A 144,179-nucleotide genomic window follows, 5' to 3' on the forward strand; every position below is an offset into this window, starting at 1 on the left:
CGGCACCCACTATGGAACCCACAGGTTTATGTTATTTCTGAGCAACAAAAGATAATGGCAATCTGATAAAAAAAAAGTTAATATTGTTCACGCACTGCAGTTTTGTAAGCACTGAACTTAGAATACGATGTATAAACTGGAAAGAACACATTTATAAACAAATAGCAAGAAGAGACATTTGTTTAAAAAACTAGAATTTCAACTAGAACTAAACCAGCGTATTTTCCTGGTTAAAAAAGTATCATTTTTTAACATGATTTTGAGAGGAAACTTGGAATTAAATCATATGTTATTGTCTGTGTGTTAAAATACAAGATACTTATTTCCAAATAAAATAGGATATTTTCAAAAGAAAACTTACTTATGGAGAAAACAATATTAACTTCATTGCTGAACTAGTTAACTATCATGCGTCAAGGGGAAGAATAAAAAGGTGTTATGGGACATTTGTTTACATTTTGAGGTGATGATGTAGATTGTGCTTTTACGCATATGTTGTCCTCATTTCAAAACATTACTTTCATAATTGTTCATTTTTGAATATTCATCCAATTAGGGTAAATCCTGGAGAGATGCTACATCCAGGATAGATGCCGCACCTGTTGCAATTCTTATGATTATTCATAGAAAGCAGTCAGAAACAGTCTAGATGCAAAATAAGATTTCTATAGCCAGTGGTGAATAGAGTGGGTCCAAATTCGAAGATTTGTTTTAACAGTACACATTATTGAGTTAAATGCATAATTTGAATACCGAAACTTTTATACATCTTATGTAAAACAGTTTTTGTACTCTAAATATCGTAATCATGCATGATTTTGAAGTCAAAATTAAGTGCGAGGTTCGTGTGGAGTACTGTGTGTATGAATGCGGTGTTTTCCTTGACAAGGGCAAGATGGAATGGCTTGTGACTCCTGAACCTGAGAGCAGGAATTAAAATGGAGGGTCCACTGGTTGTTCAATCATTGGCTTAGCAAAAGCTGACTCAAGGACCCCAAGTCACGTGACTCAATAACGACGAATGGTTTGCACGTTTTGCGTGACACAAGCGAAAGAAACCTGATTTCTTCCAATGCTTTGCTTTAAATTCTATAAAGCGACTTGGAGTCTTGGTTTCATGAATGAAAGTCTTCACTCCTTCCATTTTATCTCTTCTCAACTTTCTGAACCGTGCAATATGAGATAGATGTTGCACGGTGCACGGTGTTCCGGTACGATGCCACACTTTCTTTTTACTTATTTTACTGTGTTACTCACTTTAACACTCCTAAAGAACATTTTTTGGACCTGATTGACGTTATGACCTATTTTTCCTTTCTTTTTTTAAAAGAACTCACTTTCGGATCATTCGTTTTACGCATTAACGGGTATTTGACTGATGCGGTACCAAAAACACAACGCGAAAAAAGGCATATTCACCATGCTTTTTTTTTTTTCTTTTTTCTAATGGGGCTGCATTAAGCTATTTAGCCTTGCAGTCTTAGTGCGTTCTCCCAATATGGCATCCAGTCTTTCATGTGCCACCATTAAGGCACGGATGTCGATAGCGCAGATAATTTTGTCGTTCAGTTTCCTCCAGATAAAGGCACCTAAGCACTCTTTGACGCGAAACTGCACTAGGGAGTTAGTGCAAAAAAGTTAGTGCGGAAAAATAGGCTAATATCGGTAAAAACCTAAATTACAGTGACAATTTTCATTAAAAAAATTACATATCCTGTATATTTTCTATAAACTTATTTTTTACAATTGGCTAGCCAATTTTCTACTAGCCTAAGCCTATTTTCTACGTTTTTAAATTAAAATTTTTAAAAGTTTATGGAAGAGAGGCCTTATAACCCAGGGGTGACTAGAGGCCATCTCAGCCTAGTCGGAAACTATTGACCCGTCGCTTGAGGATGCCTGGCATGGAATCGGAATAATATGAATTTGACAAGTTATGTGGAGGGGGGGGGGGACAAACTGACAAGGGGCTCGCCTAGGGTTACGGCGGCCCTACGTGAACCCCTGCCTCTTACAGCTTCTATACGTTCTGTTTTTAGGTTCAACGTTAGAAAAAGTTAGTGGAAGAGTCCTAGAACATCCTTTTTGTAACCTAATCGAAATGTGTTTGCAATTTTTGGAACTTCGGTTTCAAAAACGTGAGATTCATTTAAAAAAAAAAAAGATCGGGGACAGTCCCTGAGCCACAGCCTTTATCCTAACGTTCACAAATATGGCCTACCATAGCAATTTTAAGACTTGTTAAAAATTTCTTCCGAGGGTCCAAGAACTTTTATTCTCCTTAATATCACCAAAGTTCGTCGAAAATTGCGTTTTTAAAACTACAATTTTTAAAACTTTTCCAGGGGAGAACCTTCGGACTTCCCTATCATATGGGGAAATATTATTTTAAAGTGACCCCCTCCCCCTCCCCCCCCAAAATTCTGATTACGCCACAGGTACCACTAAACAGTAATGTATCCGGAAAATTACAATTCAACGATTGTGTTAAAACCATTCATGAAAACAGTACACACAGTTTAGATCTATACTTAGGAAAAATGTCACGGCCAAAAATAGGTGCGGAAAAGTAGGCTAATATCGGTAAAAACCTAAATTACTGTGACAATTTTCAATAAAAAAAATTACATATCCTGTATATTTTCTACAAACTTATTTTTTACAATTGGCTAGCCAATTTTCTACTAGCCTAAGCCTATTTTCTACGTTTTTTAAATTAAAATTTTTAAAAGTTTATGGAAGAGAGGCCCTATAACCCAGGGGTGACTAGAGGCCATCTCAGCCTAGACGGAAACTATTGACCCGTCGCTTGAGGGTGCCTGGCATGGAATCGGAATAATATGAATTTGACAAGTTTTATGGAGGGGGGGGGGACAAACTGACAAGGGGCTCGCCTTGGCTCTCGGCGGCCCTGCCTGAACCCTTGCCTCTAACATCTTTGAATAGCTTCTAAAACGTTCTGTGTTTTAGGTTCAACGTTAGAAAAAGTTAGTGGGAGAATCCTAGAACATCCTTTTTGTAACCTAATCGAAATGTGTTTACAATTTTTGGAACTTCAGTTTCAAAAACGTGAGATTCATTAAAAAAAAAAAAAAGATCGGGGACAATCCCTGAGCCACAGCCTTTATCCTAACGTTCACAAATATGGCCTACCATAGCTATTTTAAGACTTGAATTGTTAAAAATTTCTTTCAAGGGTCCAAGAACTTTTATTCTCCTTAATATCACCAAAGTTCATCGAAAATTGCGTTTTTAAAACTACAATTTTTAAAACTTTTCCAGGGGAGAACCTTCGAACTTCCCTATCATATGGGGAAACATTATTTTAAAGTGACCCCCCCTCACCCTCCCCCCTAAAAAAATTCTGATTACACCACAGGTACCACTAAACAGTAATGTATCCGGTAAATTACAATTCAACGATTATGTTAAAACCATTCATAAAAACAGTACACACAGTTTAGATCTATACTTAGGAAAAATGCCACGGCCGAAAATTTTTTTTAAAGGAAACATTTCCAAACATTAGAGAAAGGGTCTTGCTCGACAAATCATTAACCATTAAAGTATAATTTTTCCACAGGTCGTAAGATTTCCAAAAATCTAAATCATAAGTGAAAGAAGAAGCATGAATAGTTTTGCTGGAAGAATAATCGGAATTATGATTGCAAGACAAACAATGTTAAACGGCGGAGGAACGTTGAAAATCTTTTTTTTTTTTTTTTGACACAGTTTTCATATTTGCTCATACGGAATTTGAAAGCACGTCTAGTTTGTCTTATATATTCCAATCCACATTTACAGGAAATATTATAAATACTCCATGTGTCAAGTTTCTGAACGTGGTGTTTAAGTTGTGAAATTTTCAGTTAATTAACTGGGAAAAAAGGGGCAGAAACTTTTTCAAGATTTTAGCAATCTGGTGACTTAATCCTTGGGAAAAAGGATAAAATAACTAAAACAATTATCTGGAGCATGTGTGTGATTCTTGGTAGTTGAATTAATTAGGTTCCTATAAATAGTATCTAAGATATCAAGGCCGTATCCAGAAATTTTTTTCGGGAGGGGCCCGGATTAGCACATTGCCCTAACACACACACACACACACACATATAGTATATATAGACACACCAAACGCATAAAAATGTTAACATAGAAAACTTTTTGTCTCGATTTTTAATGATTCCACTGTTTGGACTGTTGTTATTTTAATTTCTTATTACTTTTCTTATTCACCTTGTAGTGGTATGGATAACAGGAGAGTGTCCCTTTAAGTCGGATGTAGAACATCCATAATTTCAGGGGATCGGGGGTTTTCCCCCGAGAAATTTTTGAAAAAAAAAGCTGTATTTTGAGGCCTTATATTAGGTAATTGTGACTACAAAAAATAAAAAATAGGCAAACAAAGTCTTTTAAAAGTTATACATTCTTTTGCAAATCAAGATGAAACAAAATAAAAACTGCTTGCTCGACAAATCATGGAACTTAATGGACAGAGAGGAAAAACGAGAGAGGAGAAAAGATAAGCACTTCGTTATCTGCTCATATCGACTTTTAGTGAAGTTGGTTTTTGATCACTCCCCCTCCCCCATTTTTTTTTCATTAAATGCCCTACAGTATGAAAATTATTCAAAATAGTTTAAAAGTAATGGTGTAGACATTCAGAAAATAAGAACGGAAGAGTAATATTCTAGCCATTTGGACAATTCATACTTTATTTTCTTGATAAGATACAAAATTGAAGAACTTTTCAAGGAATTTCAAAAACTTAAATAATTTTCAAAGACTCTCGAACAGTTGAAATTATTTGAAGCTCTTTATTTACACTTTTCAGATGTTGATTGCAGCCTTACAAAATGATCATAACTTTGTAAGACACACCCGTTTTAAGTTAAAAATAAATGCAACGAAATATTTCTCGAAACTATCTTTTTTTTTTCAATCACAAGTAGTGCAGAAAATGAAAGAGAGTAGAGTAAGCGTTATTTTTTTTTCTCATACTAAAGATATTAACAGTATGCAGTAGAAGTAAGAAAAAAACAAGCAATAACAAAAGAACTTCCATGATACTGAATTCGGCATTAAATAAATGCAAGACAAGAAACATATCAGTCACAAAAATGATCTTGAAAGTTATGCTACAAAAACGCGAGAATCGTGATTTTTGCATTTTTTACTCAGGATGTATCAAGGAGCTGAATTTGTCACATCTTGGTGGTAACAAGATACTCGCCTAATCGGAAACTATGGACCCAGCCTTTGGGGAGTCCCCGGCTCGAAATCAGTACAGTGTAAGTTTTATAAGAGTTTTAGGGGGAGGAGGGCAGGGTCGTGCACAGAGGGAAGAAGGGACACCTGTTGGCCCGGGCTCGAGCTTAAATGGGGCCCAATATTTTTAAACCTAGGGTTGAAAATATGGGTAAGCAATATGGAGGGGGCCCAAAAAAAAAAGCATTTGTGACAGCCCCAAAATTTCTGTGCACGCCCCTGGAGGAGGAAGTGCACAGAAGTCAGTTTGGTAGACTTGAAAAATCTACCGAACTGACAAAGGGCTTGCCTTAACCCTGGACTGCCCTGAATTGAATTGGTAAAGAGAGCAGGAAGTCCTAATTAAAGGTCTAAATTTCAAGTGTGCCTTGCAGCTAATGAGAACTAGAACTGCTTTTTCTGTATTTCTTCAAAATATTATAAATTTTGAATAGTAGCAAAATTAAGAATTAAAAAAAAAAAACATTGTTATTTTCCTTTTCTGACATTAGGAATTTGAAAAAAAAAACCTTCTGTTTTACGGTGCAAAACGTTTCGGGGGGGGGGGGGGGCGTCAGCCCCCCCCCCTCTGGATACGGCCCTGTATGATATCAATTGAAAAACCCCGATCCAACGCTATGCTTCTTAAAAAAATTCAATTTCGAGGAAAACAAAATGGAATTAGGAGAATTAGACAACACTCTGAAAATAAAAGTTCTGGAAGAACTGGTTAAAAATGATTCTCTTCTGGTACAAAGTTTTTCTTACATATTTGTCACATAGAATAAGTAGAGCACCTAGTGAATAAATTCAAGGTACGAAAATAACATGACTGAGAAGACTTTTTTTTAATCGAAAAATTAAAATTAATTGAAATAAATAAAAACAAAATTTAGAATATAGGTATCAATTAGCTTGTTTTAAAATATATTTTCAGTACAAAAAATAAGGTGATACCCAAAGCGTACTCCCGAAAGTACGTGAAAAATATTTACCTTATTACTCACTTTGGATCCTTTTTTCTGACACAAACACACTTTTAAAATAAAATATCTTCTGAAACACAAACTTTCTACGAGATCTTACTCTCTTGGCGAAATTTTTACAAGAGCTCGACATAATTCACTTGAGGTTGGCAACCCTTTGGAAAGTGACTTAACTTACGAAAAGAAGCAAACTCGCGGTGGCGGCTGCGGTTTACATTTAAGGGACTGGATAATGAGTGGGATTTAACATTGATCCCTTTCGGTAACGTATATCATTACCCAAGCGTGCTTTCATTTACTGACTTAAGTATGGTTATGAAATTCAAGTTTAGCTTTTATTTGAGGATCTTAGTTTGAAAACGGATGGTTTCAAAGCAAGCGATGCAAATGAGCATTTCTTATTGACTCCTAAGGTCTTGACTCCTAAGATATTGCAAAAGATTGACAAAAATTCGCCATATTAATGGAAGGGTAGCAGTTTGTCAGGCTCCTCGGGAACGATTTATTTCTATATTTTCACTGCTGGGAAGACGGGTGTCATAAATCGTCTGCTACAGAAACTTCGTAATGTTTCTGTTATTTTGACGCCTTATATGAAAATATGCAATTCCCTCTCCAACCCCCTTCCGTTCTTCATCTTTCAAGTACATTTTTTTGCATACACTGTAAAAAAAAAGAGGCTTAATCTTTCTAAAGGGAAAAATTAATGAGAAAATTTGCTAAAATGAAAAAGTTCGTAAAAATAATGTGAGATCAATTATTAATCAATTTTTTCAAAATCATTATGAAGTAGATTTGAGGTAGGCAACAGCAAGCAGTAGTACTAGTATTAACATGGTCGTATAGAGAGGGAGTAAGGGATGCCAGCTGTTCCCTGTTCTAAAATAATAATAATAAAAAAAAAAAAACACACACACACACACATTTGAAAAAAAAAAAAAACGAGAAATGTTAAGAAATTGATTAAGTGGCGATTGCTTCGATTTCTAAATTGATCAATTAGTTCGTCTCTTGTAAGTTTGATTGAGTTTTAAAGCGTATATTTGTTCTCATTGAGTTCATTGAAAAGGGAAAATGATTGGTTTTTAATTGGGTTCAGGTGCGGACTGGCCTGCCAGTTCATTGGCCCGGGGGCTGATGCGCCCTCCCGGCTGTGCACCTTCAAACGCCCTCTGTGCACCATTTTTTTATATTTTTTATTTTACTCCCTTAAGTCTGCGACTTCGTTTTTTTTTTTCCCGCTCTCAACTCTGAGCTTCTTCAAGGTTATTTAGTGCCCTCAAACCTGTGAGCTTTTTTTTTTTATATATATAGCGGGGTGGGGGGGGGGGCGCCTTGAACGTTCTTTTATTTTAATTAGCTCACGAATTTCCATTTTATTTAGCAGTAGCAGACGAAAACTCGATTCTCCTACGTATGTTACCACCAAGGGCGGACTGGCCCGTGTGTCAATGTGCCCTGGAATGCCCTTTGTGCACCTTCTTTCTTTCTTTTTTTTTTTTTTTTTTTTTTGCCATCAAACCTGTGCGCCTGTGTTTCTTTTTGCGCCCTCAAACCTGTGCGACTTCGGGTTATTACTGTTAAGAAATTATATTAATTGTTAAGAAATATTACCTCCTATTTTTTATACTTTAAAGACACATGCAGTGGCTCCCAAAAGTGTTCGTACACTTACGATTTTCAATGAGATACGCCATTATCCATTCGTTAAAATTAATATTTTGGAATAAGTATTTAATTATAAGATATATGATCTATTTTCATCAAAACTACATGAATTTTTTTAATAACATAATAACACTTGATTTTTAAGAAATCAATAATCAAAAAATTATTAAATAAAAACAAAAAACCCGACTGCGTAAAAACTAAAAAAACTAAAAAGAAAAATGTATAAGCCCAGTAATTTAGAATGTTATTAAGTACTACTGAAAAACTACACCGTTGAAATAGTTTTAAAACCGTACACAGATAAGACAAATCACATATTCAAAAGCAGAATAGAAGGATCAACAGTCTGGGCCAATTCCTTTCTAATTCAAGGAATCCCGTAAAATTTGAATGGGCCTCGACTGTTGATCCTTCTATTCTGCTTTTGAATTTACAATTTGTATTTTCTGTGTACGATTTTAAAACTATTTCAACGGTGTTGTTTTTCAGTAGTACTTAATAACATTCTAAGTTACTGAGCTTATACATTTTTCTTTTTAGTTTTTTTGGTTTTTACGCAGTCGGGTTTTTTGTTTTTATTTATTTATTTATTTTTTGATAAACATATAATATTTTCAAAGCATTCATAAAATATGATCGAGTGTTTTTTTCAAAGCATTTTTAATGTTTGTTTTGGTTAAAGATCAATTTACATGATTGAGGATGAATTGAAATAAAGTAAAAATATTTTGCGGTAGATGTTTATTATTGAAATTTTTATTGTTTTCTTTTCAAGAATCCTAAATTATTCCTAATTACTGTACTGTACTAAAAGGATTAAAAAGTAAAATTGAACTACTATCACTTATTAGAAGCAAAACTACATTAGTCATATTTTAACAACTTGTTAAATATGTTGCTTCCACATTACTTTTGCCCAGAACTAAGTACTGCCTTCAAAGTAGAACTGTTTTTGGCAAGATTTCAACTCAGCTTGAAATTGTTTCAATAAACCTTAACAAAAAAAAAAAAAGTCTCATATGATATAGAAGTTTGAAACAAACCAGCTTCGGAATCATTCTTTGTTGTCCCTTCAATCCAGTTTTCTGTAAAAAGTAACAAAAAAGAAATTAATATTCTGTGTGTTGCGGGCCTGCATCCATGATAACACCTAAAGCCTTGAAAACTTTAATTCTTACTGATAATGGAAATTGGAAAAATGTCCAAAGCTGTGCTAAAATTTACTCATCGCCATTCCTTATGTCGACATACGGAAAAACTTATTTGCAGGGATTATGTCAGAAACTAGGAACCTGGTTCGGCTCTAGGAATCCGAGTTTTATACATTTTATGAGTTTATGTGGGCGAGGGACCTGGAAACCAAATTGACAAGGGGCCAGCCTTGGCCCTAGACGACCTTGCGTATTTCAAGTAGTGAGCCTGGAAACAGTTCCACGGTACATACTTATGTTTTACTTTGTGATAGCGAGTAGCACTTAATTGTTCCTATGAGTGAAAATTTTTGTTCGCTATTGCTTACTCATTTTACATTTCAATTGTTAATTTTATTAATCTGTTTTGTAATTTACATTTATTGGAACTTTTAGTAGTTGTGTAGTATTATTAACTATAGTGATATACAATGGAAACTGATTTCTACGATCCTGAAGTTTGCCAAGTTAAATTATTTGTTTAAAATGCTGCAAAAAGAAAAAAAAAGTTTTTGTAAAGTTTTAATACCTTGAATATTGGTGAAAATAATCCTTCTCACATACTCCTCAGAGTTATAACATGAATTGGGGAGAATATTTATTATTTTCCTAACTTTTCAGTAGTCGAAGTTTTTAGAGTCTTTCGATTTGATTTGATTACACCCATTGCGGTCTTTAGCTATTTACAGTGGAAAAGCTTTTACCTCTAATAATCCACAACGTTATTCCGAATTTTATTCTCATGACAACAGGCATTTCGGTTCCTTTTTCAGACTGGATCGGGGCCTCTGACCTCCCATCAGTCTCTGCAGGCGCGCCTCCTCTGGTCCTGACCACTGTCCCCCGGAACCCATTTCCTACACACATGCGCGTTCATATACGTGCGCCTTTACACACATACACTGCTTCCTTTGTGCATACATGCAGGTCTACGCACACACACAGGCCTAGCCCACACACATATACGCCTGCCCACATACACACGTAACCGCCCAGGAGGAGGGCAGGCTTGAAGGGACAGAAGCCATTTCTAGACAGGGGTGCCCATCCCCCTCAAGTTCAATGGCACAAATTCCCGCCCCCCCCCCAAAAAAAAAATTCTCAACCCTGTTTCCCTTTTTTATGTTTTAGCTATCTTTTTTTATTTTATTTTTTGAAAATGATTTTTATTTATTTATTTTTAAAATATTTTTTATTTATTTATTATTTTTAATCTTTTTTATTTACTTATTTATACACGCATTAATTATTATTATTATTATTATTATTATTATTATTATTTTATTAGAAAAGTTCTGTGCTACGTCAATGACATACACACACACACGCACACACAAACAAACTAAATAAAAAAATGAAATAAAATTTAAACACAATAAAATAAAATAATTTAAATTAAAAATAAATCAATAAGTAAATTTAAATAAATAAATAAATAACATTAAAAATCCCCCCCCCCCCAAAAAAATTTAGTTGGCGCAACTTGCGCCATAATTCCCCCCTGTCGGCACCCCTGTTTCTAGAAACAATAACTCCAATGAGTAGGGTCCTGCCGAAACTCGTGATTACAAAAAACATAATTTGAATTCAAAATTTCAGACTTCAAATTATGTTTTTTTTTTTTCTTTTGGATTTAGGGTAAGTTTGGAATTTTCTATGGTTGCAACTGCTACTACCGTGGTCTCGACGTGGTTTGCGAGATCACGTGGTATGGTTCGTCCAATCCGATCGTGTATTAAATTTTACAGGCTCTGTGATTGGAGCATCTATGAGAGCGTCGTCTGCTGCTGAACTAAAACTACTGCGATGTAACCACAAGCGTTCGAAAACACAGCTGTTCCCCCGGACAACCAGAAAAATTCCAGTGATGTCATCACCGCAACCTGATCAACCGCGCGGTGTGACCGGAGAGGTGTTTTCGAACTTAGCCTTATGTTTTTGACCGCTTAAATACGTTGTTTTAACATTATTATAACTCTTTGCACATGAAATAGCACCCTTTAGTCATCATTCCATTCATAAAACTCAATGCAATGATGCCCAACCTAGAGCCCACAGGCCCCATCCGACCTGCAAATCTGATCCATGGAGCATTATATTTTGCTTTGTGTTTACAGATTAAAAAGAACGATTTATGGCAATGTTACAAGCTTACAGCCAAGTGCCGTGAAACTTAACGTAAGTCGACCTTCGATAAGCCAAAAACTTCAGTTAGTCGAAATGAATATTTATTCCCGTTTAACTGAATGGCTAATGTATGTTACTTATTTTTGATAAGCCGAATTTCGTCGCATCGAAATATTCAATAAGTCGAATTTGATTTCAGGATTGTTGTCGAATTTCCCTAACAATGTAACTCTAGAAGTTCTAGCCGTTGCAATCTAACTCTAAATGTTTGTTTCCCAAAATGCTCTGTTTAATTTTATTTTACAGTAATTTTAAGCCATTTGTGCGAAACAGTATTAGTTTCAAATGTTAATTTTAGAGTTGACGTTACTTTCACTGTAATGGAAGATTAATCAAGTTTTTTATTGCACAGAGGAGACTCCTAAAACTGAAAACTGAAGCACATCCATTCTACTCTGAAGATGGAGTGGTAACCCTAGCACATGTTTACTCATTAGTTTATTTTATGCCACAGATTGAAAATTAAAATGTAGTTTTGTAAGAGCAATTTTTAAACACACCAGCATTTACAGCTGCCAGTCCTAAACCTGGATAAAGTGTGATGGAAAATTGTAACATTTTATCGCATTTTTTTGCAGTTCCTTTCAGTACCGAATGGCATATAACAGGGAGATTTGGTTTTAATTAATACCAACCTTTCTGCTTATGCTTTTCAGTTTGCATATGCCCTAAAGAATTCTACAGAAAGAAGTGGATGAATTTTAAGAAAGAAGTTTTGTATTGCAGCATCTGAAGAATTGATGGCACTGAAGATTTAAAATAATAAAACAAAGTTATGTTACTCCCCTTTATATCAAACAATAACCAGATCTTTCACCATATAATTTTATTTTTGAAAGGGTTATTTGAAAACCCAGCACGAAAGACTTCAGGTTCTATATTTCAAAAATTAGGATTCCGGATATCTCAATAGAGTCAAAATTGCATCAAACGTACACTTACGATATTACCTCCTGCACATTTGAATCCATTGGGAAACTTGGAATGCTATTTTTTTCAAATATAAACATTGAACTGGGCACTACTGAAGCAGTGGCCACTACCAATATGTTTACCTTAATTGGATACATGTCAAATGCGTTCAGCTGTGCAATGTGACTAATGCAAGGCAGATAAATTAAAAAGTTTAGTGTATAATTTGTAGAACTGAAATAGTACTAATTCATAACCACATATTCTCCATTTGAAAAAAAAAAAAAAAAAAAAAAAGAAGAACCAAGTTAACATTTTTATCATTATTTTTATGTTTCCATTAGTGTGACTAATGAAAATATTAGTTTCACTTTCAAGAAAAAAATAAGAATAAAAAGTCAATTTTTGCTAGTTTGTAATTACAAATTCCTAAATTTTTCCAGATAACTTCGCACACATTTATTCTGGCCTAAACATTTAGAAATATTTATCAACTCTCAACTGAAAAATTGTACTTGTCTCTAAACTAGAAAGTGCGTTTTCACCTTTGAGTTGTTATTAACGTCCAAAATGTATTTTATTCTCATCTATGAAACGTAAACATGAAGGAAAATGTAAAGGAAATCATTATTTCCCACCAATGAAATTTCAAAATTATTCTATTAATCAGATTTACTTTTCAAAACTTTGATTTTGAAGGGGGTTTTTTCCGTGCACAAAATCAATGTTTCGATCAGATATTGCTTAAAAATAAGTAAGAATGGTACAAACTGCTAAATATATTTTGCAATATGCTTAGAAAATATGATTCAGTCCTGAAAATTCTTTCCTTTAATAACAAAAATTTCAAAAATAGTGTAAGTCAGCATGAAAATTAAAAAAGTAACGACGCTACCACAGAATGACAGAACGTAAACAAACAAAAAGTTACGGTTTAATAATACCGTTTAAAAATAAACCAGTATGCCTGAGCCAGTGTAAACGGGGTATTATGGGGGGACGGCGTCCTCTAGTGGAAGTGAAATTTTGTCCCCAAACTGCTATCATGGAGATTCTTCTCCTCCCTGTATGAGAGCTACCTGGCTTGCGTTCTACGAGCCGGTAGCGACCAGTGGAATGATCACGTGACAGTTAATGACGTCAGTCAATGCTAAAGCATGCGAGACGACGTCATTATTTTTCATGTGAGCAACCGCCCGGTGAGCTACCGGTCGCTTATCGAACACAACCTTGTGCCCCAAAATATTTAATCAAACTTTTTTGTATCTCATAAATAATTATTTGTATTTTTTTTGTTGTAAAATTTCGTATTAATTATGAGCATTTCGAACTCTCTATTACTTGTGTAATTATCGTTTTGATTGTTCGTGGGACTTGAACTGCAATTGTAGTTGTATTGCAAATGGCGTCCAGACAAGAGGTTGTTTTTTATTTTATGGATTTTAATTTTATTGTATAAATTTCATGTGAGAATATTTTTGATTTCTGACTTTAATAATATTTTCGAAAACGTTTCAGAAGTATTTTTGGTGGTTTCGTTAAACATGTTTGTAAATTTTTCGCTTCGAGTATCTAAATTTCCTTTAATGTAACCTACAAAAAGTTCAAATGTCTTTTCATTGTTTTCCTCTTGCTTTTAGCGATTGCGTATACTTTTTGGCCTGTATTTTGTTTCGCATTATGTTTTGATGCATAAATGATTTTTCTTGATGATTTTGCTTAAAAAGGATTAAAATGTTTTTGTTTACATAACGTATGATCGACATTTTCTGAAGGTTTGTTACTAAAAAAATGTTTCTTGTTTAGGTTATTGACAATTTAACTTGAACTTTTTTTTTTTGTTTAATGACGTTTTACTTTTACTTTTAGTAAATTAAAGATGGATAGCGAAATTAAAAAAGATTTTGAAGAAGATGAAGAACTATCGGCTCTGCGTCTTGCTGCTTTGGCTACCTTAAAGCAACGTTCTACGCAAAATGATAAAGTAAGTTATAAACATTGCCTAAATACGTGTCTAGCATAAGTGTTTTTAGAAAGACTTAATTAGTCAAATAATCGGCTGTGTTTATTGTTTATGTTTTCATATTGTTGGTTGAAACATGAAAAGAAATTTCAATGTGTAATATATGTAACGGGTAGCGTTTTAGTGGTGTAGAATTTGCTGTACCTTGTCTGATTAGTACATTCACTGCCCCAGTAGGAAGCAAAGATGATCTTTGGTGCAAAACATAAACAAACTAAACAAGTTCCAAGTATAGTAATATCACTTTGGAAGTGACAGAATTTAGGAAAAATTCAAAATTAACAAGATCAGACATGAGATTTTTCGTCAGATCCTTGATTTTCTATGTTTTTTTTTGTTTGTCATTTTCTTCTTTATATCCCCCTGGTTTTATTTATCTCCAGGGTTGTCTCTTTTTGTCCACCTCGGAAAAACCCGTCCGGGGCAAAATGTCATTTTGTCCATTTTGGCCACTTCATCAGTAAACTGAAAGTTTTGAGTTAAAAATTTGAAGTTTGAAAATAATAAATAATTATATAAATTTTTCCTATATGTAAGTAATATTTTAATATTAAAATAGCGTACATAAATATGTATATATACAATTAATAGTAAAATATTTTAAAGTGAAAATAAAAAAAGTAAGATCAGTTGAAGTTTATGTAAGTGTGTCAAGAAATCAAATGAGCGTTAGAATAAATTATAATGCATAATAGCGTTAATAAAACAAGTGCATCAGCTGTAAATTTTAAAATGTTTATGTGTGATATGTTTTTTTTTTTGACATTGCGAAAAATTTTTTGGACATTGGAATCATTGAAACTATCCCACATTCTCAGAAAGAAATGTTATGAACATCTTTATGTAGAAAAGCCAAATAAAAAAATAGTTTTTGCTGATTTTTTTAAAAGATTTATGGGGTGGATACCCCCTCCCCCAAATAATCTCCTCAAGTCTCCCTTTTTGTTATCAGTGTTCATAATTTTGAACATTGAGCCGTTCTTGCCCACCAAAACAATGTTAGCGGTTGATATAATGCTCCTTTCTCTTCCAAAGGAAAATAATAAATCGAAAACTAAGGAAGATTTAAAAAAGTGGGGGGGGGGGGGGCTTTTCTACAAAAATGGTATGTGTAGGGGAAAAACGGAGATCATATTCAGATTTGTGGGGTCAATTTGCAGAAGAATCAGCCGGAATAGCCTCAGGAGCATTTGAGAGTTTTTTTGCTGCAGAGTGTTGGGGGGAGGGAGAGCGGGCTCTTTTTTGTTTTCCAAGTTCCCTAAGTTTTCTTTTTTGCTACACATGCACAAGATTTTGAGCTTTGCACATCTCTAGTCATTCAGAATAATCTTTACTGTTTATTTTAATGCTCTTTTCCCCCTCCAAATTGAAAAAAATGACTCTGAATCAGAGGAGGGGGGAGTTTCTAAAAAGGTGGGCGTGATTGGGGGAAGGTGGTCGTATTTGGAAACAAGGCGTCATTTTTAAAGAATCTGCCAGAAGAATGTTTTTGAATGAAGACCTGCATTCAACTCGTCTGCAACGTGCGACATTCACAAGATAGTTTTGTTTTTTATTTTTTTTTGAATCGCGAAAATGTTTTTGGTAATGGGAGTCATAGGAACAAGTCTTATACTCTCATTTTGCACCAAATTTTTTTAAAAAGCAGAATGAAAAGATAGTTTTTTGTGATTTTTCTAATTTTTTTTTTTTTTGGGGGGGGGGGGGGGGTATACCTCCCAATTCCTCCCTTTTGCTCTCTGTGTCCATGATCTTGAACTTTGAACTTCTCTTGCTTGCCAAAACTATGTTAGCGGTCAATATAAAACTCCTTTAACCTCAAAAAAAAAAAAAAAGTAATAATTGCTCTGAAACTAAGGAAAATTTAAAAAAGTTGGGGGACCTTAAAAGAAAAATTGGTACGTATAGGGGTGGAACGGATGTCATATTCAGATCCAGGGAGTCATTTTACATAAGAATCGGCCGGCAAAATGTCAGAAGCAGTTTGAAAGGGTTTTTTTTTGCCACACAGTATTATTTTTCTAATTCTGGATGAACAAAATGGTATCCTAAGAACACACTGTAGAAAAACCTAATGCTGTTATTTTTTAGTTATTCTGGAAAAAGGAAATGCATGAGTGCTTTGAAATATATTTTCATGAAAACATGCATTTGTACAGAATTGGGGAAAACTCGTTAAATCGCCACCCTCGACTTCCTCCAACTTTTGGCCTGTCACTAAGGTTGGCGGTTTAACGAGTTTCGACTGTACTCGAAGTTAGTATGCAAATTTGAGTTATAATAGTATAGAATATGACATAATTTTTTATGATTCTAAAAAAGGCATGATTCATTATCAATTTAAGGCGTATATTAAAAAAAATGAAAAATAGCAAAACATGCCAGCATTTGCATCTAGCCAAATTAATATACATTGCAACACTAGTGTATTTTTTAACTTGAAGCAACATTGTCATTAATATAAGCCACAAAACTCAACCACATTAATTGCTTACAATAACAGGGATCATTATTATCCTGATATTCCTGAAAAATTATCAAGTGTTCTGAAAGATTTTAAAATATTGTTATTTGTTCTGAAATTTTTCCATCCCATATATTTCAGTGTCAAAATTTTTTGTTTTTTCTTGTTATATTCATTCGCATATTTCTTGCGGTGTACAGAGACTGAAATGGTGCTTTAGAGTTAGTATTAATACTATTTTAATTTGAAAACATTAACTTGCAGAAAAAAATCAAGCTCTTCTAAAGTATGCTCATATAGTTATAGTAAATGATTCAGCAACAAGACACTAGAGATTAAGTTTGTCTTAGCTACTTTCACAAAAAAAAAAAAAAAAAAAAAGTTTTTCAACTTTGCTTCAAGTTTTTTTTCACTTTATATTTTGACAAAATATATACAGCGCAAAAATAAAACCAATTCGGTGTTCATATTTCTTACTGATCTGAAACTTGTTTTAAAGATACAAGCTCACCTCTTCAGCGCAAGAAAATAAAGGATCATTTGCAAGAAAAAGTAATAAATTTCTTGCATATGAACTTTCAGGTCACATGCCTGTAATTTGTATTGCAAGTTACAGGCTTCAAATTCAAAGTCTTTTATTTTCAGGCTTGGTGGCATCTGGTGCCAAAAAATGGTTCCTTAAAAATAGTGCCAGCTTAAGGAATGGGGACATTTCTCACTAGTTTATTGCTGCAAGTATAGAAAAGCAGAACAAAGCTCTTTATATGTTTTTAATTTTCAATGTAAGATTTCTTATCAAAGTTAAAATGCTTCTTTCTTAGCTTTAAATTGAGAAATTCATTTTTATTTCTAGGCACCGTTTACTCAAAATAATTTTCATGAACCACGCCATGTTGTGAATTCATGTGATAACTCTACAACCAATCATATACCTTTTATTCAGTCTGATCGATCAAATCATTCCCAAGGCACTGGTCATGGTTGGAGAAAAAATGGCAAGAATATTCAGCCTGTGAGACGAAGACCTGGTGTTTTTCCTGTAAGTGACTCTTAATTTAGTACCAGTATTTATTTTTTGAATATTACAGTAACTGCATATAAAGGTACATTAAAAGAGGTAGTGTTTAAAATATTTTTTTATATACGAAAAAGATTTATTTTCTATAGTCAAAATGTATACGATATCCTTAAAGGGTCATTCTCATAAAAGCAGTCATCTTGAGCTTTTTAAGTTCAGAAAAGTTAAAGTGGGTAGAAGCAGATAAAACCTGTTTTAGATATAGATATATTGGTCCTGTTAAACAAAAATATTTTTTAAATAGCATTTTACATACCCTCAGCATTATAAATTAACTTAGGCATCATTCCCTCACTAGTAAGGGAATGACAAATTCATTAAAATTAAATTCTAGTTGTTATACCTAACTGATATTTGAATTTATTTGCTTAACCCTAGAAAAGTCACGCTTTGGTCGATTCCCCGCCCGTTGTCAGATATTTCGCTCTACCCCACCACCCCTTATTCTAATAATTGGGCCCATCTGTGTAGTTGAATGTCAGACTCTCCCCAGCCCACACACTTAGTTCTGAGAATTTTCTTCGGTATTCCAAGGTTGCATAGCTTTTGGAAATGTATGTTGGTCATTTAGACCAATAGCGCGCCATCCTAGTCAGGTGTCATTTTCTCCCCAGCACTTCCTTTCTTTTGCTTTTGTCTCACGGATCGCTACAGCGGGGAAAAGACCAAAGCGCGAGCACTAGCGTAACAAAAGGAAACGCGACTTCTCTAGTATTAAAAATATTCTCAAACTGGGAAGGAACTTATGATTATTCAGTTTTCATGCATTGTTTTATTTTATTTTTCTATAAAAAGAGATGTGACGGAATGACAGATGCAAAAACCCTTCTCTAATTTTATGCTTTCATATAGCTTCCAATTAATAATTTCCGACAAATTTAAGACGCAAATATGTTGCAATATTTTTCTGGGATTCCAGCTCTAACCTGTATTTACCGTACCACACTTTTTGTGGAAAAAAAATTTATTTCCTTGAGATTCTGGGAAGAAAATTCACTGTTATGAGGGAATGACATCAACCGCTTTGGACAGAATTAAAAATAATTACGAGAGTTAATTATGTAGTTAAATTTTTTTTTAAACTTTAATGCTCCAATACTTTGAAATAAAAACCACAAAAATGTTAACTCAGTTTGCTTGCTTAGAAATAATTTTTGCCTATTTTTTACTAACAGTGAGGACAAGTGAGGAAGTGACATTTGGGTACTTCAGACTTGCATTAAAGACATTTAAAATCAACTATAGCAATTTTACTTTTTATGATCTTGTTAAACTCTAACTTGAAAAGTATTTGAACCTTTAAAAATATGTATGAGTCATAAAATATTTGTAAATTATTGCAGAAAAAAAATTGTAAATACTGTCAAAAATTCATGCATTAAATTTCCACATATCAAAATTTTCTATATACTGATCCCAGCAAATTTTTATGTTTATTACATAGAAAAATTGTTTCTATATATCGAAAAAATCTCTATTTATCGAATTTTTTTTGAGACGTTCATAAGTTTTTTTCGCTTTAGACTGTTTGTCTCATGGAAAATGTAGGTAAGGGGAGAATATTATGTTTATTAAAAGTTGCTACGAAATTCATAAGGAATCTGTGGTTGAGGGGTGTGTAGATAGGTTGTTGTTTCGTTCTGGAGCTCTTAAATTCCCTCAAGTTTATTTCAAGTCTTAATTCTAACCAGTAACATTGTAAAATCAGTTTCAAGTTCTCCCTTTTGTCTATTGATTATAATTCCTGGCCTTTTTAGCTGCAGTAAAAATCATTCAAGTTAAGTAGATTGATTTTTTACTTTTCTTTCGATTACATTGTCGAAATGAAAATCCCGTAATGTTGCGGATCAAGTTTGAATTGAAGAAGAATGAAGATGTATGAAGACGCAAAAATGTAATTTCTGTTATTTTTTTAATTATTAACTTTTATTTAATCCGATGCTCGTATCTATTAGAAATTGAGTTTCATACACGTAAATTAGCTTTAAAGTTAATGTTTTAGGGTACTTTTAGGATAAAATAGGATCGTTTCTCTATATCAAATTTTTTTCCTGACAATTTGCTACTTCGATATAAGGAGGTCCGACTGTATTTGTAAATTATTATGAAAATGATTGTTTCTGTGAGAATAACCCTAAAATGATGTAACTTTTTTGTTAGTTTTATATCATAGTTCATATGCTTTTTAAAAGCTTTGAAAGCTACTTGAGATTAAAAGCTTCATTTTCAAGTTTTTGAAAACATTGAAAGTGTTAAGATGTATCTCAAGTCTTTGAATTTCATGATTAGTTAAAAAACCAGATTAAAACTGCGTCTGGCAATGAGCCTTTCGGGCCCTTTTATTTTGAATGCTGGAACTCGTCACTCAATTTATTTAAAAATCTATCAAACCCGATCTTGTGAGTCTTTTAATTTTCAGCAATGAGGTGTCGCCTTTCGGCAGTTTGTGTAAAATGAAATAAATACATTTAACAATTGAAATACATTATAAATGTGGATGAGGTGTTGCCTTATATATTACTACAGATGATCATTACATGGGAACATTCAAAAAGGAACTGGTTCAGTGCGACGCAAAAGTTTAGACAATAAGCAAATTCACACAGATTTCAAAATCTATTTATTCAGTTTTCCTAAGACTACTTTAGTGTAAGGTTCTATGCATACTATAAAATATTTATAGCAATGAAAAGTTGACTTGTGCATTTTACAAGTTTTTACATTGTAACAAAAAATTAATATTGTCTCAAGAGTTTAGACACAAACAAAATAAAAATTAAATAAAACAGTTTTAAAACCTGCTAGTGCATCCATTCTTCTTTATTAGTTCATAAATACGAGTTTCCATCGAAGAAACTAAATCTTGCTTGGTTTGGGGCTCAATTTCGTACCATACTTCCTCAATAGATCTCTTAAGGGGGTCCGGGACACATTTTGAAAATTTTTTTATTATGTACTTTAGAGTTTTGAAATTTTTTGAACTGATTCATCATTTATTTAATAAGCAAAATCATAACATAAATATGAAAAAAAAATATTTTTTTATTTAAATTTAAGTAGTTTTTTTCAAAAAAATGGGGTTGCTTTAAATTGCTATAACTCAAAATATTGTTGGTCAATTTTCAATTTTTTTTCAAAAAAGTATCCACAAATATCTAAGCTTTAATTTTTATTCGGCGATTTTAAAAATATTGATTCAATAAAAAATAAAAAATATTTGAAGAAAAATTTCGAAAAATTCGAAGATACTTTTTTTTAAAAAAATCATAATTTTTGAAGTAAACGTTTTTTTCAAAGTCGCCGAATAAAAATTAAAGTAAATTGCTTGAAAAAGATATGCTCCAAGTTTCATTACTTTATCTCTATCGGTTCCTGACTTATAAGAGTTTGAATGCAAGAAATCGGGAAAAATTGCATCATGGAGAAAAACGCGTTTAAAGTTTTAAAGTTATGTACACATTCGTTAGATGCATGCAACAAAAATTACTATAACTTTCGTTCTATTTAAGGTAGAAACAAGATTCAAACGTCCTCTTAAGCAGAAAAAAACGGAGCAATTTTTCAAATTATAAAAAAAAATTGCAAAATTTGAGGATTTTTGTGTCCCGGACCCCCTTAAGTTCCGATACTGTGGTGTATTGTCTACCATTGCTGTAAACTTTGCGACACATGGTGCACCAAAGATTCTTTATAGGGTTGAGGTCTGAGCTACACGCTGGCCAATTTGAGAACTTTTATATTATTTGAATTTAACCAAGAGTTTGTGTTTTCTACAGTGTGAATCGAAGCATTGTCTTGCTGAAATTCCCACTGAGGGTCCCCTATAAGCTCAGCAAATGGTAGGAGATTATCCTCTAGTATCTTAGTGTAATGCTGTGATGTTTGGCAACCACTGGTAAAGGTCAAAGACACTTGTCCATTGTAGCAAAACGCTGCTCAAACCATCACAGAGCCACCACTTTGTCAGCGACTAAAAAAACATCTGGGTTCCTTCCGTAAGTCATGCCAGCACGATGTCCAGCCATCTGGACCATCCAGATTCCACTTTTTTTCGTTGCTAAATATTACTGATATCCATTTAGATCCATATGACATATGATTTCGAGCCCACAACATTCGTTGTGATTTATAATGTGGCTTTAGAGCTAGTTTCTTTTTCATTTTGCAGTGAACCATTGTCCCTGTTTCCAAAATTCGTCTACTAATCGCATCCTTTGATACCGAAAGCCCCGAGGAGCTTTGAGCTTCACGAACAGTCATTCGTTGGGTACTTGCTAGTCTTCGGATCTGACGATCATCCCGTTTATTCGTCACACGCGGCCTCCCAGATCTGCGTTTTGCTTTATAATTGCAGTGACTTGCTAAAACTCGATAAATAGATTTCTTTAATCTATTAATAATAGCCGAAATTTCAGGAATAAGCTTACTTTCAGCTTTCAACTGCCAAATCTTAGTTACCTCATCCGCTTTAATCTGTTCAGCTCGTGGCATCTCGACTACCAAGTGTTATCGTTGGCAGACCTTAAGTACAAGAGGTCTGTGATGTCATCTCTTTTAAATTTGCATATACGAAAAAAAATTCACAGAAACTCGTAATAGTGTCTAAACTTTTTCATAAAGGAAATTTATATTTTTATCCAAAACAGTATTGTTAAAGCATATCAAACAATTGTATTTTGGTTATAGTATTTCAAAAGAGTTTTTGAATTTGTTTGCAGACTTTTGTATTTCTACTATCGCAATTCTAAATTCTACCGCTGAAGAACGTCATTGTCTAAACTTTTGCATCGCAGTGTACCTCAATAGCGGTCAAGTGAGGATAATAAGCAATTCGGATTGCTCAGAAAAAAAAAAGGGCAGGTACAGGGTTTGTATGCTCTGGGAAAGCCTGGAATTGTCAGGGAAAATGACCGTCGACCAGCTCCTCACGATGCTGCTGCTTTAGCGAAAGCCATCTCCAGGCTGCGTCAATATCCTACACTTGGTATACGCCCAAAATGTCGCGGCCAAAATGTCGCGGTCCAAAATGTCGCGGCCAAAATGTCGCCGGTCCAAAATGTCGCCGTCCCAAAATGTCGCCGGTCCAAAATGTCGCCGTCCCAAAATGTCGCCAGTCCACAATGTCGCCGGCCCAAAATGTCGCCAGTCCAAAATGTCGGCGGTCCAAAATGTCGGCGGTCCAAAATGTCGCCGGTCCAAAATGTCGCCGGCCCAAAATGTCGCCGGTCCAAAATGTCGCCGGCCCAAAATGTCGCCGGTCCAAAATGTCGCCGGCCCAAAATTCGCTAGTTCAATTGGTCCGAAAAATTTAAATGTACGTCGATGCTTTTCAGCATAAAAGTTGCGAACGAATATTAATTGCCTTTCAAAGTAAGTTCCTTCAAAAATTCCAAACGTTTTCTCCTGTCTTAATTCGTAAACATCAGATTAATTCCAGAAAATTAATAGTTTTCAGAAAAACATACGTTTTTCTGTATACTATTACGAACGTAAATATGCGAAAGGCTGCTGCAACGGATTTCTCTTTCTCGTTTAATCTGATTAATAATAATACTCAAGATGTAACGCAAAGGATCAAGATGTAACGCAAGGATTCAGACAAAAAAATTGGTATGGAAGTAAAACTAAATTGTTCTAAAGGCGAATGAAAGAATAGTGAGGCGCGTTGTGAATATGGCAAGAGAATAGGCGGTTTGTATTTTTTGGAGTAATGAAGTAAAAACAAATAACTCCTTCCCTCTAGCATATTATTATCTTAGCGACAAGTCAGTAATTTAGGGGATCAGGCGGAATGGCCCCCGACTTTGGATTTTTTTTATATATATACAAGTGGAAGTGCTTTTTATAGCAATAATATGAAATTTGCATTGGGTATATGCCCGTTATCCTCCCTCTCCCCTTTCACTGGAAAAATTCGAAATCACGGGCCAGGGTGGAAATAAAGTAGAAAGGTATCTTAATGAAATTTAATTCTCTCATAGATTTTTTAACATCACCCTAAGAACCGTAAAAAAAAAAGAAAAAAAAGAACTAACTGTACGTTTTCAGTGAGATATACGTTGGTTAAAGTAAGATCAAAACTGTTCTGAGACTTTTTCTGGAAATGAAACTGAAGAAGTTTAACAAGACTGCTCGAGACCTTCCTCTGAGAGGACATTTGTGTGTCCTTTGCGACCGGGATTTTGGGACAGCAAAACAAATGTTTAACAGAGATGACAGATTATTGCCGTGGAAACTCTGTCTTATGAGTAAAATTCTGAAATTACGTCGAAATGTTCACCGTCAAATCTTTTGAAATCAATGAAACCCGTAACTGCTAAAACAGGTGTCTTTCACTCAGATTTTTGAAAAACGACTCTACGCGATGACAAATATTTTCAATTCTCAACATTCATGAAATTTATATATTCGATAGAACATCAAGGGGGACAATTTCAGAACAGCTATTTTATTAGAGGTTTTCAAGAGGATACTTTCATGCTTGCGAAGTAGCGCTTGTCAGCTGAATCACATTTTCCAATTTTAAGTAGAAAAGAAAAAATTTCATAATGTAGGGTGAAATAACTGATATCAACGAGATTATTCAGATCAATTTTGACCTAGACTTATTTTTAAAATGAGTTTCAAAAAGTAATAGTTCTAACTCAATATAGCTTGGTAATTCAGAAAGAAAAGAATACTGATAATAATAATAATAAACAAATAAGTTTTTCCCTCTCAGAAAAAATTGCTGTTTTAATTATTGAATTTTTGCTTTGCAAATTGTATAAGAATGCAAACTCAGTTTTTATTTAACACCCACGCTAGTTAAAGTGCTACAAAAATGAGAGGAATACACGGCTAATTTAGATTTTATTGATATCTTGCTCAACCTCTCATATTTAAATTCAGTATATTTTTCATTGTTTATTTAATTACACTGACTCACGTAAACGATTACGAAACTCAACTTAGAACGAAAATAAGGCTTGTTTTCGTTTAATTTCACTTGCATACTACATTTTTGTATGAATCCTCGCATTACTTCTTGAGATATAGCAGTCACATAAAACGATAAAAAATATTCGGTGATCCATCCTTTTGGGATGACTGAAGCCAAAAATAAATGAGCAACTCGCCCTTTAAGATATACCTGTAGACCAAATTTTGTCTTAACCCTTGTACAGTAGACATTCGTTTTACGCGGGTGTTATGTTCCACGGAATTGCTGCGTAAATCGAAACCGCGTAAATTGAGACCTAATATCAAAAATAGGGAATGGGTTCAAAATAGGGATTAGGTTCCGTAGATAAAAAAATACTTCATTCTAGTGATGACTAATTGTATGAAAAGTTTAATGTGTACTTATATCGATTTTTATGCATAATATGCATAAAGAAAACAAACTAATTTCGTGTTCTGTTTATGAAGAAGAGCTGGCTATGATAGTCTTTTGGTAGTCATTAAGAATTTTTCCTCTAATTCTTTGCTGAGCATTAACGCATCCATGACCACTTGCGTCATTTCCTTGATAAAATCTTCCTTTACTAACAAATCAGAAAAAAAGATTATTTCTATTGTCTACGAATGGTTCAAAATTTTCAATGTGAGCGTTTTTGGTTGTGTGTCACCGGAGTCGGTATCCTCGTTGGTTTTGATCTCCTTTGTCACTCCTAAAAACTCTTCTTCCAGTGAGTTCTGAACTGTGTGAGTTTAATCACTTTACTTCTAATGGAAAAAGCTCTGGAACCAATCGCATAAAATGTCTCCAAGGACCCAAGTTCGATTATTAGCAGGGGCGGCATTTAAGCATTTCGTTTGGGGGGTCGAGTTTCTTGAAAAAGAATTTCCTCAGTACGGTATAAAATAAATATTGGTTAACAGGAAGGAACAATAAAATGGTTTTAATGCTAAGAATATTTCGGTTTGCTAAGAATAATTAAAATGTTTGCGACCAAAGCTTTAAATTTATTTTTTAACAAGTTACCTCACAAAATATAATAGTACTAGTTTTTATTTTTCAGTAAAGTTTTAGTCTGCTATTTTTGGGGTCGGGAAGAACGGAAAATTTTGTAACTATATTTAATCAATATCCATTTGTTTTGCTTTATTTCCAGTATAGCTAAAGATGAAGGTCTTGCTCGCCACATTGCGCTTCGAAAGTAATTTTCTAACCTCCTGAGACACAAAAGTCATCTTTAAAATAGCTAATCAGATTGAAACAGACAAAAAACAATAAAAGCAAGAAACTTATGTTAAAAAACACACTTCCTTCATTTTTCTCTCTTTAAAATAGCCAATAAAGCTTTTTATATTGGGCTAGTATTTATTTTGCGTCATTAATAAGTACAGTCGTACTTCACAAAACAATTTCTCTTCCCTGATTCTATAAATGTTTCCTATAAGTGCAGTGGCGCAGCGAGGGGGGGAGATGAAAACACTTCCCAGCGCGATTGGTTTTAATATAAACGCAAATTCTAATGCAGTAGTTTATGCATATGAAAGTGTTTTGATCAAAAAAATCCCCTTCAAAAGGTAATTTTCACCAAAAAATTCCCCCCAGAAGGTATTTTTGATCAAAAACCCCCCTTCCAGAAAGAATTTCTGGCTGCGCTAGTGTATTAGTGTAATATTTTCTTTTTTGATTTCTATAACCAACCTACATAATATTGAACTTAATACCAGAAAGAAATGTATCTCATCAAATCCTGCCTCAATTTCTGGAGAAACTGAATTGATTATTTTATTCAAAGTATTAATTTAATATTTTGATTACAACTTCACGTGGGTTTTGTCACCTCTTCTACATTGGCATACAGCAAAAACTGTTATAGAAAGTTCTTTCACAAAGTTCCACACTTGGTTCATGTATGCGTTAGTGCGAAAATTACTAAGAGTTTCAATTGTCAATCAATAATTGAGATTGAAATTTTTATGATAGAGTGTAGCATTATTCAAAAAACGCTCCACGGGAAATAAAATAAACAAAAATTCAAACAGTCATACATATTAAAATAACATTAGATTTTCTATCATTAGAGAAAGTCGCTTTCCAGTAATTCTTCCAGGAGCCTTTATAGGTTTAACTCTTGAATACCATTTGTATTACTCAGAGATTGTCAAGTAAAGAGCCTCAAGATATATTTGTTGATATAAAAGTATCTTTTGATGTGGGAAATTTTTCAAAAATAGCATATTTTTACAAAAAGTTTCTATGAAAGCATATAATATATCAAGTTGCTTAAATGTGTTTCTAGTACAGGGAATTAATGAACACTTACTAGCTAAACATTAAGTTATAATATGAACATTAAATTTATGTAAAATGCATGGAGCTTGCGTGTAAAAATTGCGTAGTCTCAACACTGTACGGGCATCTCATACAAGATGCACCATCATAACATAGATTACACAATTTTGAAATATTTAATCCATATGATAATCCAAGAGATTACTTCTTTAGTTAAGTCAAACCATTATTCTCCATCAGTTTTTTCTGTTCTGAAATTGCAGGCAAATGATTTTTTAGTTTATCTAAATTGAATTTACCCATTTTTCTTATTCTCAGTGAAAAATTTGGGGGTGCAACTGCCCCCTCTTGACCCCCCCCCCATTTGCCGCCCCTGATTATTAGCAACCAAAATGCAGTTTGTCACGAGTAATCTGCAATCTATAGGAGCTTGGGTTTTGAAAGAGAGGAAAATGTTACCTGTTTGCATTGCTGCATCAGCGTAAAACCGAAACTCATCTGCGTGAATAAAATAAAGGTGTCAAATCTTCAACCGCGTATAATCGAAACCGCGTAAAATAAACCTGCTGAAAACGAGGGTCTACTGTATTACTTTTTGAGATATATCAGTCACAGATAATAAAAAAGAAAGGAAAAAAAACATTCGATTGCTCCACCCTCTGGTGTTATTGGCCCCAAAATCTGTTCCCCTGCTGCTTCCTAACATTTTATTTGATTCCGTTCATCATTTTTTGAGCAATGACAGTCACGCCTATCGATGAAAACGTTCAGTTACTCCACTATCTTGAACGAATTGACGCAAAAAAACCACGCAGCCCTAAATCATATATGGGTACTTGCGGGTATCGTTCAAATTCTTGCTACAGGTTTTAACGTAGAATGGCCCCAAAAAATCGGTCGCATACAAACGCACACTATTCTTGAAGAAAAGTTTAAAATAATTTATCGAACGTCAGAACTGAACGCCGTCAGAATGTTTTACAGTTGGTAGATAGCGAGTCACAAGAAATAAGATAACGTAACGCTTGTATTCTATTTGTTTGCTGAAAAACAGCCGAGAGTTGCGAATCAAAACGGAATAATCTTTTTAGAATTCATCAAGAAACTCAGTTAGTCCAGTCCCATTTTCAACGAAGACATTCATTAAAGGCAGTAATCATTTATTCTGCAAATTTGGTGTTAAACAGCATTTTTGTACATTTGCATTTTTCTTACCAACTGAATGAGCGAATTTTGGCCCGGCGACATTTTGGACAGGCGACATTTTGGCCCGGCGACATTTTAGCCCGGCGACATTTTGGCCCGGCGACATTTCAGCCCGGCGACATTTTGGCCCGGCGACATTTTGGCCCGACGACATTTCGGCCCGGCGACATTTTGGGCCGGCGACATTTTGGATCGGCGACATTTTGGCCTGGCGACATTTTGGACAAGCGACATTTTGGACCGGCGACATTTTGGCCTGGCGACATTTTGGACAAGCGACATTTCGGCCCGGCGACATTTTGGCCGCGACATTTTGTCCCGCAACATTTCGGTGACGACATTTTGACCCCAAACCCCTACACTTACACTCATACACACACGTACAAACAAACACATACATACACCTGCACACATACACACACGTACAAACAAACACATACAGACACCTACACAAACATACAGACATCTACATATACACACCTACACGCACACAAACACATATGCCTACACACACATACACATTCCCCCCCTACCACAAACACTCATACACACAACTGCCCACACACTCATACCTGCACACAAACACACACGCCTACATACACACACACACACTTGTGATCGCAAAAAACATAATTTGAATTCCAGATGTCAAAATTCAATTTTTTTTTTGTTAATTTGAATTTTTTTTTTGTTGAAAATAATGTTTTCGAAATCAATACATCGATTTTGTCCAAAGCAGAAAAAGACTTTTCTTGGAATCAGCAATTTTTGACGGGTGATAGGGCAACCAATGTATGGCGATTCTGATACAGAAAGCGATAATCAAAACTCCCATGTAAACTTACTTTTTCTAATGCTTTACATGGCCTGGAAACTAAAAGCAGAGCTTATATAGTAGTTTGTAATTGACACAGTATTTTCTTCTCTCCATAAAGTCGAAAGCGAGCCCTTTTGAGTCGAGTATCTAGGAAATTGTCAAACATCTGTAACTCAGTACTTTAAAATTTCAAATTAACTAGTGTGTAATAAATTGCGGAATGCCGAATAAAAAGTGTGCATTTTCTGATTATAGATATGTTTTGCAGTTGCTTATTACTTTTTTTATAAGTTGAGTGCAATTTTTTTCTCTATTTTTTTCATGCCTCGATTTTACGAACAATCTCAATTTATCGCAAAAAATTTCTGTCCCGATGAATTCGTTAAATCTGGGTACTTATTGTGGTCATTATTTTTTAAATGAGCATTTAGTTTCTGGTAAGTGAATTATACAAAAGATGGGTGAATCTGGCATTTCCCGCTCTGTCGGTGATACTGTTAGTCTTTAATGCCCATGCGGTATGAAATTAAATCAGGATGTGTCATCATTTATTTGTTTAATGTTTTTTTGTTTTTTTTTTTTTAATGCTATTTTGGGGCAATAAATATTTTGTACATGTGCCTGCAGGTAAAATTCATTTAAATTGAAGTAAATTTGGTTATATTATTTTTATATCTTATGACTAAGTAAGACAGTTATGCCAAACAATAAAAATTAAAGGATGATACTAGAGTTGTGTTTTTTAAATTTTAATTTTCCTGATTATGTTTCAACCCCCATTTAGTACTTTTATTTGTGTCTTTAGTCACTTTTTTGTTTAAGCTTGAGGCTGGCAGCAATGAATTCATGAATAAAGTAAAATAAAATGTAACAAAATATTAACCCTTAACAGGGGAGGTGCGGTCTCACAGACCGCTCGAATGTTTACCCCACCACCCCTTAACTCATATTTGGTCAGATCGAATGGTTTCTGCCAATAGCTTATCGTTTTGTGACCTTGAACACCCTTCTAGCTTCTTTCTATTTTTTGGCACGTGCATCTGGTAGAAATTCCGCTACATTCTTCAGTAGCGGTCTGAGAGACCGCACCTCCCCGGCTGTGTAACTATTTTCGGCCCTACTACTCATGGCCCTCAAGTTAGGTCCGCGGAGATATATTCAAGAAAAGGAAAACATCATACTTATGTTTATCATGTAAATACCCTGTTAGCTTAGTATGCACACAAAAGCTTTGTAATAATTGTTTAAGGGAAGATGAGGACTGAATCACTGTAGGAAACATGATGCAAAACTGTCCAAATTCAGGTACTGTCAAAAAATTTTTGTAATGTGCAATGTCGAAATTTCTGGTACTGAAATATTCTTTACATATTAAATAGCCAAGGTACATTCATTAATAAATACTATATTCGTTTTTATTATGAGTTTTAAATAATTTATTTCAACTTACCTTTTTTTCGAAAAATCTTAATGCTCCGGAAAAATTTCCTCAAAGAGCGTAAATTTATTTTTAAACGCAAAAATGATTTTTTCCCTTAGCAGAAAATGGTTCAGTGAACATTTATGCCAAATTACACGAAATTAGTTCAATTACACGATTTTTAAAAAATTTAAAAGTAGCGCGGTCTGTGTGACCGCACCTCCCCTGTTATGTCCCATTTTTTCACCTCCCCTGTTACGGGTTAATGTGGCAAAATGGCTGTAACGCCATCTGAATTAAACTGAAGAACAAATTCTAAATATATTTTTCATGATATCTTTAAACTTTACCTCACTAGTATATAGGGGAAGGGGGTGCTTGGTAAGCAATTTTAATTTAGAATGCAAAGAATAAAAAATGCTTGTGGGGCGTTACATATAGTTGTGTACGTATGTGTGTGTGTATATATATAGATATAGATGAGTTGTATAATACAGTGGTTTAATTATGCTTCAAAATCAAATTAAAATATCGGAAATATGTTTCACGGTGTCTGGAATTTCAGAGATTTTACTCTGAAAAATCTGGAAATCTCAGGGTATTTCATTTAGTCTGGAGAGTGGCCACTGAATAGTACCATTATATTTGTGTAACAAGGTCATGAAAAATTTCATGCAGTTATGGAATTTTCTTATCCGAATTGAGTATGAACCCTGTAGAGGGTTCGGCATCCCTGGTTAAAAGCATAGTTTTTATTGTAAGAAATGGTAAGTCTGCTTATTTAAGATCATCTTGATTTTCGGTTCTCCAGATTGCCTTTGCTTCCAGATAGTCCGAATAAACCAGGTTGTACTGTATTTTCATTAAAAATATGGTGCTGTTCAGAGACATAACAAGTACTCCGTAACTACTCGGTTCAAAGCCAATTTGCCGAGTAGTCGGTATTCGGCGAAATTTTGATCAGATACTCGGCCAATACCGAGTAGTTGTAAAAAATTGAATTGTTCAAGAAATATTTTACTGTTAATAAAAAAGTGCAATCATATAATATACTGCACTCATTTACAATTCAAATTTACAAGTCAAATTTAAATTTTGAGAATAATGAATTTTGTTAAACTTTAATGGAGTAAATCTTTATTTTAATGTCCCCAAAGTTAATAAAACTTATTTATTAAAAATGGGGCAAAAAAGGTAAATATAGAAAATATGAAGTTTTTATATCATTGAATGGATTTTTGCTACAAACAAAAATTGTTTATAAAAAATATGAAAATATCTTTGCTTAAAAAATAAAAGCAAATAAAACAACATTAAAAGCACTAATGTGCAGGAACACTACCGACATTTGTTTTGACATAACAAGGAATGATTTTTTCAATGCTTTGGATATAAAGGTATCCGACAGAAGTCAGATTTTTTTGTCGGATATCTTTACATTCATTAGCTCAGATTTTATGAACTAAAAAGATGCTCCTTGTAATGCAGAAACAGGTGTCTGCAGTGTTCCTGTACATTTGTGCTTTAAAATGTTTTTTGGCTTTTTGAAATTGTTTAAATTTGGCAGAATAGAACTAGATTAGATTGATATAATTTGTTTTAATTCCAACTTAATTAATCATACCTTTTATTTATTTGTTTATTTTTTATTTTAAAAATAACTTTTTTATAAAATTTTTGATACAATTTTATTTCTTTTAAATGATGCATAATTAAATTTCAGCTGAAATTCTGTTTTAAAAACTATTATATGGATATGGAGGTCTGTACTACTATTCCAATAAGTTCAAAATTCATCATGTGTGTGTCTCTTGTTCTTCTTAAAACATAACTAGTACTTGGTACTCGGCCAAGTAGTGAAAGGCCGAGTACTCGACTACTCTGCCAAAGTGCTACTCGGTATGTCTCTAGCTGCTATTTTTCAAGTGTAAAGTTAAGAGAAAATTACAGTTCCATAATTTCTAATTCGTCTATGTTCCTAATAAGAATTTTTTTTTCTTTTTCAGAAATCTAATCAGAGGTCCAATTTAATTGTTATAAACCCTGTTTCACCTAATGAAAATAGCTATAGTAAAGAATCTACAACTTCATTAGCTTTGCCTCAACATAAATGGTACAATTCTGGTAATGAAGATTCTATGTCACCAAAAACGTTTCGCAGAACTGGTATGTATTTTTAAGTAAAATTTTCTCTCAAGTGCGATGTATGTAATCCACTTCATACAAATTTTAAAAAACATTTTTCTTTTTCAGGTCCAAGTCGATTTAATAGGCATGAATCAGATTCTGATGATAGTGAATCTGACTTTGAGAAGAGTGACGATTCAGGAAGTAATGAAACAGTTTTACAAGATGAACCATCAGAAAAATTTTCAAGCTTAACGTCGGAATCCGCTCGTTTTGAAGATGTAAATGATAAACGTCGAATTTCTGAACATAGGCTAAGTTTCTCTGCTCTCGACTCGCAACAAAACCATGATGTCGATCCAGAGAAAACTACTAGTGTGTATAATTCTTTGAAATGTCATTCATTTGAAAATCCAGATGCCAGGCATGATATTAGTTTAAGAACTGCTCAGATTCATAATGATACCGAGCAGGCATGGAGAGGTAACAAAATGTCTTCTGGTGATCACAACAAATTTGAAATGAAATCTCCTATAAGTGAAAACCATGAGTTAAGTAAACAAAAACTCCATTCAACTTCTAGAAATGCAGAAATGGATTATGAACATCAGTATGTAAAAAATCTTGATGCTTCACAATTAAATAATGCTTGGAATTACAGGAATGTAAACAAAGATTATTTATATTCTAATGATGATCAGTATAATTCTGGTAAAAATAGTAAATATCAGAATGTTGAAGCAATGTCTTATGGTGATTTAAAGATAGAACTTAAAAAGGATCTGGAAGAATATCAAAATAATAAAATTATGCCTAATCAGAAAGATTCTCGTGATTCTTGGCCTCCTCAGCGCATTGAAACTAATGATAGCAGCTTAAAGCATAATCAGAATATTGATCAAAACCGGCAGAACTCAGCTAGAAGAAATAGCAGTTTAAATAATGAATATCTGAACAAGGATTTCTTGCAAAACAATAGCAAAAATCAAGAACAAGCTCTAACAAGTATCAATAATTTTCAAAGCGACAGTTTCAAGAAAAAAGAGCATGTGAGTGATATTCGTTCACAAAGAAAATACAGTAAAAGTCCTGAGCATTGGAAAAGGAGGCGAAGAAATAAAAGTCAAAGTAGTGATAGCAGTCACAGAGGAAGTAGTCGAAGTCCTCATAAACGTGATGAACTTTCTGTGCATCAACGAAAACGCAGCCCCAATTCTGATTTTAGTCCTAAAAAGAGACGGCAAAGTACTGATTATATGCATAATCATTCCGATCAGAGCTCAACTTACAAATATAAACATCAGAGTAGAAAATCCGAAAGCCCACAAAGATATCGAAGCAGGACTCCTGAACATTTTCAGAGAAAATGTAAAGATAACTCAGATTTTACTCAGTGGAAACATGGTAAAAGCTCTGAGAATAATAGGACTAGGTATAGCCAAACATCAGACTTTGCTGAAAGAAGTAATAATTCTAAGAGGGACCCGATAACTTCTGATGATAGTGATAGTTCAAGCAGTAGTACTGATCGTAGCTGGAGAAAACACAACCGAAGTAGGGAGCGTAAGCGAAGAGAAAGAAGTTGGAGTAACGAAGTTAATCGGAAAACAGAACGCTCTGGTAACGAGTTATCTTCATCACAGCAACTTCAATCTGAATCTTCAAAACATTTTTTGGATGGAAAACGGCAGGGGGATAACTTGGGCTCCTCAGATGTTCTACTCAAAAGTACAAATGAAAAAATCAATCAAAATAAAATAAACTATTTCCAAGGTACAAAAGACAAAGACCCTAAAACTCAGCTCCCTGAAAAGGAGAATTATGTATTTGATAACAATACTAGGAGGTCTGAAGATCATGGCAGAAGTAGTGAAATTAAGTATGGAAAGCATGATCAAAGTCATAGCAAAAATTCCCCACACAAGTACTCTAACAATAAGAGATTTCATAGCCGTGATCAGAAATTATCAAACAAAAGGAGTTATTCTAGGTCCAGAAGTCGTAGTTCTTCCTATAGCTCAACTAGTTCATCAAGCAGCAGAAGTTCAAGTCCGGCCATTAGATCAGTTTCAAGTGTAATTAAGCCTGTACGATTAGAAAACGTAAAAACTGAAATTCAGCATGATTCAAAACATGCTAATAAAAAATCACATTCGTTGGAATCTGATTTGTCGTCAACTGTACCTGTAAAAAGATACAACACTGATGACAGATTTTCTGTCTCAAGTGAAATATCCAGAGACAAAACTTCTGTTGTTAATGAGAACAGGAACCATGGTTAGTAGAATTTTTATGTATTTTAACCAAGTTTACTTAAATTTTTAGAATGAATGAAAATCAGTTTATATAAAACTTAAAATAGTGCAGGTAAAATTTAACTTATATTCAAAGTATTTTATTTGTTTTATGGATATTACTTCATATGAAAAAGATAATCTTAGGTATAGTTTCCTGTAATTAATATTAAGTTCTTATTTAAAATAAGTTATTCCTCATTGTGCTTTTTTTGTACAATTATGCAAAAATTTATTTTCTTGAGTGGTTTTTTTTTATAAGGCTTAATATATACTGTAATGTTGTGATATTGTTATTTTCAACTCGCCCCATTTATTTGGGTAAGCCCATCTTTAAACTCCCAGTGTTTCTTTTTTTCTTAAACTCTGGTCTATCCCACTCCCTATTTCCTTTAAAAAAAGTGGTTTTAATGTCCAATTTTCACTTTCATCCTCTTATTCCATTTGTAGCAATTATGCTTCTTTTCAATTATCTTATGGGACGCTGTTATACACCAAATTGCCATAAATGAACTTCATTAAGACTTGCAATGACTGAGGATGAGAACAGGAGGCTATCTGTCTTTAAAAAAAAGGTTTAGTGTCATAAATTCCCCAGTTTTGAGTTAGATCATTGCTACTTCAGATAATTTTTATTTCTACCTCAATCCTTGTAGTTAAAATAGCAACTGGGTAGTTAAAATAGTAACGTGGAGGCTTTGTAGATTTTACTATTTGTTCATCTAAATGTTTAGGCAATGAGAATCTGGATGCATTTTTTAAATTATTATTTAGTTGTGAAAACTGAAGAAATATAAGAATTTTTAGGGCATTACTGAAATACCTTTTTTAATATGTTAAAAAGAATTATTAAGAGAGCAGTTCAACTTTCTCTGTCATGAAATTTCCATTACAACTGTACCCTTGCTAAATTAAAATAGTTTTTTTTCTATGGAGTTCATTTAAAAGTACATTATTGTTTCTGAATTAATATTTTTCGAAAGTATGTTTCCAAAAAATCTATCAGCTGTTTAATTGCTTTGACTTAAATTAAAGAATGATAATTTTTTATTTTGTTTGCATCTGATTTTTAGTTAAACTATTTTTACATTTGTGAACATCTTGAAACTTTTACTAGATTCTTAAATATTGATATTGTTCTGATTTTTTTTTAAATTTTAAATTTTATAATATCTTTTCCCCATTTCTCAGTAATATAAAAACATATGATACAGTATTATAAGTTTTGAGTAATGAAGTAAATTTTTTCCTCATAGAAGTCTAGTTAATAATTATTTTGTATGTTATAACATTAAACTAAACTATTTAATAGAAATTCATATCCTGTTTTAGGAACAAAATACATAGTATGATTATGGATAAACATTCAGCAATAGCTTTTGTTGGGTATCTTTTCCACCATAACCTTTTTTTTTTCATTGTAGAAGGGGTTTTCTATAATTCAAAAAAAAGTATCTGCTATACTGTCGTGCTAAGCACAAAAATCGTATCTGCAGCTGAGCTCAAAATGCGAAACTGCTCTTTAAAGTTTTTCACCTCCATATATTTGATTCAGATTCTGCTTTTTTAGAATTTTTAAAACAATATTTCCTATTCACACAAATGACAATAAAGCATTGTATGTAGGTAAAATTTGTTATAAAGAACCACCCTGTGACAATAACTCAATTTTCACAAAAAAGTGCTGGTATGACTTTTGTGCTCAGCACCGCAGTATACTTATTGCTATATGTACATATTTAACATTATTATTAAAAAGGGTTTTAGCTTAAGGGGGGGAGGGCACAAAGCACAAGCTTAGCTAGCACAAAGCTTAACATTTAAATTATCAATAATTATAATTATTTGATTTTCACTGTCCTTAAAAATTCTTTAATTTTTAAATCTAGATCCTAGGAACATCCCCAAAAATTGAATATTCTTTCAGAAAAATACTTGCATTTTATAATGATTTGAGATATTTTAAAACTTAGTTTTGTCCGAACTTTTTTGACACTTTAAATGTTACTTAAGTTTCCAGTTACAATTTAAGGCCGCAAATTGAGTTCATGTTTTGTTACAGCTTTCCTGTCTTGTTTACGAGGGTGCACTGATGCCGCATTGCACTGAAACACGATGCATTTTGTGTGTTTTCTTTTGCATAAAATTAATTTTTAGTAAATTTTTGCTTTATTTTTCATTCTAGCATGGAGCATATTTTACTTGTTCATTTATCTTTTTTCATAATGTTGCCGAGGGTAGCCATTATTAAAGATGTAACTTAATACTTTTGATATTACAACCTGGAAAATATTATTGATGGGTTTTCTTATCCAGTAACTATTCAGAATGTCTCATTTGAAGGAAAAAACTCATTTACTTAAGTTACATTCCTTTGTGCATTGGGTAAAATCTCTTAACTTTGGACGGGAGAGGACTGCAATAGTTTTCTTAGACACCTTTTGATTATGACCCTTTTCTGTCCTAATACAATGTGCATGTGCTCTTTTCAAGGTTTTAGGTCCTATCTCAGTTTTACCCCTGATATTCAGTTACTTAGAGGTGTGCCTGTGGAAGTGAGCCATATTCTTGTGGGCTTTTGTTGTGATGTAACATCAAGTTTTCAGGCACTTTAAATTTATGAGTGCATCCTAGCTTATTTTATGTTTAAATTTTCTTTTAACCTATAAATAAGCTATTTATTTTGAAAATTCAAATGATGTACAAGATTTTTAAAAATATCTTGCACTGTTAATAGGAATTGGACAGTCACCATTTTATTTCTATAAAGAGCTAAATTTGTGTTGTAAGGAAATTAATTTGCTAAATTAAAAATTTGAATTGTTTCATGGACAAATTCTCCATTTACTTTTTTTTTTCTTCTTTTGCTTATAACTTAAGAATTTGCTGTGTAGCAGTCTTCTCTTGTGATGTATTGTTATTTAAAAATATTAACAATAAAAAAAATTTTAGAATTTTTTTTATAAAATACTGACTTTCAGCTGTGAATTGATCTAGAAAGAGTTTAAAAAAATTATTCTTTGAACACCATTGATACTACTTTTAAACAATTTTTGAAGTCAGCACAAAAATGATAGGTTTAATCGAAAACCATATTTCGTTTACATATTTCAGACAAATCACTATCACTCAAAATTAGAAATGAAACATTTGCACCGACACACAAATATGTTCTCATCAATGCAATATATGCCAATGCTATTGATGAACCTGGTCAAATTATGGTTAAGTATGATTTTATTGTTTTTATGCTGACTTCAAAAATTATCTATAAAAGTGAAAATTAATGACAAATGATTCAACTCGCCAAACCCTGCCTCCTACCAACTTCATGGTATTGGGTTTCTGCTAAAATGATAAGAAACCACTTTGATTATCCTTTTTTGATTTTTCAAAAAAGTTGACTGGAAAACAAAAGAAATGATAGAAAGGTTTTCAGTTAGGAAAGCAGGGATGTTGCACTGATGAGTCAGATGAAGTATATCTTGCTGTATGGCCACCCAGTACAAATGCTGAAATGAGCAATGCTTTGAACATGTGAAAACATGGACTACAACACCATTATGATAATTTTAAAACATGATTGCAAGCAATTTACTGGTGAACTTCTTAGGAAAATTGTAAAAAATCAGCAATTCATATTTTTTTAAAGGAATGTATAGTAGTCAGTGGCATAGCCAAGGCTATGCCACTGATTATTATGGGACTTTTTAGGGACCTGACTATAATAGGTTTTTATAAGAATGAGCAAAACCAGAACAATTAGTTAGAAGGAGTTGAAGCAAAATCAGATTTGTAGAAATTTGCTATTGTTCCGGGTTTTTCTCTTTTTTATAAAAACCTATTATAATATTTATATACAGTTAAACTCGGTTAGTATGAAATGTCAAAAATCCACAAATTTGTTGGTATTAGCTGTTATTCATAACAACTGTGAATATGTAAAATGGGGAAGAAAAAATGCATTATGTGTAATTTACTATGTATGTATTTGTTATTTAACATAATACATTGCCAGTCATTTATACGTCTAATGTTTCACGAGTTGATAGTGCTTTTCTTTTTATGCCACCCTTCTATGTTTGAATAGGATTACCAGAAAAAGCCGTATTTAATTTATAAGAAACATAGTCAAGATAAATGCTAGGGATTTTTTTTCATGAACCAGAAAAGATAACCTAAGTTGCAACATGAAATAATCTGCCGTATTGATGTTCTAGGGGAGAATAAAATTCGTGGGACAGGCATTTTTTGTGTGTTAAATTGTATAGTGAAAGAGTGAAGAACCTATTCAAAGAAACGTGATATTGGAGCGAGGAACGGGAATGAGTTTTTTAATTTTTATTTTTAGACTCGATATGTGACTTAAAATTGGTAATTTTACCTAACTTTATGATTTGTTAAATGTTGTCAAAATTGTTGTCTCAAACTGATCATACTAAAAGCACTGTTGAAAATGTAACCTGTCGTGTAGTGTTTATTTGAGTGGTTTCTTCATGTTTAGGTGTCTTTTTTTTATACAAATACTGCATTTTTATAGCAACTGACAATATAATTTATTTTACCTAAATGTTTACTTTTTCAGTGACTGAAAATACCAAAAGGGTACCTGTTCACATGAGACTAGGAACTTTTCCACGAAAACGTCTAATTCAGATGAATAAAGACGTTGAGGCTGCATTTGTAACTACTAGTAGTGATGATGAAACTGATGTAAATATAAAATGTAAGAAACAAAACTTACGTATTGTTACTGAAATGTATGATAGTAAAACAAAGGGTTCATGTATCATTGAACGGAAAGTGGAACAGGATTCCAATGTCTCAAGGGAAAGATCAAGAATTCTAAAGTCTTCTCACAGATGACAGTAGCAGGTAAAATATTTGTAACATATTATTATTGGCACCTGTTTAAATGTGCATTGTGTGTAAATATTTGTATAAAGTAACTTAGATGTGATATTTTTCTTTGTTGACTTGAATGCTGTGATATTTTTATTATACAATTTTTATACGTCAAATTATGAAAATATTTCAAATATAATCTATTTGATTAAATGAATCTGCAGGCCCTGCCAATCACAAAATTTAAGGGAAAGAAAAATTTGATATATTTGGTCTCATAAAGTTAAGCTATTATAATAAATGTTAAAGGGTAGCAACTAATACTATATATTGTAATTGCTCTATTCATTACAGAGAAACTCATTATTCATTTGATATTTTACTATTTGCTATTTTCTGTATATCATATTTGTACATATGATGGCTGTATCATATTTGTACATTTGGCTGTATTTATTGACTTATAAATACAGCCCAGCATTGTAATTTTTCATTGTCGTTGATTGTATCCAAACATGTTGATTAGAAAACACCTTTTACTTTATTTTTACACTGCCTCATTTTCTAGAGTTTTGCATCCAAAATTTAAGGAGAGCTTCGCATAACTATTAACAGAGGTGCCCCTGTTAGGGCAAAGATGCACCCCCTTAATATTGTGGAGCCCCCCCCCCCCAAAAAAAAAGTATCGCTCAAACAGCCTCCTTTAAAAATTACAATGTCACAGACTGACTGCTCTATGACCCCTCTTAGTTGGGCAGCCCTGCTATAAAATACAGCTAAGTGATCTTAACGACATTCTAATGTGAAACTTATGGAGAACATGTTCTTTAATCCTTCCTATCCCCCTCATTATTGAAACTATACTTCTTTTTTGCATTGAGCCAAAAAATGGCTATAGGCTTGTTACGAAGCCTCTTTGAATGCATTTATCCTGGGAGCTTAGTTGTCCCCTTTTGCCATTTAGAGGACATTGTGATGACTAACTGTTGCTATGAGAGGTTTTTATTTGCCTGTATTTTCCTCTGATGATGGAGATCCCTAAGCATCAAATCCCAAAGCATTTCTATAACTCAAGATCTAGTTGAGGATTTTTTTTTCTATACAAACTTAGTAACTACATTGAATTGACTTGGGACTTGAAGTGCAAGGAAAATAAAAAATAAATTGAGATAGATCTTTGAGATAAGTAGGTTTGAGCTATACTAGTCTTTTTATTAAAATCTTATTTAAAAAAATATTATAGTTTCTAGATGCATGCAGTTGAGATTGATTTAAAATTACCTCAAATTATGTTTCAAATGTGTTTAAAAAAGATTTTAAAATGTACGTATATTAAAACCTCCTTTAACGGACCCTCCCCACATTGCCAATGTCTCTGTTTAGCAGACATTTTTGTGAGTCCCAGTCTTCTAATATAGGTGATTCCTTATAATTCACTCTGAATAGTAGATACTCTAAAAACTAGACAGTTATTTAAACTAAAAGAGAAGTTTTTTTTTTTGAGCACTTTGACAAAATTTTCCATTAGCTAACTTTGTACAAAGTGGTTATATTTAAAATTAATTTTGGTTTTTCTCTTTCTAATCTACCAATTGCTTTGCAAAACCTTACAAAACTTTTCAATCACTCACTCCAATTTATTTCCCTGCTCAAATCCTTTTTAAGATTTTTTTTCACAGATTGATTTTCTGGGATATGTTATGAAAAAAAAAAAAAAAGAAGAAATCTCATTATACATCGTCTGCCACAAATTTTCCGAGTTTGAATATTTTCAGGATTTTTAAAAAGACAGAAATGAACTCGGGGAAAATGTCGGTCGTAATTGAAAGTTACTTTTATTTTTCAAAGCAGAATTATTTGAACTATTTGCTCTTTTGGAGGAGGATATGGATGAGGTACCAGTGGTTTGAATCAACCTCAAAAATTGGTGACTTTTCAGAACGCGTACAGAAATGATAAACATTTTTTTTTCTTTGGGGACAATGACAGAAGTGAAGCAATTTTTCAATGTTAAAAGAAATGGAAAAATTTGTTAAATGACTATTTTATTTCTTTAATTTAATTTCCTACCTAATGTGCATTAACTTATTTTTATGTGAGACAAAATAATAAATTACACTTTTAAAATAAAATATAGTAAATAATACATAATTTCAAGTCTCATAGTGCACAATGGCAAAAGTACATTTTTAGTATTGTAATTTTTCATTAAATTATTGGAGTAAACTCAAAAAGCAAAAGCCTTGTTAAGTAATCCTCTCTAATAGTGGATACCTTCCAGTAACAGGCAAAACTTTTAGTCCTGTCCCTCATTCGAAGATAATACTATGTATATATTGCTCAAATTTTCAAATATTAATTATGCATGTAAACAAATTAGTTATTTTCAAACAAGAATATATTATTTTATGGAAGTACATGCATATACCAATATCCTGGTTTTCACATCCCAGACTGTAGTTTTGTCCTTGTTATGGATTCATTAGTCTGGAATAGTGAATAACCGAGCTGGAGGGGCATTTAAATTATTGTAGAAATTATTGAGCAAAATAATAATGCTAACAGTCATCTCTAGAAAACCTTTGTATGCATTTGGAATTTGCCATTTTTTTTAATGACACTATAATAGGTTTATATAAGTATGAAAAATTGCTTTTGCATATTTTTTTCTCATGGTCTGCTACTGTATGCATTAAAAAAATGATGAATTATATTTCGTGTTTTAAAGGTTGAAAATAAATATTCAGTAAAGCTTTCCATACAGTTTGTTACATTGATCTGTATAATTTATGCATCAATTCATGAAGTAGAACTGCGCAACCAAAATTTTTGTTAGCGAAAAAGAGATATAGTAAGTTATTGTGTCTTTTATGTACTGAATCATTATTGCAGAAAATAATAATACCAGTAAATGTGCCTTTAAAGTATCGTTTTCATTTAACCTTATGAAGTAAAAGTTGTGTTTAATTCTACAATACTTACTGTTGAAAAAAATATATAAATGCTTCATCTATTCTTAGTTATGCGTTTCTGCTTGGATTTTTAAATTTTATCAATTACATACTCAGCAAGTTATTACAAGTTTTTATTTGTAAATGCTGTTTTGGTCAGCAAATAAATTTTATACTGTCATCTACAGTAAACTTTGCTTTATAAAAAAAAAAAAGGAGCTGTGAGCTAGATTTATTCAAAAGCTTTAAATGTAATTAAGTCTGCTTGTAAATGTTCACATTTTTAAATGTGACATTAGAATCCCCATGTATGAGAAAATCTTGAATTACAAAAAACTTGATCAACATTTGTTTTTAAATTTCAACATCAGGTTAAATCTTGTTACATGATTTATTGATGTTTATTTTTATTGATGTGCTAATTACAGTTCTCAATCACAAAATGTGAAGCAGAGAATCATTGAAAAGAAATGTGAAGTAATAATCCAAAGGAATCAATTGAAATATTTTTTACGACAGTTGTAGGTTCAAAATGGCGATCATTGCAGACAATCAGTTTGAGTAGTTGCCTGAATGCTGATCTGATGACTTCAATTGCAATAAAAAGTTCACATTTAAGCATTGTCCTTGACAAAATAAGGAACGAATGGCATATGCAGCTATTCCGTAGCGAGAATGAATTTAGGGCAGTTTGAAATAAGATTCAAATAATTTATTGTTATTTATGTCTAAGGTGACCATTTATTTCCCCTTTCAAAACGGGTAATTTAATAGTTTAAAGGGGGAAAATAAATGGTAACCTTAGGTATTTTATGCGTTTAAAAAAGGTCTAATTTTCTAGATTTTTCCATAGGATCACTGTCACTACTGTAAATCATAAGAATTGCCCATCACTAGGTTACAATTAAAGCATGGTACTTGTCTTCAAAAGTTTATGCATTAATTATGTCTCAATTCCAAAAAAATCCCTTTTTTACTGTCTACTATGTTTTAGAAAATTTACTGTGAGGTTTGTGAGTGTATACCTCAATTTTCTTGCAGCTTTATAATAATTAGCATTAATTTGGTATATAATAATTGTGTGAGATGTTCTAAGGAACCATTAAAGGAGTCAGATTCTATAATTTTTTATGTTTATGCTGATTTTTTTTGGCAACATTTAGTATGATTTTTAATGAATAAAATAGCACTTAATGTGCTACATTTAGGTATTTGTACCCTGGAATTAAGATCCAAATTATTTTTAAAATCCATACAAGCCTCATGTTTTTATTAATATATTTTCACATTTATCTGGGGTTGCGAGTTTGGCGCTGTGGGTCACTTTACATTTGCTAATTTAATATACTTATCAATCATTATTAGGGGTATGTAGAAGGGGTCCTGAGACCAGAACCCTTAATTTTAAGCCAAACTGTGGCTCTTAGTAAGTTAATATTCATTAATGTATGAACATTTATGACCCCCCCCCCTTGAGATAATTCAGGCTGAGAATAGCATAGTTGTTGCTTACCATAGTTATTGTAAAATATTATGCTGATCAGCCATGCACCTTTCTACAATTTTAAATCAATTTTTAATTTAATTATTTTATCTATGTTATTGCTGCTAATTCAGAACTGGGCAGTTTTGCAAGTTACAGTACTAAAATTTGAAATGGTTTTGCATGTATTAATGCTGTTTATAGAGAAATATTTCAAGCAAATAATTCTTGAATATGAAGCATTTGTCTGAAAAGCAGATTCAATTTATTTATTTATTGCATTTGGGTACACCAAAGTGCATTTATAATTAATGCTTAAATGTTACTATGAAAGTTGTAACATACAAGTCTTTAAAGGATGCATTTGCAACAGTTATTATGTGTTTAGCTTCTGTGAATTTTCTTTTTAGTTTAAAGAAAAATATTAATGTGTTATGTAATTAATTGTTTTTCGGATGCAAAAATATTTTAAGAGGGCAAATAAGTTTTATCTTTTTGATGTTCAAAACCTCAAACATAAATATTTGTATGGAGCATTAAAAGTTCTTGATCACATGATTTTAGTCGAATGTAATAGTGTTAAAAATTTCTCTCGTTTGTTTTGTTATGCATTGATTTATTTTTCATGTTTCATGTAATGTTATTGGTTTAATCTCCTCAGATCTTATGCTCCAGTAACAATTTAAATTTACTTTTAAATCTGTTACACTCATACATTGATATCATAGATCATAGAAAATGATTTATATAAAATGATATTTTAAGAGGCAAATAGTTTACAAGCACATATGTGTGGATACAGGGTCTCAGCAAAGTATAGGATATGTATTCAGATGGCACAGTACTGTATAGTTGCGTTGGGTTTCGGAATGCTGTGCCATGTCATACCATGTCATAGTCCTCCGCCAATTGTGCTGAATAGTACCAAACTGAAAAGCCTGCTACAAAAGTGTTATTTTGACATTTTCTGCCAAAAAATGAAAAATGAAAATATAATTATGAAAAAAATACATATAAATGAAAAATATAATTTTTTTTTGCAATACTCTATTGGTTTGAAAATGGCATTGCTGCCGACCTTTACATTTTCCAATAATATATATTGTCGCCTCAGAGCAGCAGTAGGATATCTTAGTGTTATTCCTGGGGTTAGATGTCTTACTGTTGTCCTGAGGCGACAATACATACCTGAAGCTTAAAGAGGTAAAATACATCACTTAATACGCAGCATGTAAATTGGCCATTCCGTGTGCATATAAATGAACACAGAAAAGATTGATCTGTATAACTAAGTATTTTTATATTGAATATTGCAATGATGCTGTACTTAAATTGCTTTTAATATTTTGACAATTTCTGTTGATGCTCAATTTTATGAGCCTCAAATTTACAAACTTTCACTTTTATGAACTTCTTTCCAATTCGAAAAAAATGCTTCATTGAAACAATGCTATTTGGTTTTACAAACTCTCTAAATTTTTTGAACTTTTTAAGTGGTCCCAAAGAATTCATAAAATACAGTGCCAAAATTGTATGATTGTGTTAATTTTCTTCATTCAGTTAATTATATTTATTCTTTCATTTTGAAAAATGTTACAAAAATTAATTAGCGTATCTCTTGAAAATAAAAAAAACAGTGTATTAATTGAAATTTTATTAATCAATAAGCAACTGTAGTCATGTGACAACTTGAGACAAGTCATTGTTCATTTAAGACATTTGAATTTATTAACTGTACATATTGATTTCATTAGCAGTTTCTCAGGAAAAAAATGTGTAAAGTCTTATGTTTCAATTTAGGTGGTCATCATATTTTTCTCTTTTTGTTCGTTATATTTCTAATTTATATATATTTTAAAAGAGTTGATTAAAACCCCTTTTTATGTACAAAAACCAGCTGATATGTGCATCACATGACTTCCTTTTACACCAACTCAGTGTTATTTCCCCATTATTGGCAATTTTAATCTGATTGAATAGTTAACTCTCTAAATATCACCAACAGTGACCAAATTGAAACCAGATTTAAAAAAAAAAATTTAAAAATCGCCAAATTTGTCGCCATGTTGGCGACAAAACTTGGCGACCAAAAGACTGGTGATATATTGCCAAGTGTCCGCCAAATTATAACACCACTTGAATTTGCATCGAAATTAACAATGATTTCCCCCAAAAAAGGGGGGCAAAAGCCCCTTTTAGAAACACAGTGGCTTGGTGACTTTGGCTATAAACAATAGAGTTGCGTGATCATTTGTTTGCATTTTAAAACTATTGTTAATGTAATTTATTGTATTTTTTGTTTATTTGGCAAAATATTTCAAACTTCAAAGAATTGTTTTTCATTTTTAAAGAGTGTTTAGCCATTTTAGTTGAAGAATTAGTTTATTTTACATTGGGAGGGGGGGGGGATGAGTGATTTTCGCTTATTCAGAGAACTGTTTTTACCTTTATCATTTTTTTAAACGAAATCCCTTTGATTGTTTTATTCTTTTTCATATGGGGGATGCTCAGTGGGATTTCCCATTTGTTCTAGATGGGTAGTTAGTTTTTTGCACTTAATATCCGAGAACGCTTTTTATCCTTTGAGTATGGCCGAAGGAACAAACCATCAAGTACAGGAGAAAAAATAGTTTATAAAACAACTGCTCAGTGGGCATTATTCAAGGGCGCCCATATAGGGGGTAAGGGGGGGGGGATCCGAGCTCCCCTTCCCCTTAGAAATGAAAACTTCCTTGCTTTTAGTACTTTTTTCTTTGCAAAAATGTAAAAACATATGTTCTCCGGCCATTAATGAATAAGTAATTAAAAATGTCAAATTTTAATGACTCGAATCTGTCCTGAAATTTGTTTCCATGGGGAAAATATCCTGCTAAACCATGATTAAAGTATCTGAGCCCCCCCCCCCCCTCCTTACAATTTTGCATATGGGCGCCCATGGCATTAGATAAATCAAGTTGTAATAAATATATGCATTCTGACACCAAGCAGCTTAAAACATTTTCTTTTTACTGATTTTTTTCAACGAAACCGTTGAAACACTTGATAGTTTAGTAAAAAGTAAGAAATAACAACGTCAGAATGCACAAATTAGATTAATGAAATTTTTTAACTTTTCAATTTACAAAGTTTGAACTGAACACCGTCTGTCGGGTCCTCTAGTTTATGTATAAAGATTATGCCTTACGTATCCTAGCAAATACTAATGACCTTCTGATATTTGTAATGTTATTCAGATAAAGCATTAATGAATGGGGGAGAAAAATAAATTAGAAATAAGTGCCTATTTATACAATTAAATCACTGCTAAGACATCTGCTTTAAAATCTTATTTCTTGGATTAATAACGTTATTTCTTATTGTTTAGAATGAATTTAACATTTTTATAGTGTGAATTGAAGATGTAAAGAGAGTATTTGTATTGCTGTTCAATATTTTAAAATATATTTTGAAACTTTCTTTCTTGTAGTTAGTATATTTGTGTAGAATGTATGTCAAATTTTGGATCTTATTTATTTTTTTTTTGAAAATCAATGCTTGAAGTACTTAGTAGTGCAAACAGCCAATTTTACAAATTTCAGTACCTCAATGTCATCAATTATTGGTAAATTTATTTTTCCTTATTCTAATTTGTGTTTTCATAAAAAAGAAAAAATGTACCTGCATTTTCTTTCTTTATTTATTTTGAACATTTTGTTATAAATGTTAGTGATTTGTGTTGTTTCCATCATCTTTTTGTTGGACATATTTTATAGAGTGCTTGCTTGCTGATAATGGAGTTGTTTCCTTCAGTCAAAAGTACTACTTTTGGTCACTGAAAATTGATAGAATAAGAAAAAAAAAACATGGAGCAAGAAAAAACTTTTATTTTCCCAACGCTTAATTTTTAATTAATTTTTTTAAATGTCCAATTTTGAAAATAAGACGTTATCTTTATGACGTCACAAAGAATGTTCTTTGGCGCATCTGTCGTATCTCGTTTCCACATTATGATAATCAAGAACCGTATAAATTAGCGCTCTACGTTTGCTATCAATCATATCGTTGCCAACACATGTGAGTAAAGAAGGAAATTAATTATTATGCTCTGTGAATGGCATTTCATCATTTGTGATGTCATCGGAAGAAGCGTTAACAATGAAAGTGCACTGAATATTTTTTTTTTCTTTAAATACTAAGCTTAGTCAATTTATTTAAAAAATGGTCAGATCCTATGTTTTTAAGCATGCTCTTTCAGAAAAAAAATACTTTTAAAGTTTTTGAAAAGACCCAATTGATGATCAAGTTTGAAGTGTACCTCAAAATTTATGAGAAACTTGATCCTGCTATATGCATTACTTTCTCTTTCTCCTCTCTTTAAAATTTCTATTGGCACAAAATGAGCTTTAAAATTTAGCATTGCTAATTTCATGTGCACAATCATATGTTACAGACATGCCATATTTTTGTTACCATAATTCTCTCACATTTGAAATTTAAAATCTTGTTTTTTAAAAGCATTTTCTAGGCTATGAATGAAAATCCAAGACATTTTTCTGCTTTACTGAATGATTGTTGTGAAACTTATACAGGGGTTGTATTGTAAAATGCTTTAAACCCCCCTCCCCCCCTGTTTGGCAAAAAAAAGTTATTTTAACGTTACCTTTTTTTTTTCAATAAGGATACTTCAGTTTTTGTCAAGTTCTTTTCTTTACTAATTAATTGGTCAACAGTTAAACATTTTTAAGTGCATTTTTATCCGAGCTATTTCAAAATCAGAAGCTAAACAAATAAAAATTGGCCAAATGCCTGCCAACAGATCTTCTGGTATATGAAGGGGTATATTCTGGTATATCCTTGAATTCATTCATTCATATTTTCTTCAGATTTTTTTTCTGCTAACTTTATTTGTGCATGTGTGTGAAAAAAGTGCTAATTCTGGGAATTTGGATAAATTATCTGAGGAAAAGAAAATATATTCTTGATGAGTTTAAAGGTTTAATACTGGAAATGTATCAAAAACTTTTTTAAATACTGGCATTATTTTGGAGTTTTACTTAGTTTTTTTTTTATTTTGACGTACGGGAAAAATGTTAAATAATTATTTTTTAATGCAGTATGCTCCAATGATGTAAACTAAGAAGCAAAATATACTATTTTCTATAATTATTTAGACTGTGATCAGCATTTTTCAAATGGAGATATTTTTATCCGAAAGATGTGTAACTGTGTTATTTCGATTATTTTATTCGAGAGACAAACTATCAAAACTGATAAGCATTGAATTTGTTGGCATTTTGATTCAAACTAAATTCATAAGCAAAATTGCTTTTGCATAAATTTAAGTTATTTAGGCTATCAAAAATAAAAACATATTATGAATTATTCAAATTTCATTGCTATGCGTTATTTTTCACTTAATGTTGTAGAAGGAAATAAGAGATTAAATGAACTGAAGAGCTGTAAGGGGTAAAAAGAGGGCCTAAATATGCAAATTGTTTAACAGTTTATAATGTATTTAACTAAATAGTCTGCAAAAAACTCAGAAATATAGTTCATGGTTTGTTATTAATTTAATGGTTTAATTAAAAGTACATGTATAAAGAAAAAGAAGCATTAATTAGGAAATAAACTAGAATTTTTAATCACCAGATAATAGATCCCCTTGTCTTGTAAATTCAGTAAATGAATGAAAAAAAAGTGCAGATGTAGTATCTACCAAGGAAATAACTGATGTAAAACAATCAGTCATGAAAGGTTTTTAATTAATTTTATAGCTTGTTCTTAATGTATGCAGATACATGATGTAGTCTAGGCTAGTAATTAATTGCTTATAAAGCCATTTTGATATTGGTGACTTATTTATTGTTCTAAACTAATGTAAGAAACATTGTTTTTAAATATTGAAAAGCTCTTAATGTCATAACGTGTGTCTGTCTATATAGAGAAATTGTTTGTTGTCAAACTTTAATAACCTTACTCAGCAAAATATAGAAAAATAGAAATATTGGTAATATTCAAAAGCTATATAGGTTTTCTGACTGTAATGTGTTTTACTATTTAGTAAAATCTCATTTCAATACAATGGACAAAGTGTATTCACTACATAGATGCTGTGGTCATGCTTGTTTATACAAAAACCATTTGTTGCGAATTTATGACTATAACTTAATATCCCTTCGCATTTTTCTGTGTGTTATTTAGCTTTTTGTAACAAAATTATGAATATGATGAAATTTTTATTTGTTGTATTTAATTTCTTTTGTAACTTCCTTACAAACAGGGCACAATTATATAAGCATTTTTTTTTTCTTAAATACATTTTATTTGAATTAAGGCATTGTGTGTTCAAAATATTATTGTAATTTTTGATCACATATGTATTTGTTTTGATAGTATTGAAAACATCGTTTTTATAAAAGCATGTTCAGAAAATTTACTTCAGAAAATTTACTATGTAGTAATTGATTGGTAGTAAGTGTGGTTATTTTTCTTTTCAATTCCAAAAGTGTATGAACTCTTTATATGTTTTCTATTATTGGCTGGGACAACAGAATTATGAAATGTTCATTACTTGAAATTTGTATTAGCTATGTTTTGATCAATTGCAATTTGAATTGTGAATTATTTGCATTGGATTATTATGCTTGTAATGTGACGCATCAGTTTGTGAAAATATTTTCATTGAATTATTATGCTTGTATTATGACGCATTGGTTTTTACAGAAAGAAGAAACTTGTTAGCAAGAAATGTACTGTTTGTTAGTAATTAAATGTACAGTTTTGATGCATTACTTTAAAAAACTGTATGATTCTGGAAGTATTTCCAACATTGTAACATATTTATAGTAGAATTAATTTATTATTCCTCTTTTTTTCTGCTATTTACCTGTACTTATCTGTGTTATAACAAATTTAATATTGCTTTAATGCTAGTTTGAAGAAAATAAAAATAAAGTTTATATGTATAACAGAGGTGGCCAACCTGTTTGTCATCTAGATGAACTATATGTTGATAAATGTCCCATCAACCACCTTTGAAATTTTTTGCCTGATAGTAAAAAGAGACATAGGAATAAAATACTTCAAAAATAGTGGTTTAACAGTATAAGTATAAAATACCGCATAAAAATAACACTAAAACAACAATCCTGATACAGGCATAGCTGCCAACTCTCTCTAATTTTGATGCCTTCTCCCAAATCCCGAATTGAAGTAATTCCCCCAATTTGCTTCAAAAGGACAAAATTCCTCCTCAAAAGGGAGTTTTCAATGATCAGAATTTCGGGAAAAATCCCTATGTTAAAACTATTGCTATCGTAATAACAAAACCTTTTTAACACAAGTATGAAAATAGTGTAGTTCCATACAATTTTTAAACATGTTTATTTCATTTTCTGTTTAAAAACTCAATTTTTAAAAAATGAGACAAATTGCTCTCAACTTTCCTCTGAACTTCCTAATTTTTATCTGCTGCAAGGAATATTTATTATGAGAAAAAGTTATTTCAGTGTGGCGACAGATCAGGGAGATCAGAGAAAAGTCAGGGAACTTCATTAATCTGGGAAATATCAGGAAATTGCGAAAAAATAACAAATTCAGGGAAAATTTATTAAATGAAAAAAAAAATTTTTTTTTTTTTTTTTTTTGCTTTGCAAAATTAAGTACCCTTATTTCCTATGCGTCTTCCGCCAATTATCTGTAGAGAAAAAAGTAAAATTAATGAGATGCGATTATACACTGCTGCATATTTGTTAATCTTTTTTTCTCGACGTCAAAGTATTGAATCTTAACTTATTAAACACAGGATGAGCTTCCTATGATTTCTTCTGTGTCTGTAAAGTTTATTTTACGTAGCTCGAATTTACCTTTCACGAGTTCCATGCTACATGAAATAAACAACCCTACAGGCAAAGAGGAAGCTGTCATTAATGCCTTAGTGCCCTTGCCTTTACTCATTGTCTTGAAGTAATTAGCATACTACAATCACAATTTCAAGAAAAAATCTTTGTTTTTTTAAATTAATGCAGATAAAAGCTTAAAAATTATTACTTCTTCGCATTTTTAATTTAATTGCTAAAATTGAATTAAAATTGCCAAAGTTGAATGAAAATCAACTTTGTTTTTTTCCATTGTATTATTGGCTGTCGCCTCAGATTACACAAAGGGTTTTCTTTTTTTCAGACTTAAAAATCTTTTTTACTTCAAAACCAAGTTATATGCATATATATATTTTGGAATTAACTGATTGTTTTTTGCATCTCAATGTTGTTTGTTACAAAAATAATCTAAGATTTTTTTTCCCAACAAATAAGGAAATCATTTGAAATCGAGTTACCTTGTGTACATAAATAAATTCTTTTTGTTATTCTTGCAGTAATAATTGTACTGTTTGAAAATTTAGTTCAAAATTATTTCTATATAAACATTTTAGAATTATAATGATTATATATTTCTTTAAGAGTGTTTGTAATAATTTCTTAGAATTATTATGTTAACTGGTGACTAGAAGTAAAGTATTTGTATTAAACTTCCAAAAAATTTCCCTGTAGATAATTTAATGTACTAAAAAAAAGGAGCATATTTATTTTCAAAATATATTTTTAATTAACAGTTTAAAACATTTTAAACACTGCATTTTATTTAATATGCAATAGTTTTCACGTAGGCCAAAACAAGGAAACAATTATTATTGGTAACGTAAATCAGGGAAATTTGGTGAACTTAATCAGGGAAAAGTAAGGGAACTTTTTTTGACAATTTCTGTCACCACCCTGTAATTTACTTATGAGAGAAAGAAAATTAAGCCTCTTTTAAATTTTTTTTTTCAAACCTAAAGTTGTGTGCGTTTTTCTTTTTATAGTATCTTCAATTTCTGAATTTCGGGTCTTGAAGTTTTTCAGTGTTGAACTTCAGGTCCTGTATACAGGCTTAAATTAAGAAATCCCTACTTGTATTTCAAAAATTCCATTTTACACGTTTGTCGCTAAATTTATTCATCCTAATTCTCACTAATTTTCATCTACTATGATATGGATACAAAGAGATGAAACAATTAGAACATGCAGAATCTTTCCATTGGATCATACTTTGGAAGTAGTGTTGAAAAAAATGATATTGAAAATCTTTCATAAAAATGCAAATTTTTCTTGCGAGAATAGTGTAAAATCTTTGCTATTTTCAGAAAAGCTTAAAGAAGTCATTGTTGCAGAAAGATAGTTGTCTGATATTTTACACAGAAATCTGCGATCAACAAGTTGGCTACCCCTCATGTATGAATATGTATTGTATAAACTAACTGCTGTGTTTGTTTATGCTTTGTTCTATAAATGTATTGCTATATACCATCTAGTCACTTTTTTTTAAATCTTGGAAAGTTGCACATTTATGTATTGTATATATATTTTGTATGCTATCTGTACATTGTAGTTCATTTAGTTTTTAGGCTTGCAAAAGTGTTTTTGTACATTTGTTTGATTACAATTGTCCTTATGTTCACAATTTTGGAAGGAAAAAAAAAAATTAAGCTAAAATTTACATAACTTCTTAACATTTATTTTGAATATAGTAAGCTTTTAAAAAAAATTACAGATATATATTTGTTTATGTTATAAAAAATCACTTATATTTGATTATCATTATTATAAAATGTTTCCATAATTAACCATTTTGGTGTGCAATTTTATATTACTTTTTTAAAAGCATCAGGAATTTTTGAAAATTTAAACTTTCCAATCTTAAAGCTTAAAATAAGTTATAAAGAAGTACTTGTGCCAAGAAATAAATTTATGCTTTGAATTTTTGTACGAGCAGTCATGTGCATAAAAAATGTGATGTTAAATCCACCTGCCATCTTTTTATAGGTACAACATTGCTACTGATGCTATTTTGCTACAGATAACAGTGACATAAAACTGTTCCTTGTACATATGTATTTCAGTAACTGTTGAAGGTTGACACCTGAAAATTAGTTGTGATGTCCAACAGCCTCCAGCTCAATGCATATTGAAATTCAGTGGATGGACACTAGATTCTTCAAATCTTGTCTGGAAATGAAGCATTTCCCCCTTAAATGGTTTGAAGTTCAGTGAGTCAACAATTGTAAATATTTTCAACTACAATATTTCTGTTATGTATACTTAGTTCATAAATTCTAGTAAAGTTTATGGGAGCATACATGTTGTCCTAGTTGAAATTTTTTCCTTTATTGAAATGAGCTTTTATTAAAACTAATTATATACATTATATTTAACATTTTCTTACACATTATAAAAACCATGGAAGTGTACAAGTTTTTTTTTAAATGAAAATTGGTTTACTGTATTTTTAAGCAAAAAAATTTTAGATAGAGATTAACTAATTCAAAGGAATTCATGAATTTGTATTATTCTAAATTGGAAGATACATATAATTTTTTCAGCATCCAGAAAAGCAAAATTGAACTGATTTTTGACTTTAAAATTTTTATGCATGTGATTAACAAATCTTTAAAAATTTCAGATAATAAATCAGTGGTTTTTAAACATTTATATATTTTTATGTTATTTTTATTATTTTATTGTTTGTTTTCCAACAATAAAAAGTTATATGTAGTATACAGGTACTAGTCAATCTTACCTCATTTAAACTTTGCAGTTTATTTTTGTTCTTTCTTTTCTTTTCATTTCCTTTTTGTAATTTTTAAAAGTCTAAGTGTTATATTGAAGAAAAATTAATTTTATTCAACTTGAGTTTAAAAAAATCATTCTATGTTTTACAGGATGGTCCAAAAACGCTTGATAGAAAGTAAGCAATCCCTTTAAAAAGACAAAATGCAAAAACATGAAACAAATGTGATACAGATATAAATGGCATTAAACATATAAAATTCTCAAAAGGTCTATCGTCCCCGGTTATAAAAAGCCGGTTCCAAAACCCTATATAACTAGCTGGACTGTGTCGAGACTAACAAGTTCATTTAATCTCATTTCTGATGGACAATTTCAGGTTCTTCAGTGATTTAAAGCGTTTCCTATAGATTCTGTCCCCATTAGAAGCCGCATGGATTTAGGTCCGGACTGTTTGGGGGACCTTTCCATCCCATATCCTGTGAATGCTCTAAGGAGATAAGCCCCATCTTGTATTAACTCATATCAGCTTGTCATTTTGAGATGGTTTGATTCAGGGGCCAAAGGGATAATCTTGTATGAACGTGACCCTGTTGCTTTTGTGAGCCTTTATAATGATGCTTTGCAAATGCTCAGTTGTAGAGAGGAATGTCGAGTGGAAGTCCCCTCCCCCCACACAGTGGAGTTGATCCCCAAAGAAAGCGTGTGCCATACTCCCTGTTCTCATCAGCAACAATTTTTTGCCCCCACACCATGCTTTTTGCATTCCAAACACACCCGGTGGATTCAAATTGGGCCATTAACCTGTAAGCAATGACAATTGGTGCAAGATTAGGACCAAAGCATCAGCCATAGCATGGCACAAAATGACTGCAAATTTCCAGTGTTATAACATTCTACCTAATTATAGCACTGGGTTACCACCTCACTAAGTGTACTTTTCTTTCAGAACTCTGAATGACATATCCAACAAATAAGGACATTACTTTGATCATTCTCATGAAATTTTCTTACGATAATTCAATTAACCATTTTTCTAGGTTCATTAATTCCATATTGCTTATTTTTCATTTCGGGTAATTCAGTATTGACTTGAAATGGCACAATATGTGTGCTATTACACTATGAAAGAAATGTCCTTCTAGCAATACATTTGAAATAAAGTACTTAAAATAATTTCTTTCATGTTGTTTGGGCCACCCTGTACTTGCTAAAAGTATATCTAACTACATCAAAGCCACGATTTTAAATCTTTGCTCTCATAATTTTCTTGTAAATATTTTAACCTTCTCTATTTGTTGTAGTTGTACTTCTTTTCTGAAATAAAATTTCAAAACCTTGTTGTAGTTGTTAAACATTTGTTGTGCTTCTTTGGTTTGATGTTTTGTTTTACTTCATTGAAACAACTTACGTTCATACAAATTGCTTTCTGAAAACATTTCTTCTAAAGAAAAGTTTCTATCTGGTGTACAAATAAGTTTTAAAGGATTTTCAAAAGATGACGTCACTGGTATTAAATCGAAATGGACAATGTTGCAACTAACCTCATTTTATAACCTCATCGTTAGGCTTCCATTTTCAATATATGACATTTCGCTGAAGTGGAAACAACATAGTTTTTGTGCACTCTGAATATGTCAACTTTTGTACCAAGAAAACACAATTTGGAGGAAAGTTTACTTCTCTGCTTCCATTTGAAGAAAAGTGCGACTGAAGGCAATTGAATGCTGCAAGAAGCATACAGGGAACATGCATCATCAGTTTTCACATTTCAGTTTTTGTTTCGACATTTTAGAAGTGGTGATTTTGGTACCAATGACAAAGAGTACGATGGTCAGCCACAAAACTCTGAAGATGCCGAATTGGAGGCTATATTGGACGAAGATTTGTGTCAAACAACTTTACGGAACTCAATTGATGCGTTTGAGCTGAGCACTGCTGAAAAAACAGTCACAATATAAGGAGAGACCAGGGTTGCCAGATTAAAGAATAGTAAATACGGGACAGGCTTCTAGGAGTGAAAGGGGGGGGGGGGAGGGGGATCTTTTTGAAGTTGAGAGTAATTACTGGATATGTGGTGTATTTTTAAGGGGTGCTTTCCGACGTAGAACATCTCTTCATGATAAATCTGAAAAATTCAATCGTAACAAAACCTTAATCCTTGCAAAATGTGGCCGATCAAAGTATAAAAATCGTTTCCATTACGATTGACGATGCATCAGCAGAGATATATTTCTAACATTAGTCTATGAGCCAAGAGGAAGTAATCATTCAGCTTCTCATGGTTCTTCCAAAACAAAAACCAAATTTCAACAAAAATAATTTTTGCCTTTGCTGCCACATGATTTTCTTATTGCTCTTTATTTCACAATTTTTTGTTTTACTTTATTTTTTCCCCTTAAAAAATGTCTCGCTTTGTAAAATATGTATGGTTATTAACTAGAATACGGGACTTTAGCCGTCCCCTATGGAAGTTCCCCAGGGCGCGGGACAATTTTTCAAAATACGGGATTGTCCCTTGAAATCCGGGACGTCTGGCAACCCTGGGAGAGACACAACAAGGTCATTTCGCAACTTGATAACGCTCGCCCACATGTTGCGCCGCGGGTCAAAAATACCTCGATACCCTGAAATAGTCAATCCTACCCCACCCCTATATAGCCCAGACATTGCCCCTTCCGACTACTATTTGTTTTCATTGATGACACATGCTCTTGAGTATCTGCACTTCTGCTCTTTTGAAGTCCAAAACTGGATCGATTCGTGGATTGCATCAAAAGACGCATCGTTTTTTAGGGTAGGCATCCGAAAATTGCCAGGAAGATGGGAAAAGGTAGTGGCCAACGATGGACAACGCTTGGAAAACTGAACACAAAAGCATTTTTTCCCAATAAAGCGTCAAACTTGAAAAAAAAAATCCTTTAAAACTTGTTTGCACACCAAATATTAAAATGGGATGAGTAAAACTTGTTCAGCCATGAACCCAAAATGGAGCTCAGTTCCAGGAACTAAGCAGTTCTAGGGACCCCAACGACTAATTTAAAAAAATTGCAATATACATTATGGCTCTATTGTGAGAGAGCTAGTTTGTTTGTGCATTGTGTGTTTGTCACATGGTTCTGTGGATATAGATAGGAATGTTTATCATAACTAGCTGTACCCGTTCACAAGCTGATGCCCATTTAAGAATTTAAAGGAATTACTTGAATCAATGAAAATCCTCCCCTTCCTGCACACACCATTAAAAAAAAAAAGAGTAGAAGTTACTTTGCATTTTAAAATATTTCTACATAGAAATTAAATGCATTAAATTACATTAATAGTTACTTTAAAATGTCAAAAATATCCACCAACACCATTATCACCTATTTTACCAAGTGACTAAGCTACAGAAATTTAGCCGATAAGCGAGCTAAGCTAGCTTCAATCAATTAGCAATACAATCAACAAAAACCCTGCTCTCTTCCCTTTCCTATGAAGGAAAAGAAAGCAATTAAAAAATGCATAGCTAGGACAAAGGAAAACCCTGTCCCATATAGAAAAAATATCTCATGCACAATGCAATATACTGAAAATAATCATTCCACACTCTAGTGGCACAACCAGAAAATAGTTTTTTTTTTATGTTCAGGGGGGTGGGGGAGGTTACTTAAAAAAAATTTTCACTCGCATATATTTCTTAGATGTGTGAATGTTTGCGTCATATAGTGTATACACATTAGGACTGGGCGATATCAGAATTTTTAATAGCGAGATATATCGCTCTCCAAATATCGATATTTTCTATCTATCAATATGTTCTTGGGGGGGGGGGGATGCAAAGGATCGAAAAACAACAAAAAATATTTCCAAATGTAATAAATACAATTCTTTCTCTAATTCAAAACTTTCCGGGGGGGGGGGGGGGCGTGCAAATGGTATAGCTCAATGCATGACAAAAGTGCTTCACAATGAAAAAGTTTTAAATATTCAATTAAATATTTTGTTTAAATCTTTCAATTTAGGCAGTCTCAATAATTTGAATGTACTTTGAACTATATTTCGTATTGATGTCTTAAATGGTTTATTTTTAGTCATTTAATAGCTTTTGCTTTAAGACTTTTTACTTAGTTGAGTATCATTGAGTAAAATACTAACAATAAATCTTTAAAGAAGGCTGCTATAAATTTTGAAAATTATCACACCATACACCCATTGAGCCCACAGAACTACGAAATATACTTGCATTACCCGACATTGCACAGTCTACCTATAAAATAAAAGTTTCGTCTAGTGACACATGTTTAACTATTAGAACATGTTTAACAATTTAGAAAGCTTAATTTTATGACTCAAAATTTTAATTTAGACATCATTGGATTTTTTCTTAATCGTTCTGGATTTTCTGGAGAAACCCCCCAAGGTGGTCCCCGAACACTCCATTTTGATGAGAAAAAACTTATGTGAATTCCTGAGCATCAAAGGATTGCTGCACGTTTGGGAAGAAATCCGACAAAAACTGGATTTGCATAATGAAAACCCCTCTTGGGGTGTATTCGCACCCTCCCCCTTTCTTCATAGGTAGGCAAAAAACCCTATGACAATTCCTGACCATCAAAGAACCGCTGTGCCCAATTTGGCAAAGATCCGACAAAAACTGGATTTGTATAAGAAATCCTCTGTGGGAGAGAGGGTGGCCCCCATTGCGAACGAAAACTACCCTAAGTGAATTCTTGAGCATCAAAGGACCTGTCTACAAAACTTTTGCAAAAATCTGACGTAAACTGGATTTGTATTAGGAAAACCTCTGTGGGGTGTTTTGCCCCCCCCCCCCTCCATCGGTGGGCGAAAAACTCCCTATGAAAATTCCTAAGCTTCAAAGAATCTGATCCAAATTTGGCAAAGATCCGACAAAAACTGGATTCGTAAAAGGAAACCCCCAGTGGGAGGGGTGAGGTTTGATGTGAATATTTGCCATATTCGGCAAAAATCTGATGTAAACTGAATTTGCATTAATAAAATCGTTATTTGGTTAATTAAAATATATAATAAATTTAAAACTTGTTTTTTAACGATACACACATTTTAATATTGATTTTAAAAGGCAATTAATTTTTCTTCTGTAGATCCAATCCAAAATCCATAGTATTGAGTAAATCAATTATCTCATCAATGTCGTTATTTCACAAGCAATTACCGAAAAACAAATAAGAAAATTTCTTCACTTTTGCAATTCCATATTTGATGATGACTCTTAAACAGAAGTCAAAAATACCAAACTAAAGAGCTGCAATGAATTACCGACGTAACATAAAACCGTAAGTATTGCTCTGATTCGCTTTGCTATAACAATTACGGCATCAAACATGTTAATGCGTAGAACTTATATAAAAACCCTATTTTCGCGCATTCATCGCAGAAGCAACGATTTGGCAGAAGTTCCGTCAACCCGTAAGTTCCACTTGTCTGGCGATATTAGGAAGTTTCAGTTTAGTTTTATTCGGGGTTGCCAGCGAAGCGAGATTTCTTTGGATTGTTTTGCCGTGTGTTATGAAGGGGGTTAATATATTTCTTGTTAATTTCGGAATTAAAGTTACTCATATATTCATTCAGAACTGAAAAAATTCAGTTGCGCTCCCTAGTGTGATAAATGTGCGACACAAGTGTTCTCATTAGGATTTTTTCGTTTTTCATTTTTTAAAAATATTTCCGTTCAGTATTTATCTTAAACATGTTATTCAGCGCAATATCAATAGTTTGTTTAATTTGAAATATGAATCGTGTTGATACCTCAATTGGTTAATTTTTAATTGTTGCATTAGGATGCTTTCTTAACCAATACACGCAGTGGCGTAGCTAAGGGGGGGCGGTCCGCCCCGGGCGGCACTTTTCTAGGGGCGGCAAATTTACCCTTTTGATGTGGAAAAAAAATGTATTTTTCAAATAAGGAATATAAAATAACTTTTCTGGGTCAGAAAGGACAATTTAAATATTCCTGTAGTTTTCAATTATTCTAAGAAAATGACACCACAAACAAAGAAAAGTGTGTTTCTAGTCATTTCAAACCAAATTTTCCACTAAGAAAAATATGCATGTTTCAACACTCAAATTTATGATTGAAAGCTTGATAATTATAAAAAGATCTCTACCTGACTTGAGTCGCACTTTTCTTTGTTTGTGGTGTCATTTTATTGGAAGAACTGAGAACTGAAGAAATACTTAAATATTCCATTCTGACCCAGAAAAGTTATTTTGTCCTTTTGAGTGCATTATGAAACATGTATAGTACTTTTTAAAAAAATTTGTTATTTGGACTGTAGAGGTTACTTCAGAAAGACGAAAACAATGAACTTTTCCAATTTTTGTTATAAGAAAAATCTAATGCAGGATTTTGTGGGAGTTTCTTGAAAGCTTACTCTTGAAACAAAAACTTTTCCCTTTTTTTACTTCAGAAAAATGGTGACAAGAGTAAGAAAAAGAGGAGGAGGTATAAAATGTTACGCGAAACATTTTATTGCTCATCACACTATATATGTGTCAGAGTTTGCTTTGATTTCCCACTCTTTACAAGAGTTCTCTTCTTCAAACGAAGTATAAGTGATAAAGATAGTTCAGAAATACGTTTTTAGACCTCAATGTTGAAAAATTTCTGGGCAGAGCCCATAACCCTGCTGTTTCCTCTAACGTAGCAAACACAGCCAAAAAATAAAAAACAATATCTTCAACTCTGAAAACTTTCCTGAAGAAAACTCCCACCCTCTCTTATAAAGTCTCAACATCTAGCTTAAAATTACGTTCTTAAGACTTCGATACTTCAATATCGATTTGTAAAAACAGCATTTGAACCCTGACTGCAGTGGCGTACCGAAGGGGGGGCGGAGGGGGCGGTCCGCCCCAGGCCCCGCTTTGACATAGGCCCCCAAATTTCAATTTTTGGTTTTCACCAATATTGTCGCATATCTTGGTTTGAATGCTTAAACAAGTTGGCTTAATAAATCATAATTTTTTTTAAAGACCAAATATTTGTTCAGGGATACAATCAATACCTCTTCGGGATCAATGGAGGGTTATGATACCCAGGTCCCGCTTTGACATAGGCCCCAAAATTTTAATTCGTTTTCTTTTTCGCCAGACGTGCCTTATGTCATGTTTTAGATAAATAAAAAGTTGACTTTTTATGTAGAATGAATATTTTTTCAGTGACTCTTGCCTAAACGAAGAGAGGGCAAATTATGTCCCACAGGCCCCGCTTTGGCATAAGCCCCGAAATTGTGTCTTATTTTTTCCTGTAGATCTGTCATATACATCATGATTAGAAATATTAATCAGTTACCTATAATATATGCGAGTATATATCATAAATTTTGTTAAATATGACTTTTTTTCATAGTGACCCGTCCTAGTGTTCAAAGGCAAAGGCCACGAATTTAATGGGGGCCCCAAATTTTTAAATTAACTAAACCTATAAAAATCATTTGCTTTTATTTTGTTAAGTGCTTTCAGCAAAGTTTTATGCATTTTTTTTCAAACAATTTATTACTAAAAAAAACTAATGCATAACAGATGCACGTTTATAATTTTTGATCATTACAGTATACAGCTAAGATATCTGTTTTATGTTTTGTTTTGTGTATTAAGACTACGATGGTCTAGTCTTAATTCATACACTATTTTTGAAACCAAATTCAAACATATAACCAAGAAAATCCATTCCTAAATGAGAAGTTGTCTATCCTTTGTGGCGTTGGAAAAATCAGTCAGATAAATTTTTCTTTTTACCAGCTGCACTTTTGTGGTTTTAAGTTTGGTCTCCTGTGTGCCCGAAACTGTAACTTTTAAGAACAAATCGGACCCCTTCTGACTCAAGCAAAGGGGACTTCCTTTTTGCTATGCCCCTTTCGACACCGTAAAACTGTTTAATTGGTCAATCCTTCGGGACTTTTGACCTTGACTGCATAATACCTCCTCCCATCCATTCTATACTCGATTGCAAGCTTACTTGAGTATGGAGAAATGAGCTGCGGCCAAGCAAAAGAAATAGTTCCTAGCCCTTTGTCCGATAATCAGGGACGTAACTAGAGGGGGGCAGACGGGGCTCGTGCACCGGGCGCCATATTTTGGGTGTGCTAAACTGACTAAATAAATGCTTAAAATTAATTTTTAAAAAAGGACAAGTTATTAAAAGTCACCCCCCCCCCAAAAAAAAAAAAAAAAAGAAGAAGAAGAAAAACACGCTGTGCAGGCGTTGGCAGAAAATTTGCATGGTTTAATGTAGATAAAGAGTGGGAAGGATACACGAAGAGAGAGTAGGGCGCAGTAAAGAGCATGAATGTATTTTCCCAGAGTGACCAATATTGTTATGTCTTATCTAAGAATTTTCCTCTCGGAGGAGAAATATGGGAGCTAATGCTGAGGGAAATACACACCAATACAAAACAGCGGAAATGCTCAAACGTCCTTTTTCTACAATTAAACGTCATAAAGTTGTCAACATAATGTCTTCCTCTCAGCTTTTACAATGACGAGAACTTGTCTACCCCACCCCAAGGGCCTAAGGGAAAATAGTTACACTGTTCCCTTGGCCGTAGCCTATGGCTTAGGAATTGGAACCACTATCTTTATCCAACAGAACCACAACCATTCTTCAGAGTATCTTCTCTAGCTCGTACCACGAACTTTTTTTTTCTTTTTACTCCGTTCTCAGGATATTTTTTGCTCATCTTGTATAGTTTTAAACCAATTTTAAGATAAGTCGAAAAAACTATTTGAAGCTGAATTCAGAAAGAGAGCAAAAGACCACGTAAAAGAGGCCCCCAATAATCTTCATCTTATTTATCATCGTGGTTAAATGCTAAAGACGTTAGGAGAGTAGGTAAGGCATTGTTTATATAATTTGAATGGATGTAATACAAATTTGTTGAATTTTATAATTTTTCTCATTTTTCGAAAAAAATCTCGCCCTATAATAATGGAGATTCAATTTAAAGTTTGGGAGGCTACCAATTTTTATTTAGAAAATACTAGGGTTATTTTGAGGATAAATTGAACTAAAACGATAAATTTTCGACTTAGTTTCAATATATTTTTTCCACCCACACAATATTTTAAATATGCTTAAATCATCATATCCGGATTTTCGTTATCCGGATTGCCTTTGGTTCTCGCTAGTTCGGAAAAATGAAGTTGTACTGTAAATGAAAATAACCTGAACGGAAGCGCACTGTAAACATATAATATTTAACATTTTTAAGATACGTGTTTTTTTTTTTTTTTTTTGAAAGTTAACAGAAAGAGTTTTGATCTCAAGCACATTAGGTTTCTGTTTTTCTATTAACTGTTTCTCTTATGTATACTATAATATACCAGAGTTAGAGGACGTGAGTCCTTTATAAAAATTAGCTCTTGTAATAATTTATATTTACCTGTACAGATAGCGAAAATTTAAAATGTGTTGCACATAAAATTATTAAGACATTGTTTAAGATAATCTGTCCTTTTGAACTACAGTAAGATGTCAGCTTAAAGTCAGGATAACCAAGTATAGTAATATTCAATTACTTTCAAGTAAGAAACAAAAACAAACAACCTACTAAATTTTTTATCGGATTTAAAATTATTTCACTCATTGCTTTTTTGTAGTTGAATATTGTTATTTTTCTCGCGAATTTCTTCATAGTAGTACTTTAAAATACTGAGAAATAAATAATTGAAAATCTTTGTTTTATTGAAGTTATATTTTTTAATTTATTTTTTAAAGCAATATTCCAATAAGTTGTGAATTACTCTCTTGTGGAAATACAAAAATATTTTTCCTTGAATAACTCCGTATGTAAAATAATAAATAAAATACTTAATGATTTTTACCCCCTATCGCTATTTTTAAAAAGGCAATACAGTGTTTAAGCTATCTAAAAACTTATAATTACGTAAAAGTCGCATTTATAAGGCTTATGGCATTATAGGCAGCGGACTCCTTTATCACTGCATAATTCAAATATGGCTTCCAGTGGTGAAACGGTTCAAAAATGATACCAAATGGAAAGTTGGAGTACTCTTTGTTCTACTAAAGAGTACTCCATCACGGTGTAACGAAAAATTACATTACAAGTGTATAAATTGCAAATGCATTTTGTGTAAAATTCGTCCTTGGCTCATATGAGGCAGTGAGAAGCAAAGGGATGTAAGTGGACATTTTCAAGTTTTGAGTAAAACGCTTATAGCCTAGGTAGGCTTTCATTGATATTCTTTTTTTCTAAATCATGCTATACAGCAGCGCCTACCAGGACACTCTTGCCCCAAGACAGAGGCCTTCACCTACTATGTGTACTGGTTACCTCCAAATTTTTAATTTTGCCACTTGCATCACTTTGCTTCTCACTGCCTCAAATGTAACCGTCTCCTCCGTGATTCTGCTCCATTTGCGTTGAAATGTGATAGTTAGGATTTTTTTTTTTTTTTTTCTTGTGAGTGAGACCTGCAGAAAAGTTTTATTTAGACTGTGAACATGTGAATTTCATCCTTATTTAGGTAAGCATGTTTTAAAAATATTTTTCTCTGAGATTAGGTGATGTTATCAGGGAAATAGTTCCCTGGTGTGTCTTACTCAAAGGAACAGTAAAGGTTTTTTTTCTGTAAAAGCCAATTTTTATCCTAAAATTAATTAAATCTGGAACGCCTAAACGTTTCTGCTCACCGTACTTGGATGTTCAGATGCAATAAATTTTTAAGATACAATATAATTTTAGGACTTTTTTCCGTTTTTGATATTTTCTGACAAAGCACAATTTTATTAAAAATATAGTATTTACTTAATTTTACTTAAAACCACGTGTTTTACTGTGGTATTTATAATAGTGTCCGAAATCAAACCAACACTATTGAAATATGTAAAAATGTACTGCTTAAAATAATTACTGTAATATATGGTACGTACACATAGTTTGAGAAACTTCAGTTTTAGTACCAGGTAAGCCCCCATTTCGAGTAGCGCCCCAGGCCCCCATCTGTCTTGGTACGCCACTGCCTGACTGTCCTTGATTTTCTAACGTGATCAAATATGGCCTAAAATACGTTTTTAGGACTTCAATTTTTGGGATTTTTCTGACAAAGATATCTTAATCACCCTCCCCTTTTCACCTAACGTCTCCAAAGATTAAAACTGCGTTTGGAAAACTTCAATTTTGAAAAATTTCCGAGGGAAGAACTCTTTATCCCTTTTCCTAACGTCCGCAAAGATAGCCCAAAATCTTTCTTTCTTAAAAATTTGCGTGAGTAGGAGAGCTCGCTAACCCTTCCTTCTGACAGATAGTCTAAAATAAACTTCAGCTTTAAGAATGATTTTTAGAGGGAAACATCCCTCTGTCCTCCTCTTCGTTCTAATATTATGAAACCAAACCAAACTCTGACGTCAACTACGGAAATTTTTCAGGAGAAAAACGCATGGCTTCACAACATTTTTTATGCCATTAGAGAACCTCTCAACGTCACCAAAGACAGCCTAGAATTGCGTTTTTGAGACTTCAGTGCCGAAAAATTTCCGAAGAAAGAATCGGAACCTTCCCCTTTCAACCAAACCACCAAAGATTCCCTTAAAATTGATTTCAATTTAAAAAACATTTCAGTAAGAAACCTCAGCGCCCCTCTCTCTCCTAACGCCTATACAACTGCGTTAAAATAAGCATAAAATTGCGTTGCCAAAGATAGCCTAAAATTGCTATTTCAGAGCTTAAAATTTTCGCATTAAGTATCCGACCATTTCCGATTTCCATGACGTCTCTTAGGTATACCTAAGCTACATTTTAAAATTTCGTAAAATTTTTTCTTTCGTTGCCCATCGATCCCCTAACGTCAATATAAAAACACTAAAAAAGACTAATTTTGGAAAAAAATCGGGAGCAAGCCCGAAAAGCCCTTTCTAATAACTTTACTAAAATTGCGGTTTTTGACTTAAATTAAGCAATTTTCTTAAATTAAGCCTTTATCCCCTTCCTTTTTTTTTTTTTTTTTTTGAAAGTATATAGAAAGTAATTAAGTGTTATTTTTCTTCAATTAAATTTCTAGTTTTAATTAAAAACCTTTGACAGTTTTATGTTTTTGCTATTTCACAAAGAAAGGGCGGCAAACACAGTAGCTACGCCACTGAATACACGTTCACTTTTATGGGCCTACGAGAGGCCATGTGAGCTTTGTAAGAAAGAGAGCGGGGGTCTTTGGAAGGACCACTTTTGAAAACTTTATGGGGGAAGGGGATCAGGAGACCTAACTGACAAAGGGGCCCACATTTACCTTCGGCGGCCTTGTGATTTTTTCCCTTTTACTATAATTAAAAATTAAATAATTTCAAATTTTTATCACCTAACCCACATCTTGTTTTTGGGGAGTGAAAAAGCCCATTTTCATTTTTTCTTAAGTTTATGCCATTTCTTCATCATGAAGGACTACTAGCATCAGCCTATTTTTTCTGCGCTTCCAGTATGCATAACAAACTGCAACAGGAAAAAAAATTAACCTCCTACTGTAAATCCCTCATAGACTTTATAGCTTGAAAACTGCACTTTTTGAACCATGATTTGAGTCGGTGAGAAACAAAGGGATGTAAGTGCCGAAACTAAAAAATTGGGAAGTAACCAGTGCAAGTAGTAGGAGAACCTCTTTTCTGTTTTAAGGCAAGAAATGGTACTAGTAGCCCTGGTAGGTGCTGATATAAAGCATGATTTAGAAAAAAAGTTAAATGAAAGCCTACCTAGGATCTGAACTAAAAACTTTTAAAAGTGCACTTACATCTCTTAGTTTCTCACTGCCGCATTTAACCTTGGGACAACTTCTAATTAGGCTCAACTTAGATTGTTTTTTTTTAAAGCACAAATAAAAGTTCATTCTTTCAGCTTTACAATAAGCCATGTTAGACCTTTCTACTAATTTAAATAAATGTACAAGAGCTTTTAGAAAAAAAAATTGAAAATGCTAAATTTTACTCACCCGCGGAGCAAAAAAATAGTGGTATCTCAGGAACAAAATTTTTCCAAGAAAAAAATATAGCAGTTTGGGAGTACGTAATGTTGATACATATTACCTACCAAATTTCATCAAAATGGTGCGGTACGAAAAATTTTGAAATTATTTCGATTTTATATGGAATGACCCATATGTATTGTCCATTCGCAACTCCAGAGCTGGAATACGCTACCTTGCAGTGATTAACAACACTAAAGAAAAAGGTAAAACATTCCGTTCCACGTGTTTTCTTTGGAGAAAATTACAGGCTTCAGAGTTTGTGGTGTAATGTAATTTCAGAGGAATAGAAAAGAAAATTTCTCACAAACAACGATGAAATATTACTGTCATTCATTAAGCTTCAAAGCAAGTTATAAGTTACGGCATCTGTTTGTTTTACCTTTTTCATCCACCATTAGACTGGCTGCAGCGCCCCCTATAGTTTATTAGAGTTGCGAATAGGTATTGGCCATTTTTGCCAAGCATTACATTTCGCTCCAGAAAAATATTACAGAACGAGGTATCCTGGTTGTCCGTCTCATCTTTTCTGACCAGACTGGGGGCAACGAGTGCAATGTGTAGCTGCAGAATATACTATATTGGAGGGATAGGGTAATCTAGTTGCAGTGAAACATATGCACTGCATGTGATTCACTGCAACAGTTATACATGTGATCCAAGTATACTTATAATCTAAAAATGAAAAGAAGGAAAATTTTGATATCGAAAATCAAAAAAGTCTTTATTGTACTGCAACGTTTAAGCACCAAAGGAGACTTTTAACTTAACTGACCTTTAGAGTTTTGAACAGCAAATTTCTTCACAGCTGACATCTTTCAAACCAAAAATATGACCTTTCACTGCATTAAAAATTAGAGAGCATTTTAATGTTTTTGCTGAAAATTTTGAGGTCATACTTCTCACAGAAGATATTATTCGATTTGAAAAGATTTTATATGTGTAATCCCCATGGAGATTGGCCACTTTTGGCAGGTATTACATTTTGCTCCAGAAAAAAAAGTGTACCCTAAGCAAGCAAAGTCGTTATAGGTGGCTAGTTTCACTAAATAAAATGCGCAATACATTGATATTATTATTTTAGTTGATTTTTAAATCTGCTGGAAAGTCCTTGCAAGCAAAAAAATCTCAAATTTCAGCATGAGCAGCACTGTGTGTAGCATTAGTATTACAATAAAAATACAGTTTTGATCTTAAAATCTCTTTATTAAACAAAAATTGTAACACTGAGAAGACAAGTGATAAAGAAAGACTTGAGAAATGCAAGGCAAAGTGCAATGTTTTATCTAAAATTAATTTACAAATTTTAGACTTGAAAGAAAATAACTGAACCTAACTGAATTGAATAACTGAATGAAATTTAATACATAGATCATGTAAATTTTTAAGCTTTTGTATGAGTACTAAAAATTTATGCAGATGCATTAAAATTAGTCAAAATAATGAAAACATTTTGATTATTTTTTGTTAAAAAGTATTACTTTCAAAATATTTTTGATTTATCAAATTTTTATCTAAAATTGCACAAGAACTTTTTTCAGATTTATCATTTAAAGTAGTGAACAAGATATCACTTGATGCTTACTAAAAATATATTTATTCATTTTATTAAGCTAAATAGTATTTTAGTATTTTTCATATTTTTACACCAATTAAAAAGATTGCTTTGTTTATGTATATGCTCGTTCAGAGATTTTTTTTAGTTTTTGTGTTTTTCTTTCCAAGTCCAAAGTGCAATTGTTGCTGACAATTTTCGTTGCATATCAAGTTTATACAACAGGAAGTCATTTGCATTTTGAAAATAAAGTAAAACACAAATTAAAATAAATATAAACATTCATATTAACATATGTACACTAATTAACAGATAAGAGCAGAGTGAGATAATTTCACAATCACAGCCTTTTACAGAGGTTTGTCAACAATGGCAACACCAGCATAGCTGCGACCAATTGTCATAAAAGAAGACAACATGCTCCATGAGTCAGACTTGGGGCAGTACACTTCAACAGATGACAAATTAGATGAGCCATCATCCCCTCCCACAACATATAGCATGCCTTCAACTGCTACAACACCTAGGAAAATATTTTAAATTAAGATATATACAGTGCAAAATGCAAAATCTACTTAAATATGTTTTTTTCTTGCTGGATTTTTCAAAATATTCAATTGAGGTATTCATTCAATATCTAGACAAAATTAATGCAGTCAAACCCATCTATTACAAACCGTCAGCGGAGTGGCTCAGGAGCCACTCCGCTGCCAAAAAAAATGAGGATTCATACAACCAATTTTTCGAAAAAAAGTAAGCACTTGCTAAGATACTTTATGAATGTCTTCATTTCATGATTATTCTATGAGTGAAAAGAATAAAATATTAGTATTAATTATTGTTTTCAGAAGGACTAACTATTGTAACGTATCTTTTTATTTATCCATAAGATGGGGAGGAAAGTTATTTTTGGTTGTAAGCCTTTATGTACGTTTTGTTGATTTTTCTATTAACTATTTTCTGAAAAATTCCTTGAAAACCGAGAAAAGACTTTCTCTGTTTTCCAATTTCAAAATAGATCTAATTTAATCCCCAACATATTTTTTTCGATCGCCTAATTTAGTTATGGTCAGTGTGAAGTTTGCAATACAATATTATCAAAGGAACAATAGGTGATTGTGGTTTGGAAAGAAGTATTCCGGTTGAAAAGGGGTAACTATTGCAGAAGCTGGTATTTGCCTATGAAAAAATTGGTAAGGAATGTAACTGGCACACGTGCTATGAAAAACTGAAAATCTTAGAAATATTTGGATTGCTATAGCCAATTTTACAGCATTTAGAGTTTGGTACAAGCGTTTGAAAATACATTAAAAACATAAGTCTCCAGTTGGGCCCAGTTAAAAAGTTCGCTACAACTAAGGGTCGTTGTATCAAGGGTTTGCTATAGCAGGGTTCGACTGTGTACTTAAATAAATGGTAGATTTTTGAATTTCTTCATACTTAAAAAGGAACAGCTTGGGAATTGAAATTGTGTCTCTGACTCTCGGACATCCAGGAGACCCCATTGCACCTACAGACTTGGTGCAGAATTACTTCAGGCACCAGAAGCAACCACTTCACAACATTTTTTAAAAACTTTTAAATTAGTTTTTTTTTTATAATTTTTTTTTTTGAGCTAAAATTTTACATAAAATGCATAATAAAAGAGTGAAAGAGTTCTTGCTTGAGCGTCTCTTCTAAATTTCCATGTCATTTTAAAAATTGGTTTTTCTGAACAAGACGAAGTTTGTTCTAATTTTCTCAATCACAATGGGAGACATAAGGGTCTCTAATTTAGCAAAAATCTTACGCTGAACTCAAAGGACAGATGTAAAGAGCAAAAAATTACTGAAACCAAACATTTGGAAAAAAAATTTCAAACATACAAATAGTGTTTTGCTATACTCTGGAGCCTTTTAGCACCTGTTTGGCTGTGGAAATAGAAGTTAGATTGTACATAAAGGAAAGGTGTATTGGGATGCTTTTTTTCAAAGATAATTTTGTTCTGAGTATATTACTGAAGTTCTTTTTTTCTTTGAGTGGGAGTGAGATTTTCATATGGTTCTAAATATAATGAGATCTTTAATTAGATTCTACTTTCTACGGGAAGGGGAGCGGGATTTTCATTTTGTTTTAATTGAAATGAACATTTGAATCTGATTCTTCCTAGCAGACTATTTAAAAGCTAAACAAAATTCCAAAGCAATCTCAGGGGATGAGTGAATGTTACCAAGCAAGGGGCAGAGCTGCCTGGTATAATAAAAAGAAAATTGAATGTTTGTTAAACTTTCCAGACAAAAAATGGCTAATCTTTGAGCTAGTGTTACCTCTTTACACTTGATTAGTAAGTTAAATTATTGATTAAGTTGATCCAATATTAAGTTACTTTTTCAAAAAACCCTTTTCCACTATGTCATACAGGTAATTTGCTAAGTTTCTGCATTTTTTTTAGCTAAAAGTAGATCTAAATTTTCCACAAATAACTCTTATTTGGCTTTAACTTGACATTCTTGCAGGAAAAAGATTATGTAATGCCTTTACAGCAACGCTTCCCAACCTTTTTGAGCCTACTGCTTCCCCCTCCACACTATGGGTTGACTGACACCTTTACGCCTCCCCCCTCCTCTTGCTAGTGAACATCAGTATTATTTTTAAAAAATGCAGAATTTTATTTTTTTCTCTTTACAAAATGAACCGATAGGAATTTGAAGAGAAATATATTTGACTAAGATCATTAACGTATTTTTAAAAAACAGAAGTACGTTTTTTTATGAAATTTTCTTTTTCAAATTGGAATCTGCTTAATTTGAAACACTAATACTTTAAATTAAAGAACAAAATTTGAAAATTCTTCAAATTGGCAATGAATGATGGAATACTTCCTTAAAGTTCAACCAAAATGGGTGGAGGAAACCCCTGAACTTTAATTTGTTTCTTTTTTAACTTGTGATTAATTGTCTGAACAATTGTCTGATGCATTTTCAGTTTCAATAATTTCAGCCTTTTTATTGTTATTATTTAATCTTTTAAACACTCATCGCTCCCCTATCGCCCCACAAGAATTTATAACCCCCTTGAGGATGGGGGGTTCCTTTGGGGGCAATCACCCCCAGGTTGGGAACCACTGCTTTACGAAATTTTACAAGAAATCTGCAGATTTTGCAGGTTTCTGCAAAATTTCTTCTTTGATTTCAAGATACTTGCAGAAAATCTGCAGAATTACTTAATTATTGAAATTTTAAATCGCAACAACTCTGTGATTTGACCACTTTAGTTTAGACAACCCTATGCCATTGTGTTTTTAATATTTTTATCCCCATTTTTCTGCACAACTTTTTGGGGAACTCGACAAGGGTAAGTCAACCAAATTGGATCTTAGACTATCAGGAAAAATAGACATAACACATGGTTTTCCTATAAAGGATTTGCACAGTGCTAGAAGTGATGAGTGACCATGATCCATTTTTATGATTTATTGAGACCATTTTAGCACTCTTATACTACAGTTGGGGGTACACCTAACCTGACAATGTTATACTGGTGTGATTAGGATCTGCATCTTCACAATGCTGCCAGGTTAGGTTTGCCCCAACTATAGTAGAGATGCTCATGACGAAATATTACTTGCATGTTTAATAATCGAAATTTAATGTGATTACTTGCCACTCAGTAGGCTGTTTTGTTAAAACCTATTCCATTTGGAAAAGCTTAAATGCTGTTCTTTCCTCTTTATTTGTAGAAAATAAGGTGTTAGAGTTCTGGGAGGGGTTTTCACCCCCACCCTCCCCAGATGTCTTCCGTAGCTGTGGCCCTGTATGCTAGAACTGCATCCACTTAAAAGTTATAAGATGTAACTAAATATGGAACTGAGCTTTGAAATGACAACTTAATAGTAATTTCAACTTATAATAACCAAAAGAGTTTTCAGTACGGGGGAAAATTTTAAAAATAATTACCAGCATTTCGCCTGCACATCATCATGTCTGCCACTGATGTCCAAGAATTGGATTCTGGATTGTAGCATTCTACACTTTTTCTCACTAAAGGTCCATCATGCCCACCAACAGCATACAGTAATCCATCTAGAACCCCCACACCAGCCCCACTTCTCCTTGCTGACATTTCAGCGACAGGTATCCAGGAATCATTTTCAGGGTCATACTGTTCAACTGTCCCTAAACATTGTCTTGATGCACCATCATAACCTCCCACTGCATATAATAAACCTAAAACGAAGATGAAAAATATCATGCTTGAGAAAAATTGAGGAGAGGGGGGGGGATTTTCAATCTTTTTATTTCTACAATATTTTAAAATTACTTGCTTATATCAGCAGAAAACAAGCTTACTGAAAAACAAATGTTAACGAATTTTCTGTTCCTCATTACATTTTACTGTCAATTGTTCATATACATATTTATGTATGCTATTTTTATATTAAAATATTACTTACATAGGAAAAATCAATATAATTATTTTTAACTCAAAACTTTTAGTTTACTGATGAAGTAACAACAAAATGACATTTTTTCCGGGACGGTTTCTTCCGGGGTGGACAAAATAAGACAACCCCGGACAGAGGTAAAGCACGACCTACACAAAGAGTGATATAATGAGGAGTTAATGTATTTATAATGCTGTATTCATCCCAGTATTTTAAAAGCAGCACCGGATAGAACTAAAAATAAATAAAAATTTAGCTTATTTTTGCATTAAAAACTTTGGTTATGTTTTCAAAGTCATATTGAATCACACCTTTACTGCTATGAACAGAAGATTTTTCACAGATGAGGCAAATTCAGGATAGCTTTGAAACAACTATTTACTACACTTTTTTGATATTTTGTACCATTTCCACTTGAGCATTTACTTTAACCCTAAATTTGTTCTCCTAAATCAAAAGCTAAGAGAAAAATTAGCTTTTGCTGTTAAAATTAACAGATCAATCTAGAACATTTTTTTTTGTAAAATTTAAACATTAGATATTTATTTTGTAGCTTGACTTCATAAGTGATATCATCTTAGGAGCACTAAAAAATTAATTTTAATAATCATAAAGTTTATTCAGTTAAAATTTAATTATTCTTCCATTGCAAAAAAAAAGTTAAATTTTCTTAAAAGTAACAAACAGTAATATGTTCATAATTTAGCACAAATTTTTAAAATAAAACATAGAAGTAATGATTTGAAAAATGATTACTGAAGCATAAAATTTTTAAATAAGGGCTAGTTATTCCACAGAACTTTTTCCAGAAAAAAAAAAAAAATATATATATATATATATATATATATATACAGTGAAACCCCTCCTAACGGACACCCCTTTAATGCGGACAGTTTTTAATTCCCCGGCAGAGAGACATTAAACCTAATGTATAAGGAACCTCTCTCGTACGGACAACCTTTTCGAAGTCATTTACATTGATATATCCTTTTTTGCGGATAGTATTTAAAACTTGAGAATTAAATAGCTACTCCATTGAAAGGCTTCATTTAATGCAAAGTCGACCAGCTTATACGGAGATAAAAAAAATATTTCTTTGCAATTTTACTTTGCATCTACTGCGTAGCAAAAAATTTTCAGCTTGACACCGAAATGCATTTTTTATTCCAAAAAACATCATCAAATCGTCAAAAATAAAAGAAAAGAAAAGAGAAAATGATTATTCTGCAAGTTTCTGTCTGTATACCCCCACCCTCCCCCGTTGCCTTGTTCCTTTTCAGATGACTAACAAGCAGGCGTGTTGTGTCTAAGTGGAGCCGAGTTGACGCGCCATCTAACAAAAATATTTTATAGAGAGTAAAAGTAAAGCCAATGCAATATCATAAAGTAAACTTAAGGGTAAAAGCATTCAGTTGTTTCATCGTTCTCATTGAAATGGCTCTGAATACTCATTGTCAGCGTCGTACTCTTTCTCTTAAAGAAAAAATTGAAGTTATAGATTTCGCAGAAAAAAATAAAATTGGAATACGGAACATTGCTGAAAAGTTTGGTGTGGGACGCACACAAATTTGCTGTATATTAAAAGGAAAAGAGAAGTTTTTAGAAAGAATGGTTCATAAATGGAAACCAAGAGAAGAAAAAAGATTTTCCTGAAAGTAATGCCCTTGCAGTGGATGAAATTGTGTTTAAATGGTTTGTGTCCGCAAGAAACAAAAATATTCCGATTTCTGGCCCTATTTTACAAGAAAAGGCGAAAGAAGCAGCTACTGAAATGGGTATAGAAAATTTCAAAGCTTCCAATGGATGGTTAGATCGTTTTCGAACGAGACATGATATCGTTTTTAAAAAAATATGTGGTGAATCCATGGATGTGGATGCTGACGTTTGCGAGAAATGGTTTGAGAAAGTGCCTAGTTTGATTGAAAATTACGAGCCATGTGACATTTATAACATTGATGAGACCGGTTTGTTTTATAGAGCTCTGCCAGATAAAACCTTAACTTTACGGAAAGAAAACTGCTCTGGTGGCAAAATCTCCAAAGAACGCTTAACAGTTTTGTTGGGTGCCAGCATGGATGGTACAAAATTAAAACCAGTTGTCATCGGAAAAGCAGCCAGACCTCGGTATTTTAAAGGACTGGATATAAAAAAATTACCTGTAGACTGGTTATGAAGCATTTAATCAATAAAATGGAAGAAACTAAAACAAGTAGCGAATTGTCCAAAACAATTGATGTGTTAGATGCAATCAGCTGAGTTAAGCACGCATGGAAGGAAGTTAAAAAAGAAACAATAGTAAGTTGCTTTAATCGCGTTGGATTCAAAAAAGGATCTGCCACAGAGGAAATTGACAACGAAGTTGATTGTGACAATGATGGATCCGATTTGCAGTCGTTAATGCAACAAGCAGGGTTCACAAATGTGACCGCTGAAGACTATGCTCCCATCGACGACCAAGTTTTCACTGAAGAAAGCGAAACAGAAATTGCAAGCATAGTGCGCGAAATTAACGAAGATCATACAGTTGAGGATGACGATGAAGATGAACTGTCCGTAAAAGAAGACGTTAAAACAATTAAAAATGTTAACGAAGCTTTAAGCGTATTAGATGGACTCAGGGAATTTTCAATTAAACACAACGATCCTAAAGGACTAGACTTGGTACAAGAACTTAAGATACATTTCGAAAATGAAAGACTTTCATCGATCAAAACATATCAACAGACATCAATCGAACAATTTTTTAAAAGTACAAATTAGGTATGTAATTTTTATGCGAACCTGTTATTTAAATCTCTTTGAGTGTGCAAAACTGTAATATTTGAATTTAACCTGATAAAATAATTATTTATTATGTATATGTTGGTAAAAACTAGTAAATTAAAAAAAATCTATGCATATGAAAGAGTAGAATTCACACATATTTCATTTAAGATTTCAAAAAACATAAACAAATAACTAAAGTTAATTAAATTAAAAAAACCTCTGTAAAGCGGACACTCTCTCTTACGGACAAAAAAGTTTGTCCCGTTAGTGTCCGTAATAGAGGGGTTTCACTGTATATATAAAGCAGACAGTGTTTCTTTGTACCCGATGGCCAGAAGCCCCCATAGCACCTACAGCTCTGAAACTTGGCACGAAATTCAAATGTACCCCGGGGGTCTGCACCTTGAAGCCTGAATTCTAAATTTCAAATTAGTTTTTCCATAATTAACTAATTAAGCTGAAATTTCACGTTTTTGGCTATTTAGGGAGTAAAAAATCTCCTCCCCCCCAACATTATATGTCGTTGGAAAGAGCTTTCCTTTCCAAAGAAGATGATGTTTGTTCCATTTCTCTCAATTAATTAGAACAGGAGATATAAGCGATTCTAATTGCCATCCTAATTGAGCCAATTTTCAAGGCTAAACTTGATTTTTGTTTCTGCAGTGACGTCATCTTTGGTATACGGTTGCGTTCGAATAGTACAACCGGTGAATTCTTGATTTGATTATTGCACTGTTGTCATTTTTGTTAAATTCATTGTGCAAATGTTAATTGATTTTCTTTTTAATTTGAAAGTCATTTCGCAATAAACAATGGAGTTGCGGATTATTTGTTTATTTCGCAAAATATTTTAGATTTCAAAGGATTGCATTTAGGTTTTCAAAGGGTGTTCACGCATTTTAGTTAAAAAAATAAGATTACCAAGTTTTTTTAATTGTGTTGTTTTCTGCTGGGGAGTTGAATCTTTTTTTGTACGGGATATGGGATTTCCTTTTTGACCTAGATATACCGTGATTTTTAATCGCAATTGCTTACTGCCGTAGGTGTCAAACTTGGCGTAAAAACGGGAGAGGGGAGTGGATTTATTTATTCAACGGACTTCCTTTAAATTCTTAGCACTTGTATTGCCGTGCGGGTACAGCTAGTTTATATATGAAGTTAGGACTGAAAATGCATTATATACACATAAAAAAATTTCCTTGATAAAAAACTGCTGTGTTTAGTTCAAACATTATATAATATTGCAAATGAAAATTCATTATTATTATGTGTGTGAATATTACCCTTACTATAGAGTACTTAATCTCATAGTATTATTTTCATTGAAACACATAACATATTCAATTGCATGAGTCTTATATGTCATTTTTGTTCTCTAAGTAAACACAAATTCTAATAATAGAGCAAAAAATGATTAAAAGACAATAAAATACCGCTTAACACCCCAACTCCAACACTACTGCGTCTTGTACTCATTGGAGCAATAGTTCTCCACTCTTCTGACTTTACATCAAAACACTCAGCACTGTTAAGACCAGTCGAACCATCAAAACCGCCCACTGCATAGATACAATTATTTAAAACAGCTACACCTAAAGTGCTTCGCCTAGCTTCCATGCTTGGGGCTTGACTCCACTAAAAAGGATAAGATATACTTATATGTAGCTATACATTTTATATGTAATAGTATGAATAAAACTAATATATAAATACATAAAGTGATCACTACTGTCAGAAAGTTCTATTAAAATTTTCTTATTTAGAAGATTCAGGTACAAAACCTAATTTGACAGAAACTATTAATATTATACTTAATTTTTTTAGTGTTTTTTACATTAACATAAAATACTTAGCAAAATCACGTTTTAGCTTCTTAAATACATTAAAACTCATGCATATTAAGATAATATTACCTGATCTCTTACAGGATCATAAACATCAACCGTTCTTACACGTAAAGAACCATTAAATCCACCAACTGCATAAACAAAACCATTCAGAACTGCAAGACCAGCTCGGCACCTTCTTGTAGGAAGTTCTGCTAGCTGATACCACTTCTCTTCTTTGAAATCATAGCATTCAACACTTCTAATAGCTTTAGGTGCTTGACCACCAGCAACCAATAATATCTTTATAAAGAAAAATAAATATCATATATATAATAGCAGAAATCTGTGATCGGGTAATGCTCTGATCAGTGGCGTACTGGGTCAAAAATGTGTACCGGGAAAAACACTTGACCGGCGCCTTGTTCTATTTTCGCACTCCCCCCCCCTCCCATTCACCAAGTTCAACTAAAAAATTAAACTTGATGAACTTCTTATCCGAGGAGTAGATAATCTTCAACGCCCCAAGACAACTGAGACTTTTGCGCCCCCCTCCCTTTTTTTTGTCGAAATGAGAGAAAGTTTTTACTTCCTTCGGTGATGGTAGAAAGAGGAGTGTTTTAGAGGGAGGGGTGGTTTCGAAGTTAGAACTTCTAAAAATTAAACTTTGGACGAGTTTTTTTATAAATAAGAAACGAGTAAAAAGAGGAATTTGAAGGGGAAGAGGATAGAGAGCGCTCCCTCGTCTATTTTTCGGGATCGAAAAGTTAAAGTTCAATTGTTATCTACAATCAACCTAATAAAGAAGGGGGGGGGGGAGTCCGGGGCTCTCCCCGGGAAATTTTTCGAGATTGTAGCCCCTAAGACGCAGTTTTAGACGATCTCTAAATATTATTCTAAAACTGCGATATCTAAAGATTATCTCTAGATTATCTTTGGTAATGTTACGGGCTGAAAAGGTTCGTGATGCTCCCAGACCTATTTCGAAATTGAAACTTTAAAAACGCAATTGTGGATTATATCCAGTTATTTTAGAAAGGGTGGTTGGATCTTCCCCGAAGTTGAAGCGGTTAAAAGGCAATTAGACTAGTTTTTCGACGTAAAAACGACAATTTTTCGCAGGTGAAATCTTAAAACCACGATTGTAGGCCATCTTTGGTAATGCTAAGAGGACGGGCCTTTTTTCCGAGTTTGAGGCTCTAAAAACTTTATTTCAGTTGACTTTCAGTGATGTAAGGGAGAGGAGTTCCCGAGAGCTCTCCCCCGAACCCTTTCGAAATTCAAACCCTTGAACAAAATTTAAGACGATCTTTAATGATTTTAGAGCTAGTGATAGGATCGTTCCCCAAGAAAGGTTTCAAGGTTAGCTCCTAAAACACAGTTTTTAGACGAGCATTGGTAATATCAGTGGGCAGAGAGGTTCAGAGGCTTTCCTTCGGAAATTTTCTAAAATTGGAATTCCAGGAAAAAATTACAGACTATCTTCGACGATGTATTAGGCAGTTTGGGAGCTCCTCTCGGAAATCTTTTCAGAATTGAAGCCATAAAAACGACCATATTTTTAGACCGTCTTTGATGATATTAGAAGGGAAAGGAGGTTCGGGAACCTCTGGAATTTTTAGAAATTTAAGCCCTAAAAACGACTATCTTTGGTGATATTAGGGGGAAGGGAGGTTCAGGGATTTCTAGACTTTTTAGAAATTTTTAGAAATTTAAGTCCTAAAACCGAAATTTTAAACGAATTAATATGATGGGGTGGTTGCGTTTCTGGAATATTTGAGTGGGGCGCTCTCCTAGAAGCTTTTTGAAATTGAAAACCTAAATAAGTAATTTTAGGCCATCTTTGGTGACTGTAGGCGATGTGGTTAGGGAACTCTTCCTCGGAATTCTTTCAAAATCAAAATTAAAAAAACACGCTTCTTGGCTACCTTTGGCAACCAAAAACGAAGGAATATAAGGTTCGGTTACTTCCCACTCTTCCGCTTTCTTCTCTCTTTTTACGTAATTGTTTTTATTATTGGTAAAAATGTAGTGGAAAACGCTCCCCCAGTTTTCTTTTCTAAACCCATTTGAGTGCTTTAGTTTTTCGAAAATGAAATTTTAAATTTCCAGCCTGATATTTTCATTTATTTGAAGTACAAGAGTTTGCGACTCCAAAGAGAAAACTTTTCACATTTTGGAGTGATGTCTCTAGGGTTTTTTTCCCCCTCCACTTTATTTTAATTTAAACATCATGCCTCCTAAAACTCGGGATAAAGTTTTGGTTTACCTTCACGTTAAAACATTCAAACACTAAGAACTTATTATTAATTCATTGCATTATTTAAATCTCGTTCACTACTTTTTTTATACTTGTTTTGTTATTTTATTTTAACTTGTTTTCTTTTTAAAATATATTACAGCGGCCTACATAATGCTATTATGTTATTTATCTATTCATTTTTTTATTGAACTAAATGTCGTAATAGGTTTGTAACGATACGCTATTTTTTTTTTTAATCAAAAGTGTTTGAAACGTATAATTTCAGCGGACTTCAGTTAGGTAAATTGTTATGCAGGAACTTGGATGTTTCTCAATAATATGCAAATATTTCATTTTCATTTTAAATTTGGCAGAAAAAATACTTTTGTCACTTTTATTCCTTTAGTTCATTGATTATTACAATTTCAATTCTTAAAGATTGCAAAGATTTTCTTCTTTTTCCTTTTCTTTTTTTTTTTTTTTGCTGTTTTTAATCACTTTCAGAAATTGGCGGCTCCATTTCTGAAAAAATGGTGGATGTTGGCGACGGCCCTAAGCGCTTCATCAAAAAAGTTTCGAAATTGAGGTCTTTACAAAACATTTGATCATCTTTAATAAAGTGAATACGGTGGTTCGTCCCCGGAAAGCTTTCGAAATTTAAAGTTCAAACATCGTATTTGAAGGCCATTTTTGCTGACTCTAGAGAAAGACATGCGTTTCAAAACTTTTCTGTGGAAATTTTTCGCATTTGAAGTCTTAAATGACATAACTGTATGCTGTCTTTGATAACTTTAGAGGACGGGATGGTGTTCGGGGACTCTCTTCTGGAAAGTTTTCGAAATTGAACAGCTAAAGCGAAATTGTAGACAATTAATTATAATTTCGGGAATTATAATTTCGCTGAAGGTAGGGTGGCTCCTCCAGTAAGTTTCGGAAATTGAAGTCCAATATGCTAAATTTCAAACGATCTTTTATGATGTGGGTCATCTAGGTGCTATCCCCTGAAAATTTTCAAAATTGAAGTACTTTAAATGGAAATTTTAGCGATCTTTAATAATGCTGGGGTAAGGCGTTGAGTTATATCTCTGGTATCCAAAGGAACTATGTGCGTGTGTATGTGTATGAGGCTGCAGCCTCAATCCCCGTCCGCACTTAGCAAAACCGAAGTTTTTGCCTTTCTTTTGCTTTGTTGGAAGCGTCATCAAGACAACATAAAAAAAATTACCTTAGCCCCTCCCTTTCCCCCATCAGGACTAAAAACCCTGGCTTTGTCACCGAGTTATTGAGAGATGGACGCCGTACGAAAGTTAGATGTCCGAGATAGGCGCCTTGGTTCAAAAAAATCTGGAAGCCACGGCATTATTCAAAATTTTTAGGGGAAAGATTAATAGTTTCAACTGAGTTCAAGTCGGCGCTGAATGGCTACTTATTGTTAGATTCGCGAATTGATACTTCAAATTAAAAAAAAAAATCCTCTGAGGTCATTTTTATTTTAAAAAAAAGGAGGGGAAAACTCTGCAGCCATTTTATTCCTTGGGTGAAGGAGGTAGATTCGGATGGGAATGAAAAAAGCATTTTACATGAACGATTTTGATTAAACCGATGGATGGAGGTTACTTTGATTTTAAAAAGGGATGGTACGTAGTTTTATGTTGTTAAGTCGTCTCATTTGTTCAGCTCATACGATAAATCTTATGGTACCAAGCGCCGCAATATCCGATACAAAATTCATAAATAATAATAATAATAATAAAAAGACAGGCGCCGGCACCCTAAGGCACCGGCGCACCGGGAATTTTCCCGGTATCCCGGTGGCCCAGTACGCCACTAGCTCTGATGTCACCAACAATAAACTCGAGCCAGAATATGCAAGACAGCATTATTTCATTGTTGGAGCATTTAAAAGTCAGAAATTTTAACTATAATTTGATATTTTTTTGGCAACATTTGAGCAGTGTTGCCAGATTGGGGGAAATTTCCCCATTTTGGAGAAATCTGGTGCTCTCTGGGGAAATTTTAGGGAAATGGGTTTTGTGGGGAATTCTTTGGGGAAAAATTTTTTCCTTGGGGGGGGGGGGAACCTCGGGGGAAAAAAGATTTTTTTTTAAATTCGCGTCAAGAAGTAGTGGGAACATTGTTTGTATCAAACAGTGTTGGGTTAGCTTTGCTAACTTTATGGAACTCGCATTAATGTTCTGCGTGAGTAACTAGTTGATACGTGAAACAGGTAAAAATAAGTGTGATGAAGAGTGTTCTTGGATAAATATATACAAAAATCATAGTTTAAATGTACATACAGAAACAGAGTAGTAAATGTGAGTAGAAAAAAAAATTGGGTTATTTCTTATCTCTCAGTCAGGCGCTTGTATTTATGACTAGTGGCACTCGCACGGCTTTGCCCGTAGTAGAAAATTAAAAGGTCTTTTGGTCCCCCTGTATATTTGCAAATAATGCATGATGAATTTCTTGCCAATTGGCTTGCCCACATTACGGTTTCACGTTATGATAACTTGGTAATTTACTCGTCCATCTTATGATAATTTTGCTCAGGAAAATATTCTTAAAATTGGAATAGAAAAGAACAAAATCAAATTTTCAAAAAATCGCTTAAAGGTGCACACCACCATTCCACAAACTAATTCTTTGCTCAATTTCATGAAAATCAGCCGAAGGGTGTTGGCGCTATATGTGCGTTAGAGATCCTGACAGACAGAAAGAGATCCGGACAGAGAGATATCCAGACAGAGAGACTTTCAACTTTTATTATTAGTAAAGATGAAGATAAAGAAGGCAAAAAAAAAAAAGCGAAAATATGAAGAAAAAAAAGTTGGGGAATTTTATAAGAAAATTTGGCTATTTGGGGAGAAAAAAAATTTTCAAGAGACAAAATTATTAGAGGAAGTCTATTAATTTTATGAAAATATTAGTAGAAAAATAATTTCTGCATTTGGGGAATTTTGGTAGAAAACATCGCTTTTTGGGGAAAAGTTGGAAGGGAATTGGGGAAATCTGTATTTGAGAAGCAGAGAGGTACCTTATTTTGACAAAGCTGAAATAGATTTAATAAATGAACTCTTTTGCTAATCAGGCATTGAGATAAGATAACTTGGCAGTCCATTTTCAGCTCAAGTCAGTATGGTAAAACAAGATGCATGCTTTCTTTTGCTAAGCGTTTTATATAGAGTCAGCTTAAACTATTATAACTTAATTACATAACACAAGCTAACCATCAAGAAAGTTTAACTGTGATTTAAGGAATAAGTACAATTATGCGACTTTATGTGAATAAAGATGAAATTTGAATTTGTCATATTATGACTGGTGATTTTTTAGATTTGGTATTACGAGGTATGGCCATAAAAAAGAAATGGTAATTAGAATGTGATAATAAAGATATGGTAATAAGGACCAATTTGCTCTTATGCAATTAATATAAAGACTATATTTAAAGATTACATTTAAGATACATATTATAATGTTGTGAAATTTTTGTTTGTTACCAATGTCCAAACCCTCAATTATCAAAATATAACCAAATAATGAACTATTTTAACAATGTATAAATTTAAGAAGTTATTTTTTTTCCCAATCCATGTTAAACATTTCTCTCCATATACTGTATATACGTCAAATAACACAGCAAATTTTACAGGAAATATTTTTAATAAAGAAGCAGTACACAACTGTTGCACCACGATGGGTGATTTTCTAATATAATAATAATTTATCATCACTACACAAGTCTTGCATTATTAGAACTTTAATATTACAGTGAAAATTCTATGAGCGACCACCCCTACACAGCGACCACCTCCAACAATGACCACTTTTCTCCCCTTTCCACAACACAATGTTAAAAAGCCCCTAGGAAAGACCATTCAAACCTCTCACAATGACCGGCAAATTGTTAAACTGAGCACCAACAAATGAAAGAATGATAAGTTAGAAATAAGGAAAGGCGAGAAGGAGATAAGGAACGATGGGACCCACACCAGACAACTCTTGCTTTTGAAAGTGTAAAGAAACCAGAATAAGGGCGGGAGGGGGGGGGGGAGATAATTATTCTTCCTTGGGCTTCAAAAACATTCCTTTCATACCCTGTGCCAAGGACGCCCATATAGGGGGGCAAGGGGGGAGCTCCAGCCCCCCCCCCTTTGAGATGGGAACTTCCTTGCTTTTTTTTGCAAAAATATTCCTTTTATATCCATCAATGAATAAGTTATTAAAAATTTCAAATTTTACTATCTAATTTCTACTGAAATCGGTTTCCATGGGGAAAATGTTCTGCTAAACCATTGGGAAAATTCTTGAGCCCCCTTAAAATTTTGCATATGGACGCCCATGCTGTGCCCCTCTGCTTAGAGCTCCAAAATTACAAAACGGAGGGCGTAGTTTTGGGCACTCTTGGGAATCTAAGGTGACACTTGCATATCTCAATCTACAGTGGCTCCCAAAAGTCTTCGTACACCTACGACTTTCAACGAAATAGGCCCCAAATCATTGGTTAGAACTAATATTTCGGAATAGGGATTTAATTTTAAGATCTATGATCAATTTTTAACAAAACTGCATGAAAAGTTTTTTAAAAATATTAAAACTTAATTTTTTAAAAATCAAAAACCGAAAAGTGCCGGAAATTTTATGTCACAAAAGTCTTCGTACACTTTATAAAATGTCTATATATTATTGAATAATCTAACTTTTAATTAAGTTATTAATTAGTGGAATATCATACAGTATTCATAACATTTTTTAAACGTCTGGGAATAGATTTCATCCTTTTTCTTTCTTTTTTTAGCGTAATTTCTGAGTAAGTGTTCTGCCACACTTCGAGTATTACTATTTCTAGCTCTATTTTCGTTTTAAAGCCCTATTTTCGTAATCTAGCCTCCAGATATCTCTAAATACGTTACATTAAGTTACAATCTGAAGATTTAGTGGGTACTTTCTAAACTTTAGGACAATTTTCGAGGCACTAGACGCAAACGTTGAAAACCGTGTGCTTCTTATCGTTATCTTGATAAAAAATAAAGTTGCTTCCAATAACCAAATTTTTGCCTAAGAGTTCAAAATTGGTTTTTAAAATATTTAAAGGAACAGCATGATTCATTATTTCATCAAAAAATTACAAACTACCAAGTCCTGATGCTGATATGCACCCTCACACTAAAACACCTTCACCGTCCTGATTAACTGATCCAACTAAGTTCTTAAGATTAAGTTCCTAATTTTTCTTCTACTAACAGTTATACAACAATTTAACCAAAAATGTTAAATTAATTTTTATCTGTAAGTAAGACATGATTCTAAACTGTTTTTAGCTTATTTATCATTGATTTTGGGATGAAAAGCGTAAGCTTTCTGTTTTCCGCAAGACCAAGAAAATTTCTGCGGGAAGAGGTCCCATTTAATTCAGCTAATCAAAGAACTTGGCGAGCAATTTTAGGTGAAAATTAAATGTAAAATGTTTCATTTAACTCTGCAGAAACTTTTACAGTACTCAAATGTGTATTTTTCATAAATTTTTTAACTTTAAATCTACGATCACGTTTTGACAACTTTGCCGGTTGACCTTTTCTTACCTTGTTTTCGGTCCGATTCCTTTCTTTAAAGCATTTTATCAAGCACTTTACTATTTAAACAAATAAATTAACTAATTTAGAGACATTTCAAACCAATTTACCACTACTGTGGGAAAAAAAAATCAAATTTTGAATGGCGTTTGTGGTTTTTTACGAATACCAGCCATTTTACAGTAATAAGCAATATATTAAGGAATAAATAAAAAAAAAAACTTAAAGCCAAATGACTTATAAGGGTCAACACAATGCGAAAATATTAATAAAACGGCATATGATAATTTTAATCATGAATTTATTCGAAAATATTTGAGTGTACGATGACTTTTGTGGCGTGTTATTTCTCTGTTTCTTCGTTTTCTGACCCATTTCAAAAAGAAGATCCGTCAACATTTTGAAAAAAAACAATGGGTTATATTTAGAATGACATAGGAATGTTGTGAAAAAATATTGGGACTTTATATTCGAATTCCGTTTTGAGTTATTTTGGTTTTACTAAAAAATTTCAAAGTGTACGAACACTTTTGGGAGCCACTGTATATCATGCGTGCACCCACCATTGTGGAGGATGATAAGGACAGCAACTTACAAATAGAAAGGGCATATACCTAAATCATTTTCATCCATTCAAATCATTCATACCTAATCAGAATCTACATTTGTACATTTGAACAGTTGAGAAATAGGCTCATGCATGAGTCAAAAAGCACTTATAATTGCGCTAAGAATAAAGATATTTATATTTTCTTTTTGCAGCTAAAAGATAAGAAATATCAAAGAATCTGAAGCAGGCAAATCTCTTTTTAAATTTTAAAGCAACTAGTTTCTAAATGGGAAAAATAATGTTAAAAGTATATTTTGAATTTAAAATTTAAAAGAAAATTTTTAATTTGCTCATCTACAGGTAATTTTAACAATATTTTCAACATTGTGTAACCAAATGTAAATGTTTTTTTTGGTGCTATGATTGTTTTTTCCATGTTCGAAAACAACCTCCCTGTTAACAACCACTTTCTTCAGGAAACGGAGAGTGGTTGCTTCCGAGAAGTTTCACTGTACTTTTATGATAACGTTTCAATTAATTGAATAAAATGAGTGAGTTTGGAGTCCTCAAACAAAGCTATACCAAACATATCATTTACCAGACATGGACACAATTCCTAAACTTGTAATGTTAACTTGCAAAATGGAGCAGTAGGCACAAATGGAAAAAAGAGGAGAATCTCTTATCCTCCTCAGCAAGCTGCAACTTAAAAAAAAATTTTGCTGCTTATTTTCATGAGACTAAGACCAGCTTAGTTAGGCCAATAATCTGTTGATAGTGATCACTTTTGTGTTGTGTGTAACAATGACACGTTTTTATGGAGTCTACAGACTGATAGTGAAAACTTGCCATTTGGAAATTTTGCTACAAGTGCTATTAACAGTAGAATTTTTAATTCTAATTAACATCAATTATAAATGTAAAACATAAATTAGCAACATGTTTTAAATGGTAATCTTAGCCAGTGTGTTTATAATGATGTGATACATTCTTCTTCTTCTTCAACTGCACGACAGCCTACCACAGGCCAAGGTTGTGTTGAGAAATTTCTTTTCACAAAACCCCTTCCCAGTGGTGGATTTACCATGTTGCAAATTGCGAGGGGCCCTAAAGGGTATCCAAAAAGGCCCAATAAAATATTTCACACAAATCTGCTCATCTAAGAGGGGCCCTTAAAATTTCAACATTTACCTCTTTTAAAAGTGCTATTCCTTACCGATTTCATGCTTTTTATTGACACTGAAGCATTTTAAGAAATTTTTCGTGCCTAAAACCGTAGTTTTTTTTGGGGGGGGGGAGGGGGGCTAAAATGGTAGCCTGTATCAGCTCTGTGTCCAGAATAGTTCTCTTTAAAAATCTGAATTTCAGAAAAGTTTGCATTAAGGCTGCTTTGTACTCAGATGATTCTCATATTATGTTAAGAATATAAATTCTGACAACTGTCTAATTTTAATAGGCTTAAAGATTAGTAAAGCACAGTTATAAGGAATAACAATATAAAAGTGAAATTAGGCATAAAAACAGATATTGCTCAACTTAGAAGAAGGGGAAAATGAACAAATACCTTAGGTCGACCAATGGGAGTTCGTGGCTTAGTTCTAGGTGTTTTATACATGACCTTCTGTTCTCCTTTAAGTAGATGATATTTCATGGCTTCAATTAAGAAATCCTTGCATAAGTGATTCGATTTCAGAAGTGGCTCTTCTTCAACTCTCTGGACAAGGTATTCTTGAGAAAGCAATGGTAAACGGACATGTTCCATTAATTGAGCAAGATAGTCTTGTCGATTTTGGAGATCATTATTAACCCAGGCCATTACAGCTTCAAAAACCTAAGAAATGAAAAGCATTTTACACATGGTATGAAACAGCGATGTAAAGAATATTCAGTATTTAGCCCTTTGACAGGATATTAGTTTCAGAAATAGAAAAGCCCAATGCAGTGTTTTTCAAACTGTCTTTAGCAGAAACTCGGAATTATGCGATAAATTTTTAGGGCTTCCCCAGGTCAAAACAAAAATGTTAGGAAAAAATTATTTTGCACAACACTATTTTAAAAATGTTTTTTAACTGGAAAACGTCAAACAGAAGAACATGAAATACAATAGCAGATAAAATTAATAAGGCTAGGGAATTTGTGTTAAAAATACAAAAACACACCTCAATCATGGCATACAATGCAAGAGTAGGTAACACCTGGAGCATAAAACATTGCTATCTTACATCAATTACTGTAAAATAAAACTATAAGAAATTTCAAAAACTGTCCTTAAATACAGTACCATATTGATCAACTTTAAATACGAGGGATGTTTTTAAAGTAAGTACCATTTTGAAAAAAAAAAAAAAAAAGAACAAGTACAGATAGAGAAAAGAAATTTACTGTATAAAAAAATCTACCAGCTTCATGCTCAATATTGCTTCCATGATTTTCTAAGCACTTGTCAATGCATGGTACAGGTTTTTGTATACCTATTCATAGACATTTGCCGCCTGTGTAGTCAACCAAAGGGGAAACATGTTCTCTGAGCTTATCATTGATGTTGTGCCATTGACCGCGAAGGAAAGACTTTAGATGTCAAAACAAGTGAAAGTTGCTGCAAGCAAGATAGGAGCAGTCTGGAAAATAATCAAAAAATGTCCCAGATAAAGCCCTGAGTCCACATGGTTGACTGTACAGGCAGCAACTTTCTGCGAATAGGTATACAAAAACTATACCACGCTACGACAAATGCTTAAAAAATCATGGTAACAATGCCGAAATATAGCGTAAGGCCTGTAGATTTTTGTGCAATATTTTTTTTTGCTCTATCTGTACTTGCTCTTACTTTAAAAACACTCCATAGCCCTTGTATTATTTTGATATACATTTTTAGGGGTGTAATGAGGTTTTGCCAAAAATTTAAATATTTCTTAGCAATGGTGCCTCGAGTCATTTAAATTTCAGAAAACAAATTTTGAAAATTAAATGAACAGATATAAATAGTGTGCGGGATGACTTTTTACAAATGAATAATAAAATTTAAAAATGGTGGCAATATATGCATCCTAAACCTTACGTATTAAGGGAATTCATCTAAAGCTGTTAAGACGCACTTGGGAATACAAAATTAAGCCAAGAGCGAAATAACAGAAGATTTTAATAAGTGACCGAGCATTGCAACCAATCTTTATCAGTTAAACCGTTCTTTAACAAATTAAAATTGTGTAGTTGGAATATTATACATTGGTGCTTTTTTCCTCATACTTTTAAAGTGACTACCACTGATGTTATAGAGGGGAAAAAAAGTGATTTTAGTACTCAACAGTATTTTAGCTACATATTAGTATAATGAGAAAAAAAGAGGGGGAGGGGTAAATATTCTTGGAAATTAAAAATCTATCCGTGAGTTTGTTTAAGCATATTTTATATCAATTTTCAACACATTTTTTTTTTGTTATCTTTGGGCACTTTTTTTTTTTGGTTATCTTTTGTTATCTTGCACTTTTTCACTTATGTGCAATATAGACGAGCTGCTACTGGTCCCTAGGGTTTCTTGACTTAACAATATTTGAAAATCCACAGGCGTAATTTAATGAAAATATTGTTTATAAAAATATTTGAAACACGTCATGTTTGGAACTTATTTAAAAGTAAAAAATATAACATAAAAGGTTTGTTTTTTCCATTATTTTCATTACTTTTCTTTTTTTTTTTGCTACATAAAATGACAAAATGAAAAAACAAAAACAACACTGCATACAAAATACAGAATACACAGACAAAGAAATAGGAAAATAAAATCAACTAACCATTATTTGTTTTACTCAAATTAAATTATACATGCCTTTTCTTCAGATGGCACAGCAAGTTTATCACTGGAAATTAATTTGCATACTTGAGATGGAGATAAAGCTAAAAACTCCTCACTTTCTACAACTTCTCTATAATGAAAAAATTATATTTTACTAGCATCATAAAATGATAAATATAATGACGCATAATAAAATCAGCATTGTAGAGCACAAATTGGGAACTACAACGCATGCACTAAAATTGTAGACAAGGCAGAATGACGCATGTTTAAATGTGACTACAGGATGCAATTGTAAAGTGACCGAGCTTTTGCTTGAACAACAATTTTAGTATACATTTTAACGAATGCACTTAATATTCTTAGAAATACATCCCTTTGGCTTCGATACACCGGTGGTAGTAATCCTTAGACTGTTCAAAGCATTTTTTAAATGCATCTTCCGGGAGGGCATTTAGATTGTTGGTTACACTTTTTTGAATGTCGTATATCGACTGGAAACGCCTACCCTTCAGGTTTCTTTTGATGAGTTGGAACAAAAAGAAGTCCGGGAGAGACATGTCTGGGATTCCAGCACTTCACAACCCTTTTGCACACCTGTTTCCTTTTGCTAGGAGGTCAAAACCTTGAGAATCAGTTTCGCACATACCTTCGCATGCTCAATTCTTCCGTTACAATTTTTTGAACGCCGTAGTAAGTAAGATTTAACTTTTTACTCATCTCCCGGATGCTTGCTCGACTGTCGACGTCCAAGTATTCACGAATCCTGTCGACTTTTTCGTCAGCTTTTGAGGTTGAGGGCCTCCCTGCGAGTTGTCCGTCCTTGACATCCTTCTGCCGTCTTTGAACGCCTTGTGCCATTCATAAATTTGTATCCGGGACAGAACACAATTTCCGAAGGCTTCCTTAAACAGGTAATGGGTCTGAGTAAGGACTTTTCTTTCAGTTTTACAAAAAACTTGATTGCGTAACACTAAACAATCTCGCTCATTGCATTTTCACCACTCGGAAAACGTAACCAACTGCAAAAAGAACCTTTACGCATAGGCGATATTTACTCAATCGCTGCTCGCAGCGCAGTGACTCGTGTTGGGCCTTAAAGAGCAAGATAAGATGCATATTTTTAGCCAAAACTCCTTCTTTTTTGACGCCTGGAAACTGTGCAACAGCAAAAGTTTGGTTACTTTTCAATTGCATCTAGTATTACTGCGTCCAGAAATTTAAAATTTTTTCAAATGGGAAAAAAGGCATTTCCGGTTAACCCAAAATGCATGTATAACCCATCTTTAGCAGGTTATGTATTAAGGGAAGTCATCTAAAGCTGTTTTAATGCAATGTTGACTTTCTCATAACATGTTTCAGCATGTAGGTAAATGTGTACGTTTCACAAAATATGCATTTTAAAAATAATCAATAATCGAGAGGGGGTGGGGAGGAGAGATTATTTTCTTCGGTTGTAAAAGTTGTCTTTTTAGGTAAATTCTTAGCTTGCAGGGAAAAATCAGAACAACGTGGTAGTCAGACAGCATTTACTGAACTGTCATGGCTAGGAAAATGAAGCACTTTTTACAATGGGTGCCAAATCCCTGGAGATGAAACCTGGGTCCATTCCTTTGAGACATAGAGCAAAATACCAGAGTATGAAATGAAAACCAGCTGAATTATCAGTCAAAAGAGTTTTCAATTGAGGGTGTTATAAATGACAGATATTTATTGACTTATCCTCATCTAAGAAACTATATAAAGAACTTCCCTACATAAAGAAATAGTTTCAAAGGAACTTAAATTGAAATAAAAACTTAAGACAGAACACTTCAATTCTTAAAGGAAAAATTTCTCAAAAAAAAAAAAAATGATACTAACACAAAATGCTGCTCGGTATAAGCTTCGGCATAGTTGAGCAATTCTAAACAACCATGTAGGTCTGCAAATGCACGAATACCAAGACAATTGGAAGGGTGTAGCTGTCCTTGTAAAAACTCACAACATGCATCACGCACATCAGTTAACTGCAACAAATGAGCAGCAGGTAGAAGTACCTAATGAAAGAAAAAAAAAATCAAAGTTTAATAATTAAAAGTTTTTATAGCTAAAAACATTTTTTTGGTTATTGGACAATTTTAAACGCAAGTACAACACAAAATGGAGGAAATTTGATACATTACACACAGATATAGATTTGCAACAAAGCAAATGCCATGCATAAAATTCTTGTATTATAGAAGATACAGTTAGGAGTCCGCTTTTATTTCAGGAAATCTTTACATAATGACTCAGTTCTTGCAAAAACACACAAAGTTTGTTTACAAATATGTACAAGTAAATCATTAACAATTTCTAAAATATCCATAGCAATTAAACAAATATACATCAGTAAACACATTTACATCCAAATACGATTGATTAAACACTTAGACAAAATCACAATGCATAGGTTTTGCAACAATGGTGCTATCACAAGCTCTCTAACTCACAATTGACTGTGAATTTCAAACTTTGGGGCAGCTCCTTATATAATCTTAGTAAAATTTTTGCAAACATTCTAGCATTTTCTATTCAGAAACATTCTACCAAAATCTATAAGTTACTGGGGGTTACTATTAGCTTTGAGTTACCTGCTAGGTTCAAAATGTTGCCAAACATAGCATACTTTTCAGAGCCAAAGTACGCCAAGAGGGAGTATAATTTGTTTAATGTGTTTTGTTTTGTTTTTTTCCAGCTCATAAATCTCAGTTTATCTATGTGTTCTCTAATTTATATCAGGACATGAAACTAAATACAAATTGTAAAATGGCCCCAAAAGGCAAAATCAAAGCAATTAAGATGTATTATATTAAGTTGGTTCAAGCTATCTTGGTTAGAAATAAAGAGCTATTTTTGCATCATTAAGTCTCCTAATCAGAAAAAATATTTCCATCAAATTCTGACCTAAATTTCTATTTTATGCATCCCCGAATGAATGCTGAGTAGTCTTTTCAGTCCATCCACATCTGCATACATACCTGAAAGAACTCAGCAGTTCCAGTTTGGGAGGTTTTAAATATTGTTCGTAAATTTGTTCCTTTGGTCAAAATGTTACACAAGTAACCACATTACAACCATCAACTAAAACAAAACTAACTTTTATTAACATAAACAAAATAAAATTAAAACCATAGGAATGGTTTATGCTGGTATTTCAAGGGCCAGCGGCTCCCTTCAAAATCCACATTAATCGAAATCACAAATCCTAAAGCAATCTTTCAATTTAAACTTAAACTTAGGTTTGCTGTAAAACTGGCGAGATATTTTCTCGCCAAAAGAAACTAAAAAGGAGATTCAACAATACCTAATAATATATGGATAGTCAAAATGAACATTTTGACAATCCACAAGTTAATTATCACGAGTTTTTTTTTGTGACATCTGTATGTGTGTATGTATCTCACATAACTCAAAACCGTAGAAGGTTGAAATTTTGTATGTCCACTCCGAGTAGGGTCTAGTTTGCATTATAAGCATAGAAAAATAAAACTAAAGGATCACCAATTACGATCAAGTGAGAGCAATAAGCCTTTCGCAATTGTGCAATAAATTAAAACGAAGTAAATAAATAAAACATATTCTACAATATTTTTTATGCTTGTAATTACTTTTAATAACTTTCTGTAACCCTTTTATAAGGCACATTTACGTGTGCATAATAATCACAACAATTACTTATCTTTACATTTACATTTTTTTAAAGTGAATCACAATTAAAATTTCACAACTCTCAGGATTCGTAACAGCCAAAGTCCTTCATTGCTTTCTGCCTCATTAGAGAAATATAGTTGAGTGCATTTTTGTCTCTCCAAGGAATAACAGAACAAATGGGATCATGGCTTCAAGAGTATAACGTGCTGCTTTACAGTGAACATATTTTTGAATGACGACTATATTATAGAAAGACATTATGATCATCCATATATTGTGACATACATAAATACTTCATTAATTTTTAGAGAAAATATGCTTTTGTAATCACATTCCAAGATTCTCAGGATCTTTACATGTTTGTCACAATGCTTCAGAATGGCGACTTTTCATTGATCCCTCTACATTGAAAATAAATATAACTCTATTCATGTAAGATTGTGAGGTACTTCGTGTCTTAACTCTCTAAAAAGCAAAACGATTTAAATCATACTTCTCTATATATACAATCCAGTACAGCTGCAGTCTCTCTATCTCCAGATCAAAATTTCTTAAAATCTGTTTGTGAGATTTTGACGCACATATGAATAAGTTTGGTTGCTAGATACACTTTGGTCTCATTTGCATATTGCCTCAAAGGATGAAAATAAGCTTTAGATACCTTGAAAAACTATTCTTGTATCGAAGTATACTGTTTTCAAATTAAAAATGTGATAAAAAGAAGTTTCTGCACTGGGAAGTGGTGATTGACAACTACAATTGATTTATCAAAAGAAAACTTACTAAACAAAAACATAAATGTAAAAACGTTTACTAATGTACTTAATACACTTAATGTGGATTCTACTGTGAAAATAAATCCTAATACACAGCAGGTAAATTTAAAATTAATTGGATTATCTCCATGATTGGTAATGTAATAATTCATAAATACACGTCCTCCATTTAAAAAACAATAAGTATCAGGTTAAAATTTTGATTATCTGTTCTATGTATCCATGAGAGTATGTAACCAAAACATTAACTTTATATTAAAAAAAAGAAGCCAATTTCTGTTTAAGAGTGTAACTGATTGTACTATAATATACTTTAAGTCATTTTCAATTATATCTCAATGCTATGCACGTTGTTTTCAAGCTGAATAAACAACTAAAAAATAAATTAATGTATGAACATATATTTTGTAGAGCAAAAATTACCTGAACATTTTCTTCTGTAACTTGTATTTCAGATGAATATACATAATCTACTAAAAGTTGTAATGCTTGGCCATCAACACCCTGAATAGTAATTTTCTCAGCTTTGCTTTCTGTGAAACTTGTAAACATTGCATAAAAATATGGACTACATGATGCTAACACCATTTTATGTGCAGCAATTTCAACTCCATCTGCAATTAATGTGACATCGCACAAAAGGTTCTGCCTATAATAAAGAAATTAAAATCATTAATAAATTTCATAGACCTTTACTCTTTACTTTATTAAAAAGCACAGTAAAAGAGATTTTTACTCCCTAAAATGAGTACAGTAAACTGCTGATTATCCCTGGTCTATCAATTAAAAAAAAAACGAAAAAATGATTAACAATTGATGGCGATGATTAACTGAATGTAGATAAAATTTATAATATTAATGGACCCTTTTTAACTGAACAAGTACAAAATCTATTTTTGGATATTTCCGATTCTTTCTTCATCCTTCTTTACAATGCACCAAACCTTCCAAGGTCACCAAAACCTGATTAGTTGAAACCAGGTTTTTAGATCTATAGATCTCTACACTACTTACTGATTTTTTACTCTACATTACTAGTTAACAGAGTTGGGCAAATTTCAATTGCATGAACAATTAAAGATTAACAATTGATTAATTGATAAATGTTACCACAACAACTAACAATTGCAATTGAGGAAAATTGCAATTAACAATTAATTAATTGCTAACAATTAGTTAATTGTAGTTTGATACAATCAACAATTGTCAATGGTTTTGTGACTTTTAATTAAAACTAACTCTTCAAAAAAATTACTGGTTTTGTATAATATACTGTGCAGGCGACAGGTCTACCTGGGACGTGAACGCTGGATTGGTACTATATTATTATCTATTTAAATACCCATGTTTGCAACAAATAAAATATCAATGCTCAACAGTAACTTTATTACGTGCAATAAATTATTTACTGCAGCATATGACTTTTCCCAAAAAATCTTATGGCTCCAGCGAAATTTCCTCAGAAAAGGTATATTTCAATTAAAAATTCAAAAACCTTTTTTTTTCCTATTTTTTTACTAATAAAAGTCTAAATAACATCTGGGAGAAAGTGAAAAAATGTATTTCAATTATGTACATGATTAAAAAATTTTTTTAACAAAGTGGTCTCTGAGACCTCACGTCCCCTGTTATGTCCTTCTTTCTCACCTCCCCTGTTATGGGTTAAACTAAAACAATGATTTACACAAACTTAAAACATTTAATTAAAACACAAACATTTACATGTGGAAAAAGCTTGCCTAGATGAGACTAGTTCATGCGGCGAGCAAGCAATCAGCACTGAACAAAAAAAAGAAATTGAATAATACTTTCTGTACCCTGCGCTGTACCTTTTGATACATAAAGGTAATTATTAGTTTTAATTGTTTCATAAAACAATTTAAAAATTTAATTGCAATTATTTTAATTGTGAGGAACAATTAATGCACATTAATCCAATTAAATTAATTGCAAAGTGCAATTAATTGTTTAATTGCAATTAATTTAATTGCAATTGATATAATTGCAATTACTTTTTTAATCAATTAACAAGGCAATTGAAAAAATAGTTGATTAATGCCCAACACTGCTAGTTGAAACCTGATTTTCAGATCTACATTACCAGTTGAAGCCTGGTTTTTAGATGCACACTATTTATTGCATTAGATCTACGCTACTTACATGGCTATACAAGTGATCAGACCAGTTTTGATTGAAAAAGCCCCTTCCCTTCCCTATAGATTTTTGGGAAAGCTAGTTTGATCCATTTCAATTAATCTGTTTGCAGAAATGAGTGAGCTTTTTAAGTGTTTACACAATTCTTTTTCACACACTGATATTGTTCTTGGTTATGGTTTAAATGCATGCAAATGTCGTTAATTTGTGAAAGCTATTTCATATACTAGTATCGTTTTTCACCTACTTTGCAAATTATCCACGGTTACTGTGCTACCCTATTCTAGGGACAACTGGGACTTTACAGCAAAGGTCATAGCCAGGATTTTTCTTTTTCTTTTGGGGGGGGGGGGGAGGGGTAAACGTGAAGAAAGTTTGTCAACAACAAGACGAGAAAAGTAAAGCTGTTGCTATGATGTTTGAAGCATATTGTGTATTGGTAGGCTTATGCCAATGAGGGTGGGGGGTAAAGCAGGAAAATTGGTTGTTATTTAGAATTTTTCTTTTGAAATATGAAATTTTATCGAATTACCAAGTAGGGTTAAAATTCTTTTGTCAAAATGAGAGCAAATGTTTTCTTAGATAATTTAAATCTATTTTTATAAGATCATTTAACTAAAATTCAATCATGAACAAGTTTTGTTGGTTCATTTGTGGTGTCATAAATGTTGCACTGTAGGAAGATACGAATAACAAAAGGACCTTTAATTGGCCCTCAAGTTGGACAGGAAATAGCAATGTGTAACACAAAATGCTTTACATGAGCTTTAGGAAGCGAGGAACAGACATAAGAGTATTTTTAATATTTTGAAATACATATCAAACTAACACTGAGTTCGGTTTCTCATTTTAGACACGACATTTTTTTAAAGACTTAATTTCAGGCTATATTTGGTAATAACAGGAGAGAAAAGGTTTGGTTTGCGGAAGCTCCCCCGCAAATTTCTAAAGACTTAAAAACGAATTTGGGACTGTCCACGGAAAATTTTGTTCTTGAAGTTTTAAAAACTAAATTTTGGGATACATGTTACCATTTTAGAGGAGGAGGTGGCTGCTCTAACTCCGAAATTTTTTTAAGTTATAAGGTCTATACTTGATGATGCGGAACTCTCTTTGGTTGTCGAACGGTTAGAACCCTCTTTTGGATCAACAGTGTTTTTATCGTAACACTTAGACTTGCTGTCCTTAGTCAGAAGTTGCTGCCTGCGGCATGATCCGCCTCTCAGGGCTATTCCGAGGTCAAAAAAATAAAGTGGTGTATGAAATTGAAGACCTCTTTTTTTTATATCGCATGCGGCTTAAATACAGGGGCTTCTCCCTCAGAAATTTCAAGGCTTTGTACTCTTGAAAATGCTTTTCTGACGATCTTTGGTAATATTACGGGAAGAAGTTTGAGAGAGCTTTCTCGTCCATTCCACAAAATAACAATTGTAAATTTGCAATTGCTATATATCTCTCATTATATTAGTAAAAGGGTGGTTCAGGAAATTGCCAACAAATTTTTTTTTAATATCATAGCTCTAAAAATGCATTTTGGGTTGATTTTTTGTGATATCGAGGGGAGTTTCAAGGGACCAGCTCTGGAATTTTTTTTTAATTTGTAGGTTTAAAAAACCCATTTTAGAAAACCTTTGGCAATGTGAAGGGGGGGGGGGAGGTTCATGCGCGCCTCCGGTCCCTTTTAAAAGTTGAATCCTTGAAAATTCAATTGTTGATCATCACGTACAACGGTATGGAGAGAAGGGTTTTGGGATTTTTTTAAATTGTAATTTACGATCTTTGCGTTAGGGAAAGAGAGATTCTGAGCCAATCCCCTGGTGTTTTTTGAAATTGAAATCTTCAAGACACGATTGTAGATTATTTTTGGGTTAAGGGGACTGGCAATCTTTCCCAACTGAAGCTCCAAAAACGTAATTTTGGTTGACTTTCAACAGGGGCGCCAACATGCAAAACTTTTTGAGGGGGCCGAACTTCACCCCCGGGGGGGGGGGGGGCTTTTTTTTGTACCTTGAAAATGCTATTTTACATATTTTCTTATGTGTGAGTTTTCATGAACCAGCAATACCTGACATGGCGTTTTCAAGATTATACAGTGGTGGACAAAATTATAGACTCAATTTTTTTTTCTTTTGTTTCAATTATAACATGACTCAGTTTAAATTATTTTCATTGAAGTTAAGATGAATAGTTGAAGAAATAGTTCTAAAATTAGTACATCTTATCACCTAAATTAAAAAATTCATGAAATTAGAAAATTTGCAAATTTAATATTTTATCATTACGTGAAACCTGGACAAAAGTATAAACTCAAAAGTAAAAAATCCAGGATTACGAGAAAGTTTCGTTCGAAAATGTTAATTTAACGCCATAGAATGAATAAATGTTGCCATCAGTGATTGCTAAAAGTTTTGTTTTTGGAAATTAATGAGAAACATATAAATGAATCGCTGGACAAAATTATAAACTCATTTTTTTTTTCATTTTATCAATCATAATTTAACTCAGTAAAAAAAAAATGTTCCAGTAAAGGTAATAATCACTAAAATAGTCCTAAATTCAGTATAACTCATAAACTTTATAGAATAAATAATTTCATTAAAAAAAATTCTCAACTTTTTTGTCTTAATAACACATGAAACCTGGACAAAAGTATCAACCCAAAACTAAGAAACTCTGAAGTTTGGTAGAGTTGTATTCAAATACTTAATCAGTTAATATCCAAAAATTAACCAATATGAATTACAAAATTACAAACTTACGATACTGCATAGACACAATTATAAGCTGATAAAATTTTAATTATTTTTGTTTTGAGTTTAATTAATTTACATTTGCAATTACTTTAGTAAAACAAAAGCAAAGATTTAGGAAAATGTAATTTTGCTATTAACATGGATAAATTGAAAAAAAAAAAAAATCAATTTTTGAAAAGTTTTATAAATTAACACTGCTTTAAATCTAGCCATCAGTGTAAACTACAAACTTTTATAAACGAGTTGGGCCACCATTTTTCTGAATTACCTCGAATATGCGGCTGGGAATAGATTTCACAAGAGTTTCCAACAGCTGCAGTGGCATGTGGTTCTATACTGAAAGTATTGCCCTTTTAATTCCTCTGCGGTTTGGTACTGGTGCCCATCATGATAAACTTTGCGAAACATGGTCTAACAAAGATTTTCAATCGGATTGAGATCCGGACTACGAGCTGGCCATTTGATAACTTTGATATCCCAGAGCTTGAACCATTCTTTTGTACTTTTCGTTGTGTGTACACTCGCGGTATCTTGCTGAAATAACCAGTTACTTCTAGGAATCAGATGCGCAAAAGTTAAGAGATGATCGTCCAGTATTAATTGGTAATCTTCAGCGTTCTGTCTTCCATTGAGAAAAGCCAATCCTGCTTTACCATGTTGAGAGAAACCAGCCCAAACCATTACAGAGAATTTAAAAAAAAATGAGTTTATAATTTTGTCCAGCGGTGCATTTATATGTTTCTCATTAATTTCCAAAAATAAAACTTTTAGCAATCACTGATGGCAACATTTATTCATTCTATGGCGTTAAATTAACATTTTCGAACAAAACTTTCTTGTAATCCTGGATTTTTTACTTTTGAGTTTATACTTTTGTCCAGGTTTCACGTAATGATAAAATATTAAATTTGCAAATTTTCTAATTTCATGAATTTTTTAATTTAGGTGATAAGATGTACTGATTTTAGAACTATTTCTTCAACTATTCATCTTAACTTCAATGAAAATAATTTAAACTGAGTCATGTTATAATTGAAACAAAAGAAAAAAAAAATGAGTCTATAATTTTGTCCACCACTGTAGGAATCTAAGATTTTAACAATGTTGCAAGATTTCAAGCTGTTGTGCCATGATCTGAGAGTTGTTACTCCAAAAATTTTGGCCACATCTGCGGCGGCCATCTTCAGTGTTAGCTTGCAGGGAAGCGACTTTCTTGCAACTGATGCAGATACCAAAGTGTTGTCACTATTTATGCGGCAATTGTCTATCCCTTTGTTCTGGGTCAGGATTGGCTGATGAACGTTCGTCCTTGTTTCTGGTTGGCTGAAACTTGAGTGTCAGCTAACCAGGAATGTTACAACATTATTGACACCAGCCATGAAAGCCTTAATTCTTACAATCTAAGAACTGGTACACAAATATTTTTGGTTTAATTAGACCTTGTCCCTTGTCTCAAGGGACATTTTTACAGTTATACTTTGTGGAGAGCCGTGCAGTGGATATATATTGCTTGGAAGCCGTTAGTCCAACTTTTGAAGTCCGGTAAACTCCCCCCTCCCCCAAATTTGATGCTAGATACTCTAAGCAGTCCTCTTATATCCAGAAAAGACAAGTCTACAAGAACATCTTTCAGTAAATTAAATAGAGTATTTGCCTTAATATATAAAATTTCATAAATGCCTACAAATTCCTAAAAACTTAACAATTCTCATTGGCACTCTGAAGCAAAAAGAAACTCTTCTTCAAGTAAAGCCCTGGCCACTCCTCTAAAAAAAGACATGCCCACAAACAAATTATGGGGGGTGGGGGGCAAGCCCCCTGAATCCCCATGGAGTCAGCGCTAGTAACTTTCAATGGGGAATGTAACTTTCAATTCAAACTAGTAACTTTCAATTCGTTAGGGGGAGGAGCTTTCGGAAGTTATCTTCTGGAAGCTTTTCAAAATTCAAGCCCTGAAAACTAAATTTAGAGGAGGGAGACATTCCCTTGAAACATTTTTGAAGTTAGCTTTTAAAACAAAGGTTTTAGAAGATCTTCAGTAATATTGGTCAAAGGAGAGATTTAGGGTTCCTTCTCTGGTAATTTTCAGGGGGCGCTCCCCCAGAATTTTTTCCAGAATTGAAGCTCTAAAAACAAAAGTTTAGACGATCTTTGGAGATATTGGGAAGGGATGGGGGGATACTTTGAATTTTTCCGAGTAGAAGTCCGAAAAACAAAATTTTTGGCGGTTTTTCAAAAGAATGTAATGTTGAGAAAGAAAGGGGGAAAGGGTCCTGACCCTCCCCTCCCGCTGGCTACGGCCTTGCTTTACAGCATTACCAAATCATAAAAAAAAAAAACACACACACATACAATCTATTTTGGTAAAGTTTTTAAAATTACAAAATTACTACAATATTATCATTTTTAAAAATATCCTGATGCAACCACATACGTAAAAAATGATATCAAATTTTTTTTATTTCATTGTAAAATAAAAGCTTTACTAAATCTTCTTACTTTCTTAAAATATTCATAACTTCAAATGCCTTTTGAGTATGATGTGGATTTTTGTAGGGAGGTTTTTCGCCAATACAAACATCACTGGATGCTGTAATTGAGATGCCACGGTTGCGAGACAGATCCATTTTCCGTGGCTTTGCATCTTCAATTTCTGACAAGCTGGAACGAAAAAAAGGAAAGGTCACACATAAATACTATTAAAACATTTTTAAAAAATGCATTAAAAAATTGAAAAACTACTAAATGTTTTCTTTTGCAACACCAACACACTTTTTAGCTCTCTAGTTGAGCTCAAAACTCGTGGTTGCCAGTCATCAAATGGGACCAATTTTCACGTTTTACCGACTTATTTTCATTGAAGTCGCTAATGTGGCAACCATTTGCTAATGTTTCGCCTTTCATGACCTATAATCTTCTCATATGACCTTTTCCCAAATTCTCTTGTCCACTAAAAATTTGGCAATTTGATATATACGTGCCAACTTTTAACTTGCGTTAGTCCTGATTTTTTGCATATTTTGAAAACTGATTGTATCCGCCTCTCTCAACTTCTCTCGTTTAAGTTTGCGGTGTGATTCTACCGCATGGATCTCTAATTTTAGGCTTACCATTGTTTTCAACTTTTCCCATAGCTCATATTCCGTAGCAAAGGTCTTGTACGATCAACGTTTTGTCATGTCCTCTCGGGAATTTCAAATCAGTTGTACCCAAATTAATCAAGCTTTATCCATTTTCCATGGCATTGCATTATTCCTGTTTTTTTCTGCAAATTGATCAAAGATGTTTTGGAAGTACATCAAAATTACAGAATTTAAATTGCAAAGTTATGGCAAATGTCAGGAATAATGGCGAGTTACATGGGCGCCCATATGCAAAATTGTAAGGGGGGGGGGCTCAAATATTTTAACCATGGTTTAGCAGGATATTTTCCACATGGAAACCGATTTCAGGACAGATTAGAGTCGTAAAAATTTGACATTTTTAATAACTTATTCATTAACGGCTGGAAAAGAAATGTTTTAACATTTTTGCAAAGACTTTTGCTAGTACCAAAAGAAAGGAAGTTCTAATTTTTAAGTGGGGGGCTCGAATCCCCCTTGCCCCCTATATGGGCACCCTTGGCGAGTTACTTAAATTCTGAATTTTTTTTCAATTTTAAAATTTTCTAAAAATTTTGGTGATTTTATCAGTTAATTTAAATATTCAATGTATTATCTAATTGGCACTTAGCACTCATATTTTTACATCATACTAAATTTTGTGCATGTTTAATTAAATTAGCTAAATTTTAACAGGAAGAGATAGTGGTGTGCAGAGCACGGAAAAGTTTTACGGATGCTCATTTTCAAGAGTTAGAAAGTATTTTAGGTATAGTTAAACGCTTCCAATGCATTATTTATTTATTATTATTTTTTTTTTTTTTTTTTGCCACTTATTAGTTAGGATTTCGACAAAAATGGCAATTTATGCCTTTTTTTAAAGAGTTCGGTGACCATTTTTTAAAATTTGCTACCATTTTGTACGGTTTTAGAGCTACAAATTAAGAATTTTTTTATTGCAAGAAAATGTAAGCTTTTGAATGGAATATATGCAAGACTTTGCTTCCATTTACTCACATATTTTAACATTAACAGCTTACAAGATTTTTCCTCCTGCTTAAGTAAAAAGGTTTTTATTGGCATCATTGTTTCACAAGCTTTCAGAATAAAAAGATTTTGCAATACCATTTCTGCATTTAATCAAGAAATTTCAGTATTCAAATGCATACTTTTTAATAATAACTTCCCTAAAAATCTGGTTGAAAACATTTGCTTAAGTATAGCCTTCGATGAGCATTTGCTTCTTTTGAAACTGTTTAACTGTGTAAATGTATGATACAACCGTGACAAACCATTTTTTATGAATCACTGGGGTGGATGAATTTTACACGTGGGAAACAGGTGACTGGTATGTCTCTGGATTGATTTTATTTTTATTTTATTTTTACGTTGACAACTGGAAAGGATTTTTATCAGCTTGAACAATGGAATTGGCTCTTTTATATGGATTTCAAGGTAAGATAATTTTGTTATAGGCAGGTACTGTCCCGTGGATGGCTAATTATCGGAACTTGTTTTCCTAATTAGTTGAGGCGAAACCCCCTGCTTTTAGTTTTAGGTTTGAGCTCTAGTTTATTGTTTTTCGTTTAGCAAGTGGTGCTTTTGCCCAATGTTACTCTATATTGCATGTACTGGAGCTTAAACATTCTCTATTAGTTCTTATTTAAATTTTTGGTCTTTTAACCATAATTAATGAATCCTCCATGGCTGATGAGCTCTGGATTCATACTTTATCTTTTCCTATTTAATAGCTGTTTGCAATTTTCCTTTTTATCATCATTAATTATTTATAATTTGTTTACTATTTGAAATTTTATATCTGATATATATATATATATATATATATATATATAACTTTGTGATGCATCACTACCTAACAATGTAAGGTTGGTGATCCATCACAACATAGAAATTCCTATATTCCCTAGCACATAACATAGATACTGATTAGAAATATTTACCGAGTTGGAACCTAGACTGAATGTTTTTTCGATATGATGCGATACTAATTAAAAATAAAACATTAGTGCAATTCTTTCATAATATTTTACACCATTCATTATTTGGAAAACAATTAAAAAACAACTCAGCCTACATTTTTTACCTTCCAGACGCAAATGACATATGGTCCCCGCCAAACCACTTGACCGATATGGACTTGGAAAATCTTATGTAAGAATGTGTTTGACATCCCCTCCCCCCAAAGTAAGAATGTGAAGAGAATTTTTCCAACCCCCTCCCCCTTAGAATCCTTACATAATTAATGAATGGTTCCTTACACAATTACTATATTTGCTTTTGCTTTTAGGATGAGTTTTTTCATTCTTTATTTATTTTAAACTACATAAGAATAATACTCAATGTAGATACATTTAGGAGATAAATGGAAATGCATTTACATTGCACAACAGACCAAGAATAGAAAAATCTTTTCTATATTAAATTGGCATAAAATAAATAAATATTACAGTTAAAAAAGTTTAACTAAATGTTCAGTACTCAGCAAAATATGGTATTCGGTGCATCTCTAATTCATACTAAAACAACTGTTTTACTGCTTAATTTTCAAATCATTGCCTGTATGTGATCAAAATTAATTTATTATTTGTTTTAAATATTATAATTCAAAATACTTAAAAACTTTAAAAATTATCAAAAAAAAAAAAAAAAAAAAAATTAAATCCCAAATCAATGCGAATTTTCTGTGTTTTGGCAAAAACTTGAAACTGCTGCCCTTATCTATCTCCCTTTAAGTTACCATATCAAAATAGCCCAGCATTGCCTGGCGTTGCATGGTGTACCTCAAATATAAGTTTTTCAAGTGACTCCTGTTCAACAATCAGGTCCAAATTAAATAAAAATTTTAAACTAATTGTAATTTCAAAAATTGAAGTTTAATAACTTTTAGATTCAAAACATCAGCTACAATTTACTTTTAACGTTTATAAGCAATGCAAGCATCAATTTGGTTTATCTATTTTTGTTCGTTTACTAAGTAAATAGTGATGCAAATGTAAGAAATATTAGAAAATAAATTCTTAGTTTATGTTAATTCAGTTTTCCATGCATAAAAATAACAAACAATACACATACTGAACTTAACACGCAATCAAATGACTGCATTAACTCTCTTTAGCTGATTTGGCGGAGAAGCCAATATGCCGTGAGATTGAACAGCATGCCGCGAAATTCAAATTTTGAGCCCTGCTAGATAATTTGGGGTTCATTTCAAAAAAAAAAAAAAAATAGATTTAAATTTAAAAAATATGAGTTAAACAAAGAAATTCCAATTTTTTAATTTTTTCAAATTCATATATGGAGGCTTCATTTGCTAAATCGACTAACTCCATAAAACAATAAGTAGAGAATAGTTTTAAGAAGAAGATGGTGTTATCCATAGGAGTAAATAGGCCCTCGTGTTACATTTTCTGCAATCAAATTGTCAGAAATGTGTACTAAACCAAAACTTTAATATGAATTCACATGCTAAGTATTGATAAAGCACTATTAAAGCAGAAATGATGATTTTTTAAAAAAGTGGAGTTAATCGATTTGGCAATTGAGGCCATCCATATATTATTCATATTCAATATCATTATTATTTTATGCCATGATCATCAGTGCCGGATTAAGCCAGAGCGAGCCTGTAACAAATATTACCTAGGGGCCCTTGTTTTTGTATGATAAATGAACTTCTTCATGGCCACTTATAATGCATACATACATACATATGGATATAATTTTAGAGGGTTATGAACCCCTTAGTATTGTCCCTCATCTCACTGAAACTAAGTGTTTTTGGAGCTTTTTAGTTCCAAAAACGAAATTTTTGACGATTGAAAGGGGGTTCCTCCAAGAAATTTTATTTCAGTTCTAAAAACAATTCTAATGACCTCTGATGACATTAGGGGGAGAGGAGGTTGGAGGCCTATAATTTGAAGTTTTTACGAAACTAAAGTCAAAAAACTTGTTTCTATCTCATTTTAGGAAAGGTTAGGCTGTAGGCTTGCCAGATTTCGGAAATGTTGAACCGGGAAATTGGAATACCATACCCCACCTCCCAGCGTCAGGAGTGTTCATAAGGGTACACATCCCTGACTGGCTTTTAGAGTATTTTACAGGACAAATCCTTCTCAATGCTATATGAGTAAATGGTTACTAATTATGAACCTAAAACAAGAGGGAAAAGAAATGACACAAGCAAGTTTAGTAAGAAGAATCACTTTGAATGAGGAGTAAAAAATTGAACAATATTTACATATAATTTATATTAGTAAGGACTTTTTTTAGAAAGTCTTTTTTGGTTTTATCTTGTAAAAATCCTCACAAGCTAATCCAATACTAATTTTTCATGTCAATGTTACAAATGACAAAGTAAATTATCCAAGATAATCCTTCCCAGTAAATTATTTTTCACCTTTTTTGGTCATCTGTAATCCAATTTACCTTCGCCCAGGACCCCAGGAGATGAAGCAAACTGGCCGAGACACCGGGATTTTGTTTTAAACCGGGCTGTGCCGGTCGACCGGGATGTCTGGCAAGCCTATGTTGGACGAAGTCATCGGGTTAGCAGCAACTATCCCCAAGCAATTTTTCAAAATTGAAGTCCTAAGGGAAATTGTAGATGATCTTCTTAGGGTCGGTGCTTAACTGTCCCTGAAATTCCATTTGTCTGGGTAACTCCCCGATATCTAAAACAGATAAACTGTGAAAACGAAAGGTGCGGGGGATTTCAGGGTGTCATGAAGATGATCTTCAATGATGTTAGTGGAAAGAAGGAGAGGGGGAGGGTTCAAGGAGCTCATTCCGGAAAGTTTCAGAATTTATAATTTTAAAAATGCAATCTTAAACCAAAATTCTTTGCAATTTTAGACTCTAAAAGTTCAATTCTATATGATTTTTGGTGCTTTTGGAGCAGAGGGAGTGCAAAACCCTTCCCCTGGAGATTTTTAGAACTTTAAGTGCTGAAAACGTGATTGTAGGCTGGTTAGAATTTGGTATGAAATGGCGTTCAGGGACTCTCTCCAGCAATTAGGAAATTTTTTTAAGTTGAAGTCATAAGAATAAATTTCAGACCATCGTCAACAATGTTGGACGGAAAGGGGTACCTCCCACAGAATTTTTTCGAAATTATCGTCTGAAATACGCAGTTGTAGGCTATCTTAGTAGAAGTTATAGGGAGGAATCGGGCTCGAGATTTCGCTCATAGAACTTTTTTGCAATTGAAGTTAAGCAATCTCAGCCGGGTTTAGAATATGTTCGACGATTTGCTCCCTGAAATTTTCTGATGCAAAAGCAATGGATTAGGTTTGAGGACTCCCTTCTTGCTACGCCATATTTGATTTATTTTCAGTTCAAATACTGCAGGAAACTCTGCCCCACTTGTTTCAGAAACATTTAATTGCTAAGGATTTCCATACTTAAAGATATTTTCAATTTCCACCTTAACTTTTCATTTGTGTAAGATAAAAATGACTGTCTTTAGTAGAATTTTTAAAACATTATAAATTTTTGCAGGAACACATTTCCCACTTTATTTAGTTTTAAATACTGTCACTCCTGAATCTCTTGATAAATTTTTGTTCTAATTTTGTTTTTTACCTTCAACTATTAAAAACTTCTGGCGCGACTTGAACAATGTTTTTCACATAAAGAACTGAACTTATGCTGCATCTAAATAAAAAAACCTATGTTATTCAATATGAACTACTGTTATGATGTACAAAATGGATGATCAATAGGAGGGAGAGACAAAGTGCAATACTGCATGTACAGTATGCAATAATTATTATAACTAGGAAATGTCATACTATTACACTACTCTGCAGTTCATAAAGTAATAACAATTACTATATAACTAAAAAATTGAAGATGACGATGGTTGGTACAGAGAAACTCATCCGATTGATAGCAATGTTGTTCTGCATATCGAGGTTCTTCACTTTTTCTTTTGAGGAACTTTCTCTGCCCTAGCTTAAGCTGACACAGCACGCTTAATAATGTTTACTATGTCAAATTAACTTTCGCATTGCGAGTGGAAGTAGGGAGTAGTGTTATTTGTATCCACTATCAAAGCAATGATTTGACTAGTACCGTGTGGGAACATTTGCACTTCAGTGATGCTAAAGGGAGGAAATTCTATCACGAAACTGATATTTAGTAGCCAGTATTGAAGATGATAATACGCGTAGTGATTCCTTAGCGAAAACTTTCATGTACCGGGCGAGAATTTCAAGTTAGCTCTAAAATTCGTTTTTCGAGAAAAACTCGCGTTATAGCCGTTTCGCGTAAGTCAAATTGCGTTGTAGCGTGAGTCAACTGTATGTGTGTATATATATATATATATATATATATATATATATATATATATATATATATATATATATATATAATATATATATAATATATATATATATTGATAGATATACACATTTTATTTTTTAATTTGCCATTTATCAAATTTATAGCTGCACCTTTTGTTGAACTGCAGTTTGACTATTGCTGGTACGTGCGAAAGTAAAATCGCCCAGCATTTGATGAAATAAAAGCTTTTTTTTTCTTGATCGTTGTTACAGTTGCACCAGGCCCCAGATTGACTTTAGAAGCACAAAACCGCATTTTAGTCGCAAGTGAATATTCTCAAGAGATCAAGTATTAATGTGCCAAATTGCTAAGTAAATCCAGAAGGAGCCTTTATCATGAAAGGGCATAGGCGGATTTAGGACTAAGTCCTTGGGGGGGCAGGACTTTTTTTTTTGAAGCAACATTTTTAATTGCCCCCCCCCATGTTTTTATCTGTTTTCTGTGATGCATAAGACCATTCTTTACTTTTTTATGTGTCGTTTTCATTACTGGGTGTAATCATGCTGTTCTTTTTGAATTGACCTTAAAAGAGAGGGGGCTGGTATTAAGGGAGTGACGCAGGGCTCCCTTTTAAGTGGGATATAGAATATCTCCAATTTTAGGGGGCCCGGGGGTCACAGGAGGAAATTATATAAATTGGATATAAAATTCTGCATTTTGAAGTCTTATGAGGATTAACTGGAAATAATAGGCAAATAATTTTTTTTAAAGTTTTACGCTTTAAAAGGGCTTTGTGATGCAAGTTAATACTTTAAAATTTTGTACTTTCCAGTCTCTGAAATTTAGTAGTAGATTATACAGTTGTACAGTATTGTTCAAACTTTGTAAGAAACGGCTATTTTAAGTTTAAAAGAAAAAATAAACTTTAATTTCTCATTACAACTTTTTTTTTTAAAATTATAAATAGTGCAGAAAACGAAAAGGAATAGGGGTAGTGTATCATTTTTTCCCGGGCTAAACAGATTAACAATATGCAGTAAAAGTAAGATAAAAGCAATCAATACAAAAGAATTTCCAAAATTTTGCATTTGGGATTAAATAAATAGCAAGATATGAAGCATGTGAGTCACAAAAAAATTTATTTCAAGTCATATGTTACAAACGCGAGAACCATGATTTTTACATTTTTGATGCAAGATGTAGCAAGGAGCTGAATTTGGCACATTTTGGCATTCCTTCCTTTACAATTTGTTACAAATTTTAAAATTTAAGGTTTGTAGCCACACGTTTCCAAATATTCAAGGTTTTCAAGTACTTGAAAATGAAATTAGTTTTTCAAGCACTTTCCATTTTTTTAAGGAACAATTGAACAAATCACAATTTTTTGAGAGTTAGGGGTCCACTTCAAAGCAGGGGCCATAAGCTATAGCTTGTTTATCTTATAGGCAAATCCGGTTCTGCATGTAATTCACTCTTACCTGCAGACTTTTGTTTGATTTTTTGTAATTTTAACGAAAATTCGTCAGTTTTTACAGTTAAAGGATTTTTACGATTTTACCGATCTGTGTAAGGTTTTTATCGGTTTTTAACAAATTTCAGCAAATTTTTCCAAAACTTTTGATGACTGATTTACTCAGATTTCAATAATAACAATAACTGTCTCATTTAGACTTAGATGATTATGACTTACCTTAATTTTTAAACAGTCTTTAGAAAGTAAGGAAAATGTTATTTTCTCTCTAAGTAAAAAGATTCAATTAATCAGAACGCTCAGATAATTGAAATTTATTCAGTTTGCAATAGTATTTACTTTTCTTTCTCAAAAAAAAAACAAAAAGACAAGCCGAAAATTTTCCAAGCGCATGAAGTACAGTCCTAACTATTAGTTTCATATATACAATTTTTTCCTTTAAAAAATAAAGAAAACACAGTTAGAAAAACATTTCATCAGGTAATAATGCAATCTTACAAGAATTGTGCAAAGCTTTCGTGCCGGAAATATATTTCCCTCACTTTTTCTTTTATTCAGACGTTTTCCTTACAATGTATGATTCTGGAAAATTAGAAATTTAGTTTTGAACTGCTAGAAATTGAGATTCTTAATTTTTTCCCCTAAAAAGTTAACGCATTGTTTACAATGATTTTATGTTCTGTTTGTTCAATGGTTGGACAATTTTTCTAGTTTTTTGTTTCATTGTTACATACATTCGTGGAGTATGGTGTTAACTGTTACATTTGATAGTATTTTTCCGTACAAAAACCTTTTAGCTATGTACTTTTTTTGCAATAGCATACATTTCAAATCAGCCAATTTCATTTGAACGTGTGATACCAGAAGGTTCTTCAAAATCTTTCGTCTGTAACAACCCAAAACATCTAGTTTTTGAAATCACGTAAATTGGAAATAAGCATTCTGAAAAGAGAGAAAATAAATCGTAACGAGTAGATCGTTCTGTTAGCGCAAATTGGGGAGGGGGGAGGGAGGGTCCCAAACGTCACTTATTATAAGTGTTGCAGCTGAATGCATAGCTCGTTTAGTCTATATTTTCATTTATGTACTAGCCCAAATGGTTTTCAGTCCAAAATAGTGAATTTAGACCAATTTTCAGTACCCCAGTGACAGCTGTACTATTTGTATTTAATGTTCGTTTTTTTTTCTTTTTCTTTTCTCCTTTCAGAAAAGGACATTCGCTATTCTCTTCATTTTCATTGAACTATTCAAAAAAGAAAAAATCATGATTTTTTTTTTGTTATAAGATTTTGGAAGATAAGTTGTTACTATATGAACTCCTCTCAAAACTGGCGGGGGGCATTGCACCCTTTGCCCCCCCCCCTCCTATAAATCCACCATTCTCTTCTGAACTATTCAAAAACAAAAAAATAATGATTTCTTTTAAATTTTTGAAAGATGTGCTGTTACTATATAAAGTCCTCCCAAAACTGGGGGTGGGGGCATTGCCCCCCTCTGCCCCCCATAAATCCGCCCATGTGAAAGGGTAAAGTAGTTCTTGCCAAAATCTAATTGACAAAACTACGTTCAAAAAGTAGTCCAAGTTTTTAGTCTCCGATGCTTAGATAGGTAAAAAAGGACACACACATGGAGTTAGTTAAGGAAGTGACTATTTTCAATTGTCAGTTTGAAGGTTCTTACCATCTCCAAAAGATGCAAAAAGAATTCCCCCCTCCCTCTACACAGATGGAAATGATCAAGATATTATCCCATATACATTACAAATTTACGCTTAATGAAAAAATAAGATTTTAAATTTTTACCTGAACATTGATTTTTTCTGTGGAAAGCGAGATCTAAATGACGAGAGGGAGAGAGAAGTGTAAATGGGAAAGGATTTTTTTTCTAATGGCGTTGGGCCCATAGCATTTGCTACTTCTGCTCTATGGCTAATCTGGCCCTGACGATGAAGATCATCATCATTATTATAATCCAAAATTGATACTACAGGTTTGTGGTAACCAAAATAGGAAATAAAAAACTTTGATTTAAATCTGTTTAAATGTCTTTTGAAGATTGCATCAATTGCACTTTTATATCTCATTGTGTTTATATTGAAATCATCGAACACCGTTAAATTAAATTCTCCATTAAAAAATTCAACTGATGTTATATTTTTAACATCTGCAAAATTGATGTTGAAATCCCCTCTCAAGCTCATTGGCAAATCATCGAAGCTCTGCCCACGTTTATCTTGAAGTAATGCAAAAGCATCTTTAGAATAAATAAATAAATTTCCATTCTGAAATTCTCGTATTGTGCTTGAAGACTTATCCGTTGAAATAAAACCGCAACCATAACCATTATCTGTCCATTTTCAGAGTGGCAACGGTAAACACAATGTCTCACCAATATCAGAAATATTGTTTTTTCTCATCTCAAAAAATACCCAGTGCCATATAGGGGGGCCAGGGTGAGCTAGAGTCCCCCCCCCTAGAAATGAGAACTTCCTTGTTTTTAGTACTTTTTTCTTTGCAAAAATATTTCTTCTCCAGCCATTAATGAATAAGTAATTAAAAACATGTCCAATTTTAATGACTTTAATCTGTCCTGAAATTGGTTTTCATGGGGAAAATATTATGCTATAAACCATGGTTAAAATATCCGAGTCCCTCCCCCCTTAGAATTTTGCATATGGTCACCCATGCCAGTGCCAAAAGAAGTTTTCATTTCAGAAATATTATATGAGGGTGAGTACCGAACGCACGATGAGCAGTTTGTTTGATTATTGAGACTGATAGGCTGCCAATCGTGCGACTGGGCCTCGTAATCTGAACGAAAAAATCGTACAAAGGAGCGAAGAAAAACTTCGCACGCGCTGTATTCCAGTGTTGGTATAAGGTGAGGGCTTTTTGGGTGTCGTTAAATGGATGTTTTTTTCCTACCCTGAAAGTGCTCAACACACCTAAAGAAGTTTTCACTTCAAAGAGAGTGTAAAGATTCCCTTTTATTATTCCATTTTGCGGATTATCTTGCAAAAACCACCCTCGGTGCTGCTTACCCCACCCTTCCCCCTCCTCCTTCAATTAGGATGAAAAAAACTTAATCAGAGCATCAAACAACCTTTGTGACAAGTTTGGCAAAAATCTGATGCAAACTGAATTTGCATAAAGAGTTTTGCGAGAGGCTTTATGGGACAAAATACATCCTAAACAAAAGAGATGTCACTGCTATACAGCTTTGTGAATCTCACACTGAATTTAGAAGTAATAAACTATCAAGGGAAATGTATAATTTTCACTTAAACAATTAGGAAAATATGTTACTGATGACAAACTCAGAAGAAAATACCAAAATTAATCTTAAATAAATTCAATTTTGTGGTTCAATGAACTATTAAAAATACTTTTGCGCCTAATGAGACAGTGACACATATGTTTACAAACACCAAAAGAATGTTGCATTCGGGTTAAGGAAATTATCGTCTATAGTAGATCATATTAACTTTAAAATTCACCAAAAAGTACGTTCACAATTTGATGAATTCAAGTAAGCTATGTGACGAAAAATGATTCATCAGATTATATGAAAAATGTACAACAGTGAAATATTCATAGAAAGTCCAAAATTTACAAGAAAATATTCCATTAAGTAAAACTTTTTCGCAGTTTTAGTAAAGTATTGCATCGGAATCACGCCAAAATTAACGGAAAACAGTCTCAGAATATCAAAAAGTTCAAAAGATTGCATATGCGTATCAGATTAGATTCAAAATGTTTACAGTACAATGTAAATATTACTCTTACCAACTAGACATCGCTAAGAAAATTTAAAAGAGCTGTCGAATCTCTTCACCCCGTCATCCATAAATATCTCGTTAAACTTGACCTACCGGTGTCGCCGATAGTCGTCTTCGTTAACGAACAAACATCCTATGTATCATAATTTTTTTTGCTTCTTTAATAGCTCACATTGCTTCCTAGTTTTAACCTGGGAAACCGAAGAGAATATTAAATGCCATATTTATCTTATGCTGTTGCCATTCACAAACACTATTCAGTAATTAATGTCATACATGCCAAAATGCCAAATAAACGTTCTAAAGTTTGGCCGTTCTAGGAATTTAGAAACTTTTAAAATGTCATTTGAAGGAATTATATACATTAAATTGTGCTTATAATGTTAACCTGTTGCAACACGTTGACTTGAAAAAGGAAAAATTAATAAGCTTAAGAAGCTACATTGGGAATGGAAAGTAACTATAGGTAGCGCTGTAAATAGGATAAGAAAACTTATTACTGTGAATTTTCTAGCCCTGTGTGATTTTCTAGCCCTTTTTTCATATTTTTTACTTGATTTGTTAGGATTTCAAAATTTTATACTCATTTAGTTTACAACGCCTTCTTTATAATCTTTAACTCCTGAATAAAAAGTAATTACATGATATTAGATGGGCAACATAAAAAATAGTAAAATAAAGAACTTTTTTAAGACCCATATTTTCTTTTATAAGGGCAGTCAAAAATTGCCTATTATTTTCACTTGGCCATTGAATGACTTCCGTGTCCTTGGATTTTTATTTTTCTATGCTTATAATCCAGGCGTCCGTGTGCTTTGGAATCAAATTATTTATAAAAGACCTTCTCAACTTTCACGCGAACACAGTATCCAGCACACAACATCCAACATCCAGTTGAATTTTGACGTTTTAAATTCAAATTATGGAACCAAATGATGGTAATAATAAAGCCAACAAGAAAGGTCCTATCGCAATTCGCAATTGCGAAAAACATTATTTGAATTCAAGATCTAAAAATTCAAACTAAATTCACTTTTTTTAATAAATATCTTTTAGGAAATCAAAATATTTTTATATATTTATTTTAAAATGTTGTCTTTGCACTAATTAATCCAATTGTTCATGATGATGAATACCAAGTTTTCTTTATGCTGCTCAGTATTAGTGTTTTGAGTGGTTTAAGTTGCAAAATATTTTCGTAAACTGCCACACTGTAGTCCGTTTAGCGAGAGCTGACAGTGGAAGTAAACAAAGCAACGTGACAACGTTAAAACAACGTGACACAACGTTAAAAAACTGCTTGTACTCTAACTTCTACTTTTTCTTTCTTTTTTTCAATGCAGCGTATAGAATTTTTTCTATAAAAAAAACATATGAGCAATATGAATGGACATACCATACAAGTGAGACTTCAAGGTTCGCAGACTTCCAAAAACATACCTTCCAAAACTGCTATTGTCACATTAAAAAAGATATGATTACTCAAACATAAATGAGAAAGTATTAAACTGCTACCGTTTTGTAATTTACAGCAAGCTCATAGACAACTATCCTTGATTTCTAATGAGAAGCAAATATGTAATTAAATACACAATACGAATCACATAATTAAAGGTAAGTAGACGTAATCTCTCCAGAGCAGATTGTTATTAAATACAGAATTTCAAACACTCCGTACAGTTAAAAAATGCTGATTTTTTTCAAATCAAAGCAATATTTAATTGCCAGAAATGAATTTCTGTGTTAAAAAACGCGGTTTACGAACTGACATATTAAAAAAAAAATTTAACTGGCCATTTTTGGTGACATTTTTTTTGTTATTTACTTACTTATACAAAAAAGAAAAAAAAATCATTGATCCTGCACCCCGATACTTTTAATAAATCGTTTTTCCGAAAAAAATTCTTTAGAAAATCAGAATTTTCAATGGAAAATTTTTCTTTTCAGATTCAAAAAATAATGTTTCTCTCTAAAAAAAAAGAAAAGTGCGTTTTTTCTGAAAAATTTGCGTGTTTAGGGCAGTTGCGAATAAAGCGGAATTAAAAGCGGAAAAAAAAGCTCTCGCTAACAAATTCCGTTCAATGCGAACCGCATTACCAATCGGGCGAGTAAGTCATGAAAGTAATAACCCTCTTTATTTACTTCCTCTATCAGCTTTCGCTGAATTGGTATAGGAGTAGAACGATAGCGAATAAAATGAGTAATAAGACAAGTTTTTTTTAAGATGCCTTTTTTGAGATTTATGAGGAAGATTAATAACACTTGAACAATGGCTTCTGAAAATATAACAGCTTGAGAGCTTTTCAATTTCGTTCAATAAGTTCATCACATTTTATCCGATTTAAATTCTCTCGTCAGATGGAATGTTGGTTATTTTCGGTTCTAAATTGTGTTTTGTAAATTAAATAAATGGAATTAACTAAGAATATAAAGATAAAATGTAAACCGATTGATTTTTACTTTTTTTTACATATCGTAAAGGAAACATTGCAATCACGAAAAAAACTTCTAATATCGGCCTAAATTTCCATTTTGCTCTCCCCGAATAATTGTTAAGTTATTTTCTCGGCCTGGGGGGGGAGGGGGTATGTGCCAATGTGCCTACTTATTACAAGAATGTATTCACGTTCGAAATATCCATTTTGACTATCCCGCTATCGACCAGTTAATTAACTACGAAATCTCTCGTGACGTCCGTATTATGTATGTACGTATTTATGAGTACATATCTCGCAAAACTCAAGAACGGCATGCCGTAGAAGGTTGAAATTTCGTTTGTAGAATCTGAGTGGGGTCTAGTTGTACACTTCTCCTTTTGGTTGCATTCGAATTTTCTAAAAGGGGGCCTTTTGCACGTTTTTGGGGATGATTCAGTGTTAATTTCAATGGAAATTCAAGTAATGTTATGATTTAGCAACCACTTGGCAATTTATTGCCAATGTTTCAATTCACGTCCGTTTCAAGCATGTTAAATATTTTTGAATTTAAAGTTTTATTACTGAATTATTTTCTTGCATCGTATTGATGCTAAAAGACTTTTGGACACCCAATAGAATGCATTTGCTTTCACTGAGAAGGTTGCTTCTTCAAATCACGTTCGGATTATGTATTTCTACTTTTTTCCATCATCAATTAATATGAGGATAAAGGAACAATATTTTATTTTTAGACTTAGGTAACTTATCTCAATTTATCGGACAAAAAGAAACGGTATTTAACATCATCAATAAGGTTTTTACAAGATATTACGCTATGTTCGAATCGCATTGGGTAATACATTTCAGTTGAATACCCAGGCAATTTTTTGTACGACAAAGAAATAGTGCATCTCCTTTACACTGTACTCAAAACAATATCAAGTTAGCAGGGGGGGGGAGCACTCCACCCTCCCCTCCCAACAGCAAGCGCACTCCGTCTTAATTTCACGGATTCCCCCCCCCCCACCAAGGCAAAAGAGAAAAGTATATCTCAAAACAGAACCCCTAAAAATTCAATGGCGCAGGCTGCGCCAGGAACCTTCCTAGGTGGACATCCTGAAGTTAGCATTAAAAAAGTTTTAAAGTTTTTCTCAGTCAAAATACAGCAGTATAAGAGCTGCGTAGATGCGCGAAAGCGTATCACTGAACGCTTTCAATATGTCCAATATTTTAGTACTTTAAACAAAATTAACTTCAAAATTCTTACGTTCGGGTCAAAATATTTTAGGGTTTTATGTTTGCTTTTTACTGAATTATGTTCATGCACCGTTTTGATGTGCTAAAAAATTTTAAACACCGAATAAAACGCATCTGTTTTCACAGATTGCAAGTCTCTAAATATAAATACAAAATGTAACGACCAGCAACAGGCTCCGGGCTCAGCTAGGCCAATCCTAGTCAGTTTTTAAAGATTACAACTGAAAACATCATAAAACCACTGTTAGATTCAAAATTACTTTCAAATTTTAAAAAGTTCACAATCAATAAAAAGTTTAACTTTACTTAACTATGAAATTTTGTATACACACACAGAGGATCAAAAGGTTTCATGTTCAGATCACGTTCGAGTCAAACATGTTTAATATTTTAGGATTTTAAGTTGGATTTACTGAATAATATTCGTGCACTGATGTGCTAAAAAACTTTTTAATATTCAATAAAACGCGTTTGTTTTCACAGACTACGAGCCTCCAGATCAGAAGTTTGCGTGTTCAAATCACGTCTGGGTCAAGCATATTAAATATTTTATAATGTTAAGTTACATTTCCTGAATTATTTCCTTGCATCATATTTATGTATTAAAAAACTTTTAAACACCAAATAAAATGCATCCGTTTTCACAGATAGAAGATTGCGTGTTCAAATCACTGCCGGGTCATTTATTTCTTCTTGTTTCCTTCATTATTTGATCTGGTGTAAAAGGAACAATATTTTAATTTCCATAATTAGGTTATGTATTTCAATTTATCGTATTAAAGAGAATGGTATTTAATACCATCAATAAGGTTTTACAAATTATAGCGTGATGTCCAAATCATCTTCGATTGTACATTTCAGTTTATATATCAATGCTGTTTTATTTGTGCTATAGGAGGAAGAGTGCGACTCATGTATATTGCACTTAAAACAGTATCACGTTCGCAGGGGTGCCCATACCCCTCCCCTATGGGAGAGCATGAGCGCATTCCATCCTTAATTTCCCGAAGACTCCCCCCCCCCGAAAAAAAAGAGAAAAGTACAGCTTAAAACAGAACCGCAAAAAATTTCAATGGCGCAGTCTGCGCAATGAACCTCCCTGGGTGGGTACTGGGATGGTGCGAAAAAACTTTTTTTTCCAATCAATTTCTAATAACGTGGAAAACTTGCTCATTGGCATCCTAATAATGGGAAAAATAATGATAAAAAATTATAAATTATTTTTGAAATCGCGCAAGGGCCCTCAGTCGAGAAAGAATATAAAAAATCGGCAGTTTTTAAAGATGTATACATTTTTCAAAAAATAATTTACTTCATTTCTAATAGTATAAAAAATACACTTTATAGTTACTGAAGTGAATAGAAAAAACTTCGGTGCACATTGTCGATAATTTGAATTTGCACAGAAAGCCTTAAATACCATTCTTAAAGTAAAAGTTACATTATTTCAAAAATTCTTAAGCTGACATAAAGTTATAAAAATATACTATTAAACATCAGTTTTAATGTTTTACATACAGTGGCTCCGAAGAGTGTTCATACACCTTGAAATTTTGCAAAGAAACCAAAATATCGCGAAACTGAAATCGAATATGAAGTCTAATCTTTTTCTTCACATCATTCCTATGCCATTCTAAATAAAACTCAGTAGTTTTTATCAAAACATTGCCTGATTTTATTTTTGAAATTGCTCAAAAAACGAACAGACACAAAAATCATCGTACACTGAAATATTTTCGTATAAATTCATGGTTAAAGTTATCACATGTCGTTTTTTTATTATTTTTGCATTGTATTGACACTGTTAAGTCATTTGGCTTTAATTTCTTGTTTATTTATTCCCTAACTTTCTGCTTATTATTTTTAAATGGCTGTTATTCATAAAAACAACAAACATCAATCGAAATTTGATTTTGTTCGCCATTGTAGAGGTAAATTGGTTTGAAATGTCTCTAAATTGGTTAAATTATACCATTCTAAAGTGAAGTGCTTGATAAAATGCTTTAACGGAAAGAATCGTTTAGAAAACAAGGTAAGAAGAGGTCAACCGGCAAAGTTAACAAAGTGTCATCGGAGATTTACAGTTAAAAATATTATGAAAAATACACATTTGAGTGTTGAAAAAGTTTCTACAGAATTTAATTAAACATTTTTTACGCTCAATTTTCACCTAAAATTGTTCTCCAAGTTCTCTAATTAGCTGAATTAAATGGGACCCTCCTCCCGCAGAAATTTTCTTGCACTCTCAGAAATGGACTTTCAAATTTGACGAAATTTTCTTCGTTTTTGACGAAACCACTTCCAGGGATATGCTCCGAGCGAACATTTCGTCAAATTGAAGAAACTGCTTTTGTTAGTGGTTTGAGGATGCGAATTTCGTCAAATGTAACGAAATATTTCTTCATTCTAGTTTCATCAAATTAACAATCCTTTTCGTAGTTTTGAGAGCATTAGTTTCGTCAAATTAATTTCGTCGTATATGAGGACGTTAATTTCGTAAATTTTTAAGAAAATTTATTTCCTTTTTTTTTTCCTTTGAGCACATTAGTTTTTTTTTTTTTTTTTTTTTTTTTTTTTTGAGAATACAGTCGAACCTCGTTAATTCGAACACGCTTAAAACAAATAACTGCTGAAATGAACTTTTTTGCAATTCTTGTCTTATTGTTTATTGTTTTTTGGATAAAGCGAACCACGTTTTATAATAATCGATTTTAATCGTCCCTTTAAGTTCGTTATAACGAGGTTCGACTGTATTTTATAAGATTTGTGTGCGTGTGATCAAATCCTAAATTCAGAATCTTACCACCGTAGTTTCCCACTTTATTGCGTATAGTCACTTTCACAGGCCCGTCATTTACGGGGTCAGGGGGTCAATTGACCCCCTCCCCCCCCTCCCGTCTTGATTTTTGAACATTCATGTTTTTACACATGATTGGCCGTTGTTTTAGCTCGTTTTCTGTTAAATTTTTATTGAGTACAGACTCTTTGTCATATTTGGGAAAAAACTGAAACAACGGGCCTGCAGCCCCCCCCCCCCCCCCATAAAAAAAAGACAAGTAATTGTTAAAAAAAGAGGCACATAAAATATGTCAAGCAAATTTTTATTTATGTAAAAATGCAAACAAACAACTTCTTAAAAAAGGTAAAACAAATCATTGCAGATTGAACTCCCCATGGTATCTAATTAAATCCCCCCCCCCATAATGGGGTTTTCCTTCAAAAAATCTAATTTTTGTCGGATATTTTCCAAATTTGGCACAGAGGTTCGTTATTTGAGGCTCGGGAATTCACACAAGGTCGTTTATGTCCCTCTATGTGGGGGGGGGGACAAACGACCCCCGCATTGGGGGTTCTCCGTATTAAAAAAAAGCTTTTGTCCGATCTTTTTTAAATTTGCCACAGAGGTTCTTAGATGCTCAAGAATCACGCAGGGTAGTTTTCATCACTTTATAAGGGGAGGGGGGGGGGGGTCCTTGAAAAAATCCAATTTTTGTCGGATCTTTCCAAAATTTGACACATAGGCTCTTTGATGCTCGGGGATTTACGCAGGGTGATTTTCGGCCTTCTATGGGGGGGGGGGGCAACCCCTATAGTAGTTTTCCTACAAAAAATTCAGTTTTTGTTGGATCTTTCCGAATTTGGCTGAGTTTCGTTATTTGATGCTCAGGAATTCTCATAGGGTGGTTTTCTTTCCGCAATGGGGGGCAACCCCCATACGGGAGGGGTTCTTATAAAAAAAAAGTTTTTATCATATCTTTTCCAAATTTGGAACAGAGGTCCTCTGATGCTCGGGAATTCACACATGGTAGTTTTCAACCCTCCATGATGGGGAGGGGGGAGCAACTGCAACCCCGCATTGGGGGGTTCTCCTTATATAAAAAAAGTTTTTGTCCGATCTTTTCTAAATTTGCCATAGAGGTTTTTTGATGCTCAGGAATTCACGGAGGTTAGCTTTCGTCAATGTATGGGTGGGGGGGGGCAACCCCGATGGGGGGTGTTCCTTGAAAAAAAATCAGTTTTTTGTCGAATCTTTCCAAAATTTGGCATAGAGGTTCGTTCATTGATGCTCAGGAATTCTCATAGGGTAGTTTTCGCCCCGCTACGGGGGACAACCACCAAATGAGGGGTTTTCTTACAAAAAACCAGTTTTATCATGTCTTTTCCAAAATTGTCACAGATGTCCTTTGACGCTCGGGAATTCCCGTTTTCGTCCCGCTATGGAGTGGGAAACCACGTGTGTGTATGTGGGAGGGGGGGGGGGTCTGATCTGTTCCAAATTTCGTACATTTGTCTTTTAACGTTTCGGAATTCTCAAGTGTAGTTTTCATCCCGCTATGTGTGGCAAACCCCATAGGAGTTTTCCTTATAAAAATCCAGTTTTCGTCGGATCTTTTCCAGATTCGGCCCAGATATTCTTTGATGCTGGAAATCCACATAGGATAGTTTCCCATGGGGTAGTATTCATATGGGGTACTACCCCATGTGATTAAAGAACCTATGTGCCAAATTAGAAAAAGATCTGACAAAAGCCTGGATTTTTGTAAGGAAAAACTTTCCTAATTGGGGAGGGGGGTGCCCCTAAAGGGGAAAGAATATTTCAAACTGTTTGAACTACATCGCTACACCGCGATGCAAGGATGGCGATGCATCACGATGTAGAAATTCCTACATCGCCCTGCCCCTACTGGGAATATAAAAGTGCTACTTCCTCAGCAGACATTGGGTTCTGGAAAAATAAATCATGTGCTACTTTTATGCACAGTTAGATCGATACATGCTCGAAAGAAAATTGCTGAGAAGTTTCTTCTTCATTGAATCGCATGAAAAAATTCCAGAAAAAAAAAAGATTTTTATCCAACTTATACCACAAATTTCAAAGAAAAAGTACAATAAAATGGACAACTTTAAGTTAGTACATATTTGTTCTAAAATTAGATACAGAAAATAAAATTAGATAATCTTAAGAAAAAGCTTACCTTTTTCTTTTTCCAATTAATTATTTGTTTTATTAATTTTGCTTGTATGTAGAACTTTTATTTGGCCAAATTGATGTTTAATACAGGAACTTTATTATTGCATGCATTTCATACTTCATACTTTGAAAACAATTCTCTGCCAAAATTGCAAAAGGTATTTGAAAATATAAATTTTAAAAAAATGCAGATGTGAAATAAATCTTTTGGTAAAATTAATTTAGTGTAATGTTTGTTAAATAATTATAAAAATATATCTTTGCTTTTTACCCCTAAGTTTTTATTTTTATTTCCAAACATGTGTAACATGAAATCAATGTATAATATACGAACACTTAGAATATTGTTATAATTATGAAAAAGTCTTCGTCTGTCCTTGTTCCGATTATCTCCGTGATGTTGGATCCATCCTAAAAAAGTTTTAAAAAGAGAATATATACATAATGAGTAAAGGTTTAAGTCGATGGATGTATGCCCTCATGCACATGGATCTTTTTTCTATTTCGAGGAAAGTTTTACGATTAAATTCAGCAGTTTATTTCTGAAATAAAACATGCTTTCACGATTTCTTTCAAAATCTGAGTTTTTTTTTTCTTAAGTTAAAATGCTACGATTCGCTTGTGACTTTGAAAAGCATCTGATTTAATTTTCATATTTTTCAAAATACATGATTATTTCAATGCTGACAGCTTTTTTTCAAGCAGATTGCAAGAATGAGTTATTTTTACAGCGGATGAACAAAATTTTTATTTAGGCAGCTAGACTCTCAGTTAGTTTCTGAAATTAATTTCTGAATAATATTCTAGAATTAGAGTTTCTTCAATTTATCGAGAATCATCATTATTTAGCCATTAAACGAGTTAATTCTTTTGCACATCAAGTCGTGAATTTTCATTTTTTTGAGTTATAAAAAAAATCAAAAGTGCGAAAATTGTTGATCTGTGATTTTTTTTTAATTTATTTTTTATTTTAACCGATAGCCAAAATACACCGTTTTTTTCCGATTCTCGTGTTCCGTTTTCTTCACGAATGTTTTCTGAAGTACTCTTCCCCCCCCCCCCCACCTAAATTAGTTCCAATAAAGTACTTATGAATTAAGTAGTACTGAAACTGGTGATTATGATTTTATTTGCACATTTTTCAGAGATTTTATTGTGCTATGTTATCAATAAACAACATTTACTTACCGAGCTTTACCTTCTTAAACCACTATCAAATTAGAGTCAAAAACCCAGGGCTCCAACACTCAAAGCCACGCTCCATTTCATAAGATAACTAGTAATTACATAAAGCTACCATCTAGCTGATGGATAGGGATTTAGTAGAAAAAAAAACAGATTTTTCTGCTATACTGGGGATAGAGTACTTATAAAATGAGGCGTAGCTTAAGGGCGTGTGTACTTCGGATTTTTTTAACTCAGCTGGTAATGATTTTAAGAGGGAATGCTTGCCAAGTAAAGTTGTTAATTGATAGTATGGTACCTTGAAATCTTTAAAAAATATTCAAACAAAATCATAAAATCATCAGAATCAATCACTAGTGCAAAAATATTCAAACGTAGCTCTACTTACTAGTTTGGGACGGAGACGAAGGGAGTATCACTTTTTAACTAAGCATATTTGATTTTTAAAATATGCAATTTTCACGCAGTAAATAAAAAAACGCCAAGGAAGAAGAGCTGCCAAAGATAGGGGAAACCCAATAACAAAGTGCACTTTCTTGTTTGTTTGTGTCTTGAGAACTAATTGACTGATATCAATGGATTTTTTTTCAAAGGTATATAATGAAAAGAGGGACTAATGTGGTGAGCTAAGCTTGTTACATATATAAAGCTTATCATATATTTTCATTACCCTTTCAATTTTTCAATTGAAGTTCGGTTAAATTTTCAGACATTTTACTTTATATCCAGCAAAATCACAACTCCAACTAAAAGATTTGGATTTATTGGAAGTTCATCTATAAAATGCTTCTTAGTCTGATTTAATGTTGACCGGGATTTCTCACTTTTTGTTGACAATATCTTGAGGCGGCAAATATGGCAATAAAATTGATGCTGCATTTATTTTAGCTGTAGAAAATATGTATAATGGAAAAATTCATAATTATGACAAATCATGTAACACAAATTGACATAGAAAAACTTATAAATTTAGTGCATGAAGTGGGAAAATAAACAACAAAAAATGCTTATTATTGTTATTACAATTTTCAAACATGCTATAGGATCTTTTCTTTTTTTCTTTTTAAATCGAGGTTAAACATTAAAACTTTAATTAAAACATTTAAAACTTTATTTTTTTATTTAAATTAATATTTTCTCTATCTTAAAATGATTTCATCAAATTGATATCTACTTTACTTCATGGTTTATGCAAGTAAAAAAAAAAAGGGCTGCACAAATAATGAACATAAGCACCTATTGCTAGAAACATCTGCCGCAGGGAAAGAGATTACATAAACAACGTGGGGTAAGCTGGTAAGCATATTGGGGGATTGGTATATAGTATTAGTTTAAGAAAATAAAAATGCAGAATGAAACAAATTTGAATTATTAAACTAAAAAATACACTTCGTTTAACAGAATTATTTTTTTAAAATTCATTGAGGAGAAGGAAAACACATAACCATGTAATATATTCCATGTTGAAATTAAAAGCTTCAAAGTTCTATGCCTTTTATAAAAGCGCTGTATTTATCATCTGTGTTAATTAAGCTACGGTAGAGGGTTTTTTTTTTTTTTTTTTTTTTTTTTGTAAGTTTAAATTCGTACAAACTCTTTAGTCATGTTTGTAATTTTTTGTAACGAAATAAAGGAAGTACGCTTTTGAAAACAAATGTCAACAAACCAACATTTTCTTTTACAAATAAAAAAAACAACGCTAGCTAAGCCTAACGTGGAAGTGACTCAAAGTTAACACACACAGAATTCTAAACCGTTCGTTTTCAATTTTAATGTGTTTTAAATACAACTATAAACACAACACTACACAAAAATGTAACAATACACAAAAGAAGGCACATTGCACATACAAATTTCAATAAATACTAACCTTTTTTATGAATCCTTTAGAATAAATTGAGGTAAGATAATTTAACGAGCAAGTACAAGATTGAAACGAAAACTCCCAGAATGCACTGCAATGTGACGAAATCGGGACGAAATAATTTCGTGAAAAATTTGAGATTTCTGGTTTCGTCAAATATCACGTGATTCGGTGACGAAAGGATCGTCGAAAATAACGAAATAGTGCTCGAGGATTGCCGGATCGTCAAAATTGAGCGTTTCATTTTTGACAGTGTGTTCGCGCGAAAAACAGAAAGCTTACGCTTTTCGTCATAAAATCAATGATAAATAAGCTCAAAACGTTTTGGAATAACGTCTTATTTACACACGAAAATCAATTTAACATTTTTAGTTAAATTGTTGTATAATTGTAAATAGAAGAAAAAACGAGAAATTTAATCTTAAGAACTTAGTTGGATCAGTTAATCAGGACGGTGACGGTGTTCTTGTCTGAGGATGCATATCAGCATCATAACTCAGAAATTAGAAACGTCGAAACAGAAAAATTTTAAATTAACTGATTCGGGAATTTGAGAGAAATAACGCAGCTACAAATGCAAAACAATGAGCGCTAGCCAAGCAAGGCAAAGAAGTATCATCTTCTTTTGATAATAATTCGTAATGTCATATTAAATTTTCTAGCATTAATTGTTATTCTTGTCAGGCCACAATTATTATTTAGTTTTATCAAGAATTGATAAATATCGAATTCAACATCGTGGAAATGGCTGCTTAGAACTACGAACTACGTAATTTGCATAAAATTTTGACTTTTAATAATGCTTCTTAAATTCTTATTTCTTTCTACGTGGGCCAGAATATCCACAAGACTTTGAAAATTAATTTAAAAAGAATAAAGCGAAAAAATCATGCATACGAACAAAATTTACTAGGCTTATTAGCATTTTTTTCGTTACCACGTGCGTTTGTTTTACCTTTTTCGTCCGCCATTAGAAAGTGGCTACAGTGCCCCCTATAGTTCGTTGGAGTTGCGAATAAAAAAGCATTTATTTCATCTATTGTGAAAATTTGTTGATAGAAGTGTTATTTTTAAGACAAAGTATCAGAGAGAGCTTACTTATTGATAATTATTAGAAACGTAGCGGTCTAAAAAAACTACGCAAGTATATTTCTAAATTGGACTTCAGTATCCGTGACGAACGTAACTTCAGAGTTTCGTTCTTCAAGGTTACGTTCGTCACGCGTCATATTTTGAAAAAATATTCATTTCTATCACATTATAAGAAAAAGGCCTCAAAAAGTTAAGCTACAACCGGTTTTTTGCTCTAATTTGCAAATAAATGAATGTAGAAACAAAAAATTTGGAGGATACGTGCATTAAATGGTTTTTTTTATTGAATGCGTCATAGAAATTTGTACAAGTGTATTGCAAAAACAATTTATATAAAAAAAAAAGCAATCTTTGCGGAAAAGCGAATTCTTGAAGAAAACAGAACATCACAGTGTTATGTAGTAAAATGTCAGAGAAACAATACAAAAATGGGTTCTAATAAGGAAAGTGTCCCCTCTAACTTGAATTCATTGGCGGCACTGATTTTCCATGCTGTTTACTAAGTTGTCGGACACCGTAATAATAGGAAACGAAAACCAGACACAGAGTGAGCCTTGTTCCAGCTCATGTAACGTCCTTGGAGAAGGATTCAAAGCAGCAACCTTTCTGCCAAGATAGTCCCAAAGATGTTCTATCGTATTCCGGTCTGGAGATCGAGCTGGCCCTTCCATTCGTCCCAAACTGTGATCCTCAAGATACTTCTCAACAATCCGAGCTCGGTAAGGTCGTGCATTATAATCCATCAGAATGAAGTCATTACCAATAGCACCAGCGTATGGGCGGATATATGAATCAAGGATCTCATCCCGATATTTAAGACCACTCAGAGTTCCTCCATGAACATGGAACACATGCAGGTCGGTGTGAACACTGAGAGGGATCAATGCGCAAACCATGATTCTACCACCGCTATAATTGTGGTCTTTCAACAGTGTTAGATTAATGGTATCTATTGCGCTGTTCCCTCCAGATCAGTAGACGCCTTGAATCACTCTCCAATGTAAATCTGGACTCGTCTGTGAACAGCACAGAAGCCCATTGCTGCTGAGTTCAGGAAACATGTTCTCTTTCCTAGCATAAGCGGATGCTTCACTGTGGTCCGTTAAGGGGAACACATACATCTGATCGTCTTTCATAGAGACCTGCATTGTGAAGACGATTTCGTACCGTAGTAGCAGAGATTCCTCTTCCTGATGCTACAAAGTGGTCTGCAACGAGATGCGGCACAGTAGTGGTTCTTCTCCTTTGGGCCGAAATAACTAGAAAACGATCTTCTGCAGGTGTTGTAGCTCGTGGTCGGCCTGGAACAGGTCTTCTGGACACAGAATCTTCGGAGTCGCTGAGCAACACTACGAGACACATTGAGACGTCTAGCTGCATCAGACTACGACAATCCCATTTCCATCCATCTAACTGCCCTCCATCTTAACGAATCGGGGTAAACGACGTCTGTGAGACATTTTCTAAACTCTATTGACTATTGTCACCGAAACTGCCAACAACAGTTGAAAAATCATCACAACTTACACACATAAGTACGAAAGCTCGATACTTGCATATTTTTTCTCACTCGTAAAAATATGTTCTTTCCTATAATATAAAAGTGTTAGCAACCTTTTTTTTATAAATGGTTTTGAAGTTCGTTATTATCATTCATGCAAACTATGTATTTTATTCTTATTGCCGTTTTTTTTTTATTATTATTTTTTTTTTTACGGTGAGCTTCGAAAAACATGTTGTACTTTAACTTTTTGAGGCCAGTGTAATATCTACCTAAACTTTAGAGAAAATGTGGGCTGAATTTCATGTTGCAAATTCAAGGTTGCGAAAATGTTACGTTTGTCACCGTATAGTAATTTAGTTTCAAAAATATTTGAATGTGATTTATACTGTGTTTTATTGCATGAATATTTCACAAAAGTTTTATTCTTTCCCAAAATTCTGCAAAACCACAAATGATTATTCGACGTTTTAAACACATGTTATTCAACAAAACAGAGTCTCTAAATGTTACGTTCGTCACGATGGAATGACCCAGGTATCAATTTCAAGCTAATACTTTTCTCTTTCAGTACAAACAACAAAAAGTATTCTGTGAATAGTGGGGGTATTGCCACTCCTCATCTAAAGTCAGTTTTTATGCTTTTTCAATTGGAAGATTTAATAAGTCAAATCTCTGGAGTACCAACTAATATCTGCTTACTTATTACTATTAGTATATAATACTTATTATAATTAGTATATATAATTAGTACTTATTATAATTAGTATATTTGAATTATTCACCTGCTATGTAGAAAAAATTAGGAGGGTGTTCTTTGTTATGAAATTTTTAAAGAAAAGTATTTTTTGCAGGAAATTTTATGTTAAACACAAGTTTTCTATAACTTTAAAGCCTTTTTGAGCTTAAAAAAGCCCAAAAACTTTTCAGAACAATTGATACTGGAATGACAAAAAATTAAAAATTGAGTTCTTTGAATAGTAAATCGTTAAAAAGTCATTCATATTGGAAAAGAATTGTGCAAGCACCTTCGTTTTAGACTTAAAAAAAAAATTGATTGAAAATGTACTAAATGTTAAGAATAATAAAAAGAAGAATAGTTAAAAATTATTTCTAATGGCCTTATTTTGCATTTTTTCGACATTAAAAGCCAAAAAGAAATATACTGAAAAGTTTTCATAACGTGAACCTGTTTGGATTGAGTAACACCTGACAATGATCCTTTAATCTTAAATATCTAATATAGTCCAACTCTAAATTTGTCTAAAGATGATTATTTTTACTGATTAAATCATATTTTAAAATCCCTCTGAAACTAATTTTAAAATTGACAGCAGTGCCGTGGCGCGAGTTTCATCGTGGAAACACGCGGGTTACTCGATCATCGTCTATTAATTATATGAGGATTTGGATGAACTGACGTGGAATAATTCCTATGCCAATCTGAAGCAAATATCAATGTAATACACACAAAACAGCAAATCTGTTGAGCGACATCAAAAATGAATGCCAAGGAGTTCAAATAATGTGCCAAATCCAGATGATCGTGACAAATGAACAGAGGCGACCTTTTAATGGAGGCTTGGCAATACGAATTCGCCAAAGTGGAAACATAATGGCAGACTACGCCGATACCAATGGACGTTTTTCGTAGAACTATGGAACTGTTCTCTTTCGGGAGCTGTGAATAATGCTCTGAACATAGGTTGTTATTCATAGATGCCATATTTAGCGACACAAATACTTATAAAGATTTGTATAAAATTAGTGCACAGGAAGAAATGCATGTGCTTTATGAGAATTGTTTTGTTGTAAAATAGTGACAGCTTGGACAAAGAATAGTTTAAATTTCAAGAAACTTTTAAAACGTAAGTAATTGACAGCACTGATGAAGTCATTTGTAAGAATATTATTATTTTTTCATGAACATCAATTTCAATGCATTTTTCTGTAATTAGTTTTTTGTTTTTCGAATTTTTAGTTAGAGCAATCACGAATTACTTATTATCCTCATTTGACCAAAGTTGATATTGCTCTGATTTTTCAGATTACCATGGTTATAGATTACGACTGTTGTTTTTGATACTTATTTAGAGAGCGAAAATTTCGTCACCAGTTACAAATAGTTTGGTTTTGATTTTATTCATATCTTTTCAAGAATTAACTCAAATAGACTTTACATTGAAAAAAAAAGTTTTCTTTGTATAAAATTATGCTTTTTTTTCAGGAAAAAACCCATATACGTAAACAGCAAAATTTCATCGATATTCAAAATTTTCAGATTGCTAAAAAAATACATTAAAAAAATGTTAATAAGGTATGATTAACAAATATAACAAGGTATGATTAAAAAAAGTTTCAAGACTGATCTCAGAACTGGGAGAAATTTATTGAACACTAGCTGCATTGTCCGGCTTTGCACGGTCTACCTCGAAAATAAAAGTTACGTCAAGTGACGAATGTTCAACAATCAGGCTTCAATTACAGAAAAAAGAAATCTGTAAAATTTCCCGTCAAAATAATCATTTTTAAAGGACGAAAACGTCAAATAAAAAAATTCCCGAATAAATTAAATGCAACTTTCTATAAATACGTGCAACTAACCTCCCCCCCCCCCCCACAAAAAAAAGAGAAAGAAAGAAGATAAATTGCCAAATAATAATCAAAAGGGGAAAATTATACTTCATAACAAAAACAAAATTTTATTTAGTCACAGCTGAGAAAAAAAAAAGTGGCAACCTTCTGCACCCGAATTTAAAATGAGATCGCGCGAACGATAGTTTTCCGATGTGAAAATAGAGTTCCATTAGGCTTAAAAGTCCTTTTTAGTTTTTCCCCGGATTACAGCCTTTTTTTTTGAAATTCGAAGGAAGTGAATGAATTCTTAAGGTATTTTTCACAGGCTTTCGAGTGGTATTAAAATTGAACTGATCGGATAATTTCTTCGGGTAGAAAGAGTCATTTAATGCCATTTTCGGGCCATAAAATTAAACTTTGAACGGTTTGGTACTTTTTTGGCGTTTAAAAACTTCCCTATGTTCCTTCTCGGGTGCCCAAGTACCTCCCTGCTAAATTTGGTCCAAATCCGACGAAAACTGTGGATTTGGATAGGGAACATACATATATACACGCGTATTCTTTGTTTTATTTAGGGTAAGACCCCAGTAATTGTCACTTTAAGAGTTTGTCCTTAAACTTAGCTCTGGTTTTCATTACTTATAAAAAAAATATTCACTTGCAAATATTTTTGTATCAAGGAGTGCACATCTGTGCATCTATTTAGTTCACTAAAAGCAAAAATATTTGAATTGATATTATATATATATAGTTACCAAAATCACCAGTAACTGGCACCTAAAACCACAGTGTATGACACCTTGTGATCCAGTAAGTGGCGCATGTTAACAGAACTGGAAAACCACTTTATTTTTCACTTTTAGATTACATACAAATTTTATCATCATAAGAAACGTAATAAATATTAATTTAAAGATGGTAATTTTGCATAAATTAATGTTAAATCACACGTCTTGACGTTGAAAAAGTATTTTAGAGAAATAAAGATAAATTTTGAGAGTTACATGGGAAAAAATTGAGATAATTGCTGATTCATTAGTCGGTGTGCAGTTTTGAGTTTACGAATTATAGTTGTTTTCACATAAAAATTGTACATTAACCTGATTATTCTAAGAGACCATGAAAATGCAACAGTTCTCTACAGTCGCAATATCTGGCAGATTACGAAACATATGTTTTTTATTGTTTCTCTAAAAAATGTAGCAGTGTATTCTGTAGGATTTTGCTGCTGCAAAAGTGTCTGAAATCAAACTAGTGACATATTGCACAACACGTTAGTGAATATAGGCACATGTGCCAATTACTGGAGACTAGCAAAACTGAAGCACCACTAAATTGCATCTATCATTACTTCGAAAATCCAAAAAGGGACAAAAATATACTTGTACACACTCAAAGAGTGGTTAGAAGTATATTAAATTGACTTATTAATTGATTGAAGTATATTGTTAATTGAAAGGTGAAAACCTTTCAATTAAACAAAACTTTCGACAACCAAAATTTAAAATATATTTTAAGTCAGATTTTAATGGATTGATGCGAATGCTTCCCATAAGCCAGAGAAGAAGCTTTTGCAACAAAAATGGATGATTTGACACGAGCCCCAATTTTTTCTCTTTCCTATACACTGCGACCATTTAGTAACATGAATTGAAGTTATAATCTTTATAGTAAATGTACATTCAGTTGGTATATAGTCTTCTACTTTTAAAAGATTGGGTTCAATTTTTATTTTAGGACATTTTTGTTGGACGTGCCAATTACTGGTGACCTGCCTATTACTGGGGGGTGTTACCCTACATAGATTTAATTATACAGCGGACTGAAACTCTTCAAAATATGATCCTTCAGCATCAACACAGCGCTGCCAGCGCGTCTTCCATTGTTCGTAGCTCTTTTGGCAATCCTCGAGCAACATGCTGTAAAGGACTCTCGTCAAAGCATGCTGGGCTGTATTTTTTTCCGTCGATGGAGTGGAATAGCTCCCTTTTTAGGTCTGTTTTTTATTCGGAGGAAAAGGAAAAAGTCACTTGGAGCCAAGTCGAGGCTATGGTGTGGCTGTGGCAGTATTGTCATGTAGAACTTGACCAAAACTTCGACGGCGGCGAGCGACGTGTGTACGGGCGCGTTGTCGTGGTGAATCCAATCACTTTTGATTGCCTGGTGGACGCAACGGACCTGATCCCTCAAGCTGCGGGGTGCCCTAAGTGCTTCTCCATTTTCGTATCTCCCACTTTTCGACCGAGGTCAATGACACGCACTCACGCAACAAGCAATACGAACTCTCCAGTGTTCCGAAGCCAACTTCCGCAGCTTCCGTTCGTTTACCTGCACCCCTCACCACTTCCCGTCTGCGCCAGTCCGCGGACTTTCCCCTTCTCGCAAAACGAGCTGATGTGTGCATCACATGACTTTCTTTTACTTCAATTTAAAGATAATAGTGCCTCAGAATGAGCAAAAAAACACTTTAAATACTTTTATGCCAAGTCTGTTGCGAACCGAAGCAAAGAAAACGTTTTATACAGATAAATTTTCCCAATATTAGCAGTTTTAATGTGATTCAATGGTTAACTCTCTAAATATGGCCAAATTGAAACCAGATTTAAAAAAAAATAAAATAAATAAAAACCGCCAAATTCATCGCCAAGTTGGCGACAAAACTTGGCGACCAAAAGCTTGGCGATATATTGCCAAGTGTTTGCCAAATTATAGCACCGCTTGAGTTTACATTGAAATTAACAATGACTTTACCCCAAAAAGGTATAAGAGACCCTCTTTGGAACATCCGAATGCAATCAAAAGACAAGGTGCACAACTAGACCTCACTTGGAGTCTATGCGCCAAATTTCAACTTTCTAGGACATACCGTTCTTGAGTTATGCGAGATACATACGCACATACATACGTACATACAGACGTCACGAGAAAACTCATTGTAATTAACTCGGGGATCGTCAAAATGGATTCTTCAGGTGTCTGTACGTTCTTAGGCATGTATCCACGTGTGGTCGGGTTGAAAACAAAAATCAATATTCATTGGGGGGCGAGCAAAATGGAAATTAAGGCCGATTTTTGAGTGAAAATTTTTTCGCGAATACAATACTTCCTTTTTTGCAAAAGGAAGTAAAAATTAGTCTTATTATTCTGATTCATATCCTGTACATACCGTTATACGCTGTAACTAATCTTTATGAAAAGTGTACTGGAGGATATCAGCCATAAAACCTTTTTTTCTCTTTCCGCATTCCTTTCACCATTTCTTTTGTCATGGATTGTATTACATATTCTAGAAAATCATTAGTTATAATATGATGGGTGCAAATTTCTTGGCCATTTCCATTCCATTCTATTTGTAGAAACAAGAAACTCAATTGGTAGGGATCTATCGCAATTTTGTGGTTGCGAAAAACACAATTTGAGTTCAACACGTTAAAACTCAAATGGATGCTGGATGTTTTAATTTGTTTCATTTTACTTTGTTTTTATGAGTTCATTTTAGCATTCTTTAATCAAACTGGCAAACCTATGCAAAAAAGAAAAAAAAAAAAAAAGACGGAGAAATTGAGTGGCAGTTATCCTTGAAGTGAAATCTTTGAGACCAATTTGTGTGTGTGTTCTATTTTGTTTTTGCATTTTAGTAGTTAAAAAAAAAAAAAAAAAAAAAAAAAAAAAAAAAAAATATATATATATATATATATATATATATATATATATATATATATATATATATATATATATATATATATATATATATATATATATATATATATATATATATATATATATATATATATATATATATATATATATATATATATATATATATATATATATATATATATATATAATACGCTTTTTCTTCCCTCTTTAAATTAAAACAATTTTTTCTTCTATGAAATATTTAGACCTATCTAATTTCAGTAGCTATATCTTTGCGAGAAGGAAATTAAATAGAAATATTATACTTTAAAGAATAATTTATGTCCTTTGGCATGTTATCTAGAGGCTGATTGTTATTTAATCATTCTGCCTTTCAACTTAGTAGAACTCAGACGAATTGAGAGATCAATACGCCGCGTCGTTGCTAAAAATAGATCATTATGCGTTCTAACATTATAAAATACAGAAAAAACTATCTTACGAATAAAAAGTATTTGTTATCTGCCCACTTAATTTTTACGAAACAATGTGTTTTTTTTTTTTTTGAAAAAAAAAAAAAAAACTGTGTGAGACTTAAACTCTTTTTATATTTGAAATTAGAAGCATCGTCTAATTATTTACAGTTAAAATAATTCTGATTGAACTGTTTTTGAATTGAATCGGAATTATTTTATTTTTGTCTTCTAATTTCCCTTTCAAACTCCAATTAAAATCTTGTGGTTCACTTGTGTTGTGGCCATGTGCTAGCCTGTACATTTAAACATGTGAGTTGATTAAGTGATTTCTCGTTATTTTCATTTTATTCAATTATTTTTGTTGTATTAAATAATTAGATTAAAGACAAATGTTTCTATTTTAATCATGATTGAAGCTCTGACGCATACTGATCGATAAATTTCACTGGCTTACCATTCATATTCTTTGTATTTCAGCTTTTTACGTAAACTTCGTTTATAGATTTCGTCAATTTTTTCATTCTTATGAAAAATGTTTTTCAATCATTACAATTTCACGTCCTCCAATTACAAATCAGTCATTATAAAAAGTTTTAACTTTTCTTCTGCAGACAGCATAACGATAAATACATCTATGTGCTTTTGAGCGTGTGTTTGTGCATATTTAACTAATTTTGACTATGATTTTGACTATGACCTAAAACTTTAAAGCATTAACTGATAAGAGGAACATAATCTTCTCTAGAGAGCTGTAAGCATTATTGTCGCCCTTGTCCCTTTCTCCAGCACCCTCCATAAGTAAAATGTATGGAAACAGAAAGAATTTCCAAAGAGTAGTTACAAACTTTCAAACTAACTCTGTACTACAACCAAAAAAAAAAAAAAAAAAGATTAGAAAGTAACGACAGTTTTTGCTTTTCACATTAAAAATGCATTTAAGTAGTTTCTCCAAAATGATAAAGATCGTTAAAAAAATAGTAATAATTCTCGGTATTAGAATAATTTTTTGGAAGGAAAACATTTTCGCTTAATGAACGTATCTTTAAGTTTGGATAACCAATGTAAAGGTTTCAGTAATTACCGTATGTTTAAAGTTTTCTAAATTAATATTAGGTGTTATTATGGTTGTGCTTTGTTACAATTATTTAGGAAATCATTTTGACGTTATTTCAAATTTAGTTTTTCAAAAATTAATGTCAAAAACATATTTTAGATTCGATCACGTATTGAGTTTTGCGTTATTAAGGTGTTATCATGTTTGTTCTTGTTCCAAATGGAGTAATTCCGGGAGAGATGGACCAGTCAAAAATTTGGTTAATGCGCTCTTAATAGACTGAACAACTATCTCAGTCAGGTACAAAAAGACATTTTGTATGACGTGCTACTGTTTGCTTCTCAAAAAACATAATATTTTGTCAAATAAAAATCATTATTACTTTTTGTAAGTCGAATTATATTGTACATGGTCATAATTAGACAATCTAAGTAAGCTTTTGTATGAAAAGTAATCTATTTGTTTTTGGTGCTGCAATGTCTGAGTACAGGTCGGCTTCCTAATATCCTAAAATGGCGACGTGAAATCCACAGTGAAGGGTTAGAAGGGATTGTGCTTTTCATCCAACCAGGAGAGATGGACCACGTCTATACACGAGAGATGGACCATATACAACCTTGAATTTTTATTATATTGATTTTCAAAGAACAGAATTTAAACTACTAAAGATCAGTATTTTTCTGTTTTCTGAATATGCCAACTACCTTTTACATTAGAAAATTAGAAAAGCTACTTCCACACGCAGGAAATGACCGATTCTAATTTGAAAAATGCTGTTAAAGCAATCGATGAGAAGTATATGGGTGTGAATAAAGCGCAAAAACTTTCATTGTTCATAAAACTACTTTAAAGATAAGAATTGAAGCTATAAAGCTCATAATTTTACCAAGGGTTTTGTAGGACTGGCATCGGTGCTGGGGTGTGGCAATGAAAACAAAATTGGAATCCTGAGACTGCAGTTCCGTTTTTATTAGAATTCCTCAGTCAGGAGTAGTGAATAACAGAGAAAGAGGTAGATGTCACCTCATTGAAGCTGAGATGTGATAAGCGGGCTATCTGGTACATTGGATGTAGTTCTGCCTTAGCCCTTGTTTTGGGGCGTTAACTTATTGCTTAATACCCAAGCTTTGTCTTCAAATCACGAGTCGACCGGCATCATGCGTGACACCACTGCGGATACTTTGTGGTGAGATAAATTCACTGTATCTACCAGCTTGTTGGCACTCTCAGCTTTAATGAGGTGACATCTGCCTCCTGCTCGGTTATTCACTATTCCTGATTGAGAAGTTCTAATAAAAACGAAACTGCAGCCTCAAGATGTGATAACCAGGCTGTATGGTATATTGGATGAAGTTCTGCCTTAGTCCTCTGGCTTAGGGTCGGTTAACTTACTGCTAAACTTAAGTTTTATTGGTGTTAAAATTCAAATAGTAACACATGTAAACTTAATATTTAATAGTTTACTTGTAAGTATGTTTATTTGATTCTCATGCATTGAAAATAAGCACTTTTAAACATCATACATTTTCAATTATTTCATAATTTTATCGTGGTCCGTCTTTAACATTCAAATGATCCATCTCACCCGGACTACTTCTGCTGGGATGGAACGCCGGGAAAAAGTTAAAAAAATTTCTAACTGGAATTTTCCTTTAAAGATATGATCTTCCGCATTACAATTTTTATAAGGAACATCACACACAATGAGTATGTACAATGAAAAGTAAAATATATGTAAATGTACAGCTTTTAGAGATCAAAGAAAAAACGTGGTCCATTTCTCCCGTAATTTCCCTATTTAAGAAATCATTTTGGCGTTATTTTAAATTTATTTTTTTAAAAATCAATATCGAAAACATATTTAAGAGTCGAATACGTAATGAGTTTTAAAGGACAGCTTTCCATTCTAGAATTAAAAAAAATACGAGAAAAATGACTGAAAATGTACCTAATATAAGGAACATAAAAGTTGCAAAATATAAAAAAAAAAAAGTTTTTTTTTAATAGTAAAATTGAGTACTTTAAAAGTGCTATTCAATCTCTCAGCAACAACTATTTTCCAACTTATGGGTTTTTGACTCTTTGCTTATAAACTTCTTTTAAAAAGAACTGTAATTGTCTGTCTCAAAAGTACTAAACGTCTTACAATTTCGGGAGCCCTTAATGTTTGCTGTTCTCTTGAAGAAACCTCTTGATCAGAGAGCAGAAAAAATATGATACGAAAGTTTTATCCTACTCAAATTTACAAAATCACTATAAGATTTTTATTTTCTTACAAGCATCTTAACTAGATAATGAAAGACATGGAGGCGTTTTAAAATTGAGAACAAGAAAGTATTCAAGAAATGTTTTTTGCCGGTCTGATAAATATTGGATAAAACAAATTTTTACAATTTTGTCGAGAATAACGTTACTGTCTACTAAAATACACTATTACAATTTGGAAAGCAGTGAATAATATCTTTTAATAGGCATTCTGCCCAAAAGTTCAATACTAAAATAGTGGCAAAAATTTTACCTTGTACACAGTGAAACCTGTGTAAGTTGACCACTTGCGGTACACTACTTTAGTGGTCAACTTAAACAGGTGGTCAACTTACAAAGGTTGATTTATATGATAAGAGTTGATTCCGTGCCTGAAAAAAGCGGTCAACCTAGACAGATGGTCAACTTACAAGGGCGGTCAACTTCACAGGTTTTACTACCTTGAAAGTATTCTTTTCAGTGATATGTTGACCTGATTGAAATATGTAAAAACATTATAATCTTTATCAATATTCTGTCTTTAATAAAAATTAAAGTTTTGGAGCTTTGATTGAGCTAATAGAAATCACTTGTGGAACCTCTTTCAACGTTCCAGGGAACTTTATGGTTCTACGGAATTCAAGTTGAAGACTGTGGTCTATTGCAAATAAAATCAACTCCGCAAGAAACAACCGAGCCTTTAAAGGTATTAATGAATCAAATTTCGGGTTTCTTATGTTTTTTTGACACTCGCTGTTATACTGGTTAGAAATTTCGCTTGTTAACCATTAGTGGTCGTTTGCTCGATGTGCGTAAGCTATGCTTTGTCATACTTTCTCCAGGGATGAGATGTTTTTTCCACTTAGAGAGTTAAAAAGAAAAAATTTGGCTAGTAAAATGCAGAGCAAGGTTTATTTTGAAAAAATAAATAAATAAGTAGATAAAATAAAATATAGTAAAATAAAAATTAAAAAAAAACATCCTTTGGAAAATTACAAGTCATTTGGTACCTTTTTCAGTCTATGCGATAAAAATCAGTCTTTTATTCCCCCGTAGGCCAGGGACCCGCCCAGTAATTATATTAAGTAAGATACTGCTGTGTTCCTTAAACAGGAGGCTGATTTTACCCAAGAGAAGTTGACTCAATTCGAAACAATTTTTTCCCAAAAATTGATATCTCGAAAATTTCACATATACATATACACATATAAATAAAAAAACATGAAAAATATACACACACACACACACACACACACACACACACACACACACACACACACACATATATATATATATATATATATATATATATATATATATATATATATATATATATATATATATATATATATATATATATATATATATATATATATATAATCAAGGCCCGACTAACTAAAAGTGAGGCCCAAGGCCCACAATGGTTTGGAGGCCCCTCTCTATTCTATCACTTTAAAACCAAGGCAAACTAATGTTCGACATCATTTAATAGAGGTATATTTTCAATTAATAAGTCTCTAATTTTTATTATTTTCACAAAAATACATGATTTTTTAATGCTATGCACAAGTTTTAAAGAGATTTGGGGCCCCCTTAGAAAGGTGGGGCCCTAGGCCCTGGCCTAGTTGGCCTGTGCCTTAATCAGGCCCTGTATATAATTAGAAAGATTATATCAACAAAGGTTCGGAAACTACTATAGGAAAAAAGTAATAGCATTTAAAACTAAGAATATATTGAAGGTACATTTTTAACCTGATTTTTTATTTGTAGGGGAGAGTTGAGAGGAGTGAGAAAACTGCATTATACATAAATTAAATATAAAAAAATCACTTCTTGATAGTCCAGTAGATGTAGTAGGATTGAATATTCAAGGAAGAGTCTATAACTGTTACAACTACTAAACAAGCTAGAAATATTTTCTTGCATTTTATTTCGTCATGCTGCTCCATTCTTCCGCCCGCCGTCCCATTTCTCCCAAATCCTGCCTATTTAATAATATTTTAGCTATTTTTTAAAAAAACTTTTCAGGACCGTGGAAAGAATAACAAATCAGTGAAATAATTACTGATAGATTTTTTTTCTAGTAATAACTGTTCAACTTTTCTACACCTTCAGCTCTGCATTAAACGTACTGACACCGCACTAAAATTCATCTTTCAAACTTCAAAAAAAAAAAAAAAAAAAAAAAAAAAAAAAAAGAAAGAAAGAAAAGAAAAGAAAAAGAGTTCAAAATTGAAGTTATTACTTCCAAAAACATTTTCTCTCTTGCTAATTAAAATCAGTTTTATCAGTTTTGCATCCTAGGAAAAGAGATTAAATACACCATCATACTTTACTTCCAACTGTCTCGCACAGTTTCATCTTCGATTTCAGTGACGTCATCAGAGCATCATCACCGGAGGCGTGGTTTAAAGACAGAGGCAGAGGTGCAGTGTTTCGTTGTGTGCATTTTGTGGTTTATTTTCCACGTGTCTGGCAGTTTCGCCGGTATAGTTTGCCAACTGTTTTTACCTTGTGCTCTGTGACACAGATCTCCAGCGTGTCTGCCGCAAAAGCCTCTTAAATGGATTTGTAATTATTGCATCGACAATGATGTAGGATTTCATGCAGCACCTATTTGAGTCTTTCAAGAATTTTAAGTTTTTGAAAATTTAGTTTGCTTCCAGGTTAACAGATAATGTGCGAATTGGATTTTAATTACTTGTGTAATTTTGGAAAATTCCTTTAACCAATAGGAGATTTTAGACCTAAATATTAGCCGTGCGCTGATAATTTTCGTAATTAATTTGTAAATACTAAGAGATATCTATATTGCACTATAACTTCTCTCGGTAAAATGTTTTTTTGAAAGAAGTTTCTGTCTGGATAAGAAAAAAAAAACAGTAAATGATAAAAATTCTGTATGAAAATTTCTTGAATTAAAATTTGTTATTTACCATTAAAATGAAAAAATAACTCAAAAGGTGTGAAATAACTCAATAGTACAACGGACTAACTTTAACTAGAGTATTTTGGGTAGTTTTCGTGACATTTTTTTCATTCTCCCCCCCCCCCCCGTTTTCTAGCTCTTGACGCTTGAAATATTTTATTCTTCAACTGAGGTAAACTTAGTACAAAAAGAGTTAATTTTAAAATTTGAGTAAATTGTATCAAATATTTTTTTTGTAACGTTAACAATTTGATCCACTATTTTTTTAAATGAAAAATTGGTTGCTATGTAAATGTTGCGCTGTAAATTTTAACATATTTTGAAATATACTTTATTTTAATATAATATAATTTAACGTAATAATTCTGTCGGTATCATTTGTATTTAAAACTTTTGTGAACTGCAGAAAATTTCTTATGATTTCCATGCATGAATAATTTTTGCACGATGAGAATAATTTTGTTACATTAAAATTCATTCCCTCTCTATTTCAACTTCAAAGACATTTTGAATTTTAAGGTTTGAGCCTTTTGCTAAGTTCTAAGAAAAAAATATAATGCTTAATTGAAGACGTTCAGAAATTTCGTTAACGTTAATGGTAGAATATATTTATTTAATATGCGCATAAATAAAAGAAGCTTTGTATAAAAATGCTAATTATTATAAACTTAATTACAACTTACTATTACATACGTCATCACTAAATAGTTATGAAGAAGTACTTTTACCGAAAATGCTCATTGAAAATTCTTTAAAACTGTTTTCTCAATGAACTAATGCACTTGTCATTGAGTGCAGTTCTTATCATAATTCATTTGTGAAGCAGAAAATTATATGAAACTGAAATTGAAAAGTCAAGATGTATTTACAGTCGCCAAACCGAGAAAGAAATTGATAAGTCAACATGCGTTTCCAGTCGCCAAAACAGTTTTTCAAAACCAGTTGAACAGCCATCAATCCACCAAATATCCAGTCTCAGACGGAAAATATGTGCTGTTTGTTCAATCAACACATAATGTCTGTGGCAGACACAGATATTTCACTTACATCTTCGTATAAAACTTAATAAGTGTCAAATAGACTCAAGTCTCGGTTGCGTGACTAACTTTTTATTTGACCAGGGCGGAAGTTATGGCGAGATTTGATCCAATGCTACCAAGGCGACCACTGTTGATAGTTGTGACGGCGACAGCCTTATGGATAGTTCAAGGTTTGTAGAATCTATTTATCTTTCTGATATATTTAGAAATTATGTTATTTTAGCTATACTATTTTGGTAATTCTTATGTTTGATTTGAAATAGGTTTATTATCGGTGATTGGAGTTTAAATGTTGGTGCTGTGTGATTGCGAAATTTACTAACATTAAGGGAAGTAATGTTGTGCTTTTAACTCCAACATTTCTGACAAATTTATACAAATTGTGTAATTCCGTCGTTATCAACAACATTTTGCAATCTTTTACTTTTTTTGTCGGTAAATAGTCAATCCCGGATTGATCAAGATCCATTGGTATCGGATCAAAATATCTGGAGATGGCTTTCTGGATATCATCCAATTTATCAGATAATTTTTCAAATGTAGCGATCAGAATAATGAGAAATCAAATGGCGCAATGTCGGGCGAGTTTATTCAGCGATTGTCAACAGGAAAAATCATGGGAAAAATCTGATGCGGCCTCATACTTCTTCCTTATTCGAGTATAAAATAATCGATGTTCTCTTACAATTAAAAAGAGCTTGTACTTATGGACACGAGTTAGAAGTAATACTTTTTTAATGCATAATTTTGAAGATACTTCCCTACCCTTATAAAAGTATAGTAAACATTGTAAATGGTACTTCCAAATTTAAAGAAATTTGTTGTCTTGCTGATGCCTGTGATCTGAACTTGTAGTAGTAGAAACTAAACAAGAACCTTTAACAGTAACAAAAATACATTGTTATAGAGCCTTCCATAGTGTGAGCAGAAAAGCATTTAAAGTACTTTCAACCAACTCTGTAGTTAGGGCAAGGAAGGACACTAATCAACCAAATTATTTGTGCTTTTTATTTCAAAAATAATGCAAATTGGTTTCAAACCTCCTTTTCTATTGGTGAGACCCCTCCCCCAATTCTTAAGTAGCGTTCGCCGAAATATTGTTTTTTCCATCTACAGCACGGCTTACAGCTCTCACGAGAAAACTCGTGTTAATTAATTATGGAATGGTTAAATTGAATACTTTTACCGCCCACAAGTTCGAACGTACATTCGCACGAACGAATATGCCGAAAATTCTAGTCATCATTCTTTCTGGGGTAAGCAAACATAAATTTTGCACAAAATTTGAATTAAAAAAGTTTTTAGGACCACAATATTTCCTTTACTTCGTAAAAGTAAGTAAAAATTCTATATAAAAAGTTATTTCCACCCCAACAGCCTTTAAGTATTAAAATGTAGTTATTTAGACATAGTAGCATCACTATGGGGGGGGGGGTATTGCTGTCCACCCCGATTAAAGCTCATTTGGGGAGGGGGAGGGGGACAACCAA

General features: G+C 32.8%; 2 protein-coding genes across 2 annotated transcripts; one reads left to right on the forward strand and one right to left on the reverse strand.

The window, feature by feature from the left end:
* The first annotated feature begins 14,072 nt into the window (after positions 1-14,072).
* LOC129216309 (uncharacterized protein DDB_G0287625-like) lies at positions 14,073-56,047 on the forward strand. The gene is made up of 7 exons (XM_054850519.1): positions 14,073-14,177; positions 32,437-32,596; positions 32,684-33,802; positions 34,169-34,199; positions 34,548-34,834; positions 39,437-39,726; positions 53,970-56,047. The coding sequence occupies exons 1-6, from the start codon at positions 14,073-14,075 to the stop codon at positions 39,715-39,717; spliced, it is 1,983 nt and encodes a 660-aa protein (XP_054706494.1). The 3' UTR covers positions 39,718-39,726; positions 53,970-56,047.
* Positions 56,048-69,029: 12,982 nt separating this feature from the next.
* On the reverse strand, positions 69,030-114,663 carry LOC129217025 (kelch-like protein 3). Its single transcript, XM_054851259.1, has 10 exons — positions 114,450-114,663; positions 102,289-102,450; positions 95,306-95,531; positions 92,295-92,470; positions 90,465-90,561; positions 88,203-88,469; positions 78,361-78,576; positions 77,881-78,082; positions 73,194-73,463; positions 69,030-69,781 (listed from the first exon to the last, which is right to left on the reverse strand). The coding sequence occupies exons 1-10, from the start codon at positions 114,458-114,460 to the stop codon at positions 69,609-69,611; spliced, it is 1,800 nt and encodes a 599-aa protein (XP_054707234.1). The 5' UTR covers positions 114,461-114,663; the 3' UTR covers positions 69,030-69,608.
* Between the last annotated feature and the right edge of the window lie 29,516 nt (positions 114,664-144,179).

The sequence above is a fragment of the Uloborus diversus genome, chromosome 2 (assembly GCF_026930045.1).
Source record: "Uloborus diversus isolate 005 chromosome 2, Udiv.v.3.1, whole genome shotgun sequence".
Classification (NCBI taxonomy): Eukaryota; Metazoa; Arthropoda; class Arachnida; order Araneae; family Uloboridae; genus Uloborus; species Uloborus diversus.

What these genes read in the sequence shown, in the direction of transcription:
- LOC129216309 (XM_054850519.1), top strand. Translation starts at nt 14,073, where the DNA reads ATGGATAGCGAAATTAAAAAAGATTTTGAAGAAGATGAAGAACTATCG. An exon ending in TCCTAAAAAGAGACGGCAAA is followed by an intron (nt 33,803 to 34,168) that starts GTACTGATTATA and finishes ATCGGAAAACAG; the next exon opens with AACGCTCTGGTAACGAGTTA. An exon ending in AACGAGTTATCTTCATCACA is followed by an intron (nt 34,200 to 34,547) that starts GCAACTTCAATC and finishes GAGTTATTCTAG; the next exon opens with GTCCAGAAGTCGTAGTTCTT.
- LOC129217025 (XM_054851259.1), bottom strand. An exon ending in CTCCCATTGGTCGACCTAAG is followed by an intron (nt 78,577 to 88,202) that starts GTATTTGTTCAT and finishes TTCTTTATAAAG; the next exon opens with ATATTATTGGTTGCTGGTGG. An exon ending in GATGTGCAGGCGAAATGCTG is followed by an intron (nt 69,782 to 73,193) that starts GTAATTATTTTT and finishes ATATTTTCCTAG; the next exon opens with GTGTTGTAGCAGTTGAAGGC.